At 37.1% G+C, this 144,179-nt stretch overlaps 5 protein-coding genes and 1 long non-coding RNA gene across 10 annotated transcripts; 2 read left to right on the forward strand and 4 right to left on the reverse strand.

Annotated features, from left to right (window-relative positions):
- Nucleotides 1–34,927: 34,927 nt before the first annotated feature.
- On the reverse strand, nt 34,928–36,915 carry twist1b (twist family bHLH transcription factor 1b). 3 transcript variants are annotated; one of them, XM_051866532.1, is made up of 2 exons: nt 35,990–36,915; nt 34,928–35,428 (listed from the first exon to the last, which is right to left on the reverse strand). In XM_051866532.1, exons 1-2 carry the CDS (start codon nt 36,404–36,406, stop codon nt 35,375–35,377), a joined length of 471 nt encoding a protein of 156 aa, XP_051722492.1. In that variant the 5' UTR covers nt 36,407–36,915; the 3' UTR covers nt 34,928–35,374. The 3 variants fall into 3 exon arrangements, with proteins under 3 accessions (XP_051722492.1, XP_051722491.1, XP_051722494.1); XM_051866531.1 differs by having other exon boundaries at nt 35,861–36,914; XM_051866534.1 differs by having other exon boundaries at nt 36,045–36,908.
- Nucleotides 36,916–57,357: 20,442 nt separating this feature from the next.
- Nucleotides 57,358–63,847, reverse strand: tmem196b (transmembrane protein 196b). Its single transcript, XM_051865337.1, has 3 exons — nt 63,467–63,847; nt 61,755–61,811; nt 57,358–61,527 (listed from the first exon to the last, which is right to left on the reverse strand). Exons 1-3 carry the CDS (start codon nt 63,629–63,631, stop codon nt 61,252–61,254), a joined length of 498 nt encoding a protein of 165 aa, XP_051721297.1. The 5' UTR covers nt 63,632–63,847; the 3' UTR covers nt 57,358–61,251.
- abcb5 (ATP-binding cassette, sub-family B (MDR/TAP), member 5) lies at nt 62,731–110,249 on the forward strand. 2 transcript variants are annotated; one of them, XM_051865333.1, is made up of 29 exons: nt 62,731–62,736; nt 83,214–83,289; nt 83,579–83,702; nt 85,102–85,165; nt 85,277–85,427; nt 85,661–85,763; nt 85,938–86,129; nt 86,248–86,419; nt 88,143–88,267; nt 88,453–88,630; nt 88,733–88,846; nt 88,943–89,053; nt 89,428–89,553; nt 89,740–89,943; nt 91,324–91,494; nt 91,677–91,838; nt 93,618–93,851; nt 93,953–94,102; nt 95,085–95,189; nt 95,353–95,430; nt 95,534–95,617; nt 104,738–104,941; nt 105,072–105,172; nt 106,294–106,434; nt 106,533–106,689; nt 106,845–107,042; nt 107,150–107,356; nt 108,653–108,799; nt 109,227–110,249. In XM_051865333.1, the coding sequence occupies exons 2-29, from the start codon at nt 83,238–83,240 to the stop codon at nt 109,425–109,427; spliced, it is 4,056 nt and encodes a 1,351-aa protein (XP_051721293.1). In that variant the 5' UTR covers nt 62,731–62,736; nt 83,214–83,237; the 3' UTR covers nt 109,428–110,249. The 2 variants fall into 2 exon arrangements, with proteins under 2 accessions (XP_051721293.1, XP_051721292.1); XM_051865332.1 differs by lacking the exon at nt 62,731–62,736 and adding an exon at nt 81,757–82,209.
- Nucleotides 73,253–78,537, reverse strand: macc1 (MET transcriptional regulator MACC1). Its single transcript, XM_051865334.1, has 5 exons — nt 78,352–78,537; nt 77,155–77,315; nt 74,875–76,925; nt 74,598–74,786; nt 73,253–74,337 (listed from the first exon to the last, which is right to left on the reverse strand). Exons 2-5 carry the CDS (start codon nt 77,270–77,272, stop codon nt 74,134–74,136), a joined length of 2,562 nt encoding a protein of 853 aa, XP_051721294.1. The 5' UTR covers nt 77,273–77,315; nt 78,352–78,537; the 3' UTR covers nt 73,253–74,133.
- A 624-nt stretch (nt 110,250–110,873) lies between the features above and the next one.
- On the reverse strand, nt 110,874–113,983 carry sp8b (sp8 transcription factor b). 2 transcript variants are annotated; one of them, XM_051865336.1, is made up of 2 exons: nt 113,806–113,983; nt 110,874–113,437 (listed from the first exon to the last, which is right to left on the reverse strand). In XM_051865336.1, the coding sequence occupies exons 1-2, from the start codon at nt 113,824–113,826 to the stop codon at nt 112,091–112,093; spliced, it is 1,368 nt and encodes a 455-aa protein (XP_051721296.1). In that variant the 5' UTR covers nt 113,827–113,983; the 3' UTR covers nt 110,874–112,090. The 2 variants fall into 2 exon arrangements, with proteins under 2 accessions (XP_051721296.1, XP_051721295.1); XM_051865335.1 differs by lacking the exon at nt 113,806–113,983 and adding an exon at nt 113,549–113,799.
- Nucleotides 113,315–120,759, forward strand: LOC127497132 (uncharacterized). The gene is made up of 2 exons (XR_007925462.1): nt 113,315–113,459; nt 117,097–120,759. It is a non-coding gene; the product is annotated as an uncharacterized LOC127497132 (long non-coding RNA).
- The last annotated feature ends 23,420 nt before the right edge of the window (nt 120,760–144,179 follow it).

Below are 144,179 nucleotides of genomic sequence, written 5' to 3' on the forward strand. Positions count from 1 at the left end.
GGCTTATCAATAACTTTGAGAGAACGTTCTATTAATGTTACTACAAGAACATTTTTTTTTTTTTTGTCACTTTATGAGAACTTTTACAGAATGTTAGCCAACATTCAGAGAACATTCCCTGATAGCTGGAGGTTAAAGAAGCAAGAGTAAATGCAACTCCAAGAGAATGAAAAAAAGAGAGGGCGAGAAGGGGAGAAGGAAAAACGAGGCTTTGATATCCATAGCCAGGCGTTTTTTTATGTGCCTGCCTTCCCAGTCCGACTGTGTGAGCTCCAGGGATCATAAAGCAGACCTTTGGCTGGGGACCTCTGGAGTTAGTTGGGCAGGACATGTTTGTAAGTGTTGCTTGAATGCACCGCCAGGCGGAACAGCACCCGGAGGACTCTTAAGACTGTGATTTCTGCTTGCTGCTGGCGACGTGAGCTTTATCCTGCTTCCAGTTCAATCCTATATGTGTCATTCGCAGCCTGTGTGATCATGGAGCAGAGGGGCTGCAGACAGCGCGGCCTATTAAAAATGAAAATCATTCCATTCTGACTTCAGAACTTATCATCGTACTACTATAATTCTGTTTGAGGGATCCGTCTCATTGGTGTTTTTGCATGTGTGCTATAATAGAATATGATACTCATGCGCAAGCCTATCAGGTGTGCTGTAGTTTCTAGATGAACAGAGAAACAGCGTTGAGCTTTAGACTGAAGAAAGGAGTCATCAGCTCCAAAAATAAAACATTTAGTAAACTTGTAATGTACGTGTAATGATGTAATCGGTAAACACAATCCGCTGTGCCATCTGCAGATGCCAACTTAAGCTCTTTCATGCAAAAAGGAAGCCATATGTGAACATGGTCCAGAAGCGCCGTCGTGTCCTGTGGGCCAAGGCTCATTTAAAATGGACTGTTTCAAAGTGGAAAAGTGTTCTATGGTCAGACGAGTCGAAATTTGACATTCTTGTTGGAAATCACGGACACCGTGTCCTCCGGGCTAAGAGGAGGGAGACCTTCCAGCATGTTACCAGCGTTCAGTTCAAAAGCCAGCATCTCTGATGGTATGGGGGTGCATAAGTGCATACGGTATGGGCAGGAGCTTGCATGTTTTGGAAGGCACTATGAATGCTGAAAGGTATATAAAGGTTTTAGAGCAACATATGCTCCCCTCCAGATGACGTCTATTTCAGGGAAGGCCTTGTGTATTTCAGCAGGACAATGCAAAACCACATACTGCAGCTATTACAACAGCATGATTTCATCGTAGAAGAGTCTGGGTGCTGAATTGGCCTGCCTACAGTCCAGATCTTTTAGCTATAGAGAAAAAATGATCTTTGATCAAACTACATATTTATGCGAAGTTTTCCTGATTTTTTGTTGAATTATTGTGTTAAATATTTATTTTTTGTTGCATTTGCGAACATTTATTAGCAGTCATATTACGCCGAAACACTAAAACTAGAATACAATCTTGTTCAAGAAAATAATCTCATTGCACAGGTCTTTTTCAATGTAGTTTTGTGTAGCAGGAAGAGAATGACAAGTTCCTATATAAGTCCCTTGATCTTCTGCAGAGAGAAGTGTTCATTATCCACAATATGTCAGTGACTGATCTCTGAGGAGAACATTTGGAAGATAAGGCAGATAACACAGGCATGCAGTGCCGCAACCTTGGACTTTAAACATGAAACATAGGTCCAAAACACTATTACTGTCACTACTACCACAATTCTCCCTCGAGGTGCGTAAATAACGTCATCACACAGTTGGCAGGAATAACCAGTGGGGCCAGTGTTTTACGTCGCTCTTAGAGTTTCAAGTCGCTGCGTGAGTCTGGGGTACTATAAAAGTCACTGTAAAGTTCATGTTTGCATGCCTTGGGCTGAAGCTTATATTAAATGTTGCAGGTTTGTCTTACTCAGTGGGGTGAAGTTGGCAAAGACAAACTTTTTAGTGCACTTCTGAAATGGCTAGATATCAAATCAACGTGCAGTATAATCTATTAGAGCCAAACTTCACATAAATATTTCTGGTGAAAACAGTTTTTTCTTACACTTATGGTGCAGACATTGCTTTTGCATATACAGCCAAGCATATTATACTGTTTCCGCTGAGGGTGTGAGGTTATGTTCCTGACCTTGATATTAATACCATTGAAAAAGGCCATTTTTCATTAGATGAAATGAATCATTCAGTCACTGAAATTGTATTTAAGTGAATAAATTGTAGCAAAATAAAAAACACATTTGAATGACATGTTTAAAACCAACTGACAGAATACCCTGCTTGAGAAAACACAAATTTGCGCAAGTGGACTTTTGATGAAAAACCTTTTATTCATTAAAATATCACCCTTGAGACAACTTCTCTTGCCTGGTTTCACAGACAAGGCTTAAGTCTAGTTCCAGACTAAAATGCCTGTTTGAGCTGTTTTAACTGAAAGCAACTTGCACTGACATATCTTAAAGGGTTAGTTTACCCAAAAATGAAAATTCTGTCATTAATTACTCACTCTCATGTCGTTCCACACCCATAAGACCTTCGTTCATCTACGGAACACTAATTAAGATATTTTTGATAAAATCCGATGGCTCAGTGAGGCCTCCATTGACAGCAAGATAATTAACACTTTCAGATACCCAGAAAGCTACTAAAGATGTATTTAAAACATTTCATGTGACTACAGTGGTTCAACCTTAGTGTTATGAAGTGACGAGAATACTTTTTGTGCACCAAAAAAAAAAAAAAAAAAAACGACTTTATTCAACAATATCTAGTGATGGGCGATTTCAAAACACTGCTTCATGAAGCTTCGAAGCTTTACAAATCTTTTGTTTCGAATCAGTGGTTCAGAGTGTGAATCAAACTGCCAAAATCACGTGAACCATTGAAATTTCATAATAAAGGTTATGACGTAACAAAGCCTCATTTACTAAATTCAAGTGACTTTGGCAGTTTGATTCACACTCCGAACCACTGATTCGAAACAAAAGATTCGTAAAGCTTCAAAGCTTCATGAAGCAGTGTTTTGAAATCACCCATCACTAGATATTGTTGAATAAAGTCATTATTTTGTTTTTTTGGTGCACAAAAGTTGAACTGTTTTAAATATGTCTTTAATACCTTTCTGGGCATTTGAAAGTGTTAATTATCTTGCTGTCAATGCAGGCCTCACTGAGCCATCAGATTTTATAAAAAATATCTTAATTTGTGTGATGAACGAAGGTCTTACGGGTGTGGAACGACATGAGGGTGAGTGATTAATGACGGAATTTTCATTTTTGGGTGAACTAACCCTTTAAAATATGTCAGTGCCATTGTTTTGACTCAAGATGCACACCAGTAATGTTTTTTTCCAAGGCATAAAGGCATTTATAAAAGCTACTTAAATGTCTTAATTTAACTAAGGCCAGATCCTGGCTTAATCAAAGTGCTGTCTGTGAAACCAAGCCTTTGTGTGACAGCCAGTTCTACTCTGCTCTGTTGTTTTTTTGTTGTTGTTGTTGTTGTTTTTTCATTTCCTCCAAGTAAATATGATTGTATAGCTAAAGGAAGATCTTAGACAAGAGATTTTTGGAGACTTACCTGGTTAGATTTTGTAACATTAGAATTTGCAGGCCTCTATTACAGCATGAAGAGGCCTGCCAAAGTTTGTACCCTATAGATGCTTTTACTCACAGAACCACTGGTTTCCAATGATGAATAACAAATAAAATCATAATCAATCTTCTGTTGTGGAAGTGAAAGTCAAGCCCATTTAGAAATAAACAGTGTGAGTAAAGAGTGTTCACATCTGTTGCATGAATTAACAGAGCTGACTAAGCACCGCTGCCCCCACCATCTGCCCAACACCCTTGGTTAAATGAGCTGAAAACTGTTTTAAAAGGCTGTCTCCTGGTGTTTTTGGCCCCAAGCACAAAATACAGGTATGTCACACCAAACAATAGTTTTAAAGGATTAGAAACATTCTGCCAGAATTCATAGGTTTATAGAGTAACACATTATTACGCTTTTAATAAATTTTATATTTTAATCAAATTTAAAATGTATTCCTGTGATGGCAAATCTGAATTTTCAGCAGCCAGTATAGTTTACAGTAACATATGATCCTTCAGAAATCATTCTAATATGCTGATTTGTTGCTCAAGTAACATTTCTTATTATCACAGTTTAAAAAGGTGAAAGTGAAGGCCAAGTATGGTAAACCATACTCGGAATTTGTCCTTTGCATTTAACTGATCCAAGTAAGTGCACACACATTAGGAGTAGTGAGTAATGAACACACACACAGAGCTGTGGGCAGCCATTTTGCTGTGGCGCCTGGGGAGTGATTGAGGGTTAGGTGCTTTGCTCAAGGGCACCTTAGTCATTTCCTGCCAGTTTTGAGAATCAAACCCAAAACCTTCTGGTTACCAGTCTGACCCTCTAACCATTAGGCCACAACTGCCCTGTAACATTTCTTATTACTATCCCAATTTAAAAAGGTTGTGCTGCTTGATATTTTTGCAGAAACTGTGATACATTTTAGTTCAGGATTTTTTGATGAATAGAAAAAACAGCATTTATTTGAAATAGATTTTGTAACAATGCAAATTGCTGTCACTTTTTGATCAAATTAATGCATCCTTGCTATATTAAAGGTCACCTATTATGCCCCTTTTTACAAGATGAAAAAAAAGTATCTGATGAGTGTGTATGTGAAGTTTTAGCTCAAAATACCCCACAGATCATATTTTATAGCATGTTAAAATAGCCAGTTTTGGGGGTTTGAGCAAAAACACGCCATTTTTGTGTGGGTCCCTTTAAATGCAAATGAGCTGCTGCTCCTGGCCCACTTTCAAGAAGAGGGCAGAGCTTCAAGAGCTCATTCAACAAACAAACAGGACAATCTCAAGCACTGAAAATGTCAGAAACTGTGTTCAGTCAGTAGTTGTTACAACTAACAGTCAGACAATGATGTCTACAGAGCTAGAGAATATATGCTGCATGGAGATAGAACAGGTATTGTTTAGTTTAATTACAGTTATAAATTATGTTGTCATCTTGCTTTTATCCACTATTAGTACAAGCCTGTTGTAGCGGACCCTGTCCGAATGATGGCTAAAACTGATGCATTTTATGAAATTTATTGTACATCACACAAAAGATGAAAAGTCCGTTTTCACTCCAGAAAATAACCGTAAGAGCTGAATGATATAGGTACAAGAAGTGCGTGTTAAAGTCTTATCCATAAACTCTCTCTCTCCCTTGCATTATCATCAGCATCCCTTACGAAAAAGTATACTTCAAGTTCATTTTATCAAGTATACTTAAGTAATGTTAAAGTATATTTTTAAGTATACTTTATGTAGTAAGTATACTAGTATAAATGTACTAGTAGTAAACTTGTAAGTGTACTATTTTAATACCGCTTGGGACTAAATTGGCCCAATTGAAGTATACGCTTAAGTGTACTATAAGTGTAACAGTAGTAAACTTTAAGTACACAACTAGTTCACAGCTATGTTTCTCATTTGTACTGCATCTGTACTACAAGTAAACTTATAAGTATACTAGTAGTTTACTATTTTAATACTAGTAGTATATGAAAGTACACTTTGAAATATACTCTCAGTAAACTACTAGTTTAATGCAAGTATACTTGTAAGTTTTCTTTAAGTGAACATAACGTCACACTTATAGTTTACTTTTTATATATTATTTTTGCACTAATGTGTTCCTATTTAGGTATTATTTTTTATACTTGAAATACCTTTAACTGTACTTTAACTCTTTCCATTTTAAAAACATTTTATTCTAGCTTCATGAATCCTTTTTTTATCAACACTTAAAGGTGCAATATGTAAAATTGCCAAGTTTGAGTGCGGAATCTTGGGACATGTGGTCTTCACCTCAAATAATCGGTGGAAAATAATCGGGATAGGACTCAGGCAGAAATCATGTTCATGGATGCAATTATTAACGTTACTGTAGTATGAAGCAGAGCAGGACCGAGTGTTGTGGGAGCTGAACGAGGCCGCTGGAGCGATTGCGCAACACACGCCTCACGAGCAGCAGAACTTTTATTATGCCACAGTCACCGGCGCCGCTTCCACTTTTTCGGTCAAGTGTATGAGGTAACGCAGCTCTGTTTAACATATTAGATACATTTGAGTGTGTTGAAAATGATGTTATAACGTTACTCTGTGCGTTCGCTCGGTGGCGGCTGTGAGACACTTGCACACTGCAGTAAGATAGATCGATTTTAGAATATCATATTAAATGCTGGATGGCTTGTGTTGATAAATGGCATGCAATTAATTTTAAAACGTATTGTATGATGGAGAAAATGCTGTATTACTGTTACTAAAAATAAAGCTGCATCTGATTATGTTATGTTAGCTACTTCACAAAATAGTGTTTTTCTGTGAGGCATGGTAAAGCATGGTACTTGCAAAAAATCAGGAAAATTACATTTAAACAATAAGACTAAATGTGTTGAGCTATATAACAATAATTAGTTCTCTGTCTATAAATATATCAAAACAGAAGTTCCCTTGTCTATTAAAACATGTAATATATTAAAGCGTCTTTGGTGTTTCCATGGTTTCTACAAAATAAAACCGGAAACCGAGGGTAACGCGGATATGATGCAATTGACAAGCGACTCCTCACACATCCCGGAGCCTTGGTTAAAATGGCAATTTTCTTACGATTTACAAGTAGTTGGAAACATTTGGGATATTGTAAGTACTCAAGTGAACAAAATATATAAAGCTGGCCTAGTGGTTTTTGGATATTTTACTGCAAAATTCTTACATATTTCACCTTTAAATGTGGTTAAGTTTCATTAAAAAAAAAGGAAACATTTTAAACAAAATGCTGAGAAAGTTGCAATTTTGTTAAAGACTATGTCCGTATGGGATTCAGAACGATGATCAAACACAGGTGGAGTGGATCGAGTCCATAAACACCCCTAAAGCTTCATAGTCCTCATTCAGTAACATTTGGCAGTTTTGATTTACATGCTGTTTAATGTTTGATGATCGCTTTATTTTTTATTTGCGTGAGTAATCTTCTATCGCTTGTTTCAGCTTCTTCTTCTCCTGCTTTTTGTTTCGGAGATTCTGTCCTCTTTCAGAAGATGCGTAACAGCGCCCCCTACCATTAGCCTGAAAATTCAGTCAATGACGAGGAAAGAGTGAAGTAGATTTGAAGTAAATTCCTATGTACCAGTGGACTAGCCTTCACAAAAATTCAGAATTAGGAATATATCTGTTTTCTTTATAAATCAATATTTTCAAACAAAGTACTTTTATACTATACTTTTATAAATATACTTTTAAGTATATCCCGATCAAAAGACTGAGTAGAAAGTACAGGCCAAATATACTTAGACTTTTCTGTCAGTATAAGAGTCAAGTATACTTAAGTGCAATTTTAAGTATATTTCTCAGAAGTACATAAAGTATATTTCTGAGAAGTATATAAAAAAAATAGACTGAAAGTATACTTTTTTATTTTTAGTTTAAAAGAAGTATACTAATAGCACACTTGAATAAATTTCTTTTTCATAAGGGATACACAGCGAAGTACACAGAAACACTTGTTACAACTAACAGTAAACAGATATATACCGACCTTATTCTTTCTTCAATGGGGTTGCTTAATAAACTGGTAAACTTTATATCCGTAAAATAACTCCAATGAACTGTAATAAAGTGCATGCTCTCCCTTTCATTGCTCCCGTAACCAGTATCGCTCTGGAGACTATAAGCTGGATCACAAACAGTTGGTACTGATCCATTCTTGAGTAACAACTTTTTTTAGCAAAACCTGTGTTTTTTATTGTCCCTTTGTATTGATCCTCATTCACAAAGCAGTCTGGAGTGAAATGATTTGCGCAGACATAAATGAATTTGGGTATATTTTGGGGCGCATTACCTTCAACAATAAAACTAATCCACTGCGTCCTCAATGGCTCAGATGTTGGGAGAAAATGAAGACTCCTATGTTCACTCTTACATCCAACAACAGAACGCCGGGATTGCTTACGAGACGTTGTTGTTAAAGCTGCTCAAAAGTGGATTCTACATAATAGGTGCCCTTTAATTTCTTTTTAAAAAATCTTACTGACCCCAAACTTTTGAACAGTAGTGTGTCTTGTCACTATGAATGGTAAGTCTTTACACATCAGCTGGGGTGATATGAAGCTATGAGCTAACACATCCGTCCTGACAGGAACACAATCTCTGGTGAGGCTGGTGATGGCATGCCAGTCGTAACATGCTGGGAAATCACTCTTTATTAACGGGGATCAACTGATTTGAGTCGTTGGATGCCACAGCTCTCAATGTACTGCAGTTAACACTAGCCCTTATTTACATTTTGAAACTCAGCTGGCACCACCAATTCATATGGCCTGAGGGTACTCTGCCATGAAAAATTTTACCTAATGCCAAGAACTCTGGGAATTGGCGAGGGAACAGGTGTTTTCTTCCACAGCTGCCCTCTGTATAATCAGAGCTCTAGTGTGGGTCTCATTCATATGAATGGAGAGACTGACATTCTTCTGATTGGAATTTTGCTTAGGCCTCATAGGCATGCCGATGGAATGCCTGAGGTGTCACACTTGACACTGCCAACACATGCCTGCGTCGCTGCTTGTGTTCTGGTACCCCTTCTTTGGCAGAAGGGGTATGATGCCTGTGTTGTTGTTTTTTTTATCCACAGGCCTCAAAATATTAATTATTTAAATTGTAACATTTATGGAAGTCTACAGCTTTGAAAAAAAAAAAAAAAAAAAAAAATACAGACTCTTGCCAAGGAAAATAAAGGAGGTGTTAAGAATAGTTAAAGTCCTTCAGGAGGATTTACTGATTTACTGAGTGGCAGATGTTTTCTCCATTTACTGTATGTAATCTCTGCGGAAAATGCACAGAAATGGCAGCCACAAACTAAAAATAGTCCCTCAATTTCCACCTCCACCCACATGCTTAAACTTTCACCTGAGGAAAAAAACGAAGGCCTGGAAATCTTCAACTTTTTCCCATCCATTTATATCTGTTGTTAACTCTAGAAAATTCGACCACTATTTTTTTTTTTTTTTTTCAGAGAATGTTGTCATCGTAACTTCAAAAGACCTCAAGCACGTTTGTTATCATTTATATCTTGGACTGAATCATGTGCTTTTCCCTGGATACACAGCCTCAAATTGATAACAGATTGCTTGGGATCCTGTTCTGTGCAGAGGGAAGGCACTTTGTTTTCTTTTTTTAAGGGGGGTAGTAAATGCTTGAGACACTGTAATTTTTGTTTGAATGAGGAATGGACCTCTGCACTGGGACAAGAGTCAAAATGAAATGAAACTGTAACTTTGCACCATAGAAATAGTTGGTGCAGCATGGTTAAAGGAATAATTTACCCAAAAATTAAAATTCGGACAACATTCAGTATCATTCCAAACATGTTTGATATTCTATCTTTAGTAGAGCACAAAAAGACACAATGTGTTTAAATATGTTATTTTGATTATCAAAGATGAGTTTTAAGGGATTAAATTATTGACTGCAGGGGGACACAGCTCCTGGTCACCATTCACTTTTATTGTATGGAAAAGAGCAGCAGGAACAAAAACATCTCTGTTTATGTTCCATGCAAGAAAGAAATGGATTTTTCATTTTTGACTCTGTTTTTCTGACAGACAATTTTGACTGCCATTATTTTGAGTTATAATGAGTTCTTTTCCATAAAACATAATGTTCCACAGCTCCTAGAGATGAGGCTTTTCAGGACTGTTTTGAAAGACGGGCTCCGGTCTTCTGAGGTATGGCACAGTGACATAGCCTCTATAGAAGGAATTGGCAAAAGATGAAAAAAAGGATCAAGAGAAAGACAACATACTGGTTTTAATAATAAAATTCTAGTATCCGCCAAGAAAGACTGACAGTGCAATCATATATCGCTTGTTTGATGGCTGTCAGCAAAAGACTTTTTGTAGCCCCACTGCAAAGTGAAATGCCTTTAAGAGGCATATCTAACATCAACAATATTGGTTCGTAAGGAATTTGGTGGAAGATTTAATTTTTCTTGAGGAGAACAACGCTTGAAGACATTCACACATGTATACTGATCTGTTATATTTATTTATTGTATAAAAGATGGATTTTTTGGAGATAGAACAATGCTTGAATGTCTCAGTGTTGAGGAATAACTAACTAAAAGTAACAATACTATTAGCTACATTTTTCATTAGTGTGCCAGTAGTTATGCTGTTTTTATAATGATTGAGCATATTGTATTGCTTATTAATACATTTTCACTGTTGCCTCTAGTTATTATTAAATAACTTCTCTTTCTCTAGCGTTCAAATATCTGATTTGTTATAGTTGTTCACTGGATGGATCATGTACATTAAATAAACTGGTTCAAAAAGAAATGACTGACTGAATCGATTCTATGTGCAGTCACAGTGTTCATCACTTAGTTCACTGCTGCCTTCAAGTGCACCTCGGAAACTTGTACCGTTGAGTCCGGCATTTATTATTACAATGACATGCATTCAAATGGGATGAATAACACAGAAGTAGCCTAAACACACAAATGAATTATATTGTGAACAATAAACCCAAACAACTACATCAAATTAATGATTTCTTTCACTTATTAAATAGGACCTATTTTTACAAGATGTAATATAAGTCTCAGGTGTCCTCAGAATGTGTCTGTGAAGTTTCAGCTCAAAATACCCAACAGATAATTAATTATACCATGTAAATGCCCATTTTTGAGTTGAAGGAAAAACATGCTGTTTTTGTGCATGTATCTTTAAATGCAAATGAGCTGCTGCTCCAGAAGTGGGCGGAGTCTAAACAACTTGTGCCTCAGATACTCTGCCAAAAACTAACAAAACATCTCTTTGCTTTATCATCTCTATCGTGGTCACGCTCACGTGACATTGCAGTTCTTCTTCATCATGAAATGTAATTATTTGTATGCGTTTTAAAGCCATAACAGTTTAAACTTCTGATATATGGTTTTCTGAGCACACATATCCGAAGCACACACACAGAAAGCTGGCTGTCAGACGGCGCATCCCGTGAGTATTAAATTAATTTCTGTTACATGTCTTATTGCACTTAAAATGTCAAATACACAGAAGGTTATGTCAAAAACACATCAAGTTCACATAAACACAGTCGGTTATGTCTGTGAACGTAAACGTCAGGGAAAAAAATCGCATGTGTATATTAGATCTGTTGTATTAAGGTGAAAGCAGCGTAATATACAGTACCTACTGCTGTATTTGCTGTTAATATGAACCAAACAACAAAAGAAAAAAATAAAATCATCTTGAATGCTGCTGTTAAAACATGGCAGACTGTGTCCAGCTCACTCAGGGGAGGAGCTAATCTAATAGTGCAGATTCCGTCATCAGTCATGGGCGGGGCTTGACTGAACTGGCCAAACGAAATCTGGAACATTTCATTTGGAGAGGCTGTTTATGATTTATAGGGATTATAAAAAAGGAGTGGGTGGATTTTTACCAGATTTTATAATCTGGTTGTTTACACACTGTGGACACACATCTGTGTTCAAACACATTATAAAAGTGAATTCTGCATAATAGGTCCCCTTTAATACATAGTTTGAAAACTAAATGTTTGTTATATGAAGGAAACCATGAAATTTGAATGATTATACACTTGTCGTCTATCAGCTGTAACGAACATCACACCTTTAAAATGATTGAAATACAGCATGTAAAATTAAAATAACTTGCAAAATCATTTATTATAATTCACTACAGACTTTCTTTCCACTCATTGACCTATATATAGATTATAGATACAGTATATGATATATATATATATAGTTTCCTACCGGTAAATACTTTGCTCGTAATTACTATATTTCCGATTCCATTTGAAGGGCACATTATTCTGACCTCCTCTCATATCCGTTTTTGTTATTTCCACCTTCTTTGATTGTTGTCTTGGGCTGTGTCCAAAATCGCCCCCTATACTCTCATTTACTATTCCCTATACCTTAGTTCACTAATATAGTTCACTTGAGGGAGTGAATGAAAACTAGTGAGTGAATTCAGAAACTGAGTGCGCCGGAAGGGCTGCAGCTTTTGCATAGTTTGTGCTTGCTGTTTAATAATTATTTGAAACTTAGCTAACTGGCAGCTCCAGTAGATTTAGTAGAAAAGATTTATCTTGAACTCTGTCATGGAAACTATGTATAAACCTTAGTTAAACAATTTAATAATCAATTAAAAAGGAATTTATACCAGTATGATGTTATGCTGTACCCACATTGGACCAGTGGTCTGGAAAATGGATGGATGGATGATTCAGCTGCGGGCGACATCTTCTGGTCATACGCAGGAATTGATTCAGCGCACGACTCACAGTGCATTGTGGGTATTCTCTAACCGTTGAGCAGTTGTACACTCGTTATTGCAGGTTATTAGTGCACTGTGGGAATGAATGAGTGCACTCGATAATGTCCACCGCTACAAATGGCTGTCCCCTCAAATAGTGCCCTATTTAAGGGTACGGGGGTGATTTCGAAAACAGCCTTCGACTGCTGTTGTTTCTTCTTCTTTGAACAGATCTTAAAAGCAACAACTCAACTGTGAGTGTTAGGTTAGTGTCAACCAATTAGTGCAGTTATTGATCAGGCACTTGCACAGATGACACGTTCAGTTAGATCAGAGGTGTTCAATCCTGCTCCTGGAGGGCAACTATCCAGCAGAGTTTAGCTCTAGCCCTAACACCCGAACCAGCTAATCAAGGCCTTTAGGATCACTAGAAACTTCCAGGCAGGTGTGTTAGGGTTAAACTCTGCAGGAAAGTGGACACCCAGGAGTAGAATTGGACCCCCCTGAGTTAGACTTATTGGTCAAGAAATACTTGACAGCTACTTTAAAAATAACAAAAAAATATGCAAAGCTACTATTCCAAATAGCCTTCCCAACATTGCTCGTATGTCCGATACATTTTTTCCAACATCTTTTATCTAACCCTTCTGCACTAAGTGGAAACTGGGATTCTCTGGATCCAACTCAGTTTACCATTGGACCTGACAATCTGGCTGGTGTGTGTTGGCCAGCCTTGAGCCGTGCAAACGTAATGCTGTTTGTAATGAGAAATACAAACAAGGGACAGCAGTGAGGCATGACAAGTATGTGTTTCTGTTGGAGGGAGCCCCTCACAAGAAAATACAAAGGAAAGGAGAAAAAAAGAAGTCTAGGCAGAACCATGTCCTAAAGGAGATCTCAGCTGGGCCTAGCGCAAGACTAATGTTTTGATATATTGGCTGCACCAATGCCAGGCCTCCACCGATAGTCCCCCGACAGGTCACTCTCTCGCTTTCATTCCTCTTGCTTGCTCCCTTGTAACGCCAGAAAGTGTTTGCTCAGGTGGATGGTGACACAGTTAGAAGTGAAGCATGCTCCACCATCTCCCTGTGCACGGCCAAAAGATGTGTCATGCAGGGAAGGTAAGCTCCCAGCTCCTCCACACAGTGGGTGGGAGAGAAGCAGGAAGCTGCAACACAAATACAGGCCAGATAGATGGTGAAAGATGAGGGAGAGACGGGGTGCGAAGGGAGAAAGAGAGTGAGGAAAGAGGAGGAAATAAGCAAAGGAGGTGAAAAGATGGAGAGTATGTATACACGCTAAAAAGACGAAAATGAAGGAGACGAAAAGCGAGAAGTGGGCGACCACCCGTTTAGACAATGAGCGCGGGGGCCGGGTTATGGATTTTAAAGTTTATGGTCTGTGGAACTCGCCTTGAAACAGCGCGGTTCTCCGTTTATTTTATCATGCCATGCCGTCTCAGAACCTCTGTCAGGAATTCTCATTTTGTGAAGACTAATCACAGTCTAAACACGACATCTGAGTCAATAGGCAACCCCACTGTATTGTTTACTTTTGCTTCCAAACAATCCCGACATCAGTCTGAGATGGAATTTTGCCCCTGTGCCGTTTATTTTTGAGAATAAAAACTGGCAAATTAAAAAAAAAATGGAAATCAGAAGCCATTGATACTTTTGAAAACAGTTTTAAGAGTGTTAAAGTTAGTGTTATGTTAATGTTATATTAAAGGAATAGTTTACCACAACTCTGTCACTATATCCTTCGCCATTCGAAACCTCTATTTTTTCTTGTTAAACACAAATACAGAATCATTTTGCAGCTCTTACCAAACAATATGTCACCAATGAATGCCGCCAAACCAAAAGTGGTCCATAAAATTTGTGCGCTACATAGCTTTGTGTGAAAAACAGGCCGAAGATTAAGTAATTTAAGTCGTGTTAGCAACCAAAATTTATAAATATAGCACACAGGCCACACTTTTATGATGTACATTTTCAGATACACTCACTATAAAACCTGATAAGTTTAAAATACACAAAACTTTTGTGGATACCGATTACCTCAAAACATTTAAGTGAACCAACTCATTTTTTTAAAGTTAACTAACTCAAAGATTATGTTAGTATAACTTAATTTTATTTTGCACTACAAAAACTGGTTAATTACAATTTAATTGAAATATTGAGTAAACTCACAATCTTTATGGTTAAGTGCTAGCAACAGCACACTAACATGTGCTTATATAACTATCAAAGAGCCTATTGCTATATGCTTGCACGAATTGTTAATCAACATGCAGTATATATAGCCTTGAAGCTTTGCAGCCCATTCTTGACCTAACCTCACCATGATGGTAACCCTACAAAACTTCAACATAACAAAAAACACCTTTAAATACCAAAATAACAAAGCATTAAGCAATAACACATCTCCCCCTATATTAATCTTGTGAAAAACACACAAAATAACACTTAATTCCAACATTTATTCTCCTTACACTGTCTGATGCAAAGCATTCTGGAAACTAGAAATCTGCTGCAACTCAGTCAGTTGAAGTCCACTTACTAACATCAGATTTTGAGCTCACATATCTTTTTTCTATTAAGTACAATGAATTTTCTGTAGTATTTGAATGAAACGAACTCATTTCATTTAATTAGTTCAAACTGTTCCTTTTTACAGTGCTCAAAACAAAGCCATCTATAGTTTTTTTTTTTTTTTTTTTCATTTCATTTCATTATAAACAAAAACCTCATTAATGCACTCTCTTTATTAGCAAAACCATTAGCAACAGATTTATCTCTTTAAAAACAGATGGCAAATAAAAATATGCACACACATGGCATCAACAATGTCAAAAGAGAGAGAGCTGTTTATTTTGTTTAATTTTAGAAACAAACTCGGCATGTATATAATTTGCATTCATATGCATATTTTCAAATCACCAAGACCAAAGAAATATAAAACATCCAAAAGGTGATGCAAAGGAAAAATACATCCTTCATTTCCCACATCAGCTGATAATGATGGCAATGGGGCATGATGAGCTTCCAGGTCTTTTTTCTTTTTTCACAGTGAACCCACTAATTACTCAACTCTAATTAATGAGCTCTGATTAGCACATCCTGATGATATGACAGACCGTTCACATACATGACTGATAGTAAACAGCACACTCAGAAACTCTCACAAAACTCGCTGTGAAACATAACAGACCTGGAGATGTGTTTAGATGTTCTTAAATGACACTTGCCCAAAGTTAGTGTTGATTTACAAGATGACGGTATATTTTAACAGCAGTTCCCTCTGAGGTGTAATAGGTTGTCTGAAAAAGCAGAGGCAGGAAATGAAGGCTGCTATCAATGAGAACGCCTCACATCTGGATGCAATTATTTGCCCTCGTTCTTTTTGGCAAGTGATAAAAGATTTAGACATGCAGCTCTGACATAATTTTTTCAAGACAAAAACAATGCTAAAAAAAACTGCTCAGTAATTCAAAATACTTTGGCAGAGTGACAAAATAAAAGTAAAATGATTGTGATAAGTTTTAATGTTGGTTAAAGCTTTCAGAGGAAGCTATTATTAAACTGTACAATCTGTATGACCAGGGGTGGTGGGTCAGGACGATATGTTTGAATATACATTATATTAGTGATTTTACTGTAATATATGAATCGGCATGAGTCATATAAACATATTAAAACATTTTAAACCTTAATCATTGGAACATAGAATGTGGGTGTATATAAAAGATATTTGGAAGAACATTGGTATCCAAACACAATTGGGCCGCACTGACTTTATCATGGAATGGACAAAGATTATATATATATAAAACGGTTAGTTCCTGTCCTTGATTCTGATTGGTCAATAGTTGTGTTTTATTCCTGATGGTTTACATCCAATGGTTCTGTGTATCACTACACAACACCCTTAGCAACCACTCTTAGCAACGTAAACTGTTTGTTCCCAATTGATATTGTTCATTGAAGAGTGTTGTGAGAAAAAGATCGAGTGAGCGAGTTTATTACATTCAGATTTAGCATTTTCCTTCAGGCTAGTCCTATGTTCATAATAAAAAATCTGTTTAAATGTCTGATGTATTATCTTGTTCTTTTAACAGTTAAGGGGTTTTCCTGTGACTGACAGCACTAGTCAAAGCATTTGTCAGTTGCGTCTTGTTCCGTGTTCACAACAATTCAGTCTTTTCAATATAAAAGTCTTCGCTACTGACTGACACACTCACAAAACAGTCTTTGCTGCCATCTAATGCGTGAAAATGTAACTTCTGTTGCTGTTCACGGTCAGGGACTATTTTTTTCGGCGGAAGGAAGACTTTTAGTGAAAGTTTACTTCATGAAAGTTGCACTGATACATATTTTTGGCTTTAATATTTGTATTGTGTGGTAACCGTTTTATAAAAGCAATAAGGTACTCGAGGCTAGTGCTGTATCATGAATAAGTCAAGGCTGAAGGGGTTGCACAGTCTCTCGTACCTTAATGCTTACATATATTTGTGTTTCATTTGTTGACACAAAAAGTCCTCATTTAAGTTTAAATTAGACAGTTTAAATTAGATTTATTTAAATAAATATACAGAATTTTGCTGAGTATAAAATTAACGCCAAAACAATTAGTTGCCATTTACCAGTTCAAATTGTTTAACACTTATGAATGTACTTTTCTCAAGTTTGAAAAGTTCGTATTCAAGTGAACTACTATGCACAACTTTTAACGATAACTTATCATACAATTAAATTTTAAATTTTAAAGGATTAGTTCACTTTCAAATGAAAATGACCCCAAGCTTTACTCACCCTCAAGCCATCCTAGGTGTATATGACTTTCTTCTTTCTGATGAACACAGTCGGAGAAATATTAAAAAATATCCTGACGCATCCGAGCTTTATAATGGCAGTGAACGGGGCCAATGAGTATGAGCTGAAGAAAGCACTTCCATCCACATCCATCCATCATAAACGTATACTCTACATGGCTCCGGGGGGTTAATAAAGGCCTTCTGAAGCGAAGCGATGCGTTTGTGTAAAAAAAAATTCCATATTAAACAAGTTATGAAGTAAAATATCTAGCTTCCGCTAGACCTCCTTCCGTATTCAACGTACGGAGAAAGTGTAAAACTCTTGCAGTTCAAAAAGATTACGCTACGTCCTACACCTTCCCTATTCAAGGACACGACGGCAGGTCACACTTTCTTCGTAACTTGAATACGGAAAGGAGGTATAATATTTCTCTGATTGTGTTCATCAGGAAGAAAAAAGTCATATACACCTATGATGGCTTGAGGGTGAGTAAAGCTTGTGGTAATTTTCATTTGAAAGTGAACTAATCCTTTAAAAACAGACAGTTCAGTTTGCAAATCATTATGTGAGGATGGCAGACTTTGCTTGCTGAATACCAAGTGCAAAATTATGCAACAAGGAGGTATAAATATAAAAGTTAGGGCAACGTTCTCTCAGTGTGTACTCATACTGAATCTGTGATGAACAGAAAACTCCTCCAAATTTCTTGCGACATGCTGGAAAAATGGCAATATTAGATGGGTTTGCTCAGACCGGAGGGTGAGGTGGACTGGAGTAGAGGCAACTGACCTTGGTGATTACACCTCATATTATTGTTCCTGTCATCTGTTTTCATTGGCCCCAGGGATGGTAGCCATGACAACGGCACATAGCAGGCCAATCGGCAGTGACCCCACCGTCCTTTGCATTTCCTGGTGTGCCCGTGATGAAGGGAGGCTCTTCCAGGGGCAAGGATCTCCGTGATGAGGCAGGGTCTCTATTTCAGCTCCAGGTCCCAAACCCCTTTCATTCTCCCCCTTCCCCCCATTGCTGTTCAATCACAACGGGGCTCCTGCCTGATTAGACCTACATTGTTTAAGTTCTGTGACGGAGCTGCTTAATTGTATGATTACCTAAATTGGCCTATGGGACCCCACCACACCCGGGTGTCACTCTGGACACTGGAGCTGGAGAGGGGCCCTGTCAGAGCCCATGAATTGGGCCCCTGCTTGATGTGCTGTTTGATGATGCAGGCCAGAGAGCATGACCAGTCAGTGTTATTTCTGGGATGATGTTTCCCTGAACCATCAGCATGAATCCAGATTTAAATAATTCAGTTTGTGCTTGGGCAGGTGGTCTGCTACTACCTTGAAGGTGCAATAGGACATTTTCAGAGAGGCTAGCAATAGCGAGCTAGCTTTCAAATCATAACATCCCACCCTCCCTTCAAGTGTTAAAGTACCTTATGTCTCAAAGCACATAACATTACAATAATAATGAACATAAACAACTTAGAGAGCTTGTACCTGACTGCTGCAGATTCATTTCGGAGTTGATACTGTTGAAACGCATAATTCCGAGTCTGAGTACGTGAACAGCTCCGGTTAGAACGTCATGGGTTGACGTCTCTTAATTACGGTAGTTATTGCTTGAACGCAGCATAAGCTCATTGTTTTGATTCGGAAGGAACTGTAAAAGGTGGCTGATGTTTGTTTGTGGTGCTCTGTGACTGACATCTGTCTACATTAACTCTGCATAGCATGAAACGTGCTGATGACGTATGATGTCTGCGCGAACAGGGTGCGCACCGAATATAACGATTGGATGATCCTATGCCTTCCACAGATGATATATATATATATATATATATAAAAAATAAATTTAGACCATTTAACATCGGGATAAAAAAATGTTTCTGTAGAGAATCACCTATTGCAACTTTAAGGTAAATATCTTGGCACAGCTTTGGCACTTTCTGGTTTTGTATCCAGTACTTACTTCTTTGCCAGTCCTTTGACGAGGTAATGTTTTCTTTCTGTAAAGCTTGTCATTGCTTTGTGTTTAAATACAGAATCATTATAGTATGTGTGTCAATGATGAATAAGTGTGTCTGTGATAATGAAAATGAGTTTAAAACACCTGTGCCAACTTAAAAACTCTTTGCATTCATGTTGGTTTTATATGGTTTGTGGAAAGAAACTTTATACTATTTTCAAGAAAAGTTGCAACTGAATGATTTTTAATGCACACGACAACCATCAACTAAAAATAAATCACTTATTTTCCACCTTGTATCATTTCCTTTCACATCGTAATCATCATTTTAAAGGTATTTTATACCAAACTGGTTAATAGGTTTTTTTAATGTTTTTTTTTTTTTTTTTAAAGATTTTGATTTTTAATAAGGATTTTTCCCCTCATTATGATTTCATTTGTATCATTTTTGACTTTATGGCACAAAATAACATCAAATTCATATCAAAAAGGAATACATTGAATGAATTGCATTTTGAATTAATTAATTTTCACAGACACACTTATTTGTCATTGACCCATATACTACAATGATTATTTGTTTAAACACATAGAGCAATGATACAAGCTAGATTTTTTTTTTTTTTAAACATTTTTAAATTGAATCAATTAAATAAATGAGGTTCATGTCCATACATCTCACACTAAGAAAGCATACACTTTAAGAAAATATTCTTTGAAATTTACGGTAAAAAAAAAAAAAAAAAAAAAAATATATATATATATATATATATATGGTATTAACATTTTAGGTTATACAGATTTAACTTAAATTTACAGTAAAAAAATGTATTTCATTAATATGATATAGTTAATATAATGTTAATATATGTATGTGTGTGTGTATATATATATATATATATATATATATATATATATATACACACATACACACACACACACACACACAGACATGACATTTAAAAAATAGCAATAAACATTAATTTAACAACATTAGATGTAACATAAAACCCTAATGAACATAACGTATTAGAAAAACTAAGAAGAAACATATAGTTTCACTTTTTTTCATGCATGCACGGACCATACTGAGACAAATCTATCATTCCATCTACCATTGCTTAGGTTGTGTACTCATCAGATATATAAATCATGCAAACAAAACTCGCATACTTACTGAGACACATGTTTAAGAACAGAGCAGTGAGAATAGCATGGGTGGAAAATCACACTGTAAGTCATAAGGGTGTTATGTAACTACTGGGTGGAAACTTTGAACTGTCATCTAGTATACTATTGGACTGATCGATTTGCGTAGGGACTGCATTCCTTACACTGATACAGTTGATGCATGAACTGGGAGCCATTACAGTGACTCTAGGAATGAAACCAAAAGGGTCTGCAAGTTTTCACCTTATCGGAAAGGCTTGAATTATGAAACGATGTATTTATGAGGGGCAAGATAAGCAGTAAACGTTTGTTTGCGTTCGAAACAGATATACAGAATATAATGTATGGAAATAAATGTATGTGCACTATCAGTACCAGATGTAAAAAGTTAAATACTTTGCAGAGCAAAATAAATCGCACGAAAACCGAACCTTTGTTTCCTGTCGGGGGGCAAAAAAAAGTAAGCATTATTTACAAAAGCACACAAATATTTGATCACCCCAGGCAGGGGGTCTGAGTGTTGTAATGACCCAGTCGGCAGGCTGCAGTCTGTTTATGAACACAGTATTGAAATGCCATTGAGCCCCTTGGGTCAGCCTTTGAAATGAAACAGATAAGATAATTGGTCCTAATAGAATCCAGAGAGCCGGTTCAGCGAGGCTTTCCCCGGGACCTTTCTCACTTTTTTTTGGTTTTCCTTTTATTATTTTTTCTGTCTCTCTTGAGTTTGCGTTTGTGAGGCATGTGGAAGTCGCTTCTTAATTTAAACCAGGCCCAGTTCTGCCAGACCCTGCCTGGAGTCTGTAGCTCGCAGACCTTTTGAAGTTGCAAAAGTGTTCGGAGAGCTGTTGGACTTCTAATTTGGTTGCCGTGGTTACTCTAATTTGCGCACTTTAATGCTGACTTTATTATGAAGGAAAGCAGCCATTACATGTGCCTTGGGCATTCGTGTGGTTTTGGGCCCTGTGTCAAAGGTCACCCCAGAGTACACAAAACTGGTTTAATCTGAGATTTTAAAAGCTGCGATCACCAAATCGCATCCGTCACAGAAGCAAAAGTAACTGTAGTAGTCCAAAACACTTTGATTGTGATCAGGCAACTACTTTTAAGAGATGCATGGGAATAAAGTGGAAAGACTCCAAGATTTCCAGGCCTTTCTTTCTGTCCTCAGGTAGAAGTTTAAGTATGCATGTGTGGGTGGAGGAAGAAACTGTAGAACAATGTGTGCAACAAAACATTCAGGTCTGTGTTCCTTCACTCCAACTACTTTGTGTCAAGGGTGTGACGCTTATTCTTTTGTCCTGTCTATTAACTAATCAGAAAATACATTAAAATGATTAATATATACAATGACTTAAATACACTTCATTTTGATATTTTTAGAGGGCATAAAGTGAAAAATATCTGAGTGATACAACTGTCCTGATATCAGAATGAAAATAGGCTCTAAAATTAAAAAAAAAAAAAAAAAACTTAAAGGGTTAGTTCACCCAAAAATGAAAATTCTGTCATTTATTACTCACCCTCATGCCGTTCCACACCCGTAAGACCTTCGTTGATCTTCGGAACGCAAATTGAGATATTTTTGTTTAAATCCGATGGCTCTGTGAGGCCTACATAGGGAGCAATGACATTTCCTCTCTCAAGATCCATAAAGGTACTAAAAACATATTTAAATCAGTTCATGTGAGTACAGTGGTTCAATATTAATATTATAAAGCGACGAGAATATTTTTGGTGTGCCAAAAAAAACAAAATAACGAATTATTTAGTGATGGCCGATTTCAAAACACTGCTTCAGGAAGCTTCGGAGCATAATGAATCAGCGTGTCGAATCCGCAGTTCGGAGCGCCAAAGTCACGTGATTTCAGCAGTTTGGCGCTTTGACACGTGATCCGAATCATGATTCGACACGCTGATTCATTACGTTCCGAATCTTCCTGAAGCAGTGTTTTGAAATCGGCCATCACTAAATAAGTCGTTATTTTGTTTTTTTTGGCGCACCAAAATATTCTCGTCGCTTTAGAATATTAATATTGAACCACTGTACTCACATGAACTGATTTAAATATGTTTTTAGTACCTTTATGGATCTTGAGAGAGGAAATGTCATTGCTCCCTATGTAGGCCTCACGGAGCCATCGGATTTAAACAAAAATATCTTAATTTGTGTTCCGAAGATCAACGAAGGTCTTACGGGTGTAAAATGGCACGAGGGTGAGTAATTAATGACAGAATTTTCATTTTTGGGTGAACTAACCCTTTAAGTTTTAATTTGTAAACAAAAATTAATTTTACTATTTTTGGAGGGCATAAAGTGAAAAACTGTCTTGATATCAGAATGAAAAAAAAAATCCAGAAAACCTTCAGTAGTTTGTCTCAATCCTTTATTGTTATTTCTGTTTTAATATTTGAAAAATGTTTGTCTGTAAAATCAAAGTCATGTAGTCCAACCAACATGGAGAAACATGCAACAGAGAAAAAAAAAGGAAATGACATCATATAGAGGACTCCTGCAGAACCTCACAACTGTGTGTCAAGGTCAATAAGGTTCTTGAAATAATAAGATCATTTGATTAGATTAAAGATTAATCTTTTTATGACAAGAAAAGTTTAGTTCCAGTTGACAAAACGTCATGTGATGCGACTCCCCTAAAACTTAAAGGGGACCTATAATGTTATTTTCACAAGATGTAATATAAGTCTCTGGTGTCCCCAGAATGTGTCTGTGAAGTTTCAGCTCAAAATACCCCACAGATCATTTATTTTAGCTTGTCAAATTTGCCCTATTTTGGTGTGAGCAAAAACACGCCTTTTTTGTGTGTGTCCCTTTAAATGCAAATGGGCTGCTGCTCCCGGCCCCCTTTCCAGAAGAGGGCGGAGCTTTAACAGCTCGCACTTCAGTTGCTCAACAACAACAAAGCTGGAGAATCTCACGCAGCCAAAATGACGATTGTCAATAATGGTGTTCAGCTTTACATTGTTCAAACCGGAGTCGGACACTGGTGGAGAGACTCAGGAAGAAGTTACAACTTATAGAATGCATCTGGATGTTTCTGAATGGTTAGTGGATAAATTTATGCAGTTGTTGTGGAGTTGATTCAACTAATCGTCTAGCAGGTGCCGTCATGTTAAACTTTTGTGCAAATCCAGCGTTGAATTGACCCTCATTTATGAAGCAGTCTGGCGTAAAATGACGGCATGGTAACAACACTCTACTACAACAACTCTTCCTCTTCTCTAAAGCAGCCCGACATGGCCTAGCCCCCTTTGTTGCGTGTTCTTGGGGGCAGGGTTTATGTAAATTTTAGGGTTAGTGATGTCACTAACCCGGGAAGAAGCTTGTTGTAGTCCCTACCAGCAGTTTGTTGTAGTCCTTAAACAGAGAATTCTTTAAAAGAAAATATCTCCCTTTGCATTGAACTTTGAGCGTCGTAACAGATATTATTTATGCACAAACAGCAACATTACACACTAACTAAAGTTAAAAAATCATAATCAACCACCCCTTTAATGATATTTATGAATGAATAAAACTTTTTACCTTGAAAAAAAACTTTTTACCTTGAAAATATATTTGAAAATAATGATTAAGATGAGTTCTTGAAAATGGTATAAAATCATACTCAATAACCACCTGATTGTGTGATCGCTTTGGCTCAGCATTGAAGTACATATTTATCTTACCATCATAACTGCAAAATAATTGCTATAATAGCACATACAAGAATCCCCAACATGCAATATTTGTATTATTTTCTGAAATCAGTCCTTTCTCCATATATCTGTCCAGTCTAAGCTCATGATTTAAATATAACTCTTCAATCAATCCTTGTACACATCATGCAGTTTTACAATGTTAGTGAAACTGCAAGGAAGGAGGATGGAATGGCGTTTTGGAATGGAGTTTTCCTTCAAGGCTGGTAGTTTGCACTCATCCACAGCCCATGAAGAGTTAATGTGGTGTGTCGCAGGGAAAAGGCAGTAATTATTGTCCCATGCCACTGCGCAGTTCACAGCGCTCCACACTTTTCGTGAATGTCCACATTCTTTGGGCAGGCTAATCGACACGATCAATGGTGCCAGACAGTTGAGCTTTAAAACAGCGTTACGTTCTGCCATGCCTCTTCTACCTAGTTTCCCCACAGTTTCAGTCTTATCGGACATGTGGTATGTGCAGTTGGAAAATAGTGATGCCAGCGGGCAGATTTAACATGTTGATTTCAGGCAGAAAGTCCTAATGGGCTGCTGTTGACCTAATGGGCCTGCTTTGTTCTCAATGAGTTATGCAATTCTCACGATTTTCGAGGATTTATCACATGTTGACAACACGATGATCAACAAGCTTTCATCACTGTACATTCACAGACTGTATTTTGAGTTTTAATGTGTATGCATTTAAATATGCAAGTTAGGAGATGATAAATACTGGAACAGTTTAAAGGAATCATTTGGGTTTAATATAAGCTAAGCTCAAATGGCAGAATTTATGACATAATGCTGATCATATACGACCAAAAATAGTTTCAACTCGTCCCTTGTTTTCTTTAAAAAAGGCAAAAATCAAGATCACAGAGAAGCACTTACAGTAGAAGTAATTGCCATATTTTGGAGGATTTAAAAGCAGAAAATTGATGTTGATATTTTTATAAAGCACTTACATTAATTATTCTGTGTATTTTTGAGCTGTAAAATTGTTCCCATGATTTTTATGGTCGTTTTAGGCATTATCATGGCAACATGAGATATACACTACTCTTGAAAACATTGTCACAAATGCTATCAATTGAACTTAACTTGTACTGAATCTGAAATATTCCTTTAAGGTCTAAATGAGTATTTCCTGCCTGTAGAAATGTCACTCCGCACACTTCAAGCTGTGAGAAAGAGTCAAAGGGTCAACCCCAGGGTTGACCAAACATAAGGCAGGCTGACCAGAACCCAACAGCGTATGCGTAACACAAAACCTGCGAGCATGCCGTGGGATGCTTTGAACTTGATTTAGTACCCGGGTCACAAGCGACTTGGTTTGCCTCTCTGCAGGTTGGAGCCAGTTCCCCGGGGACGCCAATCCCTTAGATAAGTCAGAGCTTGATGTCATCCTCCATGTTACGACAAAGAGACTTGAGATTAACTAACAAGCTGCCCTGCAGAGATCACTCAGACATTAGATAAAGCACATAGAAATATTATTAGTCCCATTAAGGATGGCTTTACTAGCAGTCTATACCATATATAATAAAAATCAGACTTTCAACATTACCAAAATTCATTACACGCAGTCAAAATTCCGATCTCATTGCGGGATTTTTGGGAAACTACATCAAAGGTCAGCTGGGAATAAGAAACAGGAACCACCTAGTGCACATATCACATCACAATTTCCTGATCTATGAGATTCGTCACATTTCTATTAGATTTTTTTTTTTTTTTTTTTTTAGATATTTAATATAATAGGCCTAATAGTCTACAATATATTGTAGTGTATTCACAGAGATACAAACCTGCACACAGAATTTTTGTTATATACCAAACAGATGTGCTCCGATTATATTCTGAAAGCATTGTTTAACCCTTTTACTACTGAAAATTCATGAGGTGCAATAACAATATAGGGGATACCGGGCTAGTTGCTCAGGGAAGCTCAATAAACACAGTAAGGTTTTGTGTCAAAAGACTAATTACTGAAACTAAGCTGAAAAAAGGGTATTTTTCATAAATGCCAAGACAAGATGTCACATTTTTATTTGAGATAGATGTCAGAGGCATTTTATATACTTTGTAATGTTATACAGTTGATTAATTAAAATATGAATATATAATATTGTTATATAATGATTATATTATATATAATATGAATTTCATATTTCATTATACAATATTTCATATTACAATACTTCATATTTGTTTTTCCTGTTTAAATTCAGCTCAAAACCTTGTATTAAGCAGTTTAATGGCAGTTAGTGACAACTTAGTGTGACAATATGGCTGGCTATTATGTGCTAGTATGTGTGTGTGTATAGAGAAAATTACTTTCAAAAAAATAATAAACTTGGCCTTAAAAATATTCACTGGAGTAAAAGTGTTACAACTACCCCAATCTTATTTATTTTGAATGTTAATACTTTATCCCCCAGTTTCACAGATAAGGCTTAAGCTATAGCACGTTTGAGCCGTTTTAACTGAAAGCAACTTGCACTGACATATCTTAAAATAAGTCAGTGCCATTTTTTTTTTTGTCTCAAGATACACACCAGTAATGTTTTTTTCTGGTGTACTTTTATAAAACCTACTTAAATATCCTAACTGAACTAAGGTCTAATCCTGGCTTAGGCTAAGCCCTGTCTGTGAAACCGGGCCTATGTATTGCATCTCAGATTATGAATTTATGTTAGCTGGACTGAAATGTGACACCCTTAACTATGAATTATAATAAGTCATCCTGCTGGGAAATGAACTGAAAATTGCGTCAGATTGAGTCAACTTCATCAGAACCAATGATGACGGTCTGATTCTTTCAAAAGACCTCCTGAGCCACAACATCAGGAACAAACTAGACACTAAATGAGTGTTTTTAATTTTTAATGTGTTTTATATTTCTGAATGCTAAGACATCTGATAAAACTAATTTAAACTATATATATATATAGTTTTAAATGAGTTTTATCAAAAGTATATTGTGAGTGATTAAAAATACAATAGATCATACTCATAACAAGTGCTGCAACTTCTAATGGGCAATTAGATGTGACACATTTTTCACACATTTATATACATAACCCTTATAGAGAGAGACATTATTAATTTAGTCAAAAACATATTAACACACAGTTTAACTATTTAGAGGCTATAAATCACCATATTATTATTATAGGTTTATTGTCTTATAAAACATAAAATATTATTTTTGTATCATATCAACCACAAAAGGGACATGAAGGTCTCTTTATAAGGTCAAATAAGACAAACATGCTCTCATTAAAGAATACATCCATCACTTTTTAATGTGATATTTTATTTTTATTAGCATCTTACATTTGAAGAGACACTATCAAAAGTTTGGAAACATTACTTTTTTTGACAAGACGTCTCTAATGCTCACCAAGGCTGCATTTATTGTCAAAAACACAGTAAAACAGTAATATCATGAAATATTATTACAATTTAAAATACTTTTTTTTCTATTTTAATAAATTTAAAAATGTAATTTATTCCTGTAATCGCAAAGCTGAATCTTCAGCATCATTACTCCAGTCTTCAGTGTCACATGATCCTTCAGAAATCGTTCTAATATGTTGATTTGCTGCTAAAGAAACATTTTTTATTATTATCAATGTTGAAAACAGTTTTTGCCACTTAACATTTTTGTGGAAACAATGATACCATTCAAACATTTGTGTTAATATTAAAAAAGAGAGAGAAATTAATACTTTTATTCAGCAAGGATGCATTAAATCAATCAGTGAAGACATTCATGATGTTCCGAAAGATTTATATTTAATAAACACTTTAATAAATGTAATAAATAAATTTAATAAATGCAAATAAATGCTGTTCATTGAAGAACCCTGAAAAAAAAGTATCACCATTTCCACAAAAATGTTAAGCAGAACAACTGTTTTTAACATTGATAATAACAAGAAATGTTACCTGAGCACCAGCATATTAGAATGATTTCTGAAGGATCATGTGACACTGAAGACTGGAGTAATGATGCTGAAAATTCAGCTTTGCCAACACAGGAATACATTATTTTAAAATATATTCAAATATAGAAAATTCTAGCTATCTAATTACAAAATAAAAGCATGAAATGTGAAATTATTAGCATTGTTTGCCAAAACATGATGTAGAGGTTAAATGATAATGACCCTCCTGTTTTTTGCCTTGTTAGCCTCAGTTACGCTTCCTGACATGCAGAGGAAGGAAAAGGGGAATCATTGTAATGCCTAAGAAACAACACATCACTTATCTTCCTCATATAGCGGTGAAAATAGGCCTGTGTTTCAGTGCTCCGGTGGGCTCCAGGTTAATGACTCTATGGAGCTTAGTAGCTGTTCAGGAGCCGACCCCATAGGAGGGAGAGTGGGGGGTGTCATTAGGGTGATTGCCCCTGGGCCAGAGAAAGTGACGTAGGCCATTTGACTGGTAAGAGCATCAGTCACACATTGTCTCTGAAAGATTCCTTAGTACCGAACATTTCAAGGCAAGCTAAAATACCGAGAGATGGAGAACTTTAATAATGAGCCAATCATAACATACCTAAGGGTTCACTTTTTGCTCCAGTAAATGATTCTGGAAAAGTGCATTAATTTGACATCTGTGGATATTAACAAAGTGCTCTGTAGAAGCTTTAAGATGTCTGAAAGAACTTATGTTTAGACTTGTGTTTATTTAAGAGGGCTGTCAGAAAGTTGGCCATTGTAGTGAGTCAGTCTCCTTCATATAAGCTGACATTCGGTTCTCTTTTCTTTTGCCTGACAATGGCGTTATTTCGTGCAAGAGCTGCAAGTTGTATTATGAATTTAGCAGTATTTTCACTGTAGTCCTCTAGACATATTCCTTCTAGAGATGCACCGATACGAAATTTCTCCACCGATACCGATAGCCGATAATTCAGAGTGATATCTGCTGATACCGATAACAATAACGATAGTTTGGGGGTTCTGCCTTTATACCTTCTTTTAAATTAATGATAATTTCATTATAATTAATAATTAATCATTACATTTTTTTTATTATTATTTTTTGAATGAAATTCTCTCTATTTCATCAAATTGTTTCAGAGTAACTGGTATCAGTTATAAACATAAACACATTACTATTAATATGTATTAATATTAACACATCAACTAAATTCTAAAGATTAAATGAATATTTCTTAACTTTCTGAATGTTATTAATTCATATAATTACAACCACCCAGAACACCCTAGCAACTGCCTAGCAACCACCCAGAACACCTCAGCAACTGCCTAGAAACACCCTAGCAACCGAGTGCCGAGTTTTGCCACTGCAAGCACCACTCACATTTTCTTCAGGAAATGTACATTCAAGTTACTATTAATATTGAACATCAAACTGGTTTCTTAGCATTTTTTATTTTACACAAAGTCCAAATTTAGTGCATTTTCCTGCCCTCTTTTGATTGACAGGATATATCGGCTCCAACTATCAGCTGTTTTCAAACTATTAGCCGATTGCTGATAGTGTGAAAATTTGCTTTTATCGGCCAATACCTATATACTTATATTGGCCGATATATCAACTCGATCTCACGGCAATTCATACATATTTTACGAGGTGGCTAATTCATACGAATTTGTATGACCTCACTCTTACGAATTTGTACGTTTTTTTGCTAAATCTTACGTATTTTACGTGTTGCCAAATTCGTATGAATTTGCACGAATTAACTACCCCTAACCCCACACATAAACCTACCCGTCACTGGGGTTTATACAAATCATATGAATTCACACGAGTGAGGTCGTACGAATTCATAAGAATTAGCCACCTCATAAAATACGTACTTATTGGTCGCGAGATAGCGTTGGATATATCGTGCATCTCTAATTCCTTCATGACAGGTTGAACACAAATGGGGTACTTTACTGCCAAAGAGAAGATGGTGTTAAATGATACAATATGAGCCACTTAATAAATTTTCAGAATCTGATTACTTTGTTTAGGGGATACCATAAACAAAACTAAAGTACCAATTCACTGAAATACTGTACCAAAAGCTAAGTAACAGTAATGCAGAACATAAATGAAGATATTTTGACAAATATTTCAGCTGATTTTGTCCATACAATGAAAGTCAATGGGGTCCAAAAGTCAGTCAAATGAAGTCTTAGATCAACATGTTTGATGTTATTGGTTTGATGTTACTGATATTTAAATATGTTGCCATATTTAATTTGGGCTCTGTATACCGAATGTTTTTGACCTCATTGACACCGTATGGACAAAAACAGCTGAGACATATCAAATATCTTCTTTTGTGTTTTGGAAAGGCACAAGGTTAAGTAAATCTTCATTTTTGGGAAAACTTTTGCTTAATTCATTGAAATAAATGTACTAGGTAAATACATATAATTATAGGATTATGTTAAATTATTGTAGCTTAAATTTATATTTTAGGTCCAGTCATACTAGATGGCTTCCAACCTTCAAGGATGTATTTCTTAAGCTCGTTTACGAATCAATTTTTTCGTATTCTTTTTCGGTTGAGCATCCAGTAAACATCACTAAACATTAACAGGAAAGTTTGAAAGCGGCACAAAAACTGCTTTAACTTCCACGTTCTGTTTATCCGTCCTGCAAAAGACAAGTCTATTTATGGACAAGCAGATTTCACAAATAAACAGTTCTCCAGATATGAAAACTCTGCCTTTATTATCCATGAAACACCACAATGGATTTGTGTACTTCTCGTGCAGTGTTCTGATTGCCTGTTTATTTTCACAGCAGCCCTCCTGAGCCAGTGGATGCTGGGCCAACCACCGCGAGGTGCCAAGTCTCTCCAGCCATTTCCTGTGTGTGACATCATTGTGTATCCCCTAGCGGCAGCATGATGCGTGTCTTGTCTGCTCCCTGGGTGGCGTGTGCTAAGCATTCTGTAAACATGGGGGTTCAGCGCTCTCTTTGTTGAATGAGTTTGAAAGGGGACTTTTGATGCTCTGTCACTCTTAATGCAACACTTGCAGCACTAGGCCAAATACAACCAAACTGTAATTTAACTACACTCAGGCTGCAGCAGTTGATCTTTTCTCATTCCCAAAAAGCTAAAGGGTGACAGCTTTCTCAGTGATAGTGATATTCTCAAGGGCAGGAAAGAAGAGTCGTTTTTCATTCCTGATTTTAACTGCACCATTTAGTTGGATTTTGTAATGAAAAGACCCTTAATGTGCCTGTAGGTTTTTGCCCTCCATATATGAAATCAGATAAAAATTTAACAACATTAGTGACAGTTCGTTTATCATTTGTGAGCATATTCAGTTTATAATAACTGATCGTGATTTTTTAAATAAGCTTTTACCGTTGTATGGTATAATGATATATATATATATATATATATAGTTTTTATACCATACATCTTGTTAAAAAATCAGATCATATATATATATATATATATATATATATATATTTACACACACACAAACACACACACAGTGAAATATATTTTACTGTTTACCATGAATTGTGCATTTCACATTTTTGGTAAATCAAAAAATTGATTCTAGTAAAATTTGCTTTTAGGTATTTTACAGAAGTAAACAGCATTTTTTGAACCATTTTACAGCAGATTATATCTAAAAGTTCACATTTTTTTGTTTTAACTTTTTTTCACATTAATTATTAAATAATCTTGACAACCAACATACAATTTGACCACTTTTATATTTATATATTGCTCTTAAATAATTATAATAGTATAGAAATTAAATTGTGTGACTATCTTTATTCACTTTACTCAGACAAGAAAAACGGATGTTAAGGGGTTTTAAGGTTTAGGCCTACAGTATCTGTTTTATATAACCCTAACTCTACCCAGGGACAAACCTTGACCTGAGCATAACTGTAACCCTGCACCATCTCCAGATTATTACATCTCAGTGTTACGCTCAATAACGTCCCTCGAGCCCAAGCCTTTAATGTAGAAACTGCAGCATGTCAGATGACAAATGTTTTTTTAAAAATACTTTTATTTATTTTACGAGCACAAGTATGATAATCACAAATGTTTAAATTTATAAAACAAATAAAAATATGGACGGTTCAAAAGTGATTATTAATAGTGCTGACTAACAGGTGTTATAGCATGTTAAATATATTTACAATTCAAAACATAAAACTTTACACATATCTTACACATAAAAATATAAAGTTTTCAGTAGGCCTACAGAAAATCAAGGGAAAGAAACTGTTATATTGGGAACGGAATAATAAAAACATGTTGCTGCAGTGCCCACTTCCGCATGCACACAGTGTCTTTATTTACACTACAAAAGGTAGACTTTAATGAAAGATGAAGTAGGCCTATTATCGGCGCATCCGGTAAACATTAATTCGTGGCTTCAGTTTTCGAAAGATTTTGTGTGTGATTTCAGAATGATTACAGCCACTTCTGCAAGTTGCACCTGTTTCCAGGAGCAGAAGATCTGCTTGTCGTTTTAGTGGAAAATTATTTTCCTTCATAAAGTGAATTGCCAGCAGTTGTTGAGCTGTAGCCTTAGCGAGCCAGCTGTGTAAATGAACAAGTGCTCGCTTTTACTTCCATCCTCACTTATTTTATTTATTTATTTTTTACCCTACATAAAGGTTCGTTTCGCTTGTAAAAAAAAAAACTTTTATTTTGATCAATACATTTTCGACAAAGAAACACTTTTTAATAGGCTATAGATCATAGATTTTAAAAATTCTGCAACCCACGAAAAGGTTAATAAGAACTTTTGTTTGTGTAGCCGTTAAGATTTGAAATTCCATATTTATAAATTACCTAATGGACCTGAATAATATGTTTGATATTTAAAATAATAGTAAAAAATAATACCACATCATATTGGTCTGCTATTTAGACAGGTTTAGGAAAGCTGATCAAACGGGGTTAACACTGACAAAGATCATTATCGGTTCATAATAAAAGTAATCTGTGATTAAATGTGACACCACATCTGAATTATCCGAACAGTTAAGTGTAAAAGTATTAGCGTACCGTTTATAAATATATTCCTCTTTCTGGCGTTCTACACAAGTAGGCCACAAACTCATTCAGGGTTCGACCGAACGTAAAAACAAACAAACAAAAGCCAAACATATGCGCAATGATGTTGGATAAGCAGCACCATCATGTACAGTACCTGTTAGGACAGCAATTCTACACGGGATTCATTATTTGGGAAACTCCCACGCGCGGTCTTCTCGACATTGGATCCCACGGGCCGTGATTTAGAGCAAAAATATGAAATCACCGTATAGAGCTCGAATCTCCGAGGACAACCAGCGTCACTCCACGCGCTCTATTCCTTCAAGAAAAGCCAATGCTTTGTTTCTAAGATTTTCAGTATAGTCTATTTAAAGGCGGACCTCAACATCTGAACATCTGTTCAATTCACGTGACTCTAAAATGCTAACATCTGTTCAAAATAAGTTTCATTCGTGTGCCTCTAACATCCATCTGCCAAATGCCTTACAAGTGGAAATGAACTCAAACTTTGTTCCAGTTTTCTCCTGAAGTTCACTGCATGGATCTTTATGACGTTTATGTAAAAATGAGAAATGTAGTGCATTTGAACGAAATATTAGAGTTGTCCACAATAAATTATTAGTAGAAAAAAAAAAAAAACTTTATGTAATTTGTTTGTATGTCTCTCAAGGGGGTTTTATTTAGGTTAACATTACAGTTGCTCAGCATACAGGCCAGCTTCATTCACCCCACCTTCCCATGTCCTGCTGAAGGCAGCTTAAATTTCATAGACATCTGGGAATTCCACACATGCCTCAAAATCCAATTACACACCTTCAAACGTGCACGTGCTTTTATTTCAAATATTCCATCTTTCCAAAATACTTTCCCAGACTTCATATAAAACAAAGGCAACTTATATGATTTAACGCAAAAATCACACCACGGACGTAACGAAAAATATCCCGTAGGCCTTTCGCAGTTATAGCAAGACGAAACGCTTTATTCATTTAAATAAATCATCCAGTGAATTGGATGACACTTGATTCACTTTTATAAATTGCAATGCTCTTTTTTTCCCCGCCAAATGAATGAAACTGGACAATAACATAACAACACGCCACAGACAAAACTAACGAGTAGCTTTCTTTTTTTCCTGCACACAGTATTTTTGGAGCGGCCTCTGGCTATACATCCATTTCAGTCCCTCGGGATTTGACCCTATGACGCACGTGCGTATTTGTGAAGATGAAACCGACGATATTTAGTGCAACTGTAAAAAAGACTTTTACATTTTAGCGGTAGGCCTACATGCCATGAATCCAAACCTGTTCTCTTGTCCTCCTCGCTTTCCCCCTCCTTCTCCCTTTTGTCTTCTTTCAGATGACCTGACAGCACAAATTGTTAAACCTCCATAACTCATAGATAAAGTTTAGATGAATGTCAGCCAAAAACCAAGACATACAAGCCAGAATTAGTCAGACCTCCGAGAATAAAACTCAATATTCCACTGCAGTCTTATGTATTCGTTAAAGACTGTTCCAAAAAAAATAATAGATGAAAAATCTATGATGCATTTTCGTGTGATGATCCACAATTTTCTCTTACTCTCCATGTTGCATGTATTGTATGAGTTAGCCTACAATATAATCTATATTGTACTGATAAAAATTAAATTACCTTTAATTTTTTAACTAAAGGTACAAAATAATACCACATTTTTATTGAACGTATTTTGTCTCTGGTTTGCTTTTCATGTCAGTAAACCAACTCGTGTAATTATTTTTAGATACAACTATTAAACTCATTCGTCATATTAATACTAAAAGAATGGTAATAACATTGGTAATAACATGGTAATAACAATTCCTGAATCGGACACACGATTGAATTGAATGAATTCTTATACTAACGTGAAATATTTCTTAAAAGTTCTTCCTCTTTATTGCAGAAATACACATTTATTTACAAAAGTAACAAAAAATAAGAATGCATTTCGACACAGGATACATTTGCCTTCATTTCAAAAAGTGTGTCATCAATAAATAAATAGAATTGTACTAAAACTTTGTATTTTGCACAGGATTCGAACTAGAGGCTTAATTCCCCATCTTCTCATCGACAGTCCTTGTGATGCAATTTCACTTTCTCCAAGAAAGCTATGCACAACTCAATCTTCAAAAAACTAAAAATAAAAAAAAACATGCATATGCACACATTTCCAACATTCGTCGTCAATAATAACACTCGCGAGGAAGTCCATATGCAGCGCACGCGCAACAAATCGCTGTCCGTGGCCTTCTCTCGATAATAGCCATGACCTCTGTTGGAACATTAGCCGTTTTCCCCAAGATTATGAAGGAATCTTAGCACTGTGTCGGCGCATTGGTCCTCGTGTTTTCCAAGTTCGTGGCTTTCACCTGCGAATAATAGCATGATTTAGGGGGGACAATATTTGCTATAGGCAAAACATCATTTACAGAAACCCCTTGTTCTGAGAAAATTCTAATCGATTGTGGAAATTATGTGCTACAATAGCCCGTACTGGTAGTAAACAAATTCAGTTACATTAGCCTACATGAGGCAATAGCTGTTTAGCAACTTTTTTTTTAGAGGTAAGCTACATTTTGACCTATCTTTATTATTTATTTGCGCTATTACTATCTCTAAATAGAGAGAAAGATCGTCAAAATAAAGCCATACTGCTAGTAAACAAATCCAGCCGATCTGAATTACATGCAACAGCTGTTGGCTTTACAACTCGTGCCTAAACGTGTAGAATGTAGTAAAGGTTTTTGAGAATTGTTTACAATACTACATCATTAAAGGCGATGGATATTGTGAAAGCGTACCATCTGAAAATAAAAACAAAAAAATCTCCCTGCACACTAGTGAGATGCAGACATGGACCAAGCGCCCTCCATCCTCCAAACCGAGAACGCGTAGCTCAAGCGCTCGTGAGCAACATAACTACAACTTGCCATCTTGGAGTCCAGCTCGTCACTCTGTAGAACCTGACAGAGAAAATCGATGTACCTGGCGGCGAGTTTCAGCGTCTGTATTTTGCTCAGTTTATCGGATGGTAAAGTTGGGATGATTTTGCGCAAAGCCGCAAACGCTTCGTTGAGCGACTGCGTCCTCTGTCGCTCGCGCACGTTCGCCATCACGCGCTGTGTCTGCAGCTCCTCAAAAGACTGGGGGCTGTTGCTGCTGTTGCTAGACTTTTTCCCCCTTTTCCCAAGGGTCGAGCTGTCGGAATCCTCCCCGTTTTTCTTGCTCGACCGTCTTTTTCTCCCGCTTCTCTTCGGTGGCCTGTCGGGCTCTCCGTCGCTGTTGCTGAGGCTGTCCGCTGGAGACACGGGGGAGCTGGAGGAGTCTCGCGCGGGCTCTTCGGGCATCTCGCTCAAGTCTGCTGAAAGCGCGTGCGAATAGCCTAAAGACGTTATTCCCTCATGAGGGTGAAATACAATTCCAAGCGTACGTTTCTTATTCTGGAGGAAATAACTAGGTATCCAGGATTCCAAGCAACTTTGAGTTAGGTTGAAACGAAAAAGTTGGGGAGTTCTTATAGTCTGGTAAAGTGTTTGTGAGAAGAGAGATGATTGGCCAAGAAGGCTTAAGACGTGAGAAGGAGGGTGGGGGGAACTTTGCTTTTAAACTCAAGATATTTTCCTTGTCAAGTCTGACAGTTCTTTCGGTGAATAGAAAAAATAAAAAAATAAAAAATAAAAAAATAAATAAAAAAACAACATAGCGATTGCATGCTCAGCTAACTGAAATGATTCGTTGTGCTTTGATTTGATTTGAAAACAATGCACCGTCAGTACATTTTGGAATCAATTTCCTGTGGAATTGTAGCCTATAATTAATTCGGTTATTTGGTCTTTCATCACACGAAAATATTTTATTTGAACCAAAATCACAACAACCACGACAACATTTCATATGTGAAGTCAACAATTTTCAATAACACAAATCTGAAGAAACGTGTTTTTTCATGAGGTATACGTATTAGACAAATGTGTATCTGGCCTCAAGATTCAGCTTGATTTGTGGTTAGAAATTAATTATGAATTATACATTTAGAACTATATCTGAAAATATTATATCTAATTCAAAATAATATTTTCAGATTCAAATAAGTGGAATTCAGTCTCTGTTTACATAGTAATTTCCATTAAATATACATTACATAATCTATTTTGATTGTGACAGCCTTTCACTTGGGAGAACAATTTGAAATCCAAACAAAGACACAAAACCTAAACATCTGAAGTGTAAATGATCAGTATCTATAAAATTTTAACACATAAATAAAATACTATCCACTGCACATACTTGTAAGTTTATAGTTTTGTTTATATAAAGTGAATTGATAAACGCTCTCCACCAGGGGTCGTGATATTCTGGTTGATGTAGTTTGTTCATTCCAAAGTCAGAATACTACAGTTACAAGCACTTGAATTTAATTGGCAGTGGACTAAATCAGAATAAAGACTCAAATTATTTTGAAATCAATCAGAAAGTCGTACTGATCTGAAAGACTGGCAGATACATTTTTGATATCTACAGTTTACACTTTCACAGCTCACCTGATAATACTGTCAAATCATCCAAATTTAAGACAGAAAGACCTCAAGACAGAAAGTAGAAACTTATATTTCCACCCTGTGATGATTCGTGTTCTAATCCAGGGATAACATTACAGAGTACAACACACACTAGTATATCTGAAGGTCTTTCAACAACCAGCCGATAACCCTAATAACACTTGGGTTACAGCCCTACCAAGGGGACGTAAATTATCTTCGTAATGTCCAATATTCACCTCTTGCATAATTTAAAGTTGTTGCACAATTTGTGCAGCAAGGGCGGGGGATTGATAAACATGTTAGGGGATTTTGGTTCGGTTCAATCCAATGTTTGTGCAGTCCTGTTTCAGCTCCCTGGGTCTCTTAAAAGTCAGATCCTGGATTCACATTATATATCTAACACCACACACGTGGCATATAATCGATTTTCCTGCACAGGACTGCTGAGTGAGTGAGGATTTTGACTTACCCTAAGTATGTGATGATGATTCACGCTCTGACTCAAATATCGAGAAGTCCAAGAATCTGATATTTTACAGCTCCTCCCGCTGCAGAGTGTAAGGCAAGATCCAGCACTGCTCTAGCCAGACCAATGACTGCATTATCATGTATTAGCCATGCTGTGAGAGGAACATCCTTGTCTCTTTGGGCCTTTACTCCTGTCAAGTGCTGAAACAAGCCATCAACATTGTATGTCTGCATGTATTACTATATGGACTAGTTTCAAATTCACTGCTACCTCATCAGCAACAGTTCATGAAGGGGAGGCAAAAGCTTTGATTTCAAAATGTTGAAGGCTCATTAGGGGGTTCTGCTCAAGCTTATCCATCCCATTCTCATGATAGTAACCAAGTTGTTCTACCATCTTACATTGTATACTTGGAAGGCCAAACAGGTCTGTAAATCATTTATAGGTGGGATATTTTGAGCAATAGACCACCGAAAAATTGGATGTATAGATGGATATAAAGAATAAAGTCAGTGGGGAAAAAGGACTAATTTCATAATTTTTAACATCTTTTCTTCAGGTTCTGGAGAGCTGTTTGCTGGAGTACTTTATTTATTCTCATTGGCCCTCAGTGAACGAAAACCATGATGAGAGGCAGACTCCAGACATCATATCGGCTCTTGATAGGACCTGTCTGGACCAAGAAACAGAGAGGATATAGGTGAAGATTAGAGAGGTGATGATGAATATAAACAGATCTAGTCTGTCTGGATCTGAGGACTGGACTATGAATGAGTGCTTTCAGTGTAGAGGGCTGTGCTGGTCTGGATGTGGCTAGTCTCAGCCTCAAACGTCACACCTACAGACAGAACATCTGATACATGAGGCACACAAAATGGAAAACACTTCAGGAGTTTTGAAGTCGTCATCTGGTTGGTTGCATTCTACAGGATTTCCAGGAAATGCGTGTGTCGTGTTCTTCGACAGTCCGCCTGGAAACAAAGCTGAACCTCTTCGTGGCTGTCATGTGACAATAAGCGCTTATCAGGATCAACTGAACGCTGGATTTTCCCACTTTTTGGAGAATTATGTGCCATTGTTGCATTAAATTTGTATGACATTCTTGAATGAATAATTTATTGGATTCATGCCAGTCTGTTATTGTAGGGACATCGACTTTACATTTTCATGGCCCTAAACATGACGCTGAACAAAACATACTATTGGTTGCTTTACATGTCAGTCAGATGGGCGCTTGGGTGGTCCTAAGCCCATGAAAGCGGCAATGGAGTCCAGACCTTCTGCCGTCAGTCTGAAGGTCTGGCTATGCAAGACTAAGGGTACATTTACACGAAAACGATATGGTTAAAACGGAGAAGTTTTTCCTTTGAGTTTTCTGTGTATAGACGACACCATTGTCAAAATGATCCCCATTCATACCAATCGGTGAAAATGACTAAAAATGCTGTATTCTACTGGCAGGCCATTAGATGGCGATGAAACACTATAGACTGAACATGTAATGCGCATGTGCATGACTTTATCGTTTTCACAGATTCAAGTTTTTGTTGTTTACACGGAGACCGTTTTCAAAAACTTGCAAACTTTACTTTGAAACACGTTTTCAAAACTTTGCGTTTTCAGGCCACCAAAACGCCGGTGTCATGTAAATGAACGGTCAAAACGCATAAAAAGTTTTCCGTTTTTAGTTGAAAATGGTGTCGTGTAAACGGCCCCTTAGATGTGGTTGGATTGCCAATAGAGAAGTGACACATAATGATTTTGAGCATTATAAATGCAGTTTGCATTGTTCTTGATGGACTACTGAGATCTGAGCCAAACAAGCAAACAATAATTGTTGAGGGATAAATATATAATATATATATATATATATATATATATTTATAATTCATAAATATTTACAATGACAGGGTGAAAAAGAGACCATGAGTAAAAAGAAGCCAATTTGTTTGTACCTCAACACGTATTGGCTGTTCCCAGCACAACTATTGAATCACCAGTGCCACAACAAAAACATAATTTTACCACACCCGAGTTGTGAATGTGACTGAAATAAAAATGATGTACTGCAAAAGAATGATGGCAAGAAGAAACGCCTTTCTAATTGTCTCCGCGCGATGGAGCAAAATACAAACACGGGTCGATTCACAAGCAAATTAATCTTAACTCTTTCTCCGTCAGTGTTTTTGTTTGTTTGTGTTTGTTTGTTTTTAAAAAGTTGCCTGTCAGCGCCTGCATTTTTAAACACTTTTACACAAATTTCTTGGCCCCCAGAATATTTTGTTAAATCTGAACATACGATATCAAAAGAAAGAACAGAGCTCTGCTTTAAACCTGCAGTGAAAACATGGATCGTCGTAAAATTCTGTCAATGGCAGGGGAATTGTTGTGCCATATATTACATATAAATTCCATCAATTGTAGGGAAAGAGTTAATGTATCATTCAAAACCAGATCAACGTTACTGGTACGAATCAGTTACCACATTCTGCACGATTTTAGTAATTTCCACTTGCCAATGGAGATCACCCACAAAAGCCCAAAATTGGAGGCAAATAATAGAATATAGAATAGACGCGACAAAAATGCAGATACTCGTGACATATTTAGCAGGTTAAATTTCGAAACCTGTCTTTGAAGTGTGATCCAAGTCCTGTGAAATGTGTTTTGACTAGAACATTGGCGATGATAGGCAGTTGTGTAGCATGAAAAGAACAGCAAACCGATGACTTTGAAAGTCGTTTAGACCTTATGCGCCAGAGAAACAAGTGCACAGCCATTGTGTTTGAACTTCCGTTTTTGCGGTAGCTCTGTATATTTCTATGGCATCGCTGGTGAAGTGGATTTACTTATTGTAGAGTTATCGAAAGTTATCAATAAGGTACGAGAGGCTGTGCTGTATCGTGAATAAGTCACGGCTGAAGGGCGTTGTTAGGCACGACGCGAAGCGGAGTTACTCACGATACAGCACTAGCCTCGAGTACCTTATTGCTTTTATAAAACGGTTACCACACAATACAAATATTAAAGCCAAAAATATGTATCAATGCAACTTTCATGAAGTAAACTTTCACTAAAAGTCTTCCTTCTGCCGGAAAAAATAGTACCTGACCATGAACAGCAACAGAAGTTACATTATCACGCCATTAGATGGCGGCAAAGACTGTCTTTATGAGTGTGTCAGTCAGTAGCGAAGACTTTTACATTGAAAAGACTGAATTGTTGTGAACACGGAACAAGACGCAACTGACAAATGCTTTGACTAGCGCTGTCAGTCACGGGAAAACCCCTTAACTGATAAAAGGACAAGATAATACATTGGACATTTAAACAGATTTTTTTATCATGAACATAGGACTGACCTGAAGGAAAATGCTAAATCTGAATGCAGGTAATAAACTCACTCACTCGATCACGATCACAATACTCTTCTACATAATACAGTAAGCTTCAATGAACAATATAAATTGAGAATATACAGTTTACGTTGCTAAGAGTGGTTGCTAAGGGTGTTGTGTAGTGATACACAGAACGGTTGGGTGAAGCGGTCATAGCCGTGTTTTATCGTGAATAAAACACAGCTATTGACCAATCAGAATTAAGGACAGGGACTAACCATTTTATAATGAGCATTGTAATGTTTGAAGGGGATGTAATAAATGTCAGTAGACTGGAAAGATTTTAAAACGAGCAATTCATTCATAAATCCGTAAGATCTTACCTTCATGCTGTGGAAATACAAACCAGAAGACAGAACACAACAAGCTCAGAGCTGAAAAGGGGCGGGGTTACATAAGGTCTATAGTGTGTGGCATTAATGAATGGAATTTGTCCTTTACTGAAACAACATTTGGCTCCCTAAGGGGCCGTTTACACAACACCATTTTCAACTAAAGACGGAAAACTTTTTACGCATTTTGGCCATCCATTTACACGATAACACCGTTTTGGGGGCCTGAAAACTCTAACTTTTGAATACGGGTTTCAAAGTACAAGTTTTTGAAAACGATACCGTTATTGTTTGTGTAAAAACTGACCTTGCAGACTACTGGCCTGGCAGCATAATACAGCATTTTTATTTGTTATCCCGGATCCGTGAGTATGGGGATCATTTTGACAACGTTGTCATTTGTACTCGAAAATCACAAAGGAAAACTGTTTTCAGTACATCATTGTCGTGTAAACATACCCTTAAACTTTTTCCAACTTTCAATGATGCCCATCTTGTAACAAAGCAAGTTTTGTGTAAGTCTACTTGATTTTCCAACTTATTAGTCATTCATGACGGACTGGTTGTTCGTAACATCAACATGTAGTTAACGATACACAAAAACATTTTAATAATAAATTACATTTTTTTGTGAAAACACTATTAGCACAAATACATATTCCATACATTGTAGACATACTGTATAGACTACATTGTATACACAGCCTATAAAGTATACATTGTTCACGTAGTCAAGTAATTGAAAGTTTTTCCCTTTTATACCAGAGATAAAGTTTACCATGACAAGTCTGCTCTGACAGCATTCATTTTTCAAGACCCATTTTAAATTCAGAGCCATTTTCAATCAAATTTCAGTAAATCTACTGAAATTATATTTATACAATAAATCTGTTTGAGGCCCATGATCTGCTTTATGTTTTTAGATTAGACACTGTTCCATTGTTTTAATGTTCTTGGGGCCACTGAGTTGCTCCATACCAGTCCAAATCATTACTCAGAATGTCATGACAGACCACACACACACACACACACACACTGTGGTATTTTAGTGGAGTATTTTGAATAATTTTACCTTTTGTGTTATGACAAGTAATTTAGAAAATGTTTTTATTTCCCTGGAAGGGATAGTTCACCCAAAATTAAAATTCTGTCATCATTTACTCACCCTCAAGTTGTTCCAAACCTGTATGAGTTTTTTTCATCTGTTGAACACAAAAGATATTTTGAAGAATGTTGGTAACCGAACAGTTGATGGTAGCCATTGACTGCCATAGTATTTTTTTTCCATACTATGGAAGTCAATGGCATTATCATCCCGCAAATGCTAATTTTATATATAAATATTTTACAATTTAAAGTCAATACACAATGTTCTTAAGGGGGGCATCTTCCCCCATGTTACCATAAATCGCAGGGCATTTGTGGCGCAGTGACAACAATAGCAAATGCCAGTTACGTTGTTCACTAATAAGTTTCTGCCTGAAGGAGATTCAAGGTTAATGCAGAAACAAATCTTTCAGTAGATCTGGGGTGCATTTCCCAAAAGCATTGTTAGTTCCATCGTTACTAACATAGTTCAGTTCGAATTAATGTTTGAAAACAGCATTGCAAATTTGTGTGGTTGGCACTGTAGCTTTTAACCTTTCTTGTTCGTATGACTTTAGGAATTGTGATCTTGTGCACATTAAGTAAGATAACATGCAGTGTATATATCTTTTATTCCACTTAAATATATACATTTTTATATTTTAGCATGTCAACAATCAGTGTCATTTGTGAATAGTGCACCTATGCATAAATGCATAAGGGAACCCCAGAGTATGACGAAGAGGGAACCTGTGATGAATGAAACGTCAAATAAAGCAAAACGACAGGGATCAAAAATGGTAAAGTAGTCCTCAGATGCCATGTTCATTACAGCAACCTTTAGGAGAAATTACGTTGTGGAGAAAGCTACTGATTGAAAGAACCGCATAAAGTCTACGGGAGTAAAATGTACACCAATTAAATACTGCATGTAAACATGATTACATGCTTGTTGTTGTTTTGTGTAAATTAACTATAAAAAAAACTGACATAAATTGCAATCTTGAATCGATTAATTAGCAGAAGTTGTTACTCCACCACCTGCGTATGATGTCATTAACAAGAGTCCTATATTGGGGGCTTTCGCACTGGGTAGTTACTGGAACCACCTGGACGGTCCACTAAGAACTAAATTTTTCTCCTAGGGCAATTTTCCTGGTTGCATTTGCACTTCCAGTAAGAACTCTGAAGTGACGCAAGTCGGCCACTATGGAAGGCTACTATGGAAATAGGCTACTATGGAAATTAATGGGGCACATCAACTGTTTGGTTACCGACATATTTCAAAATATCTTCTTTTGTGTTCAGCAGAAATTCATACAAGTTTGGAACAACTTGAGGGCGAGTAAATGATGACACAATTTTCATTTTTGGGTGAGCTAAGCACAACATTTAAAGGGTTTGCCCTTTAATTACTTACCCTCATTTCGTTCCAAACCTGTAAGACCTTCGTTCATCTTCGGAGCACAAATTAAGATATTTTTTGATGAAATCTGAGAGTTTTCTGATCCCCCATAGACAGCAACGCAATTACCACTTTCAAGCCCCAGAAAGGTAGTAAAGATATCGTTCAAACAGTCCATGTGACTACAGTGGTTCAACCTTAAATTTATGAAGTGACGAGAATACTTTTTGTGGGCAAAAAAATAAATAAATAACAACTTTATTCAACAATTTCTTCTCTTCCATGTCAGTCTTCAACGCTGTTCACGTGAGCACGACGACTCGTGTGTGTTGCTGATGCAGGAGCCGGCCAATACTGAGCCCAATACTGAGCCTGAGATAGAACCCGGAAGCACTGCACTGTGTTTACAATGTGAAAAGCATTGACAGAATGACAGAATTTTCATTTTTGGGTGAACTAACCCTTTAACATGTCAACAACTGGAGGATGGAGGACGCTTTGATCGGTTGAGAAGTGCCTTGACTTCTTGACTTGTGGAGCAAGTATATGTAAACTGTGTGTTTACACATCTTTTTAAAAATGGCAGGTGCTGGTGTTTTGTATAGGATGCTTTTGGCCAATCAACGTGCACTTCGTTAATGGTAGTTCCTACTGTTCTGGGTTAGACACTACTCTGAAGTAAGAGCTAATTTAGTTCCCCCAAAAGATGTTCCTATAACTAAAATTGTTCCCAGTTCCTGCAGATCTAACAACAGTTATAGGAACAATGAAAACTTTCCTCATGTGCAAACCTTTTCATAGTTCCTAGAACTATTGGCTGAAGCACCTGGATTTTGCCATGTTTTCACTGCAGGAACTAGGAACTATTTCAGTTCTAGGAACTTCTTTTGGGGGAACTAAATTAGCTCCTACTTCAGAGTAGGGTCCAAACCAGCACTATAGGAACTATCAGTGACATAAGTGTATGATGATTGGTCAAACGCATGTCAAACACTGGCACCCGGCATTTTTAAAAAGCCGTGTAAACATATTTACTTCACAAACATGGAAAACAGCGATAACGGCATTTACCTGTTGTCTGCAGGGTTGTGTTCTTTTCTCTGCCTCGACGATATATAATACTGAAAGTTGTCATGATTTCGTCTCTTAGCCTCACTTTTTGCTCTTTCAGGCACATAAATTATGTGTTTACATTCCATATCTGTTATCATGAAACCCAAGACACACAACAAACACAGCTCCGATCACGGCATCCTCCATTCATTGTTTTTTAGCGTTTGTAAATGCCACGCTTAAAGGATTAGTTCACATTCATATACAATTTTCCTGATAATTTACTCACCCCCATGTCATCCAAGATGTCCATGTTTTTCTTTCTTCAGTCGAAAAGAAATTAAGGTTTTCGATGAAAACATTCCAGGATTATTCGCCTTATAATGGACTTCAATGGCCTCCAAAGGGCTTTAAACGATACCAGATGAGGAATAAGGGTCTTATCTAGCGAAACGATCTGTCATTTTCGAAAAAAATGTAAATGTATATGCAATATATAAGCAAATGATCGCCTTCCAAGTGCTTCTGCCAAAACCGTACTTTCGTATTCTTCAAAAAGCTTACGCTGTATGTCCTACGCCTTCCCTATTCAACTTACGGAAAAAATGTTACTGGTGCTGCGTTCATTCCGTAAGTAGAATAGGGAAGGCGTAGGACATACAGCGTAAGCTTTTTGAAGAATATGAAAGTACGGTTTTGGCGGAAGCACTTGGAAGGCGATCATTTGTTTATATAAAGCATATACATTTTTTTTTGAAAATGACCGATCATTTCGCTAGATACGCTAGATTTCGCTAGATTTCGCTAGACCCTTATTCCTTGTCTGGTATCGTTTAAAACCCTTTGAAGCTGCACTGAAACTATAATTTTGACCTTCAACCGTTTGGAGGCCATTGAAGTCCACTATAAGGAGAATAATCCTGGAATGTTTTCATCAAAAACCTTAATTTCTTTTCGACTGAAGAAAGAAAGACATGAACATCTTGGATGACATGGGGGTGAGTAAATTATCAGGAAAATTTTATATGAAAGTGAACTAATCCTTTAAAGACGCCGCTGTTGGCCTCTTCACAGTTCCTATTCCCGGAGCGAATGCGAATGCGAGTTCTCGGGGAACTATCCTAGTGGCTAGTTCCTATAACTGAGTTCCTAGAACTATTCGGTGTGGAAGCCTCTATATTGTTGATCCAGCATGGTTCAAACGACGGAGGTGCGACCATGTTACTTTCAGGGAACAGTCGCAACTAGCTAGTTAATTTCTCCAACGATGCATACTATGGTAGTTAAGCAGCAACTTACGGTGTTGTATGGGAAACGCACCTTTGGTGTATACCAGCATGCTATGAATCAAAGTGAAATACTTAGTTATCAGCATACTTGACTATCTGTTTGAACTTGAGTTATATTACTGCATGCGTGTTTGTTGGTGTGTGTGCAATGACAGTCGGGGTCACAAAGAGTGCTACAGCTGTGTGTGGGGATGAATATAGGACGTTGGGGTAACAGGCAGAGGTTGGGGGTTGTAGGCTGAGGGAGTGCAAGCAGGGGAGGGACCGGGCGTCCCGTGCCAAAAACAACAGAGAATGGGGACGGATGCTCCTGCTGGCTCTGCAGCCTGCACTCGAGGGAAGCTTAGCCACAACGTCCTCCCACCAACACTCCTAAACTCTGCAGCTGGGGGAAGAGAGGGAGAGATATAGAAAGGGAAAGATTGTGTTTAGGGGTCATGCACTGGTTGCCTGAGGTATTAAAATTTGTGTGACCCTTTCGATTCAAGTGGGGTACTTAGAGCCACAAATATCTGAATATTTTTCGTTTTGTCAGTTTTAAGGCCTCGCGTTACATTGACGATAAATTTTTCAGAGGTTTTTAGAAGCAGGAGATCTCCAAAAATGTGTGGGAGCAACAATATCTCTCTTCTTGTCTGCACAATAACAATTTTTCCATCACACCAACCGTTCAATTCACCTACAAGCGTAGTTTTCCCTGGGAACTACTTCTGCCTGTCAGTACACAATCACTGGCCTGCTAAACAATGTTTTTCTTGGAATGATCCGCAGACAGCCACAGTTTCTTTATTATGCACTGGCAGAAATGTGTGGTGAAAACTCACTTTAGCCCAAAGAATAATCTGAATTCATGATATTGGGCAGAATATCACGTTACCTCTCTGAGCTTCTGGTGGCTTGTTTGTTTAACTTTAATGAAGTGACTTAACGGCACGACTATGAAGTTCCCATCTCAGCCAGAGTGAGTTGCTCAAGGGAGACAGACAGATGGACAGAACGATGAAGACAGAGTGTGAGAGGGAGAAAAGCAAAGAGTTTGCGAGACAGGCAAATAGAGTTGGAGAAAGTCAAATAGCTCACGGAAGGCAGAGCGTGAGAGTGAGACGAACAGCTTGAGAGATACAGACGGTGAGCGAGAGGAAAAGGCAGCGGGAGAGAGAAAGTCTACAAGGAAAGAGGTGCAAAGTGAGCAGTGAGAACTCCGCCACCCTTCAGCCCTTCCCTGCAGGACGCTGAAAGCTACACCCCTCCTGAGTGATCTCCAGGCCGCGGTTCCTGGAAACGCCACTTTGAACTTAGCGCTGCCCTATAGATGCTTTCTCCTGAGATGTGTAGGGTTCTGCTGAGATGAGGCTCAATGAAAAAGAGACTACTACAGCCACTGTAGAAGAATGTTGGTACTCGCTGATACATATACTTGAAATAAGGCAGAAAAATCATGGACATGATTCTATAGTTTTGTCCCAAGTGATATACAATACACTAGGCACTTATACTATGCGCTGTGTACTCAATTTTATAAGACTATTTTGTAATCTAACATCCCTGTGCATCATCAGGGTATTTGAAGTGTACTTTTTCATTGGATTTTTTTAGTGTGAACACACTACACTATACTACAAAATGTAATAGAATAGTGCATAAGTACATGAATTGGGATGCACCTTATGGTTTGTCACAATTACATAAATGTGAAATAATTTGGCGTTAAGCAAATTTATGAAAATTGTAAATTTTGATAATTGTGAATTGTGATTTTTCATTTTACTAAATAAAAGTGTTCTTGTGTCGAAAAGCATAGTATTGTGAAAAGGGTAAGCAAAATGTCCCCTGATGATCTACTTTTTCCGGTAGATTTCTGAAGTGTGGACCCAACCCACAACCCATTGCGCTTTGGAGGAGGATTCGTTTCAGAACTACAAACATAAAAAAAAAAACTACAAGTATGGTGGATGTGTGCAAGACCAGTGTTTTATGCTACCAATTTTTCGTAAATATGAGTTTCCCGATTAAAAATTGGGTATAAATGCCCTCACAAGTCGTATTTACCACTGCAAAGTTCAGGGATAATTTTGATACCATAAACCATAAACTTAATTCATGGCGATGAGGAGAATGATTAATGATTGTTAAAGGTAGTGTAGGCAATTTGGTTTATAAACACTTTTTGTTATACTGGTTGAAACTCTCTTCACATCGTGATAGCAATTAATAGTAGAAGTGGTCTAAATATTAAATGTACATATATCTTCAGTGGAAGTCTCAGTATTAAAAAATGTTTATCCAATGATTGCATTTGGTCCGAATGCAATGATACGATGTCCTGTCAACCTATGTATTTCCATATCTCCACAGCTGCTCGGACAGACATCACACATCATCAGCACGTTCCATGAGGTTATGCAAAGTTGTAGACAGACAGTCACCGAGCACCACAAACAAACAGCAGCCGCCTTTTACAGTTTCTCCTGAACCAAAACAATAAGCTTATGCTGCGTTCACGAGATGGCAACCTGTGACGTTCTACCCGGAGCTGTTCATGTCCTCAGACTCGGATTTATGTGTTTCTATGGCAACACTATCAACGGCGAAATTAATCTGCAGCAGTCAGGTGGTACAAGTCTGAGCTCTGTAAGTTGTTTTCATTCTTACATTATTACATTATTATTGTAATGTTATGTGGTTTGAAACATGATGTAATTTAACACTGTCTCTCATGATGCTTTGCAGAATCTGCTGTGTGTGTTCATGTGTTTTGAAGGAGGCGGGGCTTTGTAGAGCGCTCTGAAGGGAGGGTAGGATCTCATGCTTTCAAATCTAACTTGCTATTGCTAGCCTCTCCGCAATTGCCTACCCTACCTTTAACTGTGATAAGTTGATTGACAGGCTGATTTACGGTGACAGACTGTACATAATTATGCAACAGAGTGCAATTTTATGACATGGTTGTTTGTCCCAAACTCTACTTTTCTGCTATATACTCAAAAGTCTCTTCTCAAAAAGAGTACACACTTTTAGGGTGTATAAGTAGGCAAATTGGGACGTAACATGCATTGCATCAGGGTGAGTGCCTATTTCCTATGGCACCTGAATATTTAATTATGTAGGCCCAGACAAAGGAATGGGGGCTTATGAGGACTGTAAATACAGTAGTTGTTGTTAATTAATTTAAGAGGTAGTTGTGTTTACTGTTCTGTTTAGGTTTACATATGCTGTTTTGAGTTAAATTATGGTGTTTTATATTAAATCACTTTCATAAAGATTAGTGTTCATTCTAACACTAATTCTGAGAAAATGCTCAGTGCACATTATGTTTAACTAGCTATATTAGTTATGCAAATATTTTGCAGCAACTAATGCTATTGCATCAAAATGTAATGCATTTGTAATATGAAATATTAAAAAGTCTGAGAAACTGTTCACTTTAAGAGGTTAATATGCAGTTTCATGTATGAATTTCAGTAAACATAAGATGTTGTTTAGTATACTCACTTAACGGAGTATAACTTTGCAACCACTTATCTTTAAAATCTATTTTTATACATTTTCAGTTGCCACTGGAAACAGAATGAGGTCTTTGTGAAGCCTTTGTGAAAAAAAAGATTAAGTACAAAAAAATGTGTGCACATTTCTGTTTATACGTGTGCACTTATGCATGTGTGTGTGTGTTAGAGCAGGTATTTGTATGCACACCTGCAGTTCACGCCTATAACAGCCATCTGCTGGACATTAGAGAGGTGACGGCAGGTCGGTGTTTGTCTGCTCAGGATACAACTAACTCTCAGCACCAGGCTCGCGTTTAATGGTGAACTAGGGCGAGGCTGAATGATTCACTTAGACAACAATAAACTAGCCTGAATCATACATATACAGTTATCATGGAATAAAAATATTTAGAATTTGTAGTATCTCCAAATGATGATAATGGCTTATTTGTTTATTTTCAAAGAAAATAAAAAAACTAAAGGAAATTCATCTGATTAAAAAGGTCTGTAATGTTTACTTGAAGCAAAATAGTGGAGAAAATAAGATTTAGACTACATCTTTTTGTTAATTATGTCTAAATCAAGAGAAAAAAATACAGTAAGAAAGATAAACTTAAAGATATATTCTCTAAAAAAAAGTCTTAGGTTTCAGAATAAGCCAGGATTAGGCCTCAGTTTAATTGTGACATTTAAGTAGCTTTTATAAACATGCCTTAAGCCCCATTCACACCAAGAACGTAACTATAAAAATAACTATATAATAACACCAACGAACGATAACGGTGCGGTGTGTGTAGACTACAACACACACTTCATGTTGCATTTACACGGCTTTAACCAGCAGATGTCCTCAGCATGCTATGTTTCGAGTGAATAGCCTAATAATCGATCTAATCTAACAGAAAATTTAGCTGACGAAGTCAGTATCGTGGAATAAAAACCACGCTTACACTTTTTCCACTGCAACTTCAAAGGAAGACAATGTTGTAGAAACTAGCGCTGGATACCTGAGGTAATATATGTTACACTGTTTGCTAGCCTTTATTCTGTGGGTATGACCGATTGTTTTCCATATATCCATTTTCTTTAAAGTATCCCTGAAAAGGGGGGTTGATTTGTCAAATAGTGGTGGCTTTTTCTGAACCTCGGCGATTAACTTCTCCGCAATGTTGTCTTCCATTTTAAATACGCGAGCCCTTAAATTAGAATGGATTCTGATTGGCTGTCAGTGTTTTATCGTTCAACAGCTGAAAAAAATCGTTCTAAAAGTGATTCCGCTTCTCTATCGTTATAGTTATAGCTGTGTTGTGAACAGTGCTATTCTTTTATATTTAGAATGACTTTTAGAACTATATCTTTATTGTTATCTTTATAGTTATCGTTCTTGGTGTGAATGGGCCTTTAGAATAAAACATTACTGGTGAGCAACTTGAGACAAAACAATGGCAGTGACATTTAAGATATGTCAATGCTTTCAGTTACAACAGTTCAAACATGCGTTTTAGTCTAGGACTAGGCTTAAAGGGATAGTTCACCCAAAAATGAAAATTATCCCATGATTTACTCACCCTCAAGCCATCCTAGGTATATATGACTATCTTCTTTCAGACAAACACAATCAGAGATATTTTTAAAAATATCCTTAGTCCTCCAAAGTTTATAATGGTTGTGAATGGGGGGACCACATTTTGAAAAAAGAAAATGCATCCATCCATAATCAAAGTAATCCATAAGGCTCCAGTGAGTTAATAAAAGCCTTTTGAAGCGAAGCGATGCGTTTTTGTAAGAAAAAAATCCATATTTAAAACTTTATGAATTCAAATAACTAGCTTCGGGCGGATGACGTACGCATACTGCGCAACTCAACTTGCACCAAATGAGCAACCCACTGACATGATGTATGACGTAGGATGTAGGAGTATCATAACCTTAGATGCCTCTCATGGTTCAAACAAATAGACAACAAGCTCAAGCTCCTCTTCTCTTATATCGAAATTTAAAATATCTCGTTTTAGACTTCTAATTCATGACCAGTGTTTTGTTTTGCTCTCTCCTCTGTGCCTCCACGTGCATCATTGCATCATTGCATCATTTGCTCTTCCGCCCAAAAGGACTTGCGCAATATGCGTACGGTCGTCCGCCGGAAGCTAGTTATTTGAATATATAAAGTTTTAAATATGGATATTTTTCTTACAAAAATGCATCGCTTCGCTTTAAAAGGCCTTTATTAACCCACTGGAGCCATATGGATTACTTTGATTATGGATGGATGTTTTTTTTTTTTTTTTTCAAAATGCGGCCCCCCATTCACAACCATTATAAACCTTGGAGGACTAAGGATATTTTTAAAATTATCTCCGATTGTGTTTGTCTGAAAGAAGATAGTCATATACACCTGGGATGGCTTGAGAGTGAGTAAATCATGGGATAATTTTGATTTTTGGGTGAACTATTCCTTTACGCCTTGTCTGTAAAACTGGAGGTTAATATCCTAGAATTTTGCTTCTAAAGTAAATGTATCTTGTTTTAAGGATGTTTAACAGCTTTTTTTTACTGACAAAACAAGACAAAAATACTAATTAAAATGTTCTTTTTTCAATGTATAACTTAATAAAGCACTAAAGATGGTGTTTATAAATGGTAATATCGGTAACCAGAATTTCCCAAATTCCCGAACACGCTTAATCAGTGAAAATAAATAACCTTCAGTCAAATTTCCACTCTAAACTAGGATCAGACGGCGTGTACCAAAGGGTGTACTATGGGAAATCACCTCTAACATTTACAGACAATTAATGAGTCATTAATAAAGTTGGTAAGCCTCGTCTCCCTCTGACCACATCCTTCAGTGCACTTCTCCATGTCTGTGTTCTCCATTATAGGCGGGGTTGGCAGACCTCAGCTGCTACAGCGTCAATGTGACCTGTCACAAGAGAATTCCCTTCATCTTCTCCATCTAAAGCACTCACCACACATGCCGCTACCTGGTAGAGTACTCTGTTTGAGTCGTCAAAACAACAAAAGCTGCTCTATGCCTTACATATATGGTAATGTATCAGTTCAGCTCAACAGAGTGTGATAGCCAAGGGCAACAGTTATTTTTGAACTTCAGTCAGTAGAACTTTCTGCACTCAAAATCAACTCAGCGGCACCTCTGAAATGAACCACACAATGACATTTAAATTTCCAAGCATCTTCTGCCAGAGTGATGAGCCAGCAAACGATACGAGAGGACTACTTCCTGTCTCCACTAGTTTCCTCCAAATACTCACTCATATTGTGATTGCTGTGTGGTTTAATGCCCAGAGAGGCAATTATGGAGAGAACGTCCCACTGGTCCAGGTTACCCCAAGTTCTCAGTGGCTCTGGGAGGGGAGAAGAAGAGAGATGATTTACACAGCTCATCCCTCAGACACCGCCAACAGTGAGTCACAAAATCTTTGCTCGTATGAGTCAGTGGAACAAGGTCGCCGCTCATCCAGACAAGCGAATGTGGAAAGCGACCAGAAAAAGAAACAAACTGACTGATTTAAAGAAACATTGTTCCAACTGATTGAGCAAGTTGTCCTCTGATAACTATCCATAAAACATTTTCCATCTGAACAGGGCGTGTTTATGTTTATCTAAGATAAAATGGGGGAAGTTTTAAAATGTTATTGAGATGTAGGGAACACAAAGACCAATAGTCGGAAAATCCCATTCATTTTCTCTATAGAGAAATTGCTTTTTAATGATAATGTACAAACCTTTCATACCATGAAAGATGGCATAAAAGTGAAGATATATACTAGAAGCCAAGAGTCACTGTGATTGCATTTGATTGCTGGTGACGTCATTAATAAAAGCACTAGAGATGGGAATGCTTTGCAATATGCCACAATTTGCAACTAGAAGCTAAAGTTTGTGAACAAACTTTGATGTTGGCTTGAGAAGCCTGAACCTCGATCTTAGAACCCGGGTCGCCTTGTGCTCAGCTGTGGCATATGTCAGAGCACTACACAACAGATTATTTTTATCAGTTAATTTATCTATGGGACATATTTCTGTCATGATAACTCTCAGAATATTTGGCATGGTAATGGATATGACAAAGTTGATATGTTTGGTCTTGGAGTAATAGATCTGCTACGCTGCTGCAGAGCAAGTACAGGACTTGCTACTGCCAATACATACGTGACAGGCTGCTGTGAGCAAGTAAGATATGCTGCTGCTGTACAGTATAGCGTACATGAATTACCCGTAGCAGATCTATACAGGTGGAGCTGGGGAAGTTTCTGAAAGTGCACTGCAACTGCTACAGCAAATGCTGACCAAGCAGCGAGCTCATTGACTACTGATACAGCAGGACTGTATAAAATGTGCATTCACCTGAACTACTTAGCAGTTAATCTTCATTGTTATCAGTGAAATGACAAAATAAATCAATCAAGCATAACATTATGACCACCTTCCTAATATTGTGTTGGTCCCCCTTTTGCTGCCAAAACAGCCCTGACCCATCAAGGCATGGACTCCACTAGACCCCTGAAGGTGTGCTGTGGTATCTGGCATCAAGATGTTAGCAGACGTTTGTTCAGCACATCCTAAAGATGCTCAATTGGATTGAGATCAGGGGAATTTAGAGGCCAAGTCCACACCTCAAACTCGTTGTTGTGCTCCTCAAACCATTCCTGAACCATTTTTGCTTTGTGGCAGGGCGCATTATCCTGCTGAAAGAGGCCACAGCCACCAGGGAATACCGTTTCAATGAAAGGGTGTACATAGTCTGCAGCAATGCTTAGGTAGGTGGTACGTGTCAAAGTAACATCCACATGGATGGCAGGACCCAATGTTTCTCAGCAGAACATTGCCCAAAGCATCACACTGCCTCCGCCGGCTTGCCTTCTTCCCATAGTGCATCCTGGTGCCATGTGTTCCCCAGGTACGCATACGCACCCGGCCATCCACGTGATGTAAAAGAAACGTGATTCATCAGACCAGGCCACCTTCTTCCATTGCTCCGTGGTTCAGTTCTGATGCTCACATGCCCACTGTTGGCGCTTTCGGCGTTGGACAGGGGTCAGCATGGGCACCGTCTGGTATCAGCATGGACACTCGTCTGGTATTGTATAAAGCCCTTTGAAGCTGCAATGAAACTGTAATTTTGACCCTTCAACTGTTTGAGGTCTGCTGAAGTCCACTATAAGGAGAATAATCCTGGAATATTTTCATCAAAAACCTTAATTTCTTTTTCGACTGAAGAAAGAAGGACATGGACATCTTGGATGACGTGGGGGTGAGTAAATTATCAGGAAATTTTAATTTGAAAGTGAACTAATCCTTTAAGTTCTTGAGCAATTTGAGCCACAGGAGCTCGTCTGTTGGATCGAACCACAATGGCCAGCCTTCACTCCCCACGCGCATCAATGAGCCTTGGCCGCCCATGACCCTGTCGCCGGTTCACCACTGTTCCTTCTTTGGACCATTTTTGATAGATACTGACCACTGCAGACCGGGAACACCCCATAAGAGCTGCAGTTTTGGAGATGCTCTGACCCAGTCGTCTAGCCATCACAATTTGGCCGTTGTCAAACTCACTTAACTCCTTACGCTTGCCCATTTTTTCACAAAGTCGGGCCAACCTGTTACTCGCATGAGATCGACCAATAGCATCCAATGATCCATTTAATTCCCCATAGACAAAATTAAGTCCCACCGTACATTTTTTTTTTTCTTGTTCGAGGAGCCATTTCACTCATAAAAATAAAGTCTATTGCATCTTCCGTTTCATGCCATACTTAATGTTTTTGATACGTTAAGAGTGATAAATAAATGAATGACTTAGAAAATAAATTGTTGGACATGCTTGATGTTAAAAAGAGCTATTAAGCGCAATAAGCAGCGAAAATGAACTTAATGTGGTAGTCGTGCTGACTGACACACACCCAAAGCTGCCTCAGACATCATGCAATCCCTTATTCAGTTCTCTTTAAAAAAAAAAAAAATACACACGAAGTTATGTCAAAATGCCCGTCTTGGCTAGTATTCATGTAAACACAGTTGGTTATGTCTTAAGTAGACATAACAGTTCAGAAAGAAAATGCGTCTGTAACAGTATATTGGATCCATGCACCTTTTAAAGTGACAGCAGCCTAATATACTGCTGCTGTCTGTCCTTAATTTTAATCAAACAACAAAAGAAAAAGAGAATCACTCAATGCTCTTGACTGAATAACTTTAATAGCTTTAATAAAGAACAAACTATATTTAATCCATACAGTGAAGACTATGCAGTGTTTTATTTTACATTTGATTATTCAATTTCTGTATTATTTCTTACTTGAAAGCTACTGTTACCTGAAAGTTACCTGAAAAATTTTCTATATCTGTGGAAGGTCAGTTCTTCAAATGACTGCTTGTAAATTTTATATGTATTTTTGTATTTTCAAATGATAAATTACTTGTATTTTAATTAAATACGTTGTATATTATTTTGATACATTTGATGAGCAAGTATTTGTAATTTGTAACAAAATACTTTTTGATGTAATGGTGCCCATCTTTAATCACTGTTGTTACTTAGTTTGGATCAACAAACGAAGCCCTTGATGTCTAAATGAGCTTTAAAAAACAAAATCTACAATGCAGACATTTTATGGATGTGCTTATGGATGACCAGAATAGTCTAGGTCAAGGAAAAGGCAAGCCTTGCATTTGTTTTCTTATCTGTTATGATTATACTTTCTTTCTTATTCACATCATCAGTCACAAAATTATTAGAGGGGGAAGTGGACAGAGACCACATTTCTTTTACATGGGTTATAAATCAGGAAGTTAATAAATTGTGTGTTAAACGACTTCTTGCCCTCAGCATATATCATGGGAATTAACCAAATGAAGCCCTATATACCCAGAGGACAAAGGAATGCTTCTGTTCGTAACCATGATTTGTGAATGGTTCACGAGCTGTCAGCTTCAGAGACACAAAGTGGAAGAAAGGGGGCAGCAGGGATTGAGTTATTGTGGCTACTGGCTAGGAAACAGCAGCGCCCTCTAGGATCATCACAGAGACAGCATGCAGATATTTCACCTGTCAAATAGGGCCCGTTTTTGAAAGGAGAAAGGATTTCTGCATTGATATGTCCAGTAGTGTATCGCTGTTATGTCATACCTTTGATGTGGTTCTTATTATAAATTATATCGGTAAGTTTACTGCCTTTTTGTAGGCCATTGCAAAACTTCAACACTCTTTAATTGTCTGTTCTAGTATTAGAATTAAGGTCTCATGTGCAGAAAAAAACAACACATTTTGTTTAAAAATATTTATTTACATATAGAGAGATAATTACTTTGATCTCCGAGCATAAAACTGAAGGTAAACAGACACAAAGTTATTAAGGTATTATGAAGGTCCATTTCTTGATGGTCTTGGCGGGAAGGAAAGGGGTCAAAACAAAAGGTAAAGCACATATTCCTTTGTTTTTATGCAATAGGTTTCAACAGGGTTTTCAGTAAGTCGAAGAAGCCAGAAAGTAACAACAATACCCTCGAGCGCTTTCCATTGCGATATGGGCAATTCAGCACACGTTAAAAAGTTCCTTTAAAAAGTCGACTGCCCTGAAAGTCATTATGTAATTCGAACACTGACTGTAAATACATATAGTCCGGTTTCACAGACAGGGTTTAGCCTAAGCCAGGATAAGGCATTTAAGTAGCTTTTATAAACTTTCACTGAAAAACACATTACTGGTGTGCATCTTGAGACAAAACAATGACACTGACATATTTTAAGATATGTCAGTGCAAGTTGCTTTCAGTTACAACAGCTCAAACATGCATTTTAGTCTAGGACTAGCTTAAGCCTTGTCTGTGAAACCGGGGGGTAGATTTACATCTTCTGTAGGCTAATCCCTGGTTGCTTTCTTCTTCTGCTGTTAGGCACTTCGTGCTCCACTTAGGTGCTGACACGTTTCACCAGCAGATGTCGCTGTTGTATTGTAAATTCCGTATATTAGCAACCATTCACAGGGTCATTGACCGGCCTACTTGTCCTTAGTTATTAAGTAACAGCATTGTAACAGAATTGGGTTTTCCTTCTGTGATTGCAATGTTTTTGCATTTTGCCATTCAGTAGTCAGAGCACAAAATCCTTGATTAGCGATTTTGAAAGGGGCTTTGAAAACAGCGTGGTTATTGGAACAGGGTATAAAATGAGTCTTTCTGATCAAACCTATGCAAATCCGATGGTTGGAAGCTTTATGGTAGTGAGGTGCTCCTGTTGTGCGTAGCATGCTTCACTGGAACTTCCTGACAGGCCAGAAAAAACAGTCAGTGTGATCATTTCCTCTCGCTCTCTCTCTCCCACACACATACATAAAGAGTTTGACTATGTTGTTTATTTTTAACCCTCTAAAGTCTACTTTATCATATTTAATTCACAAATTTCTCTAAATTACCAACTTGATAAAAAAAAAAAAAGTGTAGTACACAATCTAGCTACTATATGATTTATGTCGTCTGATTGTTAGTGTGTATACTTTTTTGCAAGTAAAAAGCCTTTTGGTATAATTGAAAAAAACAACAACAACAACAAAAAAAAACATTGTTGTATTACATTAATTATATGTTTTGCCTCCCACGAAGACATAGAGTGACAACTGATATTTATATGCATCTTATGGAAGTAGACTGCTATATTATTATAAAGATCTCATCGTTTTCCATAGGCTACACGCTATCAAATTTTCATCTTAATTTTTCGCCGATATCAACAATTTAACCAAACTGCATATTTTTGCTCAGTTTGGGCATATGAATAAAATTAAGGTGTTTTTTTCCCTCGTTGAGTATGAACTCCATATTCTCGTATATCATACCATGTGCCATAAAAACCTGATCTATTAAATATAATATGCAACAAAAAACACATGCAAACGGTTTTTTTATTTTATTTTTTTTTTTAGATTTTGTCTAAACGTTCAATAAATGTTTTTAGACAGATTTTTTTCTGACTACTATTTCATATGTCATGATTTACATGGTTAACATTAAAATACCTAAACCTAATACCTTTTAACCTTTCAAAGGTTTGACATATATTGAATTCTTCAGTATTGCAAACTGACACCATCACACCTGAGTCTACATCCAGTGACAGTTAAAATATGTCTGGAATGTAGACAGTTGTCAGTAGACATTATATTAACGTTATATATTTATGCCAAATTAGATTGATCGTATACCAGGATTTATTTTTATAACTTTAACTGTGACATGAAACAAAACAGCACCTCATGAAAGACAAATAATCATGACTCAACTTAAACTTTAAAGTAATTCTACCAAAGACTTTAGATATACAAAGACGGTGCACTCATATTACTATGAATAGGAGAAAGCGCAACATGCAATATGGCAGAATAAAGCCATTGCGTCATTACATCTGCATTTAGAAGCTCCAGTTGCTATTGAAACAGTCAGTAGCTGCATCCCAATTCAGAGGCTGCATCCTTCGAAGGACGCAGACTTCACAGGCCACGCCTTCGAAGGCCACAAAGGTCGGAATGAGCATTGTTAAATGGGTTCTGAGGAATTTGGATTCCAAGTCAACACCTCAAACTCGTTGTTGTGCTCCTCAAACCATTCCTGAACAATTTTTGCTTTGTATTAGGGCACATTATCCTGCTGAAAGAGGCCACAGCCACCAGGGAATACCGTTTCCATGAAAGGGTAAGCAGAACATTGCCCAAAGCATCACAGTGCCTCCGCCGGCTTGCCTTCTTTCCATAGTGCATCCTGGTGCCATGTGTTCCCCAGGTAAGCGATGCACACGCACCCAGACATCCACGTGATGTAAAAGAAAACGTGATTCATCAGACCAGGCCGCCTTCTTCCATTGCTCCGTGGTCCAGTTCTGATGCTCACGTGGCCATTGTTGGCGCTTTCGGCGGTGGACAAGGGTCAGCATGGGCACCCTGACTGGTCTGCGTCTATGCAGCCCCTTTCTATCAGAACCAGCATTAACTTCTTGAGTAACTTGAGCTACAGTAGCTCGTCTGTTGGCTCGGACCACACGGGCCAGCCTTCGCTCCCCACGTACATCAGTGTGCCTTGGCCGCCCAAGAACCTTGCCGCCGGTTCACCACTGTTCCTTCCTTGGACCACTTTTAATAGATACTGACCACTGCACACCGGGAACATCCCACAAGAGCTGCAGTTTTGGAGATGCTCTGACCCAGTCGTCTAGCCATCACAATTTGGCCCTTGTCAATCCTTACGTTTGCCCATTTTTCCTGCTTCTAACACATCAACTTTGAGAACAAAATGTTCACTTTCTGTCTAATATATCCCACACATTAACAGGTGCCGTGATGAAGAGAGAATCAGTGTTATTCACTTCACCTGTCAGTGGTCATAATGTTATGCCTGATCGGCGTATAATCGCATCTTAGTAAGGTATGTCAACATTTGAACCGCTTTAAAGTTTTTTTTTTTTTTTTTTTTTTTTTACATTTGTATCATTAGACATTCGAGCAAGTTGAAACCCAATAAAAGTGTAATTTGGCAATATCTCTAAAAAAAAAAAAAACCTGTAGTCACCAGCGTGCAATGAATTCTGGAGTAGGCCGCAAAGGATCCATCTGTTATATCCTTCATTGCACAGGAAACGAACAATGCATTTGAAGGCCGCATTTGAAGGAGCTTTTGAATTGGGACAGCCTTCACCGCACCGTGGTGACACAATTGGCCTTCAAATGTGGCCTTCGAAGGATGCAGCCTCTGAATTGGGACACAGCTAGTGTTCTGAGTCGCGCGCTTAGGACTGCACATGCACAACATGGTCCAACCTGATAAATGCAGTTTTTTTTGTCATGATTTGAGTGTTTAGAAACAATTGATGAGACAGTTATTGTCAGATTTCATTGGTGATTTCAAATATGAAATTTAATCGTAAGCTTGCTTGGTGAACAGCTTTGGAGAATTCAATGTTTCCCCATTCAAAGAGAAGCTGTACTTGCATGACTGAAATAGCTTCCATAATGGCGTTTCAAAGATGGCCACCAACTTGTCTGAAAGGGATTTTGATTCTACAAACCAAATCTACACATTTACATTTTCAATAAAAGCAAAATAGATCTCACAGTCCCTTGATATTTCACCCGCACACCGCCTTCACCTTGTCGCCCATCTCCACGGAATGATGCAGGGACAGATCCCTTTCCAGAAACAGTCTTTTCTGTTCACTGCTGGCAAGTCTGCAGGTGAGCCAGGTGGAGAGGGTGCAGCCCAAGATGCCTAGGCTGGCCAGGCAGAGGAAGGCCAGGTGCAAAGAGTACAGGCTGTTCGTTCGTTTCACCATCGCACGCACAAACTGAACGTTGAGAATTCCCCCAATAAGTCCACAGATGCAACAGGCTGAAAACAGGATCATCTGTGATGTGAGGCGGAACAAAACAAGCGTGATAACTACACAGCATTATTAACTATATAAAGGTCTCTTAATACATGATAGTATCATAAGAGTGATAAAGCAGAGATTACAGACAATGTTTACAAGCTGATGGTGGTGGCTTACAATGGTTGTTATCTCTGTGAATGTGTATATAGATTAGATAAGAAGTATTTATTTTGTTGCGCTTTGTGTCACTATCCTCTTACAGTCAGTCCAGTTCTCTTCTTGGCACACAGTATCCCACATAGTCCACAGACAAGAAACTGAAAAAAGGCAGAGATTTTTTTACTGACTCTAAATCAAATTCTAATAAAATTTCATATTATACTTTGTGGATATCATAATGCAGTTGCACATTGGATATTGTAAAGGTAAAATCACTCTAATAAACTCCATGCATAAAAATGAGAATAATTACAGTATTTAAAGTGTGAATAAAAAAGAGAAAAGTGTTATATATAATATAATATAATATAATATAATATAATATAATATAGTCACAGGAGTTTGCAGGAATACAGATGAAGACGATGAATAAAGTTCCAAAACACAAAGATTAATAATAAAATCCACAATGCAGGCAAACAGGCAGGAACAAACACACTCAATGTAAACTTCACCGGACAAAGAGCGCAGGAAATAAAGCAAACACAAACGAGATAATTAATCAAACACAGCTGAAACACAGAACTCATAATGACGGTGACCATAGTAAGTAAAGATTGGCGGGAAATCAAAGGAAAACAGGAACTGAAGAAATACAAACTAAAAGTTCATGAACTAAACTAAACTGAACATAATAGTGACAAATATATTATAATAAAACTTAAAGTCCCCCTGCAGTCAATAATTTTATCCCTTAAAACTCATATTTGATAATCAAAATGACAATGTTTTTTTTTTCCTGTGAAAATAATTTCTTCATGCCTTCAGTTTACTTTGTAAAGAAAACGTCAAAGTATCGACAAGTTATGTTTACCACAGGCTTTATTTTACTCATAAATTAAAAACCCCATTATAAAACTCCATAGGAAAATCTCGAGGGAACTAGCGGCGAATTAGTCTTCTGGGTTTTGACGTCATCCCTGCACGACTCTATGGTGTTGACTGATGAATTTGCACATGGTTTGTCTTAAAGAATATGAAAAACACAACATAGACATATAAACAACATTTTCACCACATGGGGTCTTTAAGTACTAATGTAAATGATTATAATTGAATAATTTATTAACAATAAATGAACAAATAATAATAAATACAACAAAGTATTTGACAGAAATATATACAAGATATAATATATCAATTAATTAATATAATGCCTTATTTAAGAATAAATATATGAATGATAATAATTGAATAACTGATTAACAATAATTGAACAAATGGTAATAAATGCAATAAAGTATTTTAATGAAAAATATAATAATATAATATCCATCCATCCATTCTGCAAACTGCTTGTCCTATAGAGTTGTGGATAATATAATATAATATAATATAATATAATATAATATAATATAATATAATATAATATAATAGTTGTCAATATAATCATTGTCAATATAATAGCTGACATGCAGTACTTTAAAACAATACTAATATTAGATTTAGAAAAATGTGAAAGAGAAGAGAAAAATGTGATAGAAATTGGGTACACTTTGGGTAAAATCAGCACACAAGATAAGAATTCACTATTTTATCTGCATTTTACACACACACACACACACACACATATATATATATATATATATATATATATATATATATGTACATACATACTGTATATGTAAAATTTGTAAATAATTTTATAATATTTTTTTTTTATTAAAATATATTTCATTTTATCATTATGATTCAAATATAGTCATATAGTACATTAATCTCATGCAGAAGAAATGAACAGTCTCTAACTTACACATGCACCGCTCCATACTGGTGTAGAAAATGAGGTTTGGCTCTTCTGTAGCCACAGGGCTTGTGTGATCCCCAGCACACCCAGAGAGATGCAGGACACCCCGAGTCCCATATGAAAGACAGAGAGGACCAGCAAAGTCCAAACAAGCGCTCTCTTGGTGCACATGCTCCTCCGGGCATCATTCCTCAGACTGTGAGAAAAAATCAAAGGGAGAAAATCCCTCTCTCACCTCGCCAACCAGCTATTACAGATCTTCTACACATTCCAGCTTTAAGAATAAAACTGAACGGTTTAGTTTAGTTTTTAACTCAGGTGTCTGTTTTGTTTTTATGATAAATATAATCTAAAATAAGCAACTGCAAAATGAATCTGTGTGCTGCTCCTGCCTTTCATTGCATTAATGCATGTTTCTCTGATTTCAGAACTCTTATAAGCAGATAGTTTGACCATGCAGGTCACGTGACTGACCATACCATACACACAAACCATAAACACACACAGCATTCTAGTAGCCTACTTCTCTGAAGACTAAAGTTGAGTACTTAAAGGGTAAGTTCACCCAAAAATGAAATTTCTGTCATTAAATACTCACCCTCATGTCGTTCCATCTTCAGAACAAAAATGAAGATCTTTTTAATAGCTTGTTTGCAGTCACGTGGTTTTGATGACGTGTGAAATTCAGGTGGAGGGCAGGAAGTGAAAATTAGAATGGAAGAGATGGAGAAAAGTCAGTACTGTGCTGGTTTAGAAACACTGTTAAAAAATGACTGTAAATTTTACAGTAAAACACTGGCAGCAGGGTTGCCAGCCAGTTACTATAAATTTTACAGTAGTGTTACTGTAATTTAACTACTGTAAATTAATTAACAAAAATTAATACAGTAACACTACTGTAAAATTTACAGTAACTGGCTGGCAACCCTGCTGCCAGTATTTTACTGTAAAATTTACAGTAATTATTTATATATTTTGTATACTGCATTTTTACAAAAATATATTGTATACTGCATTTTTAATATATTGTATACTGCATTTAACACTTCTTTAGTGTTAAATAGCAAATACACACATTCAAGTAGTTTACTGTGAAAAACACAGCTTTAAAAAAGTATTTTTCACAGTAAACTACTTGAATGAGTATACTTGGTATATTTAAAGAAGTATGTAAAATGCAGTATATATATTTTCCCTATTGCTGACTTAATGCCTGGCAGCTGAATTTTAAACTATTATTTAATATATTTAAACTATTTAAACTATTAACTGCATAAGCTTTAAACTATTTTTAACTGCATAAAGTGTTGTATAATGCATAACTTAATTCACCTATATATATATATATATATATATATATATTACGCTTCTTAATCTTGAAAAACAGGTCAAAATGTAATATATAACTTTCAAATTTACATGAAAAATGCAATAAAAAGTGTATTGAACTCATTTTTTATTTAGAAAAATTATTTTATTTTATTTTTTAAATGGACATAAAATTTTGTCACGAAAATGTATTAGTACAAGCCTGTTACCGGACCCCGATGAGTTTTATGACGTTTATTGTACTTCACACAATAGATGAAGCGTGTCAATTTTCCCTCTAGAAAATCACTGTAAGAGCTTAATAAAACACAGTGCAAGTGTGCATTAAAATATTTTTCATAAACTCTCTCTTTCCCTTGCATTGTCATCAACATACACAGCGAAGTACACAGGAACACTAGGAACACAACTAACAGTAAACAAATATATAAGTCCTTATGCCTTTTCGGGTGGTGCTTAATAAACTGGTAAACCTTATATCCGTAAATCAACTCCGATGAACTGTAATAAAGTGCTCTCACCTTCGTATCCAGTATCACTCTGGAGACTGTAAGCTGGATCATGAACAGTTTACTGATCTATCCTTGAGTAACATATTTTTAGCACAACCTCTGTTTTGTATTGTCCCTTTGTATTGATATTCGTTCACAAAGCAGTCCGGTGTGAAATGATTCACGCAGACATAAACGAATTTCGGTAGAGTTGAGGGAGCATTTTCTTCAAAAACAAAATTAATCCACCTCGTCTTCAGCGGCTCAAATTTAGGGAGTAAATGGAGAGAGCTATGTAGATTAATCCATCCAGCTACAGAACACCTAAAACGCTTGGAAGATGTTCTCGTCAGTGCAGCAATAGCGGATTGTGTAAACTCGCTGTGAACTCGCTCAGGGCAGTTCTATGTTAAAACGGCAGTGTCTGTCAACATTCGTGGGCGGGGCCTGTGACTAATGTGACGTCACATTGCCAGTGATCTGGAAACGGCTTGTTCTGAGACACTGCTTATGATTTATGGGGATTAAAAAAAGGAGTGGTTGGATTTTTGTCATTATAGGGTGGTTGTGTACACACACTGCCAACACACATTTATAGCCAAACACCATGCAAAAGTGAATTTTCTATAATAGGTCCCCTTTAAAGTAATCCATTTGACTCCAGTGGTTCAGCCTCAATTTTATGAAGTGACGCAAGTGCTTTGTTTCCTCAAAAAAAACATAATTTACCACTTTATTTACAAAATATGAATCTCCAACACACATTCTACTACCTTTCTGGGGCTTGAAAGTTGTAGTTGCGTAGGCTGTCAATGAAGGAACAAAAAAATCTCTCAGATTTCATTAAAAAGATCTTTATTTTTGTTCCAAAGATGAACGAAAGGCTTAGGGGTTTGGAATGCATGAGGTTGAGTAATTAATGACAGAATTTTCATTTTTGGGTGAACTAATAGTTTACCCAAAGATGAAAATTCTGTCATCATTTACTTACCCCCATGCCATTCCAAACCTGTATTGACATTCTTACTTCTGTGGAACACAAAATAAGGTAATCTGAAGAACTGTTTTTGACCATACAATGAAAGTCAATTATTTTTTTCCACTTTTTTCATCACTTTTAAAGCTAAGAAATTCAGTAACCTTCTTTTGCCAAACTTTACCTTCTTAGTCCCTTAATCGCAACATAACTGCTGGAGGTGAATTCCTCACTGTTTCTATCTGACAAATTTAGTATAAATGTAGTTTAACAAATGTATTATGATGGCTATGACTCTGAAATAGCTCGGTGAGGGGTGAAAGGGGTCTATTTTTATCTTTCATCATTACATAAACTCCAGATACATGGCCCACTATCTATGCTGATGTGCTCAGTTGCCCCTCAGTGAGTGTAACACTGCTCTGCCACCCTCTGCATGTGATCCAGTGAAAGGGTCCTGCGATAAAGGCAGTCACATCCCATTAATCTCAGTTCGATGTGCCTCAGTGCTCATGAAAAAAGGGGCTCTGACACTGCCGAGTATGGCCACTCTGTGCTGATCTACCTCCAGGCACTTCTCGCTCACTCTCTGAGATCTGCAGCACAGGATGAGATCTCTCCGCCTGAAAACCTTATTTAAAAATGTGTTAAATTGTTCCACTGTATTTTTAAGACTAATGCAAGCTAAAAAGGTAGCTGACTAAGTTATACAGTGTGGTTCTAATATAAAATGAAAACTGTCCATACACTCTCATTCAGTATTATTAATATAACTTTTTAAATAACCGCATTATAAAAACATTTTAATTTTGCTTTATGGTGACCAGCTAGCCATGTTTCAGGAAAGAAACAATAACTGCACTATACTGGAGGTCACTGTGTTGAAGCAGTGCAATGTGAAGCCTGCTGTTTTCCCTGTTTGTGCCTCTGAAGTGTGAAGCCAGTATGTTTTCCGGTCATTACCTTTGTTTTTCCTCATTAACATGTGGTGTCACAGGCACCGTGGTGTCCTGCAAGTTCTAAACTGGGTGGACGTACAGCACATTGTGTCCACACAATACTTAGCATGGAGAGTAAACCCTCATCTTAACCTATTCAGGACGGTTTTAACTTTTTAAAATAATTTTCACAGTGGCATAACTAGACAAATATATTCATTTTAAAAATCTTCTTGAGTTTTACAGGGCTAGAAATCACTTTTTCAGTAGGCTTCCTCATACATCAACATTTTTCAACACCTTGTTGTTGAGGGGGTGAATTAAAATAAAAAATAATTATATTTTTAGTAGTTTTGGCCTGGGGTGTTTCTAGCCTTTCATCCAGCCAATTCTGAAAATGATTCAGTGTGTGAGTGAACTGCCTAAATGAATCAAACTGAATCACACAAAAAATTTTTGGTCCCTTTAGCAAACCTGTTTGACCAATTAGAATAAAAGAGTGATTTATTTGCAAATCTGGCATCGATACAGTAGTGATTCTAAAACAGCTGACTTGACTGCTGAAATATCAGAGAAAATGATTCTCAGGTCGCTGTACAGTATCTTTGACAAATAATGATTTATCAGTATATATGGGAGCACAAGCTCGAGTGAAATACTGCTGTGGCCCAGTTACTAAGGATATTAGTAATATTACTAAGGAGATAATATTAAAAAGTGTCTAGCACCACCCTTGGTTTTGGATTATTTTAAATAATTTAAAGTCACCTTGAGGCCATTTAGTGGACCCTGGCCACCCGGTCCCCTGTTTGAGAACCACTGATTTGGACTTTTTCTCTGATCAAAACCCCATACAGAATGATACAGATGAATATGAACATGTCTGTTTTTGACAGAAAACCTTAAAGGTTAAAGGTTAGGTTGACTTTTCTACCAGGTAATCTCTGAGTAATTATGACTTGGAACCTAAACATTTAGTCTGACTACAAAAACTCTTAAGATTAAGGACAACCGAGAAATTCCTGGAGTTGTTGTTATGAATACAATGCATAATAGGGTTGTTTTTGGTCGACAAGTATAATGAAAAGTTTTCAGCTATAATATGATGGTCTTTTAATTCTTAAGGAAAACTGTAAAGTCTTAATGGAGCTTACTGAATCACTTGTGCTTACAAAAGAATGTTCATCTTAGCATTTAGGTCTAAATAATGAACACCTAACTGGCCAAAACTCTATAAAAGACTATTATTGTACCTCATTTCATTGTAGGTAATGACCTTAATTCTTAAAGCTGAATTGGCTTTGCTCTATTGCTCAATGGATGCCAATGGTTAGCTGCTTGCAGAATGGAACAAACCAGTCCTTGCAAATTTTTTAGCTGCTTTGTGAGGTAAAACGTACCATTTCCTCACATACCAGACAATATTATGTAACTCCATACAGTATGAAAACAACAGCTAAGGCTTCTCACCAAAAATTCAAAGAGCAGTTAATGATGTTTTGGCAAGGCACAGTAAGGCACAGTTTCTAATATGTTACTGGCTGTTTTTCATTGCTCTCACTCTGAAAAACACTCTATTATCCCCAGCTTTATCAAGCCTTAACTGGGCCTCCAACTCTTTTAGTAGACCTGCTGAAGTAAAGTTGCATAGAACCAAACGTTAAAGGGGGGGGCGGGGGGGGGGGGGTAAATTTAAATTTAGAACATCATTGAGGTTTTTGACACAATGTTGGTGTTACCTGTCAGTTTTGGGGGCAACGCATTACAAGTAATGCAAGTTCAGATTACATTTTCAAGTAACTAGTAAAGTAATGCATTACTTTTAAATTTACAACAAAATATTTTAGTTATTTTTTTTAAATAAGTAACGTAAGTTACTTTGTTTTCCATTTATTGACTGACAGCTCTCCTGTCTCCATGTTGAGAGAAATCAGAAGTAAGTGCAGAGGTGTTGTGTGCGCTGTGTGAACATGACGGTTATTGTGGTTCTAGACAAAAAATCAGATTCATAATTCCTCAAAATGAATAAAAACTGTCAAATGCAAACTCAGAATATTACACAAACCTTCAATAATTTATTATGTTAAATTACACAAATATACTTTATGTATTTAATCTCACTTTATTAAGCACTGTGTTTGCTGCTGATCTTCGATAATCCAATTAAACCATACTAATAAGCAAAAATGACTTTAGATACATATTGCTGAAGTAAAAGTTTTGAACATTCTTGTCTTATTCTTCTGCGATCCAGAATGGCAGCACAGCTTTGAGCTGCGCCCTTTACTGTACAGGCATTAATTTGCATTTCCTTCAGCCTGAGGCATATTCATTTCACTTTTGGTGTGAAAGGGCCTTTAAATATAACTTTTGTGTTTTTTGTTAATAAAAAACAAACAAGCAAGCCCAGGTGAGGAAAAAGTAACACAAAAGTAATGTAACATTACTTTCCATAAAACGTAATGCAGTTAGTTCTTTTTTAGGGAGTAACACAATATTGTGACGCATTACTTTTAAAAGTAACTTTCCCCAACAATGTTTACAAATAGGCGCAACACATGAGAAAAAGCAACACCCATTGATTGTCTGTTTTGTAATGCATTCCGATTTAAACATCTCAGTCTTGTTCAGGCAAGTTTCTTTATTACATCAAGCACTAAAAAGCTTTTCTAAACTTAAAAATTAAAAAAAAAAAAATGCCATGGTGCAAATAATATTCTAAGCAAACAGTCAAAGCTGACAGAAATGAAATAGGCCTCTTGTATTTCTAGACAAAATTATACAAAAGCAAACTGAATAGTTGGAAAAAACCTAAATCTATCTCTATATAATTGGAATGAGACTATATATGTAGAGCAAGGATGGGCAACTTCGGTCCTGGAGGGCAACTGTCCTGCAGAGTTTAGCTCCAACCCAATCAAACACATATGAACATTAGCCGCTTTTCCACTGTCAGGCCAGCGCGAGCCAGGGCTAACAACGTGCCGGGCAGGGCCAATAGCCTCGGACTTCAAGCACCGAGGCCGAAATTGAATTGACAGATATGCGGATACATTAGTCCGGTATCAACAAAGGCACAGGGAAGAGACAGATAAAACATTAAACCAAATAAATAAATGATAAATTACATGATCATGAGTTGTCTACGTTCCTCAAGCAGTCTCTGGTTTTTCCATAAATGTGTGTATTTATTATCTTGTAATTTATGTTGAAGTTTTATGCTGAAGTTAGCTGGTAGCCTGGGAAATGAGCAGCGGTGTTGACTGTCTCCTGACTCAGGTAAACTCTACCTCTGTTCATGACACTCCTCAAGCCCCAGTTGACCCACTTTGGACCAAGGTATTCAGCGGGCCAAAAAACCCTGGCCGTTGGCCCCAAGGAAGCCCCAACGAGGCCCGATCAAGCCCTGGAAGTGACAGTGAAAATGTGACTAGCACAGGCCGACAGTGGAACCACGGCTAATGTCTTCAGGATTACTAAAAAGCTAGAGGCAGGTGAGTTTTTAATCAGAGTTGGAGCTAAACTCTGCAGGACAGTGGCCCTCCAGGACCGAAGTTGCCCATCCCTGATGTAGAGGGTTTTTCAATTGTTTGAGGGCGCAATGTGACTTGCATACTCCGTGTAGCTGGGTGGGGATCCCTACAGAGATCCTTATGAACCAGGGATCTCAGCCCTAATGTCATCCCTAAATTCCTGGCCTCATGGGAAGGCACCTATAGTGGTGGAGCATGTGGGCCTGTGAAATACCAGCTGTGCCAACCCGGGGGATGAAAAGTGGAACAAATCTACCATGTCAACCTCCTGATGCGCTGGGTCCCAGAACACCGCTCTGCCATCCTGACAGCAGAAAAAGAAGAACCTGTGGTTGAACTTCAATGAACTGACCGAACAACTTAACGAACAACTTGAGAGGCCCTGATATATTTCCACCTTAGACCTTACAAAGGGGCACTGACAGGTCCACTTTCCCCATCGAACTAAGGACAAAACGCTCTTCAACACTCTCTATAGGGACACTGGCTGTTCCAGGTCCTTCCCTTCGGGCTCCATGGGCCCCCAGCCACATTCCAGAGGCTTATAGATGTGATCCTACGAACCCATCAACAGTGCGCTGTGGCTTACTTGGATGACATCATAGTCCACTCTGAAAGCTGGGAAGAACATCTAACATGATTACAGTAAGTGTTGGAAGTGTCACCGATGCCTTTCCGAGGCACAGTACCTGGGTTACTGCATCGGCGAGGAACTTATTGGGGTTGGCAGGGTATTATCCAGCTCTGGCTTGCCCCCTTACAGACTTGCCCATGAAGGGCCAGCCAGATAAGGTGCAGTGGAGCCCAGTAACAGAGAGAGCCTTCTGACAGCTATAGACAGAGCTCATGTCCTCCCTCATACTCCACGCTATGGACTTCTTGCTGCCCTTCACCCAGCAGATGGATGCTTCTGATACGGAGTTGGGAGCTGTCCTGTCTCAAATGATCAAAGGGGAAACCATCCAGTGACCTATATAAGCAGAAAGCTACCATTAGCAGAGATGAGGTATGCTGAGGTGGAAAAGGAAGCACTGATTATAGAGTTTCCTCATTCTACATCCTCAGCCCTTGGCCGCTCCTTTACTCTGGGGAATGCTCACTCCATTGGATGTCAAAGGCAAAGGACACTAATGCAAGGGTCACCAGATTCCTAGTCCTTTGTGGCTCCTTCAAAGGTAATGCTGATGGTTTGTCCCAGATATTCTCTGGCTGGTCAGGTCTGGTAAGGGTCATTCCTACCCCCTACTCAAACAGTAACCACCTCTCCTACCCGCAGGAGAACCACATGCAAGCATGAAACTAGGTGCGATGGAAGATGTAATAAATCAAAAGTTGTGATAAGTAACAGTGACAGTAAGAATATCATGAAAAGACTATGTAAATATGTAAAAGGGTATGTAAATGTATGTAAATATGATAAAATAACTACAATATTTTCTATGTAATTTATGAAAAATCAAGAAATTGGTGGTGAAACATTAATACACAGAACTTTCCTCAAGAAACCTCTGTCTTATATTTGGGTCAGTGCTGCTTAGACTTTAATTTGGTCTTCAGTTTGCAAACATCTCTCTATATAACCAATCAGAGAGCTTCAGTCCATCCTCATCGCATGCTGAGATTTGGACTGGGTCAGTGATATCTAAAATAACAGCCCCTGTGGGCTGTGAGACAGAAGACCATTCAATTATGTCCAGAGTTTTGGACATCAATCACATTAATATCATAAAAATGAGACATGGTTTGTAATTGTCCATTTATAATCAAAGAGATTGTTCATCCAAAAATGAAAATTCTGTCATAATTTACTCACCTTCATGTTGATCCAAACCTGAATGAGAACACAAAAGAAGAGACTTTGAAGAATGTTTCAACTGTTTTTGTCCATACAATGAACGTCAATTGGTCCAAAACAATATTGAACCCCATTGTACGGACAGAAACTGAGAATTTTTTCCCCCTGGGCTTTTACACTGTTATTTTTTAGTACATAATCATGACTTGGTAAAAGGCCAATATCACTTAGCTGAGCTGAACTCATAGAGGGTGAGACTGAACAATAAATCTCTTAGAAGGATAAGGCCTAGGTAAACACACAAGTTAAATAAGCAACAGATACCACAGAAAAGGATGAAGTACATTTTGGTGAAGGTTTTTTCTTCCCCATTTTAGGGAAGGTTGGGAATTTTAAGTGCTGATGTGTGACTGAGAACGCCTGAGATCTCTAAGCAACTGACCATACTTCCTCTTGAAACAGTTCAGAGAGTCTAGCATAACTAAAGGCTAATGAGCTTTATAAGTATCCTGTGAATGAGGCTGTGACATTGAGGTCACTGGAGAACCCATTGGTGTCAAAATAATGGCATCATTTTTAAATCAGTCAAAGGAAGTGAGGCTGAGCTGCACATCGCTACACTAGCCAGAATGCAATGCATATATAGGGTCATGTGTGGTTATGATATGCTGCCCATTGTGCATTTCCCATTAAATAAAATGAGATATTTAAACAATTTAATGAAGTAATTTTGAGATTAAAATACTTCAAAAACATATTTTTATTATTATCTTCATTACTGTAGAGCTCCTTCATGACATAAGGTGTTATATTTTAAGTATTATAAGAAATCTCAAAGTGTATTAGCATTAAAAAATACAATACAAAATAGATTTTTTAAGACAGAGAAAGTTTGCAATTGTACAAGGACCCTCGCTCTTAAACACTGTAGTTAGTACACTTAAAATGACAACTCGAAAAACACAAAATACAAAAATAGATAAATACAATTTGTCAGTATCATGCAATATACTTAAGTATAACAAATATATGACGTCAGATCTCATAGTAAAATGGTACATCCTGGGATAGTGAAATTATTGATATACTGATACACTGGGTCACATTCCAAGAGGGCCAAAATGCATGTAACACTTACCAGACATTCCACATACAGCTTCAAATATTAAAACATACTTATATTGACACTTGCAATTCAAGCAAGACTGTTTAAGTATAACAAAGAAAACTGGTGACCTTGAGGCAGTTCTTCTAAAATGAAAATATATTTCAGATTTCATCACAATTAACAAACAAATTTCCTATTTCTTTTTCCACCAACAACCCTTAAAAACATTAATATTGCATAAGGGACTCAGTAACAACTTTTAAGAATCAGACAAAAGTTTGTCAGTGAATTCAACATGAAACAGCAATGTCTATAAAATACAACACATATAATATACAGACGTGTATACAGTAACAAATATTCAGTACTTTTCAAAGAATGGATGTCATCAAGGATGCCACCAAAAGTAGATATTTATGACGTCTAAAAATGTGGCACAGCTATCAGCCTGAACTCAACATGATCACCTCAATATGAAGTGCAGTTGCTCCAAGAGTTGTCCCCTAACCTCTGAGGAAGGCAGATGCCCTTAGGACCTCCATGCAGTTGACAGTGATGAGAGCTCCAGTAATCTGTCTCCACTGCTTGGTCACTGGGCTCTTCATCTTATCCAAGGCCAGGTGAAGGTCTTGAATCATATCCCTGTAGCCATCCCCATACCGCTTACTCCAGGCAAACAGAAAGTCGTATGCAGGCTTCCACATTGACTATTGAATAAAAAAACAATAAATCAAATCAAATATATGTAAATTTTGACATGATAAATGCTTGACTAGGACTATATAAATTATAATATAACATAATAATTAAATATTGACATGACATGGCATGACTAAGATTGGGTTAGAGCTTGTTCTGAAGATCATGTCAATGATAATTAAATAATATATTATAAATTGAAAGGTATTTAATAAATAATAAAAATATATTCTAATATCTTACTAATATCTTTTTGATTTTAGCTCACCTGGGCACTAACTTCTCCATTTTTCCCTTTGTGTGGTGCCTCATAAGCAGCAATCTGGGCACCAGAGAGCTTCCCTAGTCGCTCAGCAAGTTCCCGCCAACGGACTCCAAGCTCTACTGCTGTGGACAGAATCACTATATCCTGGATGAGATGGGCTACTACGCCTTGAACATCCATCTTTAACAACCCCTGTGGGGAATATAAATAATTAATAAGACCCTTGTTTTCCTCAAAATTTTGATGTGCACGAATGCATGCAATAATAAAATAAACGTACAGTGATAAGCTCATGCTGGAACTTTTTCTTGATCTTCTCTGCATGACAGTCTTCCTTGAGCTTTTCTAGAACACAGGCCACCTTCTCCGCCTCAGTTTCAGCATGTCTTCTGGAGATGGTGTCAACTGAGACCTCGGAGTAACCGAGAGCCTCAGCAAAGGTTCTCCAGCATTTGACATGCTCTGTGACCAAGGTCTGAATTGCAGAGTACATGTAGGTGAGTTTTTTAAAAGGAATTGTCATATTATCCAAGAGGACAGGCGTGGTGAGCTTAATTCCAGTGAAGTCGATGACTTGATCCTTGGTTATGACCTTCAGGTTCTTGCAGTGCACCAGGCCGACTCTTCCTCGAAGAAAGCCAATGTACCATTCCTTAACCTTCATCTGACCTACAGATCTAACGGTTTCCTTAGAAAGCAAAGCAATTGTATCACCTTTAAAGTATTCCAGGAGATAATCCACTCTTGGTTGTCTGAGAATCGATTTTATTGCTACCCCATACCAATGCAAATCTACAGGTCTGTCCTGAAATTTCTGGGTAAGGATTTCTGGGATCGATTCCTCGGGAATGGGCTCGGAACGAGTCACTTCCCTCTGCCGATCTGCCCGCCTGTGGTTGTGTTTTTCCGACCTCAGAGGGGCAGCCTCAGGGGAGGTGAAATAGAAGTCTCCCAAAGTGAGACTGTTTGTATCCTTCACCTCAATGCTGAGTTTGAAGGGACTCATTTCACCTCCACCCACTTTGACCAGATCTAATGGTAGATGGAGCACTTTTCCAGCTTTAAGCTGCTCCTGCTTAACCTCTTTATTCTGATCCACCGGTTTCACTTCGAAGTTTGGATCCAAAACTCTAGTAGCAATGTGAAGATCTTTAAGACCATGTGGGTTGAACTGATGCTTTCCCCAAAGCTCCAAGACAACAGGGGGCAGGTTCCTGTCACCCCTCTGGATATCAGAGAAAGGGAGCCTGGGTGGAATATTATTATGGTTCAATATGACTAGTACTACTTTGAGTGATGGGTGTATGTGCTTGGGACCGTAGACGGCCACTGTCATATGGCGTTCCAAGTAATCCCATACTGACATTGCAGGTTGCTCCAGAAGAGTGGCCTCAGCAGCAGTTATGACATACATGTGCGGTTTTAAATCAAAAAGCTTCATCTGTAACACATCATTGTATATGTAACAGTCTTTTATCTTCTGATAAGGTCCCTCTTTCCTTTGAGAGACTAGACCCACGAAAGAGGTCAAGACTTGGCTTGTGGGGTCATTTTTTACTTTAGCAGCCATTCTCATTTCCAGCGAAATGCCCCCTGAAACATTATGGTTACTGAGGTTGACCTCTAAAAGAGGGCTCAGAGTTGTGGTGTAGATGTTGTTTATTCCAGTCGGAGGATTGAGGAGAACTTTGAGGCCAATTTCTTGGACCTCACCTGGGGGGACGTGTCCCTGGGGAAGATGAGCAGTGATATCGGACTCTGGCAACTGCACAGACCCTCCAGTGTGGTCAATCTTGCAGAAGATTTGAATGTCTGTGGCTTGAGTCTGGGCCCATCCAGGACTTTGTTTCATTAGGCTCAGATCCAAACAGGACCTAGTTAGCTGCCTATGACTTAACCAAGCCATTTTATAAGCTTCTCTGTCATTCTTCAACCACTCAAAATCAGGATTCAGGAATGGTTCCTGAGAGCTGAGTCTCATTGACCTCTTGTCCTCCTTCTTCTCAAGGCTGTCAAGTATATCCGAGGCACTTCTCCACCTCCCAGATCGGTTTAAATTGCTTTGTCTGGGTGCTAAAAGATGGGCAAAGTTTGTTTCATCTGATGATGTGCTGAGAGAGTCCTCGTTAGTACTGTCAAACAGAGATAAGGGATCTTCTTTCAGCATGGACACTCCAGAATCGTAGGTGCTGGTCTGGACGATATCATTTAAGAATGGATTTGACCTGCCCATCTGATTCCAGAAAGGGTTGGTAGTATGTTTCGGATTTTCCATTTCATTTGGTACGACAGGCCACTCAGAGCTTTTTCCAATCTCATAACCATAACCCCCTAAGAGAAGAGAAGATTTCAATTGTCACAGGAGACCTAAGAAACCCAAGAAATCCTAATACATGTATTTGATAAGACAGTTAAATCAGTTTGCATAGTATATTTGTGAAGCACATATAATATTTTGAAAAAGTCATTCACATTTAACAAATGTATTAAAAATACAATGGCTGGATAAAATAATGGAAAGAGAGAGAGAGAGAGAGAGAGAGAGAGAGAGCATAATTACCATGAAGGTTGTTGTTGTTGATGGTCACATTCTCGTCTATATCTATCAGCGTCCCCTCCGATCTACTACGAAGCAGATTCCCTGTACGACTGTTTGACTTTATCTTTGCGGCTGCCATTTTGTATATCCAAGATCAAATGTCTTTGTCTCTAATGTCAAAGCTATTAAAAAATAATGAACAAATTAACATAAAATATATGATGTTACGTTCTTAAAAATAACGTTTTTCAATCTCAGCAGCTTGGGTTACTAAACCCAAGATTATCAAGATCATTTTTGCTGTATAGTGTTCTTGAGTTGCCTACATGGTTATTAGAAATGAATGAATTGCGTGGTTGCATGAATTGCATAGTGTTGATCTGAACCAGTATAAGTTTTTTTGACCGACGGGTATAAAACCCTTGGTTTTATACTGTTCTTCTAGCTGAAACCATATGATTCTATAACATTCTTATAAATCAATTGACACCAACCTTATTGAACATAACATACAATGTTTTTCCACACATTAATTTAGAATTTTATATTAATATTTCAAATCATGCAATTTATTCAAACAGTAAACGTTCAACAGTGTTTACAAATAAATAAATGACTCAAACTTTATGCATCTCATTGAGTCAGACAGCGAAACTTCTCTTGTTGTTTTGAATTACTTCTTTCTGTCATGAGTCTCTGAATCACAGTCTAGTATCCTCTGTCCTGTCTCCGAGAATGACTCATTAAATGCGTATTATGCAGTGGCAATGCATGAAAACAGGTCTGTCTTGTCTAAATATCAGTGTCTCTCATACACAAAGCATTGTCTCAGTGGAAAAGGGCTGAGTATACTCTATTCAAATCAACACGCGCTAACACGCCCTTTATCAACCACGTCACAATACACCTGTTTGTCCTGTATACCGCATGCAAACGTCATCCCACATTAAAAACATAAGCCTTTCATTCTACTGAGAGTTCCTCTATTAAATAAATAGCTTACATGTAATCTTTCAAGGATTAATAAAACGCCAGGACGACACACAAGACACGCTGTCCTCCAATAAGCATGCACATCTGTTTTAATCAAAACACGTGAAAGACTTGATGTAATCAAATACGTCTTTTTTTTACTTATTCGTGCTTTGGTTGGACAAGTACCCTATAGCTTATACACTAAAACAATATTAGAAACCTACTTAAACGTAAAACACTTACCTGAAACATGGTAGGTTTTCCACTCAGTCCATGCGCGAACTTTTTAATCGGTGGGGAGTGACTCCAACTGTACACCTTACACTTCTGTGTGCCTCTATCTGCTTGAATAGTGAAGAGGTGCATACTGGGATACGTAGTACCAAACAGTCAAACAGTTGTATTGAACGTCATACTCAGGTTCTCATTTAGACTCCACCACCCACAAGCCTCCTCTTTATGTACACACGGAGCGTTGCAACACCTGAAACTACATGGAAAAAGTGGTTTCGGTATGCAAATTCATGAGGAAATATTGTTTTTATGTTTAAAAATGAAATGAACTACAGCACTTCAAATTCCAATTATGAGATATAAAATTTTATTTCTTATTAATGATAGTCTCAACAAAGCAAACTCAAAGACAGTTCTTTTCCTGAAACATTTTCTAAATTTGCTTCTACAGTAAACAGGCTATAGAAATTCACCAAATGAGATCATATGGTTCAAATAAAATGTTCATGAGGGAATATTTGTTTATTAACTTTTATGACATTCTTATGATGTCAATACAATTACCTATTCACACGAATAACGTTTAGGCTATGTCATATATTTATGGACTGTTTTATTATAAATACGCTTTTACATTTTCAGTTAATTTCTCGGTTATGTTTCCCCTCAGGCTCTTCACTAATAAAATTGAGAGGTAGGTTTTTTTTTTTTTTTTTTTTTTTTTTTGGAAAAAACAAACAAACACATGCATAGTAAGAACTACCTATTAGTACCTAATAATCTTAATTATTAATTTTCATTTATTTATTACATTATTTACATTATGAATTTTAAATGTCATGTTAAAAGTGCAGTTTATACCAAATTTGTGTGCTCAAACATAACATTTTAGTCAAAATAATAGGCTCATCAGCAGATTCCACACAGGACATGCCACCATTTTAAGTTTCCATTTTTATTTAGTAGAATTTGGATTCAAGACCAGATTGACTTAAGCGTCAATTATGGAGTTCTGTAACATCATATGAAATATTTCAGGTGTGCTACTGCCTCATCAACACGATTAAATGTCAGTGACCACCCTCTAGTGGTTAACTTTAGCTAGTTCAGCTATGAATTCATGGTGAGTAATACTTTACCATTTCACTTTACCAACTAGTTGATCTAACAATACTATTTAAAGCATGTATTTGTAGGTTAATGTTAATGTTAACTAACAAATTGTATTGCATCATTATTGTTCAGTGTTAATTCCTGTTTGTTCGTAAGACAAATGCATTAAAAATATTTTAGTATACATTAACATTAACCTCTTAATAAATTAGAGTTCATTATTTCAAAATACTTGATACAGAAATTTAACCTAAAACAAACATTTGTACTTTATTTTGACCAATCTGAAAAAAAGAAAAAGGGCACTTGCATGATATTTTTAGTTACTTGTGATGTGTTGCAGAGTATGCTAAACAGCTTTTCCATTATTCCTGATGAAAATCATTTTTATGATTATTTGCATATCCTGTTGAACAGTGCTTGCGGAAAAGACTGAATCCTTGCAAAAGTATCACATGCTAACACAACTTGGAAAGACACATTTATTCATTGAAAATAAGACAAAAGACAAAAAATCACATGCTTCCACGCAACCAAAGATTTTTAAATGATAAGATCTGCAATGAAATGCTGTCCTAATGCTCAAAATTAATAACATCTGCGGTCACTGAGTTCATGCCACCATGACAAGTGATCAGATTAGCTGGAAGAATGTATTTTTTTATTTCTTGATCACTGATACCATAATGTTGATCAAAAAACAGTGTTATATAATATTAAAACGGTTGTGTTGCTCACATAAAGAGTATTGTCTTACGGAATCCAAGTTTTTTATTAGTTCTGAAACAAAAATAAATCTTATAAAACAAAATGTTCATAACACCCCTCAAAAAACATGTGAGCTATATATAGATATAAATGTAAAGTATAAAGGACAAAGGTAAAATCCTTTCCTTAAATACCATTCATAGTCTTGATGTGTAACCCTGTGTAGAAGTCAACTTTTTTTCTTTTTTTTATCAAAACATAAATTTACGGTTATCACATTGTGAAAAACTCGTGTTCAATAACTAACCTGCTGTACAGGTGCCATGCATATTTAAAAGGGAGGAATGTTCCCCGAAGCGTTCTTTCTTATGCGGGTTCACTAATAATCTTGAGAAGATCACCAAACCAGTATGCTGACTGGAGACAAATATGCAAATTATTTCTTAGTTCATGTACTAAAGTTCAGTAGTGCACCTGAGTTTATTCATAAAACCACTGTTATATAAATATAAAAAGACTGGTTGGCATGTGCATGGCGCCAAAATATGGACTGAGTCATGCTAAGACTGGGTTGACCACGTTTTTTTTTAATGTGTTAGAGGTCGACACAGTTCAAAAAACAACTTTTGAAAGAACTTAGATATTGTCTTAGACTGTAAAAACAACAAGCTACTGTATGTTTGGATAACTGGTTTGTTAATGCGAAGAGCAAAGCTGAGAAAAATAACTATTGCATTATGTGTGAATTATGGCATATGTAAAGGCTGATACAGGCTACTCAATTTAAAACCTGCTCAATACAGATTTCTTTTTTTAAAGATTGGATTTTTGTTAAAATCTTGCAATGAAATGTAAGATGGAATAAACAAAGGCAGCACAATATTGAAGTAATTTGGGCTTTTTGGTGGATTTGAATTGTACTAGTCCAGTTTGTATGTCACATATTATTAATACATAGATGTTCATCTCTTACTTATTTGATTTACAAATACATTATGATAATCTGCAGCCTTTTTTTTTTTTTTTTTTTTTGAGACCTCAGATTTCTCACACATCTATCAAGCTATATCCACTCAGCTCAATCCAGTCCTTCAACCATTCTGACTTACTGTGCTATATATTTCCTAGCAGATCAGAGTTTTTGAGTAGCCTATAGCAGATTATAAAACGGCTTAAAACACTCAACAAATAAACACTGCCATGGCTTTCGTAGAGATACCATAGGGGCCATACAGCAGCAAAGTAGGCCTACCACCATATTTGTACTGCCAATGGCGAAATTCAGAAACTGGGTAGGAACGTTGATGATATAATGTTAATGACAAACAGACACACCTGCCATTAATTATACTAAACTTTATTTAAACTTTAAGTCAAGGCTTTGTAAATACAACATAAACTTTAAGTTGAGGAACTTTCCCCCAATGACACTAATGAACTGTCATTTCCACTAGCGTTACCAAGCAGAATTGCAAGTATGACAGTATTCGAACAGGTTTCACGAACTTTCCCTTCCTCTGCCATTGGCCAATCCAACAGAAAATCCCGCCCCCAAACTCACGCCATTTGTTGCTCTGGTGCGGATGATCAAACCAGCAGAACAATTGTTTGAAAACCCTCACAGCGTCCGAGCGTTTAGTTTTTCTCTGTAATTATCTTGTTTACAGAGTCTAGCTGTTTCTGCATATAAAATATGGACAGGAAAAGTACTTTTTGTCGAAAAAACTATTTTTGTGAACACTGAGGAAGAAATCAATGATATGCTGACAAATAAACTTCTTCTGCAGCCCCATCTTTAAATCTTAAGAGGAACAAAGTTCGTACCTGTTTATCAGGTCATCATTTTTTCATATAAACTCTTTGTCCGCTATGAGGGCAAAAGTCACAGTTTTTCCATCCTTGCACGCCCACATTTTTTTTGTGCAGTATTGACTCAGGTGGAGGCGTGTCCAGGTAGCACAATACGCTATAAAACATCATGTCACAGGTGTCTTCTGTACCTTCATATTGTCTGTCGGCTTGGAGCATTTGTGATCACCACATGGGGTAAGCCAGAAAAAAAAAAAAAAAAAAAAAGTTTTATTTATATATTAAATGCTTGTTTGCGTATCATTTAGTCTGGGCTTTCTGGTAAATATTACAGACCATTAAAATATCATATTTTCTATATAGAAATGTGAATATGGGTGTCAGTTTACGTTTTGAAATGAATTTTTGGTGATGTTGTTGTAAGCTCTTTTATTTTATGCAATTTCGATCATGCCCTGTCATATTTTAATTGTAGGCTAGCCTACTACACTTCCGTTTCTTTTGTAACTGGTTAGGTAACACGGAGGAGGGATGAATCAGCTCAATGATGAGCTTATGTAATAATAACACCAATATTCTAGATAATAACTGAAAAGAATTTTCCTGTTATAAATCTGCTCGTTGCACCATTAAAAATTGTTTTCATCCTCTCTCCGCATTGACATTATTTACATTCCTTATAAAAATATGTTCTTCAGTGTTTTTTTGCTATATAGGCTTCTTGTGTTGCCTTTAAGTTTCTTTGCACTCTTAGAAAAGAAGGTTCAATGGGGTTCTATAGAACCATAGGGTTCTTGACTCAGTTTTAAAGAACACTTTATGCCAAAAAGGTTCTATATAAGGAGAAATGCCTTTCATGTTTAACTGGTTGTTTCATTTTTTTTTTCTAGTGATGTTTACAAGCTCTTAAAATGCAATTAACATTAAAAAATGCATTAAAACAAAATGAATTAATTAAAACTTAATCTATAAAATGATCCCATGAAGGGAACCCACCTGACAGAACCCTTTACGGTTCTATATAGAAACTTCATTGACAATTCTAAGAGTGCTACAGTTTTTCAGGTAAGGTTTTGGTTTTGAGGTACTTAAAGCACCTGTACATTGATTGTTTTCTTAAAGAAAAAAAAAGAAAAAAAAACTGGACATCAGGATATAAAGCCCTTTTGATTGCAATTGTAAGCTTTATTTTTTAAATGTGTACCTCCTTATGAACAAGCATTGCTGTTCTCTCTATCTAGCAACACAAACACTGTGCTATCACAATGAAAGAAGAGCCAAGCGGTCAATCGACAGACCCTCCACCTTACTTGCATGGTGTGTTCTCATGTATTCACTTAACATTTTATATTTACATTAATTCATTTGACACACATTTTTTTCCAAAGCAACTTTCAATTGTGAAACATCACTTGTCATATAAGAGCAAGCAATATTTGTAGTAAGCAATGGCAAGTCTAAATGATAGTACTAAATAAATATCACATCTACATAAGTTGTCTGATATGTGAAGTGCTGGATCATTTAGAATGAATTATTTAGATTCTGCAGACACATAGACTTGCACCGCCTGTTCCTTAAGTAAACATAAACCCCTTTTCTGCAGAGGTGATACCTGAGGGCTTTGTCAACCTAGCTTACACCCAGGATGAGAAACCTCAGGAAGGGACACCAGAGGAGCCACCAAATGAGGAGTCCTCTGCCAAATCAAAGGGCAAAGGCCGGTTCAGGTAGAAGCAGTTTTTTTTTTCCATAAGAAAGCATTTGTCTAGAAAGAAAAACTAGATGTATCTGATAAGTTTTGTAATTTGCAAGTAGATTCATTGATAAAATAAAGAAACATATAAATCAGTGTCAGAAATTAACCAGAGCTTGGGGCAAAAATTCCACAGAAAGTGGCAAAAATTCCAGCAATATTTAAAATGTTCATAAATAAACCTCTAGTGAGTCCGCAAGGGACTGTTAGACAATTAGTTTAAAACAAATTTTGACATTATTATTATAATTTATTTATTTTTATTTTATTTTTTTGAGAGCCATACTTTCAAGTTTAAGTTAAATTTATTGTCATATGCATGTTACACCAATTAAAATCTTACTTTGCATCAATGACATATACACAGTGTAATGAACTATGTTCTTGTTCAAGATTCGTACTGTATTATTAAAAGAGTGTCCTTGTGTATTAAGTCCTTCACTCTCCATAAAAACTATATTTAGTTTGAATGTTATGGAGTCAGTTTAATGCCTGTATACGTGAAGATAAAAGCTGATAAAACCTTAAGTCGGGTTGTTTTACTTTTAATACTTCGATAACGTCTACTGGACGGCAGAAACATAAAGAGACCATACATGGGCTCACCTACTAATTCTTTAATAGTTGGAGGAGGAGCACCAGTGATTTTACCTCTGCTCTCCTTATAACTCTTTGCAATGACTTTTGGCCCTGTACAATGCTGTTTCCATACCACACAGACAAGCTGCTTGTTAGCACACTTTCAGTGGTTCAGTTTTATGGAAGTACAATAGCTGTTGTGCCTTCTTGACCATTTGGGTGGTAATAAATGTCCAGTAGTAATAGTAAGATAACAGAAATACAAATTAATCTAAATCTACATGTAGTTTTGTAACAAAATTAGTTGTAAGTGTTTCTTGGTATTTATAAAATTGTCAAGGAAAGTTTGTGCTTGTGTTTTATCCTTCTAATTTCTCTTTGCCATTGTCGCCAGCTTACTTTTTTATGTCAGTATTCTCTGGAAAACCACTTTAGACATATTTATTGTAAAATTTAAATACATTTGAAGTCAGATGATATTTTAATCCATTTCTTTTGGCTATATTATAATGACAAATGACATTATGACATTATTTTACTCACATCACAGCCATCATATTTTAGTTTGCACATCCCTGGTCTAACATTTTATTTCATATATTATATTCAAAATATTCTATTTTTTTATGGTTTAGACACCATAGTGACTGTATCAATTAATTAAGTTAAAGTATTTGACATAAATGGATGACTTGTGTAAATATGGCTTCATAAAGATAAAAAAAAAAAAAGTGCTATAAAACTAGAGGTTTTTTTTTTTCTCAATTGTACTATTACTTGTTATGTTTAAATAGAAAAAAGGAAAAAAAGCCCCAAAAAAAGAACGAGCCGGTGAAAGCAGTTGGATTTTTTCAGCTGGTAAGAATGGGCATCTCTTCTACATCTCATATGTAACTTTTGTAAGCAGTGATATAACATGCCCTGAGGGTAGAAGTCATGTGTTTGACTCACATGTTTGTTGGGTTGCAGTTTCGGTATGCCACCTGCCCGGAGGTGCTGCTAATGCTGATTGGCCTGGTGTGTGCAGCTGCCCATGGCGTCGCATTGCCTCTCATGTGCGTTGTGTTCGGACAAATGACTGACAGCTTTGTGATGAGTGGGCAGCAATATAATATGACAGGTATATTTAATAGTACAATACCCATAGTTTTGAATGATAAGGAAACATCCATAAACTAATGACATAAATCCTTCTCAAATATCTCTCTGTTAAAGAATGGACTGATTTGAGTTGCTAATGTAAACTTTACCCTAGTGTTACAGTTCAGCAATCATTTTATAAATATTTACTGTAATGCGGTGGCACTGCTGGATCTTCTGGTTTCAAATAATGTTTCTGCTAAATATTTGCAGGCAACTTCACTGGAAACTTCACCTATAGTAACTTCACCTCCACCAACTCTTCAACGTGTTTGGCAGGTTCCCCTGAAATAGGCATTGAAGATAAAATGACAAAGTGAGGAGCCGCCTGGTGTCAGATTCATTGTCATTCAATTCACTCATGAATAATTCAATGACGTTTCTTAATTATTTTTTAAAATAAGTCACTAAGTTGTGACTGTGAGAATCATTCACCTTTGATTCACTTCTTTGTTGATCCTTAACTTAAGCCTATGGTTTGTTTACACAGACATGCTTATTACTTTGTTGCTATTGGGGCTGCGGTCCTGGTTCTGGGAACATTCCAGGTAATGCTTTTCCTGCTAACTGCTGCAAAGCAAACAAAGAGGATCCGGGAGAAATACTTTCATGCCATCCTCCACCAGCAGATGTCATGGTTCGACACGCATCCGATTGGAGAGTTGAACATTAGGCTTACAGAGTAAGTGAAGTGCAACCATGTTCCAGACTCTGTTTCTGTCACCTGATATGTTCTTGGGTTACATTTCAGGTGTTTAATCTCAAAATGTATCAATCTCCTTTTTTTCCCCTCAACACAGTGATATAAACACAATCAACGATGGCCTTGGGGACAAGATCTGTGTGTTTATCCAGTTCTTCTGCACATTTCTTACTGGTTTCATCATTGGTTTTATCTATGGCTGGAAGCTGACGCTGGTCATTCTTGCCGTCAGTCCCCTGCTAGCAGGATCAGCTGCTGTTTGGTCTAAAGTGTGTATAAAGTTTCATAAAGTTTTATAATTGAAATACATTCAATTATAATTACATTTTTCTTAAAGATAAAAAATCTATCTCTGCTAATGCTGTAAACTACATAGGGAGCCCTTACACTTTATATAATTAGTTCACTTCAGAATTAAAATGTCCTGATAATTTACTCACCCCCATGTCATCCAAGATGTTTATTTCTTTCTTTCGTCAGTCGAAAAGAAATTAAGGTTTTTGAGGAAAACATTCCATATACACTCCATATAGTTGACTTCACAATGGGTTAAAGGTCCAAATTGCAGTTTCATTGCAGCATCAAAGGGCTCTACACGATCCCAGCCGAGGAATAAGGTCTTGTATATAGTGAAACGATCTGCCATTTAAAAAAAAAAAAAAAAAAAATGTATACACTTTTTAACCACAAATGTATTATGTATTGCAAATATTACGTAATGCATGGCACATTGCGGAGCAGTGCAAGATGAGCATTTGTGGTTAAAAAGTATATACATTTTTATTTTTTTAGAAAATGGCAGATTGTTTCACTAGACAAGACCCTTATTCCACAGCTGGGATCGTGTAGAGCCCTTTGAAGCTGCACTGAAACTGCAATTGGACCGTCAAGTTGTTGTACCCTGGTGAAGTTGACTATATGGAGAAAATCCTGGAATGTTTTCCTCAAAAACCTTAATTTCTTTTCGACTGAAGAAAGAAAGACATGAACATCTTAAATGACATGGGGTTGAGTAAATTATCAGGAAATTTTAATTCTGAAGTGAACTAAAGCATTAAAGGTTAAAATTAACAACAGAGACCAAACTGAGTTAAATTCAGTTGCTGTTTATTTTTAGATATAAAAACTCAAAACTCAAATAACATATTGTATACAAACATCTAAACTGCACTTAAGGCAGTTTTTGCATTAACTTCTAAATCTAATTATAAAATGAGGTTTCTACTCCAATTCGTTGTTGAAATAATCATTTACACAGTGGTTGTCATAACTTGTTTTCTTGACAAGTTTATAGGCTACATTAAATAATTAAGACATCTCTAACAGGTTAAGTAAAATAGATAATGAATATATAGGCTAATATAGTGCATATATTCAGAGAAATGCTCCTCTCTAGAGTTCATTTCTCTAGCGAACTAACAAGTGTGGACACTGAAGACTTACCTGAGGTAAATGTAATGTTAAGTGACATTTTGTTTACATGCTGTTTTATTTATGTCTTTCCGTGTTTGAATAAAACTGATTGAGCGATTACATGAGATAGGCTATGATAAGTTTCAGTAAGTTGTCTTTCAACATACCTTCAGATGTTCATTCCACACGCCACATCAAAGAGCGTCAAAACGGCATGATTGTTTGAATTCTGTGATAAAATAGACAGAATTGAAAGATGACACTTTGTTTCTTATCGAAAGTAACAAAACACAGAGCTTATTGCGATTATTGGTGGTTAATGGTGGTTCAAAGTGGTTATAGGCTAACGCTGTATTCGTTGTGTACACATGCGTACCGAACCAAAAGACACGTACCGAAAATTCGAGATACGAACACGTTGTGTATCGTTACACCCCTATATAATATTTTATTTTAATAATTCATATTTTCTAAATGAAATAATTTGATTTGGCTTCAGTACAAATACAAATGTATTGGTACCTGTATCAAGTTTGTTGTAGGGCCCAATTTAATATCTTACTGTTCTGTCACCTACAGATTCTTGCCACCTTGACCAGTAAGGAGCTTTCAGCATATGCTAAAGCAGGAGCAGTAGCTGAAGAGATTCTGGTTGCTATCAGGACTGTTGTGGCATTTAATGGACAGAAGAAAGCAGTGGAAAAGTGAGCACATTCTGTACCTTTCACTCATCAAGTTCACAACAAATTTGTCACTTAAACGAGAGAGATAAGAGAGATAAGACTGGGTCTTCTAAATGTCAAGAATGCACCCAAACTGTTTTTAAGAGTGTGCGTACAGGGTGACATGACAAACCGTTTTCTGTGACAAACTGTTTTCTGTATTTTAGGTATGAGAAAAACTTGGTAGAAGCAAAGGACTTTGGGGTAAAGAAAGCCATTACCACTAATGTGTCCATGGGGTTGACACAGTTCATTATATTTGGCACTTATGCACTGGCATTTTGGTATGGGACAAAACTGTCTGTGGATGAACCAGAGAATTACACCATCGGAAGGGTCATCACTGTGAGTTTGTTAAACTCTTTTTATGACTTTATCTGTTTCTGAATAAAGATACAGCAGGAGAAATTTCTGAATAACCACCAACTTTGTTACTTTTGGTCCCAGGTTTTCTTCTCCGTGATGATTGGCTCATTCTCTTTAGGTCAGGGTGCTCCAAACCTAGAGAGCATCGCCAAGGCCCGGGGTGCGGCCTATGAGGTCTACAAAACAATTGACATGGTACAAACTTTCAGTCTGTGCTCGATCTTCACAATAAAGTTATTTTTTTATTAAATGTATGCTCATATTATTCTGGATGACTGTTACATGTTGCAGCCTCGTCCCATCGACAGCAGTTCAAAAGAAGGTCACAAACCAGACCATGTGAAAGGAGATATTGAATTCAAGAACATCAACTTCAGCTATCCCTCCAGAAAAGATGTGAAGGTACAGCAGCATTAGCATGCATATTACTAGCATATTGGCTGTTTATTAGTGCTTATAAAGCACATATTAATGCCTTAATCTGCATGACCTTATTCTATATCCCATAATCCTACCCAATACCTTACCAAGTTAACAACTACATTACTAACTATTAATAAGCAGTAATTAGGAGTTTATTGAGGCAAAAGTCGTAGTTAATAGTTAGTTAATAGTGAGAATTGGACCCTTAATTAGTGTGACCAAAAATTTTTTATCAAGCAACACTGATGAATTTTATATCTGTAAAGTTGGCTTATTATCAATATGGTGATGATATATTGTCCAGCCTAAAAATGGTGACATACTAAAGACTGATTCAATGTATCCCATCGCAGATTCTACAGGGAATGAGTCTGAAAGTGCCTCATGGAAAGACCATTGCTTTGGTTGGAGCCAGTGGCTGTGGGAAAAGCACAACAATTCAGCTTCTGCAGCGGTTCTATGACCCGGATACAGGAGAGGTAAAACTGACATACCCAAAGAATCTTCTAATGAACAACCATAAATCATTTCACCTCTCAGTTAAAGCTGCATTCCTTCAATACTTCACGTGACGTGTGTGACACAAAATATGTTGTAATTCAGCTTACTGACGTACATTTCATGAATGAAGAACTAATTAGTTTATGAAATGTGTACGGTTGCAGGTGACTCTTGATGGTCATGACATCCGTTCTCTAAATGTGTGCTGGCTGAGGGAGAACATGGGTATCGTGAGTCAGGAGCCTGTTCTTTTTGGGACCACCATTGCAGAGAATATACGCTACGGCCGAGAAGACGCCACTGATGAGGATATTGAACGAGCCATTAGAGAGGCCAATGCATATGATTTCATTTCCAAACTACCAGATGTGAGTGGTGTAAAATTTTATGAAAAGGTTTTGACTCAAATCTACCCCTAAAGTGATTGCAGAACCAAAAATTTCTTTTTTATGATATCATTAAATTACAATGTCTAAGAAATGGAAATGCATAATATATCAGTACCATATTTGTTATCTGCCAATGTTTTTTTTTTTTATATAGATATTTAATTGTGTGTACACATTTCCCCTATTTTTACATTTAAATTACCTTTGCCATCATCTAATGCTCCCTTAAAGTTAATTTTTAAAAATATTAACAATTTAATAACAAATTGAAATATAATCTCTAAATGTACATTTGTCATGATGCACATTATAACGGTGGGATCCCTAAATTCACTAGCATTTAAAAATGATTGATTTTTAATTTTTATTGTTTACATTTTTAATTTAGACAAAAAAAGACTTTTAATATTGGCCATTTATCAGTTATTGGCCATAACACATCTGTTTCCTGATAGTCACCAAGTACAACATATTCCTGGATCAACATCTTTGTTGATCCTGGAACAACATTCCAATCAACCAATTAGGGCTGGGAAAATAAATCAATGCATCGCGAATCGAGAAATGATTCTGCATCGATTTTCCTAATGCATCGTGATTCTCTCTCTCGAATCGTTTCTGAGCTTAGTTTTTAACAGCAGATGGCACTGCATATGCTTGCTTCCAGTTCCTTACAAACACCACTTGAACCTTCTGTAAAATAATCATTCATAAAGTTGGAAAAGGTTGAAGCAAATTACAAGGGTGGGTTGTTTAAATTAATCTCGCATCATAAAAGCATTCTGCTGAACATTCTCAGGCTCACCCGAATGCTTCACCCGAATTCTTCGTGAGCATCTGAGCGTGCGTTTAAAAACTAGCCTAGAGCGCCATCTGCTGTTAAAAACTAAGCTCAGAATTGATTCGAGAGAGAATCTCATTGCATTCGGAAAATCTCAGAATCGATCCATGAATCGAGAAGCATCGATTTATTTTCACAGCCCTACAACAAATCAGATTTGAGGGACAAGTTTACAGTATGTCAAGTTTAGGCATAAACCAGCATTAGGTGCTTCTACATCAGTTTTATTCACCTGTCATTTCCCTTTTTGATTTTAGGGATAAGTTATAGGTAGGGTAGGGTTAGGTTTAGGGGTAGGGGTGGTAAGGACTAAATTTTCAGACAGATATGTTGATCCAGGGACATGTCTTACTTGGCAAAATCACGGTGATTGCTTATGGATTTAGACCTGAATTTTAATATCGGAGGATCTCTACATAGAAATTAGCATTTTTAGACTGTATGTGCGCTACACTAGTTGTGTTTGTTTAGTCTGAAAGTTGGTTAAATGTTTTAAAAATTGTTTTTCTCTGAGATAGAAGCTAAACACTATGGTCGGAGAGAGAGGGGCTCAACTGAGCGGGGGCCAAAAGCAGAGGATCGCTATTGCTCGAGCTCTCGTCAAAAACCCTAAAATCCTCCTGCTGGACGAAGCCACATCAGCCCTGGACACACAGAGCGAGTCTATTGTTCAGGCAGCTTTAGACAAGGTAATGCAAAGCAGTTCACGCTGTAAAATTCAGGACATTTGCATGAGTACTGGAAAAAGATATAGGTATAGATGCAGATTATGAATACGAATATCTTTTATTACAGTTGTTGTGGTAACAAAGTTTTAACCAACAAATGTTCACACTGCAAGTGATAAATAATTGTGTGTGTTGTTTCTTAGGCCAGAGCAGGACGTACTACCATTGTGATTGCACACCGCCTGTCAACTATTCGTTCAGCAGATATAATTGCAGGATTCAGCGATGGCAAAGTGGTGGAACAGGGAAGCCACAGAGAACTCATGGCCAAGCAAGGAGTGTACTATTCTCTTGTAATGCAACAGGTACATGTATGTCTCTCTACATGGGAACTATCTAATAGTGGGACAGGACAGAACCGACTTTATGAATTTCTATGCAGTTGTTGCCTAAATCGGGTTTTTCAAACTCAATACATTTAGCAGTATTCCTTCTCTTTTACTTTGATTATTAAACTGGAAACCATGAAATTAATCACCTTTATTTTATTCTATTGACAGCCCGTATTTTTAACAGTAATACCAGTAAGAAATAATACACTTTTTAAAGGTTTATACATCTTATATTATTCTTATAGTTAGTAGAAAAAAATTGTCAAGAAATATTAATTATATATTTATAGAATAATTATACATAATACAGTATAAAATAATATAAGATGTAATCTTGTTGTGTGTGTGTGTGTGTGTGTATATATAATATATATATATACATATATCCTTTCAGAAGTTTGGAGTCAGTAAGATTTAATGCTTTTAAAGTCTATTCTGGTCACCAAGGCTGCATTTATTTGATCAAAAAATTCAGTCAAAACAGTAATTTTGTAAAGTAAAACTGTTTTCTATTTTAATATATGTTACCAATATAAATATGTTCATTTTATTCATGTGACGGCAAAGCTGCATTTTCAGCAGCCATTACTCCAGTCTTCAGTGTCACATGACTCGTCAGAAAGAAACCACGATTTGGAAACCATGATACGTTTTTTTTTTTTTGTTTGTTTTTTCTCAGGATTCTCTGATGAATAGAAAGTTGAAAAACAGCAATGATTTGAAATAGAAATCTTTGGTAACATTATGAATGTCTTTTACTTTCACTTGACTGATCAATTTAATGCAACCTTTCTCAAAAAAAAATTTAAAGTCCCACTGTAGTCAATAATTTTAACCCTTAAAACTCATCTTTGATCACCAAAATGACACATTTAAGTGTTTTTTTCTGTGAAAAAAAATTTCTTCATGCCTTAAAAATAGTTTGAATGTAACTCTACACCATTGCTTCATTTAGTATAAGCGGATTCATGAATATGCTAATTAGCCCCGCCTCACTCACACTAGCTCACAGATCCACTTGGTCAACTTACTGGGGTAAACGCTGCACAATGTATTTTACAACGTCGTACACATGATTAGCCTTTTGTTTGACTATGTTATCAAACAGATAATAATGTTTTGCTAATGTTACACAAACCATGTTCCCCTTCGTGAGTCAGACAGCTGTCTAATTTAGTACCCTTAGAAACGCTTTGAACACCTCAGTACATCAGTGGCACATTGACGTAATTGGTTACAAGGTAGTTTGTGATGTCAGAAACACCAGCGATATCAAACCGTGGGTTTTTTCACTGCAGTTTTAAATAGAAAATACTCAGCAATGGTGTTGACTTATGAATTTGCACATAGTTTGTCTTAAAACATATTAAAAACACCACACATTAAAAACTTTATATTCACCACAGGGGGACTTTATTTCTCAAAAAAAAAATAAAAAAAATTTTTACAGATCCCCAACTTTTGAACAATAGTGTGTGTGTGTGTGCGTGTGTGTGTGTGTGTGTATTGTTTGCAGTGCCATGACAATATAAAAGACAATTATAATGGAAACAATATATTACCATTATAATATCACACTTAATATGTATGCTACACAGTATAAATGAGTCTTTATATGTAAAAATGTAGAAAATCATTTAAAAACTAGAATTTTAAAAACTCCCTGAATCCTTTAGGAAGGTTCTCTCATAAGCGGACCTCATATTTTGGTTTCTTTGGCATAATTTTTTTTCTATTAATTTACATTAACAGACCTCAGGGAGACCAAATGATGATATTGATGCCAATGAAGATGATATTCAGGATGCTTCTGAGGGAGACACCGGTGAGGAATCTTCTGAAACAGAGACTCCTGAAGGAGGAGAGGAAATTAAAATGGAGAGTGGAACTCTTAGAAACAGCTTAAGACGTGGTAGTACGAGACGGTCCTCAAGAAAGAAGTCCTCTTCAAAGAAGAAGAGCAAGAAATCCAAAAAAGACAAAAAGGTACATGCTCCAGTCTTCACTGCTTTAATGCTATTGAGAGTTAATCATACTTGTGATTTATAAATGAGCAATTGGATAATTAAAAAAAAAATCTCTTGTAGGAAAAGGAAGAAGTTACAGAAATGCCTTTCACTAAAATTCTGGCTCTGAACAAGCCGGAATGGCCTTACCTGCTGGTGGGCACACTGGCCAGCCTTGTGGGCGGAGCTGTTTATCCCTGTGTGGCCATTCTGTTTGCCAAAATCATTGGTGTGAGTGTCCTTTGTCTTTATTCATACATCTGAATAAAAATCTCTATTGTGTATATTTTTGCTTCCTGCTCATCTCCCCATGATCGTTTAAAAATAATTGATATAAAAATTGTGGATTGGATACTATATGTCCCATAAGCAGTGTTGGGGTAACGCATTACAAGTAACTTGAGTTACATAATAAGATTACTTTTTTCATGTAACACTAATAAAGTAACGCATTACTTTTAAATTTACAACAAAATATCAGTTACTTTTTCAAATAAGTAATGCAAGTTACTTACTCCCATATTGAGAGAAATCGTGAGTAAGTGCAGAATGTAAATATGATGGTTATTCTGGACTAGTTCTAGACTAAATGTGAGCATACATTGGCTGAATCCCAAATGGCACACTTCCATGCACTTTCGGTCTTGTGGACTTACAATGGAAGCCGCGTGCGCGTGCTCGCGAGTGCCCCTCTTTGTGGCCTCTATGAGCCCTCGATGCGCACTTCAGCTGAGCCCGCAAGTCTGCGAGCTACGCAGAGGACTTTACCCAGCAGTCAAAGCAGCATTACGTCATGAAAGTGCGGACTCAGAGGAAGACTGTGAGGGTTTAGGGTGCCTTTGGGAATGGGCCATATACTCATTTACTTTTTCTCCTGAGTCCTATTCTTCTAATCCAGAATGGTAGCATAGCTGCAAGCTTCTTTTTTTAACTGCGCCCTCTACTGTACAGGCATGAATTTGCATCTCCTTCAGCCTGAGGCTTACTCATTTCACTTTTGGTGTGAAATTGCCTATAGAACTTTTTTGTTGTTATAAAAACAAACAAACAAATAGCCCAGCCCAGATGAGAAAAAGTAATGCAAAGGTAATGTAATGCATTACTTTCCACAAAAAGTAACTAAGTAACTTTCCCCAACACTGCCCATAAGCACATAGCATTTATAATGATTTAACCAAGATGTTCAATTCAATAGAACCTCTTCTGTTTGTAGGTGTTTGCAGAGGTCGACCCTGAAGTAAAGCGACAGAAGACCATGATGTTCTCACTCTTCTTTCTGCTAACTGGAGCAGTGGCCTTTATCACTTATTTCTTCCAGGTGAGATTTTGTTGGTTTATTAGTGGCGTTCACTCGCATTTCTATTGCTTTATACTTGGGCTAAGTGATTAGCTTAGTACTAAACTTAGGCATCCTTCGGCAGCCCTTATATATATTGTATGCTGTACGTAAGTTTCACATCTGTTGCTCTTTCCTTTCCTAGGGCTTCATGTTTGGTAAATCTGGGGAGCTTCTAACCATGAGGTTGAGAAGGCAGGCTTTCAACGCTATGATAAGACAGGTACGGTACATTACTATATAGTAATGCAGTTGAGAGCTAATCTGGCACAAACAAATGGCTATTGAAATGTGTGCTTCATCCTCAAGCCTGTTTCTCTTAACAGGAGATTGCCTGGTTTGATGACAACAACAATGCAGTGGGAGTCCTGACCACTAAATTAGCCACAGATGCGTCTCTGGTTAAAGGGGTGAGTGGAACACAGTGATTTGCCATCAGAACCAGTAATTAAGCTTTCACTGTGGATACAGCCTGTGTTTTTGGCTCTGGTTCATTACATCCATCTCTTTAAACCGTTATAGGCCTGGCTGAATCTATTTCTCAGTCGTATTTATGTGAGAGCTAATCCATATGACTACAGTTTCTGGTATTAATAAAGTGCATCTTTGTGTGAAATCACAGGTACACTGCCATTCAAAAGTTTAGGGTTGGTAATATTTATTTATTTTTAAAGAAGTCTCACCAAGGCTGCATTTATTTATTATCAAAAACACAGTAAAAACATTTATGTTGTGAAATGTTATTACAATATAAAGTAATTGTATTCTATTTTAAAATATATTTTAAAATGTAATTTATTTCTGTGATGGTAAAGCTGAATTTTCATCATCGTTGCTTCAGTCTTCAGTGTCACATGATCTATCAGAAGTCATTCCAATATGCTGATATTCCAATATGCAAAAAACATTTATTTGGTTACACTTTATTTCGTTGGTCCACTTTAGACTTTCTGCTAACTTCAGATAACTTTACAACTACATGTCAACTCTCATTAGAGTGTTAGTAGATTGTTAGTAGACTGTTAGGTTAGGATTAAGTGTTAGGGTTCAGGTTAGTAGAATAAGTCGACATGTAGCTGCAAAGTTACTTCTAGTCAGCAGAATGTCTAAATTGGACCATCAAAATAAAGTGTTACCATTTCTTCTTATTATAAATGTTGAAAACAGTTATGCTGCTTTATATTTTTGTGGAAACAAGACTCTTTAATGAATAGAAAGTTCAAAAGAAGAACATTTATTTGAAATAGAACATTTTTGTAACATGATAAATGTTTTTACTATGGAAGCTTGTTTCCGCCATGAAAAATAAATAAAAAAGAAGAGATATAAAGATATCTGTGAGATATAAAGTCAAAACTGTGAGATATAAAATCAGAACTGTCTGTTATAAAGTCAGAACTGTGAGATATAAAGTCAGAAGTGCGTGACAAAGTCAGAATTGCGTGATATAAAGTGAGAACTGTGTGATATTGTAGAAAAGAGAACATGGCCCCTTTAAGTATTTTAGTTACCCTTTCTGTGATCTAGTCTCTTATTGGTTGTTCAGTTACGCACTCTTTTGAATAGAGCGTAAAGTTACGTTTTTTTCTTTAGTTAGATTTTGGGGTTGCTCGCATGCTCATCGCACGTCGGAAAACTGCCGTCCTGTGCCGGAGCAAGAGCACCTAGCAGCCACATCAGTTTCATACAAAGTGTGTGTTCATGAACGATACTGTTGGTGAGTGCGCTGTGAACTGTGACTTACATCTGTGCAGAAGAACAGTAAACTCTGTGAACGAATCCCCTTGTCGTGGCTCATTTCACCCGCGTTTCCCACTGCATCGACCCAAAGCAGTAGCACGACAACTGGTGTCAGAAGCGGGGATTTATCTGGATGTGTTTGAAACTCCGTAAATTAACCCAGAGGGATTTTGGATATTGGCAAAATAACATATGACAACAGTGGATGTTGCAGTCGCAAGCTAATTTGTCAGCGCTTCTTCAAGACCAGGCCGGAGGCGCGAGGTGGCTGACGTCATCGCGCCCGATGAGAACCGTGTTGACTCAACTACACTGAATTGCCAGAGACATTAAGAAAATCAAATGCTCCGAGGACGTCTGTGAGGATAACTGACTGAAAAACAAATTAAGACAAAACTATATATATATTAAAAAAAAAAAAAAAAACGCTTCACCATTCTTCAAGACCAGGCCGGAGGCGCGAGGTGGCTGACGTCATCGCGCCCGATGAGAACTGTGTTGACTCAACTACACTGTGAACTGTCAGAGGCATTAGAAAAATAAATGCTCCTGGAGGACGTCTGTGAAGATAATTGACTGTAAAAAAAAAAAAAAAAAAAAAAAAAGATAAATATAAGGAAAAAAAAGAAAGAAAAAAAAGATAAATAAATATAAGAAAAAAAGAAAGAAAAAAAAAGAAAGAAAAAAAAGATAAGATAAATATAAAAAAAAAAAAAAAAAAAGAAAGAGAGAGAGAGAAAAATAACAATAGAAACAAGAGAGATAATAAATAGAGAAATATTAAAACATGTCCCAGGAAGATTTACACCAAAGAGCAATGGCAGCAGCAGCCCCTGATCCTGACCAACCTCCAGACTGGGTGAAAGTGATGCTCGAATGTCAGAACAAGAATAATGAGCAACTGCAAAAGATGATGGCTCCAATATTGAACCACATTGCGAGTAATACCCAAGCCCCGCAAACATCCATGTCCACTGCGCCCAGGTGGGACACCCGTGAGAGCTCACAGCCTACTGTCAGAGAGAGGCGGATGCCTTACTCTGATTCACCATTGCCCTCAGAGAATCCAGAGAGGTCACGCAACATTACAAGTGGGCCATTTGCTGCTGAGCTGGAAGTCATACAACAGAGAGCACGTACTTCAGGCCCCACCAGAGTTACCCCCTCCATAGAGACAAGTGTTAGACATCGAAGTAGTGAGCGTGGCTCTCAGCTACTGCCACCTACATACGCCGTTGAACAAAGACACAGTATTCTTCCTCATCAAGGCCAAGCCATCCCTCAAGAGTGTCCCAGAGCAAAGCTCGCTATTTTTGATGGTAGTGGGGACTGGGAATCGTTTCTAGTACCATTTGAACGGCAGGCCAGGAAGTATGGTTGGAGTGGAGCCCACAGAGTGGATTATTTGCATGAATGTCTGAGGGGGGCAGCAATTAAGTATGTCTGTTCACTTCCTGAGCATATTCGAGAAGACTACATTCTTCTTAAAGAGCAGCTAACTCAACGTTTTGGTCAGCGAGACCCCCCAACCACAATTAGAAGGAAGCTGGGAGAACTCCGCCAGTTTAAAGAGTCGGCAGCAGAGTTTGCAGAAGAGGTACAACGCTTAGTCACCTGAGCATACCCTGGTGTGGAGCTTGATCTGCAAGATCAACTTGCCACAGATTTCTTCCTCAAGGGGCTTCGTAACCAAAAGGTGGCTTATGAAGTAATGAACAGAGATCCTCATTCATTAGTGGAGGCTTAAAGACTTGTAGAGGCCCATGAGCACAATTATCGAGCCACCATGGGACGTGATGTTGATGCAAAAAGCAGAGCCAGGCGTATTTCCTGGGCAGATGATGATGAAGTGTCCAGTGAAACTCCAGCAGCATCACGCAGGGTGCAGAGTCCAACTTATATCACTGCAGACCAGCTAGCTCTTCTTTCGCAGAAAACTGCATTCCTAACAGAAACAGTGGAGAGAATTAGTAAGAACTATGTGACTGCTGACCAGTTTCACCTCCTGATGGAGAAGATGGAGCAGCTGCAATCAAAACTAGACAATGCTGTGGCCAAGGAGCCAAGAAAGCTGGAAGCAGCAAATCAGGAAAAGAGGCGAGGTCGGTCTCCCATACAAAGTGGAGCAGCACAAACCAAGTCCTACTCACCAAGTCCCAGCCGTGTTGGAACAGGTCTGTGTTATCACTGTGGTGAAGAAGGACATTTTCGCAGAGAGTGTGTGAGGCTGTCAACCCCACCACCTAACTCCAGTCAAAGTAGTAAGGAGCAGAACCGCAGTACTGCTCCAGGGGATGTAGTAAGCTGGAGAAGCCAGTCCCCTACACCACAGGTGGGACGCACTACAAGTAGAGGCCCAAGCTTGCTCATTGATGCAACTGTGAACAGCATTCCAGTGAAAGCCGTTGTAGACACAGGAGCTGAAGCGACGGTTATCTCAGAAACCTTGTATCAGCAGTTTCCCTTAAATAAGCAGACAGCTTTAACACAGACATGTCTCCATAATGCAGAATCAGGGAAAGACATGAGCGCCAAAGCTGGACTAAAAGTTAAATTCCAAATCGGTACATGGAGTGCAGAATGGGAAGTCTTTGTGGCTCCGATACGTGACTCTGTTCTTTTGGGCCTAGACCTTCTGCAGGCTGCAAACGTAACAATCCATTCTAGTGGCAGACTATTCATTGAGGAAGATTGTCGGAGGTGATGGAACAGACTACCATGTCGCACGAGTGGTCCTGGAGACAGACACAATGTTACCGCCAGAAAGTGAATGTCTTGTCTGGGGTGAAGTTGACAATCCAAAACCTGGTGTCTGTGCTGTTTTGGAACCCTACCTGATCACAGAAACTGTGGCTTCTGGAAGTGTTGTCACAACCATGGAGCAACGGGTGATTGTAAGGCTTTGCAATCTTTCCAGCAATAAGACCACCTTGCTGAAAGGAGCCTGTCTTGGTCTCTTGGTTGAAACCTATCCAGATGAGAGCTCATCACATTATACAGAGCAAGAAGAGGACTGTAGCGTTCAAGAGCAGAGTGATAACACAATTTATTCGGAACTAAGAAGACTGTCAACTGCCACTGACTTACCTGAGCACCTCCAAGCCCTTTACGCTGCTTCAAGTGGAACATTAAATGAAGAACAACAACAGCGATTTGTTGAGCTCTTGCTCTCATACAGATTTCTTTTTGCCGTTTCAGATGCTGACCTTGGTTTCCTAACAGCTGTTACACACAAAATAAATACTGGAGCTGCTGGGCCAGTACGCCAGCCAGTAAGACGGACTCCACTCGGATTTCAAGGGGAAGAGGAGAGGCATCTCAAAGCTATGCTGGAAGCAGGAGTTGTTACACCTTCCTCCTCAGAGTGGGCGTCCCCTGTCGTGTTAGTCCGTAAAAAGGATGGTGGAGTCCGCTGGTGTATCGATTATCGACGCCTAAACAGCCTGACAACAAAGGATGCTTATCCTCTCCCCAAGATTGAGGAATGCCTGGATGTCCTTGGTGGCGCTTGTGTCTTCTCTACCCTAGACCTCCAGTCTGGGTACTGGCAAATTGCAGTAGATGAAATGGACAGACCAAAGACAGCCTTCATCACTCGCTATGGCCTGTATGAATACACCCGTATGCCCTTTGGATTGTGCAATGCTCCAAGCACTTTCCAAAGGGCAATGGAGTTTGTTCTTCGAGGACTTCAATGGGAAACCCTTCTGATTTACTTGGATGACATCATTATCCTGGGTAAAGGAGTAGACGAGAGCCTTAATCGCCTTGCACTCGTATTCCAGCGCCTTGACAGTTATGGGTTGAAGCTGAAGCCGTCCAAGTGTCAACTACTCAAAGACGAAGTCCTTTTTCTGGGCCATGTGGTCAGTGGTGAGGGTATCCGCCCTAACCCAGCTTTGATTAAGGATGTAGACACTTGGAAAACCCCCACAAGTGTGCATGAGCTAAAGGCCTTCCTTGGACTGTGTAACTACTACAGGAAGTTTGTTCCGGCATTTTCTGAGCTGGCCAGCCCCCTAAATGAACTCCTTCGAAAAGAAGTGACATTCATGTGGACTGAGGAGCACCAGAATGCCTTCACACAACTCAAGGAAAGATTGACTTCTGCACCAATACTGGGGTATCCTTCAACAGAAGGGAAATACATTCTGGACACAGATGCGTCAAATCACAGCATCGGAGCAGTGTTATCACAACTCCAGTGGGGAGAGGAAAGAGTTATCACCTATGCAAGTACCCACCTTACCCCAGCTCAGAAAAGATACTGTGTAACAAGGCGAGAGTTGCTAGCTGTTGTCTGCTACACCCGCCAATTTCGACACTACCTGCTTGGTAAGAAGTTTCTTTTACGCACTGATCACAACAGCCTTACCTGGTTGTTCCGTTTCAAACACCCTGAGGGACAGCTTGCTCGATGGCTGGAAGAGCTGAGCCAGTATGATCTCGACATTGAGCACAGGGCTGGAAAACACCATTCAAATGCTGATGCGATGTCAAGACGTGATGGTGAGATTCCCAATACGTGTAACTGTTATCAGGCAGGGAAGAATGTTTCAGATTTGCCATGTGGAGGTTGTCAACATTGCCAAAGACTCCATGACCACTGGGAGAGGTTTGAAGAAGACGTTGACGATGTTGTGCCACTTGCAGTAAGGCGCATTGAGTGTGAAACAGAGAAACACAATGACAACAATGAACACAATGACATTTGCACAGGCGAAGAGAACAGATCAGTTTCAGAGTTGCTTGGAGCCCCACATGTTAACTGGTTAGAAACCACTACCAAAGAACAGCTGGCTCAACAACAAAAAGCTGATCCTGACCTCTCAATCTTGCATGAGTGGAAAAATAGTGGAACCATTCCCACAAAGGAGCAGGTAGCATTGAAAAGTCCAGCAGTAAGGAAATACTGGTTGTGTTGGCCGCAAGTCGAATTACACCAAGGTGTTCTCTTCTATCGTTGGGAAAGACCTGGAGGACTCAGCCCTTCCCTGCTGTTACTAGTACCAGTTTCAATGCAAGCAGAAGTGTTGCAAGCCTGCCACAACCCGCCCCAGTCTGGCCATTTGGGGGAAGGCAAAACGTTAGAGCGACTCCGTCAGAGTTTTCACTGGCATGGCATGGGTGGAGATGTACATTTGTACATACAACGGTGCAAACACTGCAATGCCTGTAAATCTGCAGGACCTACTAAGAGAGCCAAACTTCAAAATTACCAAGCAGGGGCCCCAATGGATCGGATCCACATTGATACTGGGTCCATTTCCTGTGTCCAGTTCTGGAAACAAGTATGTTCTCATCATCATTGACCAATTCACTCGATGGGTGGAGGCATTTCCTATTCCAGACCAAGGCGCAGAAACAACAGCTAGGACATTAGTTTATGAGTTCATTTCCCGTTTTGGTGCACCACTCGAACTGCACACAGACCAGGGTCGCAATTTTGAAAGTTCACTATTCAAGAATGTTTGCAGTCTTTTGCAGATCACAAAAACAAGGACGACCCCTTACCACCCTGCCTCAAATGGGCAAGTTGAGCGGTTCAACCGCACACTCCTTCAGATGATTCGCTGCTATGTGAACCAGAATCAGAAAAACTGGGATGAGCATCTTCCTCTACTTACATCAGCATATCGTAGCTCCCAACATGCAGTCACGGGATTCACACCAAATAGGCTGATGCTTGGAAGAGAAGTCTACCAACCTCAGGATCTATGGTCTGGCATAGCAGAGCAGAGGTCAGATAGTTTGGCAGTTCCCGACTTCCTGTACAACTTGGAAAAGGGCTTAAGAGAAGCACATGATGCTGCCAGAGAGCACCTCCAAACAGCTCAACAACGTCAAAAGAAGACGTATGATCTCAGGTCTCAAGAGAGGACGTATAATGTGGGAGATCTTGTGTACATGAGGGACAGCACCAAAAAGAAGGGACAAAGTCCAAAACTCCAAGCACCTTGGAAAGGGCCCTTTGTGATATCTGTCTGCTGTGGCCCGGTGCTTTATGAGGTCCAGGGGTTACGACACAAGAGAATCATGCATCATGACCGTCTTAAGCCTTATGACTGTGAGGTGATTCCAGCATGGGTTAAGCGTCAAAGGAGTCAGATCCTGCAAAAGAGCAAAGATACCACTAGTAATCCTATAATTCAAGAGCCTTTGTTTGATCCTGAACAGCTCGCAACCCAGTACAGCATTGAAACAGATTCAGTTTCTTCTGACCCTGAGCCCAAGGAAAACCAGGACAAAGGAAGAAAACGTCAACCAGCAGCTCGTCGACGAAGGCAAAAAGAAAGGGAACTTGGGCTAATGTCAGACCTAGGACAAGAAGAGACAATCAAGAGGACAAACAGAGGAAGAGAAATTTGTAAGCCTGCAAGATACAATAATTAAGAAAAAAAAAAAAAAAAAATGACTGTGTTCCAGACTTTCAGTTAAGTACTAGTACTTATGGAATGTTATTTCAGAGTTAACGCCTTGAAGGACTTTTCCAGACTAAAGATACTGTTTATTATTACATGCACTATTTCTTAGTTACTGTTATGCTATTTTTACTGAAGGGACTCAGTACTGTTAAAAGAGGGGGAATAGTGTAGAAAAGAGAACATGGCCCCTTTAAGTATTTTAGTTACCCTTTCTGTGATCTAGTCTCTTATTGGTTGTTCAGTTACGCACTCTTTTGAATAGAGCGTAAAGTTACGTTTTTTTCTTTAGTTAGATTTTGGGGTTGCTCGCATGCTCATCGCACGTCGGAAAACTGCCGTCCTGTGCCGGAGCAAGAGCACCTAGCAGCCACATCAGTTTCATACAAAGTGTGTGTTCATGAACGATACTGTTGGTGAGTGCGCTGTGAACTGTGACTTACATCTGTGCAGAAGAACAGTAAACTCTGTGAACGAATCCCCTTGTCGTGGCTCATTTCACCCGCGTTTCCCACTGCATCGACCCAAAGCAGTAGCACGACAATATAAAGTCAGAATTGCGTGGTATAAAGTCAGAACTGCGAGTTATAAAGTTAGAAGTGCGTGATATAAAGTCAGAATTGCGAGATATAAAGTCAGAATTGAGAGATATAAAGTCAGAATTGCGAGTTATAAAGTCAGAATTGCGAGATATAAAGTCAGAACTGCGAGATATAAAGACAGAACTGCGAGTTATAAAGTTAGAAGTGCGTGATATAAAGTCAGAATTGCGAGATATAAAGTCAGAATTGCGAGATATAAAGTCAGAATTGTGAGATATAAACTCGCAATTGTGTGTTATAATGTCCAACTGTGAGGGAAAAAAGACTTGACATTTTTTCTCAAAATTGTGAGTTTATATCTCAAAATTCTGACTATAACTCACAATTCCATGTTGTAAAGTCAGAACTGCAAAATATAAACTCACAATTTTGAGAAAAAAAATCAGAATTGCAAGTTGTATCTTTATAAGACACAATTGCGAGTTTATATCATGCAATTCTGACTTTATGTCATGCAATTATGATCTTGCGGTTCTGAGAAAAAATAGTCAGAATTGTGAGATAAAAAGTAGCAATTACCTTTTTTATTTTTTTATTTGGTGGTGGAAACAAGCTTCAATACTTTACTGTTACTTTTGATCAATTGAATGCATCTTTGCTTACTAACCCAAATCTTACTGACCCCAAAATTTTTGAATGGTAGTGTATATAAATATTTAGTCTTATACTGAACCCTGTTTACTCTTATACTGTACCATAAGATCTGATGTCCAAAAGCCTGTTTGGTTGTAGTGTCTTATTTGCTTCACCTTTTTCTCATCTCTAGGCAGCAGGATCCAGATTAGGACTGGCCACAAACACTATCTGTGCTCTTGGCATCGCTGTCATTGTAGCATTTATCCATAGCTGGCAGCTCACCTTGCTTATCCTTGCCTGTGTCCCCTTCCTCACGGGGGCAAATTTCATCCAGATGAGAGCCATGGCAGGACACGCCTCCAAAGACCAAAGTGCACTGGAGATGTCTGGCAAGGTACGGTACACTGGTCATTGACCTTTTATTTTTGGTTTTGTTTGAGAACAATGTGATTCAGTTTATTCAGTAAATGATTAGGTAAGATTAATTGGTAGCTGATGGGATCCTTTCCAACTCTTCCTCTCAGATATCCACAGAAACTGTTGAGAACTTCAGGACGGTTGTTGCATTAACCCGTGAAGATGTCTTCTTCCGAAAGTTTAATGACAGCCTGATCAAGCCATATCGGTAAAATAACTTTCAAGACTAAAAACCGTAATACAGGGGTTTTCAAACTGAGGTCCAGGGACCACAAGGGGGTGCTAGGGGGCCCATGGAAAATTAAGCAAACGATAAAAGAAAAAATATTTTACAGGCAGTGTTATTTTATTTTTTATTTTAGTTTTATTATAGTTTTATTAATGTTTATAATTAATATTATTAATTTTTAGTTTTCATGTTTATACTTTTTTTCTCATTTAATTGTTTGTAATTTCATTATTTTTGTTATTTTTTTTGTTGTTGTTGTTGTTGTTGTTTTGTTTGTTTGTTTTTTGAATATTGCTATTTGGGTTTAATTTATTTTTATTTCAGTTTTAATTTTATATTTTATTTTAGTTTTTAATTATTTCCAGTTCATTTTAGTGCTTCAACTTATTTCAGTTATTACCAAGGCAACATTTCTTATTTTCTCATTCTCATTTCTCATTTTTCAACTAATATTTATATTTCAGCTTTATTTCAATGAACAGAAATGTTTTTAAAAGATTTATATTTAGTTTTAGTTAACGATAATAACTTTGATTATAGGGTTAACTTAAAATATTTAATTTTAAAATTGTTTAAAATTTTTGAAAATATATTTGTGTGAAAATATACAAATATAAATGTAACAAATAATTACTTAATTTTATAAATATAATCTTATATTTAATAAATATTAATAAAATTAATACTTATATTTAATAGTTGTTTTGACTGTACAGTGGAAATATACTGTATATCTGAATATTTAATTCTGAAAATGTCTTTATTTTTAATACTATAATATTTTTCTCATGCATTATAAATTGGTCTTTGTACATGATTATATATATATATATATATATATATATATATATATATATATACTATAATTACTGAAACTGTAATATAAAAATAAAAGCTAATTCAAAATATTAATAAATACTATAATAGTATTAGGGGATCATAGACACTTATTTTGTTTTAGTAAAATTGCAAATAGCTAATTTTATGTGATAGCAAATTTAAGTTTTCGAAACTTTGAAAACCCCTGCCTTAACACACGCTCCGTTAACGTCAAATCTGATTCAGCCAAATCTAACAAAAAGCAATATGTGATATTTCAGATCTAGTTTGTGTAAAGCACCCATCTACGGAATCACCTTTGCAGTTGCCCAAGCCATTCCTTACCTGGTCAATGCTGCAATCTTCCGCTTTGGAGCCTGGCTTATTGCACACTGTTACACGGAATATGAAAATGTTTTCCTGTAAGTACAGTTTGTATGAAGACTTTATCAATAATTTGTTTTTTGAAAATCTCATACATGCTCTTTACCGTGTTGATGTGTTGGTTCCTCCTCCACAGGGTATTTTCTGTCATTGTCTTTGCTGCAATGAACATTGGCCAGTCCTCATCATTCGCTCCTGACTTTGCCAAAGCCAAAGCAGCAGCTGGGCGGATCTTACTGCTGCTAGAGAAGAAACCAGCCATTGATATCTATGATGAGTCTGGAGACCGACCAGTAAGTGTGAAATTCTAGAGTTTGTGGCATGACGCTGTCAGAAGAGGTCACACACTATAAAATAAAATAAAATAAAATAATAAAATAAATTAAAAATTATTTTATTTTAAAAATAAATATAAAATAGGCATTTTTTTTTTTTTTCCTTTTTTCAGACAAACTTTTCAGGGCATATTGAATTCCGAGATGTACAATTCTCCTATCCAACCCGTCAGAATGTGAAAGTCCTACAGGGCCTGAATATATCAGTGTCTCAGGGACAGACTCTGGCTCTGGTGGGCAGCAGTGGCTGTGGAAAGAGCACCACCATTCAGCTTTTAGAACGTTTCTACGACCCTGCAGCAGGCCAAGTGGTGAGTTCATCAGGTGGTTTTTGTGTGCCTAGAGGTCTAAACCATTATTTTGGCTCAAGTGTTCAATTTATGCCATACATTGTGCATGATTTTTGCTTGTTGCACAGTTTGTAGATGGTAATGACACCAAAAATGTGAACCTGGCATGGCTGCGCACGCAGATGGGGCTGGTGTCTCAGGAGCCCATTCTGTTTGATTGCACCATCGCTGAGAACATTCAGTATGGGGACAACAGCCGTGTCGTCACCCAGGAGGAGATTGAGGATGCTGCGAAGAAGGCCAACATACATAATTTTATCCTTGGCCTTCCAGAGGTATGCATGATGTTTCCATTAATATGTGTGTGTGTATACATTTTGCTTTACAAACAAATACGCTACAATTTATTTGATCAAAATACAGTAAATATAGAGTAATATTATTACCATTTAAAATAAATATTTTGTATTTGAATATATTTTAAAATGTAATTTATTCCTGTGATGGCCAAGCTGAATTTTCTGCAGCCATTATTCCACTCTTCAGTGTCACATGATCCTTCAGAAAGCAATATGTTGATTTGGTTCCCAAGAAACATTTATTATTATTATCAATGTTATATATATATATATATATATATATATATATATATATATATATATAATTTTTTTTTTTTTTTTTTTTTTTCAGGAGTTTTGATAAATACAATGTAAAGCAACAGCATTTATTTATAATATTATTATTTAAAAAATATTAATAATATAATTTGTTTTTACTGTCACTTTTGATCAATTTAATGCATTCTTGCTGAACAAAAGTATTAATTTCTTTAAAAAATAATAATAATAACGGTAGTTTATATTTGTAACACTGCAATAAAGTTCCATTTGGTAACATTAGTTAACATGAACTAACAATGAAAAATACTTTTAAAGCATTTATTTAAAAATAACAGTTGTATTTTTATTAATGAATGTTAACAAAGGTTAATAAATACTATAACAAATGTTTGTTAGTTAATTTTAGTTAATGCTAGTTAATGCATTGTTGTAACTAATTAACTACTGAGAACATATTGTAAAGTGTTACTATTATATTATTATATTATATTATATTCAGTTTTGGGGACAGTTACTTTTAAAAGTAATTCGTTAAAATTTTGTGTTACTCCCTAAAAAGTAACTAATTCAGTTACTTAGTTACTTTTTATAGAAAGTAATGTGTTACTTTACTTTTGCGTTGTGATTTCTTCTCACCTGGGCTGGGCTTGCTTGTTTGTTTGTTAATTTGTTGGCAAATATAAAGGCCCTTTCACTCTAAAAGTGAAATGAATAAGCCTCAGGCTGAAGGAAATGCAAATTTAGTCAATAAATGGGAAAACAAAGTAATTTGCGTTACTTATTTGAAAAAGTAATATATTTTAGTAGATGTTGTAAATGTAAAAGTAATGTGTTGCTTTACTAGTTACTTGAAAAGTAATCTGATTACATATCTCACGTTACTTGTAATGTGTACTTGTACTTTTTCTAACACTGATATTATATCATATTCTATTCTATTCTATTCTATTCTACATCAAAGCCATCTATAAAAAAAAATTGTCTCATTATACATATGTAATATCCCTTCAGAAATACAACACTCGAGTTGGAGATAAAGGCGCTCAGCTCTCTGGAGGACAGAAGCAAAGGATAGCCATTGCTCGAGCTCTGGTCCGCAAGCCCAAACTTTTGCTGCTGGACGAGGCCACATCAGCACTCGACACAGAGAGCGAGAAGGTTTGTAAAGGCTGTTACACATACATATTTGCAAAACTATTTAAGAGTATGTCATTATTAAGCTAATTTGATTTATTCCAACTGTTCCCTTTTTGATGCTGTTAGGACAACATGAAATTCTGCCTTTAACCAGCAGGTGGCACTTTTGGTAGTTTGAACTTGTATGACTGTGATCCTGTTGCTTTTAGGGAATGCCTTGAAAATCACGGATTTACACTCTACAAACTTGTGTTTTATTGTCTTATCACATTTAGACAAAAAGAAACAAAAGAAGATCAAACCTAAGAATCGAGTCATTCATAAAGTGCTACTTTAAATATGCATTTACTACTTAGTATTCATTATGTGCATATAGTACATGTTTGTGGACTAAAAAAGAAAGCTTAACTTTAAAGTTTCGGCCACTTCTTTCTTTCCTGCTATACAGATTGTGCAGAAGGCTCTTGATGACGCTCGGCTTGGCCGCACATGTATCGTCATTGCCCACCGCTTGTCCACTATTCAGAATGCTGACATCATCGTGGTGGTTCACAATGGCAAGGTGATTGAGCAGGGAACACATGCCCACCTCATGGCCAAACAAGGGGCCTACTATGCTCTGGTGAATGCACAAGTATCTGCTCACTAACTTAAACTCTAGTGTGAAATGAAGGGCAAAGATAAATAATTAAATGGTTAATCTTACATTTAAATTTAAATTAGGGTTTATTTTTTTCAGTTTGTTTTAGGACTAAATGTTACGCAAGTTCATTTTAAGAAGCTTACAATCAAATTCTGCACAATATTATTTAAATTTTTAAACGCCACGTAGCCAGATATTAAAAGGAGAAACGAAACAAAAAATCTGGGTTCTTTGTTGATTGTACACTTTCTTTTTGTTACTTTGTTACATCTCATTGAAAAGATACTATTCTTATATAAAAAGAGAAAGATGTTGTATATCTATAGATTTATTTTTCTCAATTTTTATATACAAATATTGTTTGTTATATGTATTGTATATAGTATATGTATTGTTATTTTATTGTACATAAAACAATGTTCAGTAAAATTCCCTTGACACTTTTGTTCCCCAACACATCTTTGCCTTAACAGGCAATTGCAACAGTTTTACCTAAAGTTTTGCAGGTTTGTACAGTGAGCATAAACCCTTTGAATGTGAATATTCGCACAAGTGTTTTGTTTATATGACCTCAGCATCGCATGGGGGCGCAATGTGCTCGTGGTTCGAGCCTCCAACATGTTGGACCTTTTTTTCCGCACAGGCTAACTTTATTGTCTCCCGAATAGAAACGGCCTCTTTATTCTTGTATTATGTCTGATAATGTTATGTACTGTTTATTATTAAGATGCTTTTTTCGATTTTTATCAAATGAATTACCCATAATTCCCTGCTGTCGTTCCTTCCTCTGAAATGTTTAAATAAAATTATTTATTTAAAGTAAAACTATCTTGTTTAAAGTAAACTCCTGTTTTTACCTTTTGTTTATGTATTATTTTTATTTTTTACGCTTTGCTTTGTACATTTTTATTGCTTTTTTTTCATATACACAATCATGCGCTGATAACATTCTGCATAGCTACGTTTATTTTTCGAAAGACATAAAAATCCTTGAACATTATTTGTTTTCGTAGCAACTGAAAAACGTAATAATTTGTTATTTGGTTGGTGTGTTCTGAGATTTATTGGAAAAACTCTTAATTTTGTAGTGACTGCAAAGTTATATCTTCCGTAAAACAACCTACATTTATAGTCACCGTTTTAATAAACATATGAGCGACTGAATAATTTTACATGGCACAACATTAAATGATCTCAGAAGCACATGTTTATTGTCTATATTCTTAGCTACTGAAGGAATGTGTACGACTAAAAATAATTGTATAGCAAATAATACACGTCAATTTACCAAAGCTGCTTCATTTCGTGGGTTTCACAACAACTGCAGTTTTTAACATTTTAACACATTTTATTTTTTCAATTGGTAATGAAATGGCGTAACAGGTCCTGCACTTGATCACAGTTTAATTTATAGAAGTTGGACATTGCAGTAATAATATCAACGGCAAATCGTTCACTGTGGCTGAATCCATGTTGACTTTATTGAGTGGCTTCAATTAGAAAGCCAATTTCTCAAATAAAAGATGTGAAATAAACGCTCACCTTACATGTGCATGCTTACATAAATTAGAAAACGTGATTAAACACTGAATTCTGAATTTAAAATCTTACAAATCATTTCAAAGTGCGTCTATGACAGACCTCCAAAAAAATCAAGTCCAACTCGTGGATAAATATGACGTTTTTCTTCACAAAAAAACACTCCCGTACAGTTTTGGATATTTACTAGAGTCAATATATATGCAACTAAAAATACTATTCAAAATTTGCGTCTTGAACAAACACATACCCAACTTTTACATCAGTGTGAAATAACCTTCTAGTCTATTCTATTTTATTTTCAATATGTACATGTTTTTTTTGCAGCAACAGGAAATAAGTACATTTCATACAACTTAGGATTTGTAGTCTGTAGTTTCGACAAAGACCAATGTGCGATATATAGACTATTTTTCGAATATTAAAGAAGTGAATTTGTAAATGACAAAACGAAGTCTATTCAACACTACGGCAATTTATCCTTACGAAATTGGATTTTAGTAGTGTTCATGAATAAAGTGCCACAGTTTGGTTTTGAGAAAAAAAGTTAGCAATGACAGGCCACTTCACTGATGGCTAAAATACATTTTTGTTTTCTGTTTAATAACAACAGTAAGTAAAAGACTATTCGACAAATACCCATCAGAATGCACATATCAGATTATGTCCTTTTTAATATTCCCTTAATTTACCAAATTCATGTCGCATAGAATCTGTGCAGACCAAAACAATCTTACTTCATTGTAAATTACATTTTAATCGTAAATTGAATCACTTTACAACATCCAAGTGAAATGGCCACACGGTTATTTCTCAAGGAACACCAGGTGACACTTTATATTAACTTTCACTGTTAACCATAACAAATAATAGCTATTAAGCTTGACAGAAAATTAGTTAATGTACATTCAACTAGCTAAAAAGGAATGAAACTTTGGTTTATAGTTTCATGGAGGATATTCATAATTGAATGTGCATTATCTATCGATCTGTTCACCGTTTTACAACGTTCGTTAACAACTTGAATTGCTGAAAGTTTTTATAAAGTGTTACCGAACGAACAGCACAACCTTTTGTGAACCGTCAAATAAGTCCATTCGAGATTTCGTGTACGTGCATTTTGAATGGGATTAATCAATGGAGTTTGCTCGGCCGTTCATGCCCGTCGTCGGGACAGACTCGGAAGGTTGCAACAGGTCAGGTGAGTGGCACGAGGGGCTACCGGGCACACTGTGCTCGCTGTCGGTGTCACTTCCTCGTTTGCCTCCACTCGCCCCAGACCCAGACCCTGACGAGCCTCCGGCACTGTGCGTTTTGACATGTTTACTGAGGTGGTCGCTCCGCATGAACCTCTTGTTACACACGGGACAAGCGAAGCGCTTTTCGCCGGTGTGTGTACGTAAATGTCGCTGAAGCTCGTCGGAGCGCGTGAACCTCTTCCCACAGAACAACCAGTTACACACAAACGGCCTTTCTCCGGTGTGCCACCTCAAATGAGCCTTGAGGTGCGACGTTTTGCCGTAAACTTTCCCACAACCGGGAATGTGACAGCTGTGTAGCCCTTTTCTGCGGAGGCTCGCGCCTGCTGGACCCAGCCGTTCCGCCTCTTGACAGTTCGGGCAGTCGCACGTCGCTCTGCCCGAGTAGCGCCGCGCTGAGGACCGCGGAGATCCCGCCAGCGAGGCCGTCGGACCCCCTGTCAACATTGAGCCTCCCGCTCCACCCAGGGGAGAGGGACTGGAGTCCGGGTACGAGGAGAGCACGGGTTTGAATCCGTCCATGAGGTGCTGACCGGTGGTCAGGAGATGCGGGGACGCACTGGTACTAAAGGCAGAGTGGCTTAAACTCGAGTAGTCTGAGTTGTATCCGCCCAGAGGTGAGTGTAAAGAAGTCTGCAGCCCACCGGAGTGAAGGGACGTCTGGAGTGCGGCCCCGTTCGGGTTCTGCACGTCAATCCAGCCGGCTCCCACGTCCCACCACGCGGATGCGCCCGTGGTGCCCACATCCCCCGTGGGTATGCCAGGGTGCGAGGACTTGAACCACGACTCGTATGGATGCGCCACGCTCATTCTCGGGTAAATGCTTTGCAAACTGTCCACGGACGTGTGCACCTTGGAAATAAACATGGGCTGGTGGCTGGGCTCTTGGGAGTTGTTGGAAACAGACGCCTGGAAAACGGAGTAGTCGTTTCCGAAGTGGGAGTTGGATGAAGTACCAGAAGTTAAGGAAAAGGCACTGGATCCCGTGGAAGTGTTCGTGCCAAAAGAGTCGCTTAAACCACCACCATTCCGAGTGAAAGAGGATAAACTGGATCCTAAATTACAGCTGCTGGCTGCCGCTCGTTTCCACGGGTGGAATCCTTTTCCGAACGAAGAGGAGTTATCCGAAATAGAGGAAGGAGAAGGACTCGGGCTCCCGATTTTGTTACACGTCGCAGCCAACATGGCTAAAGGAGTCGACCCCAATCTCGGCTCCTCCTGGAAGAAAATGAGTTAGAAGGTAAGTAAAGATGGTATGTTTGGGAACCGGGTACATTAGGAGAACAGTTTTGACTTGCTGTCTTTTTTATCCAACAACATCAAACATACCTGAAGAGTGCTAGTAAAGAAATATCTAGCTACTGAAACACAACCAGTCGCAAACAAAACAAAGCGAAACACAGCAGATAAATACCAATGAATGTTATACATACAATGTCGTAGTTGAGAAATGGAACTCCTGCTCGTTTCTCTCGCTTAAAACATAATCAAGTGACTCTCTCCCCGGCTGACCCAAGAAATTTTAATCCCCACGGCAGGACAATAAAGGAAACTAATTAAACCAGCACGAAACTCCTTAGACTCACCCCTAGAAGTGAAGTTGCCATCACAAAAGTGCCCTCCTCAGAGGATCTTTTTATATTTATGAATCAGAGCACTGTTTTTTTAGAGGTGTGCAATACAATGATGTGGTCCGCCCATTCCAGCACAATTGTAGCTCCTCTCACGGCTTTGAAGTGCCGCTGAGACACGGGCGACCAATCAGGAAGAGCCGTACCTTCACGCGGCCACATTCTAGCGTGAGGTCATCGATAGAGCACTTCAGACAAGATCTCCACCCCTTCCAACACCCCCCTCATAATAAAACTGAAGTTAAATGAGAATGACTGGAAGTTTTGGGGAAAAGTTTTTTATTCTTTGTAAAGGGGTTAATAAGGTTATTGGACCCCCTGATCTGTTTTGAATTATTATTATTATTATAATTATGTAATGTCTGCTACAAGTTGTGATAATAGCAATTGTCATATCACTCGTTGTCGTTGCCTTACAGGTGTAGATTCTCAAACTATTTTAAAGAAATTATCAAAAAGACAAAACGAACAGGTTATAATTTTAACTAGGCTAATCTACAAATGTTTGACCACGTGATTTTGTTTTGAAAATTAACACGCTTAATAAAACGTTCATTTCATCAACAAAAGTTTAATTTCAATTTTAACAAAAGTTAAAATGTAAATTTAAAATGTATAAACATGCAATGCAAGTTGAAGAAATCAATATATGAATTCTCATAACTTCACAGAATTATGACATAGGCCTCTCTCTCTCTCTCTCTCTCTCTCTCTCTCTCTCTCTCTCTCTCTTCACACACATACAATAATGACAAGTAACAAACAAGGCTTTTTAGGACTGGTGTGTTTTCGATATATATTGTTAGTATTATAGGCTACGTATTAATTCGGGCATTGAACTCTGTGAACTTGCTAACTCATGTTGGTCAGTACAAAAAAACAAAAACAAAACAAAACAAAAGAACATTTCACATAATGCATGTAAACGTCTTTACAAGCTGGAATATGGCTTTTGTGTTCTGTTAACTCTCAACAGCAATACAGTGGCGGGCTATTGATATCAGGACGATGAATGCAGAAATGCTCTCAGGATAATGATGTAGCCCTGGCTACTCTATTTACATGCGCCGTGGACCGGAGGCATAAATTTCATTTGAATTTCAAATTTAATAAAGCAGGAGGTTTTTAATCATGAGAAGTTTTATTTGTTTGATATTAACATTCTTATTGACCGGCTTCGTTGACCAACTTAGTCATTATAGGACAGCAAAAAGTTAATTAAAACGACCGAAGATTATTCATCAAATCATCTGTCTCCGCCGTGTCGCCTCCTTTACTGCGGGAAGTGATAGATGGCTGATCAGATTCATTTCTCTGTTTCTTCGATTTGCACAACACTTCTGTTGTTTCCTCTTAGCCTTTCTAATTCAAAGAACAAGAAGCAGTTGAATTTAAAATGGAGATAATAAAATACGGAACAAAAATTAACCAAGGCATATTAGGAATAAAAGGGAATCATTTGCGACAATTTGAAATTTCAGCCGTATTTGTGTGAAAGTTTTAAAGTTAATTATAAAAACTGAGATAAAAATAATTAAACGTACAACTTTTGCTTTAAATTTTGCAGCACGTCACAATAATATTTAACTTTTTTGTGGATGGTGAGATTGTGGTAAAAAGACTTAAAAAAAAATCTCACACTAAAACATTTTCATACCAAAACATCCGACTATAACAGACAAATAAATGTAGTAAAACTTAACGGCAGCATACATCCGTAACTCAACATGCACGCGCAACTTATGCCAAAATACAAATGTCGCACACACACACAAACAAATGTCCCATAAACTGCAGCATTGTTTGATTGCAACAGATGCATGATGCACATACCGTGTCTGTGTCCTCGGTTTATTGATTGACCCCGCGCGCATCTCCTCTCGCACAGCAGAAGGTAGTGGCGCTCGCGCACAGGGAACGCGCAGACCCTGGAAGATAAATGTTACTTTGGGAATTGAGTTTAATTACGAATAACGGAGGAGCCGCTCGGCCACCGGTGGTGTAATCAAAACATGTGTTCATGTCCTCTGACAAGACAGCGCGAGAGATGCGCGAGAGCTGTGTGATCTGCAGAGGATTAGATGGAAGCGCAGTAACAGCATGTGGTGTTTTTTTTTTTTTAAATACTGAAAACACTATTAATTATTTAATTGCTTTTAAAATTAAAATAAAATAGGTTATAGAAAATATACATGGGAAATGTGCAAATGAATATAGGACTATATAAATATAAATAATTTGAATCGTTATTTTTGTGTATATTAATTCATATCAGAGCAGAGGCTTAATACTGTAAATTATCAAATTAAAAAATAAAATAAAATAACGAACAAAACAAAACAGATATAAAAAAATAAATAAATAAATACCAGGAGTCAAAAGCAACAACAAAACGTTCGTGCATGTAATATCCTGTTGCTTTCTTTCCCAAGATAGGCCACTGAGGTTCCTTTTGGCCTGCGTTGAACAGATGTCCCCATCTCTGCCTTTCTTCTCCCATGCATGGGCTACATTACCGTCATGAAATCAAGCTGAAGAAACCTGTCCCATTCGTGGCCCTAATCATCGCGTTATTCTGGCCCAGTGCGCACGAACAAAATGGGTTTAATATTGCGTGCTCTCAATAATTTTGCGAAAAGAAAAGAGGGGAAGTCAGCGGCTGTGTCCCGGAGATGGTGGGAGCACTTTCCTCTTTAATCTTATGATTATCCAGGAAAACTGATAATCCAGTGGTCTACCTGTCCGAGTCCGGCGGAACATCACTAATTGCCGGAATTCGAAACTAGTAATAAAGATTTAGGACTACATTGAAAGCATCGATTTAAAAACAAAAATGAATACTTTAATGAAAGACAATTATATATTGTTTAAAAAACATTTATTTATTTATTTATTTACACTTTTATTTGTTAATTATTAATACTAAACAAGTAAGTTTTGCCTAAGTTTATTTACTAAGAATCTGCAGGTTTATAACAATGTCCTAACAATAAATAAATAAATATCTATATAAATATATATTATACATAAATATATATTATATATAATATAAATAAAATATATACTACATATATATATATATATATATATATATAGGCCAGAAAATCATAAATATATATATATATATATATATATATTATACTTGTTAAATTATTTCAATCATTATGCATCATTACTAGTTTAGTGTATTGCCTTTTGTAAAATATCATATAAATGTGGGGCCATGGCCGGACTCTTTCTTTTCAGCAGGAGGTGGGACAGAGAGACCAGATGTCCCTGTGTGTGCAGGGCTGCCAAGTGAGGCTAGAGCAGTGAAGCCCGAGACACAAGAGCCCAAATGGTGTGACAAAGGAGGAGCAGGAAGCCTGGCTCTGCCTGGATGAACCTCAGAGAGCGCCAGTCCACATCCACATCCCAGCCCCAACCCTCGGCCCACGTCCCACAACCCCATTGAACTACTAGAGCAGGGCCACGGACCATGTGCTGACTTTTTGCTGGATCACACAACCATTGACATGATCACAGGAGTGTAAACGCTGACATATGATCACTAGAGGACAAGTGAGCGCGGTTTAAGCAGCAAGCTCACACATATGCAGCGTACTCCCCACAAAACATGTCATTTTATATGTTATTCAAGGCTCTTGTGTATTTAAAACACACACTTGTCAACGAATATAAGCTGCATTTGGGTAACTAATGAATTCACACCAACCAGATAAGGTGGTATTTGTCATATGACATACACCAGCGTACATCGCTTCTATGTGTCCCATGTCCAATAACTCATTCATCTTGATTTAATCAGTGTTGTGTGGACACTAGATGGGGGAGGAGGCATCCAGCAGCTAATCACCAAAGCTAAACACCTGGAAACGTGGCATCATGGGCTATGTGGTCATTATCATTATCATAAGCTCTCTAATTAACCTACAAATCACATGCTAATGTAACACAGTATACAGGAGCCAGTGTACTTAATGAATGACAGATGCAAATTTTCTTAGGTTTTAAATATGACAACAGGTCAGCTTTTGCTATGATCTGAGCGACTTGTTTTGATCAGAAACTTTAATTTTAGGGGTTACAGGGGCGATTTGATGTTTTAAAAGTTAATCCTCTGGATTGCAAGATTTGGACCAGAAGTTGCATTGTGTCTGTTAAAGTTGCATGAGAAATAAGGAGACAAACAAAGTGACATGGATTTCTAGGATCTACAATATTATCACAAAGTTATATATATATATATATATAATCTCACAGACAATACAACTAGACAGATGTCAAAATATGGATAAATAAATAAAAACAAAAAATAGAAATAAATAATAGATACAAACAATAAATAAATAGGCAGGCAGGCAGAGAGAGAAAGAGAGAGAGAATAAATAAATAAATAAATAAAGGATATGGATAGATAAATAGATAAATAAATAAATAAATAAAAAATACAAATAAATAATAGATACAATTAAATAAATAAACTAGATAGATAGATTTATGGATATGGATAAATAAATAAATTAAACAAAAATAGAAATAAATAATAGATAAATTAAATAAATAAACAAACATAGATAGATAGATAGATAGATAGATAGATAGATAGATAGATAGATAGATAGATAGATAGATATATAGATAGATAGATAGATAGATATGGATAAATAAATAAAAACAAAAATAGAAATAAATAATAGATACAATTAAATAAACAAATAGATAGACAGGTAGACAGACAGGCAGACAGACAGACAGACAGACAGATAGATAGATAGATAGATAGATAGATAGATAGATAGATAGATAGATAGATAGATAGATAGATAGATAGATAGATAGATAGATAGATAGATAGATAGATAGATAGATAGATAGATAGATATGGATAAATAAATAAAAACAAAAATAGAAATAAATAATAGATACAATTAAATAAACAAATAGATAGACAGGTAGACAGACAGACAGACAGACAGACAGACAGACAGACAGATAGATAGATAGATAGATAGATAGATAGATAGATAGATAGATAGATAGATAGATAGATAGATAGATAGATAGATAGATAGATAGATAGATAGATTAATTGATTGATTGATTGATGTGGATAAATAAATAAATTAAAACAAAAATAGAAATAAATAATAGATACAATTAAATAAATAAACAAATAGATAGACAGGTAGACAGACAGACAGAGAGACAGACAGACAGACAGATAGATAGATAGATAGATAGATAGATAGATAGATAGATAGATAGATAGATAGATAGATAGATAGATAGATAGATAGATAGATTGATTAATTGATTGATTGATGTGGATAAATAAATTAATTAAAACAAAAATAGAAATAAATAATAGGTACAATTAAATAAATAAACATAGATAGACAGACATACAGTAGATAGATAGCAAATAAATAAATAAATAGAACACATTTCCCATGCCTTTACATAAGTGCTTTTTATCAAAAGCTACTAGTTTAATCACAGTGGTATTGCCAAATACAGTATCTAACACTTGTGTTCCTTCAGCCATGCATGAAAACGCGGTTAAGTATGATGCGTTCTGAGGAGCAGTGCTTTTGTGTGAGAGGGTTTGTCAGGCTATTTGCTGTCCAGTGAGGTCATCAGGAGTGGGTAAGCAGGCTTTGTAAGGGCCCCTGCACAGGTGTGGCAGCAGCCCTTGCTGAAGGAGTGCAGTGAAGCACGAACAATCATCTAAATGTCTGTGAGATGAAATGGCTAGTTAACAATCTTTTGACTGCCCCAACCTCAGAGCTTTTGTCGGGTATCGATCGACCAGCTGCCACTGGGTTATTGTCAGCCTGGATGGAAGCCCCTTTGGCTGGGAGGGATGGGTCGCAGTTTATGTGTGTGTGTGTGTGTGTGTGTTGGGTAGACGGGTGTTGCTTCTTTCTAAAAGGCTTTTTTCCCCCTTTAAGTTGTAGTTTAGTCTAGTTAATTAGGTAATAGTCTTTATTTTAAAAGCGTGTGGACAAAAAGGAAAAAAATGTCTTTGAGTGCAGCTCATGGTTTAGTTAACTGAGAGTTAACAGTTAACTGAGCAGCTAATGTGTGCATGTCATTCAATAAAAGTATGCACCATGTATATGAATAAAATATTCACCAAATGTCAACCTAAAAAAATCATGTACAATAACATCTAAATTAAAATGAGTTCATTTTAAGTCAAGAATATTATTCAACACTAGTACATCAGCTTAAAAATATTAAATACAGATAGATAGATTGCAGCTATTCAATACACAGTTTATTCCTAGACTTTTCTGTCCTCTACATTACTCCAGTGGGTGTGTGCAAGTTTGTCAGTGTGAGGGACAGCCATAGAGCCATGTGGCACTGAGTAAAGTGCTGAGAGTCAGCCCTGACTCCTACAGTTTCAGTAATTATCCACAACTGCCCATTCTGTCCATCCACGGCCATAATGGAGACCAGAGCGTGTGCCTGTCACTACTACAGAAAGGGAGGGAAGGGACAGGGGAGAGACAGGGCGGAGAGACAAGTATTTGCCTACCTCATTATGTCATTGCGGTGACACAATAGCAACTTCTTTTTTTCTTTTGTCACTGTGACAAAACATTTAAGTTAGCAAACTCATTCCGAGAGGGGCCCTGCATTGTTGTTATTGGTTTGCTTCTATTAGTTTAACTTTCATGGACCTTTTAGACTTATTAGACAATGAAATGATCCAGAATTATATTTGTTTTCAAGTTCTGTTCAGAGCAAACACACACACACACACACACACACACACACACACACACACACACACACACACACACACAAAAGTCAGTTATAATTACCAACTCATAATATTATGTATAATAATTTAAATGATGTACTTGTAGGTAAGTTAATAAATGTACTTTAATGTAATTGTTGTTACTGTTATAACTATATACAACTGTTTTCAACATTGACAATAATAATTGTTAATGTTTTTTGAGCACCAAATCAGACAGGAGTCATGGCTACTGAAAAATGGTCACCATCACACAAAAAAATATATTTGCAAAATAGATTAAAATAGAAAACACTTATTTTCAATAGTCATAATATTTCACAATCCAAAAGCATATTATTATTATTATTATTGGTTTTAGTACCATTCAAAAGTTTGCCGTCAATCTGATTTTCTTATAAAATATATTAACATTACTAATACTACTACTAATATATGTTTATATATATATATATATATACACACACACACACACACATACATTTTTTATGTATGTATAATACTTTTAGTAGTATTATTTAATATATTTTGATACATTTATATAAAGTTAATATATCTTTTTTTAAACAAATGTATCCATTTTATTTTCACATATAAAAGTGTTTCAGATTTGAAAATGTTACATTCAGTGTTCTTTGGGCTCTAATCAACATTCTTGTTTTGCCGTGATTTTTGCCAAGACATGTTCCTGGATCAACATATTTTGCTGATCCTGGAACAACATTCCTATCTGAAAAATAACCCTATCCGTACCCCTAAACCTAACCCTACCCATAACTTATCTCTAAAAGATAACAGGTGAATAACACTGATGTAGAAACACCTAACCCTGGGTGTAAGTCTAAATTTGACAAAAAACTGTAAACTTGTCCCTCAAATCTGATTGGTTGATTGGAATGTTGTTCCAGGATCGACAAAAATTTTGATCCAGAAACATGTAGTACTTGGTAAAATCACATTAACCGTCAATTGCGATTATACAAACTTATGCAATCACTGATCATCTCAATTATTACATTTAAACTATGTTTATTATATATTTGATGATGTTATATTAATGCCCTCCAAAGTATGGTCTAGGCTACTTCATACACTGCTCACTCGGGGAAGGAGGTGTATTGATTATTTTTTTATTCACAGACATTCCTTTGTCCTTCCATAGCTTGACACTTGTTTTTAATCAGTCAGCTGATGTCTCTTGGCTTATAATTTGTGCTCAGTTGACACGAAGAGAATTTAGATGTCACAGACAGAACTGCGCTGTAACTGTGCTGAGGTCAGCAGGCACCTGCAGAGCTAGACTCTAGAGATATCTGGCGGCATGTCAGTGCAACAAAAAGATGTTCCTGTACTGAGAAAAAAAAAAAAAATCCTATAAGCTGCGTTGTCCTAAATAGCTCTAAAAACCAAGAGTTATTTTGCTTTTGCTGCTGTTTTTATGATGTCTGTCATGTTCAAAACACTTTTTGTCTCAAATTATTATTTTTTTCTCCAGGCACTTACCAGAAAACCTGCAGAAAGATGCCACTGAGACCTCAGGAATATTGCTGGTTCAAATCTTCTTGTACCATCAGATGCCAAGGTCTCATATTTGGGCTCGCTACTGCTTTTGAATAACCTGGATCAGATGTTCTCAGCATTGTTTCATCTGAAAAATAAAGCTGAACAAAAACCCTACAAGATGAATAAATATGTATGAAATCAGTTTTGGCAGTAGACACACGACCATGTTCTTTAGCGGATTTAACTGATATAAGAAATTATGTCTTTAGTTTGATTGTGAGCATTAGACCATCATATGTGGATACATACAAGCTGTGAGCATTAAATCAGACATGCTTAGCCCTTTATTGGATTTTTTATTGGCTCCAATTTTCACTTTGATCGACTCGTCCCAGCAGGGGTGCTGAACACCTTGTTTTTGCCTACGCAAAATAAGATCTGTTATATATATGTGTAAGCATTCTCTGCTATTCCTATGGCTATCAAAGTTCCCAGGAACCCTCCACCTCCCCTAGCTCCACTCGCCTAGATCTGCCAGATACCACAACAGCATGCGTAGCAGATCCAATCTGCAAAGACCAAATACATTAGCTTTGCCATATTAATTAAAGGGGTGGTTCACTGTTTTTTTTCTAGGCTTGATTATGTTTATGGGGCGCAGTTTAACATGTCTTAATGCTTCGTTTTTTAAAAAAACGCTGTATTTTTCATATATTTTACCTTTATTCTACACCGCTGTTTCCCTTCTCCTAAAAACGCTCTGTTGAGCTCCTGGTTCTATGAAGCCCCTCCCTCAGAAATACGCAATGGACTGAGATTGGTTAGTTTATGAATGTTAAAGGGATAGTTCACCCAAAAATGAAAAGTTGATGTTTATCTGCTTACCCCCAGGGCATCCAAGATGTAGGTGACTTTGTTTCTTCAGTAGAACACAAATGATGATTTTTAACTCCAACCGTTGCAGTCTGTCAGTCGTATAATGCATGGCAATGGGAACTCAATCTATAAGAGTCAAAAAAACATGCACAGACAAATCCAAATTAAACCCTGCGGCTCGTGACGACACACTGATGTCCTAAGACACGGAACAATCGGTTTGTGTGGGAAACCGAACAGTATTTATGTCATTTTTTTACCTCTAATACACCACTATGTCCAACTGCCTTGAGCATCCGGTTGGTGAGGTCTAAAAACGCGCTCTGATGACAGAAGTGATCTCTCGCGTGTATATGTCAATGAGTGCGAGCGATCACTTCTGGCATCAGAGTGCATTTTGACCTCACACACCGGATGCCGTGCGTGCGCTCAAGGCAATTGGACATAGTGGTGTATTAGAGGTAAAAAATGATATAAATACTGTTCGGTTTCTCGCACAAACCGATCGTTTTAAAAATCATCATTTGTGTTCTACTGAAGAAACAAAGTCACCTACATCTTGGATGCCCTGGGGTTAAGCAGATAAACATCAAATTTTCATTTTTGGGTGAACTATCCCTTTAAGTATTTTTGTTTGTATTTGTGTCAAAGTGTTTAGATATGCTGTCACTTGTAAATGTTACTGCTGCCCAATAGTGTTCTGATTAAAGCTTTACTGTAGCAGAATACATGACTGAGTAGTAGCATTTTAACACAGCATAAAAGCCGTAATGAAACAATGCTGTACACTGATAACAGAAACGCCAACAAACACCAACAGAAGTTCGCTGGTGTGATTACATAGAAGTTTGTTGGTGTTTGTTGGAGAAGTATGAAATAGAATTTAGCTAACTGGCTAGCGAAGCCAATCCGCGTTCGTCTTTGTTTACATCCCAGAAACTATATAACTTTATAAAAAAATAAAACATACATACAGGTTGGGGCCCATAAACAGCAGCTTCTGCTTTTAAAGTGGGAACTGCTTCATCTTTCAGTAATAGCCTTTGTGCAAATCCAGCATTGAGCTCGTGTAGATTCTGGAAGCTGTCTTCCGTAAAATGTGCAGCACAGACAGCTAAATTAGCATTATAATTGTCAGGAACAGAATTAAACATAAATTTTAAACATTGATCCCAAAGTCCAGCGTCCCTAGAAAGAAGACTTTTATGCACGCGACATGGCCTCGCCCACTTTTTTGCGTGTTCCCGTGGGGCAGAGTTTATGTTAATTGCAGGGTTTATGATGTCACCAACCCGGGAGGAAGCTCCAGTAGTCCAAACCGCATTAAACTGCCATAACTTTAAAAGACAATATTTCAGTTTGCATTGAACTTTCAGAGCTGTAACTTTGCAGATGCTGTTTATGCTCAAGCAGCAACATTACACACTAACTAAAGTTAAAAAAGTGAAATCGCAATGAACCACCCCTTTAACATACCAAAAAAACTCTGAGAATGGTCATGATATATTATTAAATTGTCCAACTTTGCATTCCGAAACCCATGCGCATTTCCATCCTTAAGTAAAAATCATGTTGAGGAAGAAGTAAAAATGAGAGAATTGAGGAATGGAGGGACGAGGGAGGGGCTTGATAAAGGAAGTCAGGACAGTCTTCTCGCCATGCAATTTAATCACTGTATACCAAGGCAAGTATTGACAGTTGTCCTGTGGAAGCTATTAAAGTTGCTGTCCAAGGTTAAATGAAATTGCAGTTTATCAGGGGAGCATTGAGAAAATAAGGGAATCTGCTGGAGCCGGCTGATTAATGTGAAGCATGATCAACACAAGGGGGTTCATTAAACCATACATCACTAGGGTAATTTAACATGTCATCACGCCTGCTGTCTCCCCCTGCAACACGTGTATTTATGTGTGCGTGGGGGTGTGAGATTGTGTGTGCTTTTTGTCATGGTTTCACTGTACATCAAAGAATCAGTGTCGGTTTGGGTGTTGGTGGATCTTATTTTGCGAGGTATGATATGCAGCATTGTACCAAGCTGAAATGAAATAACGGCAATTGCTATGCTCCTCCCCTTATTTGGTATTTGTAAAAGCAAACAGAGTAAGTTCATGATGGGTAAGAAGTGATATGGAAGGGTAACCTTCATGTATGGTTGTTTCTGTGGGCACTATGGCCCTGTAAAATTTTCAAAAATAAACTCCCATAAAACACACTTCAGATTCTCACTCATTTTAAGTGTCTAACAATGTCCAACGGAATACATCGCAGGAGAATTCTGTCATTTTTATTTTTTCTGAAAGTCATCATTTCCTAGTTATGTAAATCTCAAATTATGTAGGCCTATTTTGTTTAATAGCGTGGCTATTTTAATTTAATCCAGAAATATTTGATCCTAAAAAACTTGGTTGAAAATTACACAAAAAAAAATATTCTGGAAACAAGTGATATTTACCTTGATTTCTTTATTTTTATTTCTTAGTGTTCTTTGTACAGAATTGTCTGGTGATCAAAAAGTTTGAAAAAAAGTGCGTTGTGATGAGGTCCTTATGTAGCCCATATGTATCGGCCTATAAATGCAGAATAGAATATTATCGTTTTTGAAATGTTCAATTAAAAACAGCACTACGGAACCTTGACCTCTCTGTCGTCATCTGTGTTTAAAATTAAATTCAATGTTACTTGCGTATTAGCTCTTTTACGTCAGCTGTGCTTCGTGGTTACATGTGATCATCATACGGGAATGGATCTGTCACGCTTTGTCAACCATCACTGACAGTAATTTCCAACAAAGCCTATTTCAGAAAAAAGCCACCAGAGAAAGTAAGTATCTACCGATGTGATTTGAATTTGGTTTTGGCAGAGGCTTCGTAACTTTCACTGTTGAGTCTCCGCAGTTCGACGTTTCTTTGTTTTGACAATGGGTGATTCCACCACAGAGGTTAACGAGATGTTAAATGCTAGCTAGCTCACTAGTTCAAATTCTACGCAACACTATTTATTGCTTTATAAGCCACACACGACAGTAGGCGGACCTAGTTTTCTGTTAAGGGCATGGCATAACACAAGAACGAATCACGTAAGCCATTTTCCCAAGAAATCCGACCCGACAGCTCAAAATATAAATCATTATTGTAGGCTTACCCTAGTGAATAACTTTTTATATTAAGTAAATTTTTTATTTAAATTTTATTCGAGTTTTATGAATAAAGATCTGGGACAAAGCTAAAACAATAACATCTACACATAAGACGTTATCTAAAAATGATGAAGACATGGTAAAAACAAAAAATAATAATAATGAGGCCTTCATATAAAATAATTAAATTGATAATTTGATTAATAATCATCCTTTTTGACACAAAAGGGCCCATATAGGACACCTGTAGTCTGTGTCTTCACTTTTAGACATACACCTGCAAACTTCTCTAAGGACTTCCCCGCCGCCATTTTTAAGTGTGTTCAACTTCGTCAAGTGGGCAAGGGAAGTTTATTTGGACAGACCCTCGAGTCGACCCCTCGATTTTGACCCAAGTAGCGAGTCTACTCAATAAGTACACTTCAGGCAGATCCATAGGCCACAATTCAACACAATAATATATAATAATAAAAGCCTTCTGAAGCGAAGCAACGCGTTTGTATAAGAAAAATATCCATATTTAACAAGTTTTAAAGTAAAATATTTAGCTTCCGCCAGACTGCCTTCTGTATTCAACTTGGGAAGAAAGCGTAACTGACATTGCTTTTTATATTTTTTTAATATTTTCTCCAACAGCCCAAGCATACATACAGGCCTATGGTGCGTAAAACAAATTCACAAGGGAAAAAAAAGCGGTAAATAATAAATCAGCTCCATTGTGGATTCCAAGTGATCAAGGGCGTTCCATATAAACACATTGCAAGGATTCCGCCAGTAGTGGGCACTCGTGCAATGTAAGCAATGACGTACATCCAAGTGAATGAGATGGAAGGAAGTTAGCGAGTGAAGGGAGTAAAAAAAATTGACCTAAACACAGCCATAGAATCATTTTTAAATCTTTAATATTGCGAACAACTTAATCACTTTGATAGCTGAACAGAAGAAAAGAAAAACAGTGACAAACACGTGCACTACATAATTTCTGCCCGGGATGTCTGGTGTTTCTATTAACATCCTCCTCGTTTCACAGTTTCCCCCAGTGTCCGGCCCTCTCTAATCAGGAGGGCCTCATGATCACTTGCAGTTTTGCAGTGGGACTAGAGAGCAGGCATAAATAAGGCTATGCTAATAGAGCTCGGCAAGGCATGTCATTTATTATCAAGGATTTGTTTACAGGAGGATAATTGATGGTGCCTGCGGGACAGTGGAGAGTCGGACATGAATCACGGGCCAGACGAGGCTCTTGATAAGGCGCTGAGAGTCGCTTGTAATTAAGCAGGGCACTAGAGACCAATTGTTGGTGGAATGATTTGGCCGGGGCTAATTGACACTAATTGTTTAATCTGATTTTCTTGCCTTCCACTGTGATTCTAAGTCAGGCCCTGTAGAGCAGTCATCCACAACACTGTATTAATGAGGTCTGGGAGGATATTAGTGCGTGTATGGATGTGTGTGTGTGGTCGAGGTTCATGCATATGGAAGGGAATTAGTTCTTGGAACAACTGATGGTTCTCGAGGGAGTTTGCATTTATGAATAGAATCGGGAGAAGAATATGGTAAATGCGTGCAATATTTTATGCTCACAGTATTTCCATTCAAAATGAATGGATCATTATTTGTGCTGCTGTCTTTTACTGCAAACTATTGGGTATAGTGATCTTAGAGGGTAACTTTCTCCCCTTATGTGTGGCATGTAAATTAAACTTCCAGCCCTGGTCGGCCCGCACACCTTCAGTCAGGTTATCACACAGAGCTAACAGCAAGGCTGCTTCAGTCAACCTGATTTACCAGTGTACTTCAAACCCCTCTGAGAACAGTTCAACCCCACTCTGTTCCAGCTGACTGACACATAATGGCTTTTAATAGCCATATTACTTAAAATTACTAGGTCAACAGTAGCAAATGTGTTTCATGGCTCATTAGCCAAAAATGTTTGACAAACAGTGCCTCTATATTTAACATTAGCGAAGATGCAGGAGAAATGTTTTCATGCTGTTCAAATGGAGTCTCACCGAGTCTAATACTGGGGCTTTTTGGCAGAAGCATTGAGTTCCTGGAGGATTTGCAGGGTTAATTTCTTGTCAGTGATTTTATAATGTTATGACTGAATATTAATTTAGATCACAAATCATGTAAGAACCTTTTCAAAGTTGGAAATTTAACTCTAATAATAAGTCATAGTACCAATTGAAAAGGAAGAAATAATTAAAATGGAATAAATACACATATTTTTTTTTTTTTTTTTTTTTTTGCTCTGCTTAATAATTATTGACCAATATATCAATAATAATAATGAGTTACAAAATAAATTATTGATTTTTTTTTTTTCTTCAAATATTCACCAACATTTACTTAATATAAGTGGACAAAATGCAATATTCCACATGCGCTTGCTGAATGTTTTTCATTTTATCATTTGTGTTTTAATGATGCCAGTGTCATAGTATGAAGTTAAAGGGTTAGTTCACGCAAAAATTAAAATTCTGTCATTAATTACTCACCCTCCTGTCGTTTCAAACCTGTAAAGGCCGGGATACACTCCACGATTTTTGGCTGTCCCAGACGAAAGATCCATCGTGAAACAATCGTGGCGATTTCTGTGATCATGGCTCTTAATCGGTGGTCGTACAGTGAGAGTGGTACAAAGATGGCCGTTTTCCTGGTCTTGCGACCAAAGATTGTTTGAAGACCTACGATCATTTTCTGACAGTGTCAGAAATTCAGCATGATCAACGCACAGTGTGTTTACTGCTACGACCTACTTCTACTGACCAGCCAATAAAAATGCGACATGAAATCAACGCGACATGGCGCTAAAACTTAAAACTGCTTACCTCAAGCTCTTTTTCCTTCTTCTTTCGCTGCTTCCTTTTTATTTTCAGCACATATAAAAACTACAACTGCCAAAGTGTGATTCATCATGGTCTTTTTGTTAACCACTTGCGCATGCTGATGACGTTTTATTCTTCTGTAGAAACTTGCATCGTAGCTCACGAGTCAACAGATGTCATCATCGTACAGTTTACATGCATGTCGTACCCAAGTTTAATAGTTCCATGTCGCACAGTGTGATTTGTAATGATCTTATAGGATTGCTAAAATCGTGCAGTGTATCCCAGGCTTAAGACCTTCGATCATCTTCGGAAAACAAATTAAGACATTTTTGATGAAATCCGAGAGTTTTTTTTTTAAATCTCCCATAGAAAGCAACATAATTACCACATTCAAGGTCCAGAAAAGTAGTAAAAACATTGTTAAACAGTCAACGTGACTGCAATGGTTCAACCTTAATTTCATAAAGCGACGAGAATACTTTTTGTGTGCAAAAACAAAACAAAAATAACGACTTTTGTTGAATAAATTGTTGAATAAAGTCATTATTTTTGTTTTGTTTTTGCGCACAAAGTATTCTCTTCACTTCATAAAATTAAGGTTGAACCACTGTAGTCACGTTGACTATTTTAATGATGTCTTTACTACCTTTCTAAGCATTGAAAGTGGTAATTAAATTGCTGTCTATTGAGGAGTCAGAGAGCTCTCAGATTTCATCAAAAATATCTTAATTTGTGTTCCGAAGATGAACAAAGGTCTTACGGGTGTGGAACAACATGAGGGTGAGTAATTAATGACAGAAATTTCATTTTTGGGTGAACTATGTTCTTATTCCCTATGCTTTCTGGTAAGTAATATAATTAAACTCTGAATCTGACTTTTATGTTTTAAGGATTTGAGGAAGATTTATTACGATCAAAAAGTTTGCCAAAGCAAGTGTAGATGATAATAATGATTTTATCACATCTGAACTGTTGTTTTTTTGTATGTTCCTCAGGGTAGCTTAATGGTTCTGTTAAAAAAAAAAAAAAGTTGCCATCCTGCTTTATCTGATTATGTTTGGCACATTTATAAAATTACTTAAAGATGAGACGAGCCAAGCCAATGAATATAAGATCCAGCCACATCACATTTAACACTCATCAGCCTTGTAGCTTTTTTAATTAACACAAACTGTGATGAGATATTAATGATGATTAGAATGGGCGATGTACTGTGTTATCAAGATCACTTGTGGTGAAGGGTGGAATTTCACTGCACACCTGCCAGAATCACAGCTCGGTAACAGTTGCCACACATACCATAGTTAGAGAAGGATATTTTCATTATTTTAGTCTTGAAAGATACAAGAATTTTAATTTCTAGTAATTTAATTGATGTTCTTGAAATAGATAGTTAATGAAACTCCACCAGATCTTCATATTTGAAAATTTCTTTTGACTTTGACTGTTCAGCTTGTTTGTAGGCTGAACATTATTTGCATTTCAATTAACATTTATCTTGTCAGTGTCTTCTCAATGAAGTATTTGTGATTTATCAGGGATGGCTGCCTTTACTTTGTGCTAATAATTGGATGCTATTGAAAGGATGAGTTTCATTGATTTTGTCGATGACTGCGGACATTACTGGCGCAAACCCTAGATTGTCAGCAGGGTCTGTGTTGAGCCGCGATCAATGACGGTGAATCTTCCCCCCTGCTTTTTTATTTACTCCAGCCCGCATTGATTGAAACATGCAATAGTTCAGGGAGATATTGTCACGACACTGCAAAGTTTCACGTTCAGAGCCCCAAAAGCATTTAGATTTTTAACATCTATCAGAGTTATATAAATTTATGTCTGCCCTCTGATCCTGACAGTGTGAAATGTTGAATAAAGACTAAAATGCATAGGGATATATAAATAGCATGAAGATATATAGATAACCATTCAAAAGTTTGGGGTCAGTATGATTTTTTTTTGGTTGCATTTTATTATACAGTACATGCACTTACAGTGTACTTACCTAAGAAAGTATTGGGTAATATAAGGTAACTTCATGGGTTAAGGTTAGGTTTAGGTTTACCCAGTTATTGCCATTACTATCATATACATAGTATGTACATGGGGAACAGGACTATAAAATAAAGTGCTACCCTTTTTTTTTTTCTTTTTTTTTAAGAAATGAATACTGTTATTCAGCAAGGAAACTGATCAAAGTGACAGTAAAGACTTTTACATTGTTGCAAAAAATGTCTATTTCAAATAAATGTTGTTCTTTTGAGCTTTCTGTTCATCGAAGAATCTTGGAAAAAAATGTATCACAGTTTCCAACATAATATTAAGTAGCACAACACATCTGTTTATTTCATTGATAATGTTAAGAAATTGAGCACCAAATCAGCATATTATGATTTCTGAAGGATCATGTGACACTGAAGACTGACGTAATGGCTGATGACAGTTCGGCTTTACCACAGGAATACATTAAATTTAAATTATTTTGAATTGTATTTTTTTACTGTTTTACTGTATTTTTGATCAAAAAGATGCACACTTGCTGAGCATAAGAGACCTTTTAAAAACACAAGTGTTTTTGATTTGATGTACATAATCCATGATAAGCAGGATGTTTCATCTGTATAGATTTATATACATTTCAAGCACATATATCAGCAGTTTCAATAAAACTTGAAGCATTTTTTATCTAATAACGGTGAGAAAAGTTTCACAAATAAGAAAACAGTTTCTTACTCGTTTAAATGTCTTCCTTTTTAAGGTGAACAGAGACAATAGCTTTAGCACCATGGATTAATCTGTAAACATCAGACACAACAAAAAAGAGCAGAAAACATATTGTGGATTCACTGCAGTCATGCAATTCATTCAGGTGTTTTCTGTGGAAAAACAAAATCTTTTTTCTTCTAATTTCTTTCCCAAACACCGACAAATGAACAATCCCTACAATCTACCTTGTAGTTCTTGCCTTTCCCTATTACTTTACTCATAAACACCAGCTCACATGCGCTGTTTGTGAGTTGACGTTTGGATATCCCATTTTCGTAGGAGCTTAGAGAAAGGTCACTTGTTGTAACCCATCTGGGACTCACCGGGTTGAATGTAATCAGTATGCACTTGTTATTCCGGGTGCCTGTGCATTCTCTTTTTATCTGCTTGTTGGAGAGAAGTTAATTTCCCTTGTGACCTTTGTGTAATAAAACAGCATTATCTGTTGCACTGGGGAAGAAGCAAATTAGCTTTCTCAGTAGTGTTTTGTCACAGAGGTGATCACTTATAAAGTTATTTACTTAATTAGATTAAGAGCGCTGTAAAGGCCCCGTCTAGAGCGAGGAGGCGTATCTTGTCTGTCCATATTATCTCACGCCCTCTCCAGCCGGAGAGCACAATGTCTGGGCATCTCCGCTACGTTCCTCATGTTCCTGAGGAGGATTATGATGATACCGATGGCAGGCGCTTCCTAGTTACCGAGTCTAATTTTGATGGGTCGCACTTAGTGTGAATCGGTTATCTGAAGTAGGCCGATGAGGGAGGTTGGATGACAACCATTTTAACAACCGGCTCCTATGTGGCTGCTCAGTACTTTGGTTGGAATCACCTGAACTGAAATGAATGACAAAAGCTCCATACTAAAAGCATTATAAGCGCCAATTCCCCTGTCTAAAGCCCTTAATGTGGCTATTTTGCACAGCACTGCACGAACATGTGCTATTTGATAGCCTTGAGTTTCTTTCAGCCATTCAGTTTGACTAATCCTTCCCCTTATGCTTAGACTGCGGCCTGATTTGTCGGTTAAACTGGATCTGCCACACTTTGTCCTAAACAGCCTGATGGCAATCTGTCAGTGCAGAAAAGCAGTCCAAAATTTTGTTTTTCCTTTCACAAATTGCAGGTACATGTCGTGTCGGCTTGTCCTGCAAGTCACTACTTGTTTTTATTGCACTTGGTTATGATGCAGCAGTTTGTTCAAATAAACATGCATCTTCACTATTAAAAATAAAGGTTCTAAAAGGGGGTTTCATAGCGATGCCATAGAAGAATCAGTTTTGGGTTCCCCAAAGAACCTTTAAGTGAACAGTTCTTAAAAGAACCTTTTGTGTTGAAGGATTAGTTCACTTCAGAATTAAAATTTCCTGATAATTTACTCACCCCCATGTCATCCAAAATGTTTGTCTTTCTTCAGCTGAAAAGAAATTAAGGTTTTTGAGGAAAACATTCCAGGATTTTTCTCCATATAGTGGATTTCACTGGGGTACAATGTGTTGAAGGTCCAAATTGCAGTTTCAGTGCAGCTTCAAAAAGCTCTACATGATCCCAGCCAAGGAATAATGGTCTTATCTAGCAAAACGATCTGCCATTTTCTAAAAAAAAAAAAAAATTATATACTTTTTAACCACAAATGCTCATCTTGAAATGCTTTGCGATGCACCATGCATTATGTAATCACATTGGAAAGGTCACGCATGACTTAGGCAGAAGTACCGATTCAGTGTCTACAGAGCGAACGTGCAAAGACTAAGTCACACACCCTTTACAAAAAAAAAAGGTAAAACAGTGATGACGGATGAGATGGAGTTTTTCGCCCTACGTCACAAGTGACCTTTCCGACGTGATTACGTACTGCGTGGCACATCGCAGAGAAGTGCAAGACGAGCTTTTGTGATTAAAAAGTACATACATTTTTATTTTTTTTTAGAAAATGGCCGATCGTTTTGCTAGATAAGACCCTTATTCCTTGGCTGGGATTGTGTAGAACCCTTTGAAGCTGCACTGAAACTGCAATTTGGACCTGCAACCCGTTGTACTACAGTGAAGTCCACTATATGGAGAAACATCCTGGAATGTTTTCCTCAAAAACCTTAATTTCTTTTCAGCTGAAGAAAGAAAGACATGAACATCTTGGATGACATGGGGGTGAGTAAATTATCAGGAAATTTTAATTCTGAAGTGAACTAATCCTTTTAGAACATTTTAATAATCTAAAGAACCTTTTTCCACCATGAAGAACCTTTTGTGCAATGGAAAATTTTCATGAATGTTAAAGGTTCTTCATGGAACCATCGATGCCAATAAAGAACCTTTATTCAGGACTGGAAAACAAGCCAAGGAGGTGCCACAATACACATAGCCCAACTCATATCTTTTTTGGGGAAACTTTCTCACACACCTCATGGCTGATTTTTGTGAATGGAAAACGGGCGGCAAAAGTCCTACAGGTATGAGTGTGTATCTGTGTGTGTGTGTGTGTGAACCTCTGAAGGTGAATGCAATGCTTTGCTGACCCGTGGAATCTACCTCATTATCTGGCCCATTGTGCTATTCTTCTTCCGTGGCCCCTTTCACACCCTGTCACCCAGCCACCTCCACTGCCACCGGCCTGGCCAGCTCATTCATGTCCCTTCAGCCCATTGTGAGGCCCCTGGAACCCAGGGCCCTGTAGCGAGCAGGGGGAAAGGGCGGCCCCTGCTTTGTGTTTCCCTTGCCGCTCTTCACACGCACGGCAGGGAACTTCCTTTCTCATGTCACCGAAACCGGCATGGCCTAATCCGCCTGGCCACACCACCCGCCAAACATGCTGGGAAGGGGCATTTATAAAGCAGTCCCTAATGGTTCGTTAATAAATCGCTTCCATTTTACGCTCGACTCTTCACATCAGTGCAGAGGAGGAATAACGCGGGGCTGGAGGATCCGTCGTTACGCATGTAGTCGAACAAGCCCGCCGGCAAGCAAGCGCTTTGATGTGAGAGTCTCCGATGGAATCTCGGATGTCAGAAGAAGAACGTATGAGTTTTTTGACCTGAAATAGCTCGTAACAAGCTGTGATTGTGTGGAGGTGTGAGCTTCGCTCAAGGGTTAATGGTTAGAGCACTGCCCTGCTGACCGTTTGCAGCCCCTCATAGGTCTCTAGAGAATCTATTACCCATCATCCTCTCTCTTTAAAGAGGTGACTTTGGTTAAAGCACTCTGGCTAAGAGGTTAGACAGGAGCTCCATATTGACTTCGACGGTAACCAAGATGCGTACGGTCTGTGATCTGAATGGCCCCCGTGTGAGGCGTAGAGGGGGCTGCTTGTGTGAATGGGACCATGGGTGATTGGCTCAGCGGGAGCGGTCAGGGGTGTTAGGGGTGTCGGGAGCCCACAGGGATAATCTTGTTAAGTGTGACACACAGCCAGGGGGAGTGGAGGGGTGGTCCCAGTAAGACAAACACACACACACACACACACACACACACACTAACAAGTGCGTTATGGACAAAGATGAATATGAGGGTAAAAGTTTAAATGATTTTTGTTTGAATATGTTAAGACATAACTGGACATTTATGCTTGATTTTAGGCTCAGTGATGTGATACCTGTTCATTTTTTTCCTTCAAAAATCTATTAAAATGTGTTTCACTTGAATACACCTCTTATATGATGAGCATGTTTTAATTAGGATTCATTTAAGTTAAGATTCAGTTGTTTTGTTAAAATATTATAAACATTTGAAAAACTAGCCAAATCAGTGTCATCATGTGGTGCACAAACTGGAAATTATATTATAGAGAAGATGCCTGCAGAACCTTTTGACTGTGTGTCAAGGTCAACAAGTCTCCTAAAAAATTGCATAATTTGACCTTTTTATGACGAGGCATAGTTACTTCAGGTCGTAGTTCATGTGGTGCGACTCCCCGAAAGATTATTATTATTATTGAAACAATTATTGTTATGATATATATTTATAAAATATATTTGAACATTTGTAAAATAATAATGTACACTCGCATCTGTTCAAGGTTTAAGGAAAATATATTATTACGTTTTACTTATTACGTTGGTTACACCACATGACATTTTTAGAGTCATTAAATTAAAAGCTTTCTTGAAAATAGTATAAAAGTTTTTCAAAACCATGTAAAACCAACCTGAACACAAAGACTTCATTTCTAAGAACTTGATTGGCATGTGTTTTTAGCTTATTTTCCTTTGAAATATTTTACATTTTCTTTATTGTGGATGCGTATACATCATTGACCCTTTAACCTAATGCCATTCAGCAGCATAGATTACATTGATTTGCAATCGAGCATGAAAATATTGGCTATCAAAAATGAGTTAATTATTCCGAACGCTCATTTTTACATTCGTTTAGATCTTGAACTGTTGTTGCCAAACTAATCCTGGCAACTTTTTTTGTGTCAATGAAATTAAAGTCAAACTTCATGAGCGCATGAGCATGGCATAAGTGGATTAAAGTAGCAATTAGTTCTTTTTTTAGGTTTCACAGTCAAAGTAGTAATTTCAGAGGCCATGGGGTCATGTTGTTTGTCACAAGAAACTGAGATTGGGTCAATTAGAGTGTAGGAGGATGTGTTCAGTTCATCTGACAGCTGCATGCAGTGCTACAAAACTTAACGATTAGTGAACATTTAGAAGAGAGAAAGAAACAAAACCGAAAGAGTGAACGGTGTACTATAATCTGCCCACAACATCGCACCGAGAGCCAAGAACCTTTTTCATTTTAGGTGAAAACAAACGCAATTATTATGCCATTGATTCCTCATAGTATAGACAGAGCATTTAATAATGTGCGATTTGAGATTCGAAGTGATTTGGATGATGTGTTGCAGTTTTTAATGCATGGAGGAGCAGAACCATTACAGGCACTCCTCACCTCCAGCAATCTGCGTTGAACCCTCTGTCAGTCAATCAATGCTCTCGGTTATCCGGAGAGGCATAAATTGGGTGGTTATAACAAACAAAAAGCTATCAGTGGCTATGAATAGAGAGCAACTACTGAGCAGGGTCAAGCGTCAAAAGCTCTGACTAACCGTGTGCTCGCTGCTGTCATCAATAATATGGAAAGAGAAAGAAAAACAGCCTGGAGAGTGTGAGTAACTCAAGATAATGGTGGAGCAGGTCTAAATCTATAGGTTATGAAATCCACTCTACATGGATTGCATTTCCTGTGATACTGTACATAATTCCTACACAGGAATAGCAAAGAAAAAAAAAAACAATGTTCTTTCCTGTTGTGGTATGCGTGATGGGTTTGATGCTCTGGATATTGCATGCATTATCGTGTATGTCTCAGCGGGGCGCTGAGAGAGGTTAAGGTCATGCTGGTTTACGTGGCTGGTCCTGGTAGCAAACATAATTGGCAGCATGTTTTTTCAGGTATAAACACCTCATCTTGTCAGACTGCAGCATAGCATGTAATTACCGCTCTTCCTCTTGCTAAGTGGGATCTGTATTCGTGTTGTGGGGATTTCCAGTGTCTTTCCATAACGACTCGAATCAGAGAAGAAAGTGAAGGGGTATTTAGTTCTTCTCTAGAAGTGTTTTGCAAATCTGCCTTGTAACGTTAGACACAAAAGTGCTTTGTACATTTCAAGGTATTAGGATAAAGTTTTTTTTTATTATTATCTTTATTTAAGCTTACAGGTTTAAGCAAGGTCTCAGAGAATGCAAAATTACAAATGGCATAGAAAGAACATTTATAATGGAAATGTATTCACCTGGCACATGTGCAAAATGCACAAAGTTGTCATGCAAGTTAAAGAGGGTAAATTCAGTTAAACATAAATTATACTGCTTATATTACTTATTAATATTAAATGATATTATTATTAAGTATTTTTGATTCTTTTAACAGCAGAAGTAAAAGATAGATCCATATTAACTGTATGACTTCAGGTCTCTCATAAGTAAAAACTACTGTTTCCACTGAAATATGTTAATTTATTTACAGTTAATTATAGTAAAAAAAAATATCAAAATTGTTTTATTATGCCTGTATGTAAAGGATTTCCCTGTCATTAGGGTAATTTAACCCTTGAAGTAGCACAATGGTAAATTTTTGGTTTAACTGTTACTAATAATAAGTATACGGGTCAATGACGTGACGGGTCATTTTTTTCATTTTTTTGTCCAAATGCCTTAATAATAATAAAAAACAATAATATGACATCCAAAGTATGTCAACTTGATCTCTTTTATTGAATCCAAAAGGTTTTAATTATATTTTGCTACATATAAATGTATTTTAAAGATTTTGAAGTGTCAAAATGTCATTCGGTTTAACCGTCCAAAGGTCAATACAGCCATTTCATTTGTGATTAAAATATCTTAAAATATATATAATTTTTATTCTGGCATGATTTTAGAACATCAATATCAACATAGTGCAAAATGGTATTAAAATTATGTGTAGAAGTCGTTGCTTTGTTGTGAGAAAGAATGTCTGGAAAAATGAATTTCATTGATGTCATTCGGAGTAACCGATATAAAGGGACCATTTTGGATCAAGTCATGCGGTCAATATCATGTGACAGGATGTGACATCATTCAGACACCTGCACAGGACCACATAGTCATGAAGCAAAGTAACTAACTCTCTTTTAACTGTTTGAAAAATTCACGTTTTCACTTGCTCATATACGTCCCGAAATATCAGGTCATTCGGTACAACTGCTATAAAACATGGAAAATGTTGTAATATTTTAAAAACTTGTACTAAATATAAAATGTTTGATTGTCCTTTTGCTAGCTAGCTAGATATCAGCCTGTTAGCATTGTTTGAAAATATAGTCATTCGGTATAACCGAAAGTGTCTTTCTGTAAAACCGAATGACTTTTTTTGGTGACAAATTTTGTCCATCTTGTAAAAAATGACAAAAGCAGTGTTAATTGATTATAAAAACCACATAATCTCATTGTTAACACTTAATAAAACTTCAAAATTAATTATATCTCCATTAGTGATTTTTTTTTACATTTTTAAAAACCTTATTCGTCAATGACCCATACATAAAGCAAACAATATATTAATATATGTAAGACACTTTTTATTTAGTCTGTTTAATGATTTATTTGTCTGCTACAACAATGCAACATCTTTGTGTTATCTTCATTTGGGAGCTTTTTCCAGCAAATTCTGATGTGATTAATTTGATTAAATAGCCCTGCTGCAAATACACACTGATGCTTTATTTGATTTTTTTTTTTTTCTTTATGAGTGAGTTTTCTTTCAGTTCCGGAAAATATTCAATACAAAGACTAAAAGCATCCAGAATAAGCACTTCATCTGAAATAAGTACTCTCTTTTCTATCATTTGTGTGTCTACGAGGTTAAGAGGTTTCTCCCAGCTCTCACTTAGTCGAAACATTCCATCAGAAAGTAAAAAGACAAAGAAAAATACAAGGCCTTTGTCATTGTTTATCCGGCTGCCTTTTCTCTTCTTGCCCTTGGTTTCCTCTTCAGAAATTGATGCCCTTTTAAATTGAAGCAGAGAAACCGACAGGTAATGGTTAGCACGATAACTACTAACTGATTTCATCAGTCAGAGTTTTCCCTCTGCCTGTTTTTTACACTCTACAAGTGCAATTGTTGGAAGTTGGAGAGAGATTAGCTGTCAGACGCATCAGATAAACAAGCAAGAAAACACCAGCGGTTCTGATGTGGCAGTCGAGGAAGTGAAGGGTGGTCAGAGAGACACATTTGTCATATGCGATGTGTGTTGCATGTCTTCTGCTTAAAGGTGTGCTCAGTATTTTTTTATTTGTTGCGCTAGCTGATATGATAATTATCTTGGACAATATACTGACACCTAGTGGTGTGGATGTACATCTCAAAAGCAGAAGCTTTCAGTCGCAGATGCTGTTGTTGAAATATATTCCCAGTGAGACTTGATTAATTTATTCCATGAATGAAATTGTTCGGATACAGAAGAATATAAAGAAACTAGTAGTACTCAACTGTTCAAAATGAAACAACCCAATTGCTGGGTTTGTCCATTTTCAACCCACCTTGGGTTCCACTGACGTGACTGTAGTCTTTATCTCATGTGAGTGTACACAATTTTAAACACATTTTTTTAATTTTCACTTTTCTTTATGTATATTGATTAGGGAAAAATGACTGTGCTCATATAACATTTGTTGCATGTAATCAATTTAGCTATAAAATGCTGGGTTAAAAATAACCCAAGTTGTGTTGAAAATGTACAAACCCAGCGATTGGATTGTTTTAACCCAGTGGTTGGGTTAAATGTTTGCCCAACGTGCTGGGCAGTTTTATTTAACCCAACTATTGTTTAAAAATGACTATATGGCTGGATTAAAATGAACCCAAAATAGGTTGGAAAGTAAAAATCGGACGCATAATTACTAGAGGCAACAATAATAATCAAAAGGTGAACATTTATTATAATGTTTATTGTTTAATTATTATTTATTAAACTTATTAATAGATGTTCATTCATTAAACATATTAATAAATATTAATTTTTAACATATTTGGGTTCATTTTAAGCAAGCAATACAGTAATTTTTAAACAATAGTTAAGTTAAATAAAAACGTTTAACCCAACTGCTGGGTTAAAACAACCCAATTGCTGGGTTTGTCCATTTTCAACCCAACTTGGGTTGTTTTTAACCCAGCATTTTATAGAGTGCAGAGATGCACAATATATCGGCCACCATATCGGCTTTTTTTTCCAGAAAAAAACAGAACCATGTTCAACAGCTCTATTATCCTGTGTTCGGTAAGAGTGAGCAACAGAGCTGAAATCTTTGGCACCTGCAGTGCTGTTATTACCGCACTATAGCATTATGACATTATAAACACCCTGTTTGAATTAAATAAAGCACACTTTGCTTTTGACAATGAGTTTCTCTCTTTTTCTCCCTCTCACTGTCTTTCTCTCTCTCTATGTCTCTGCTACGCAAAACAGCTGTGCTGGCCTTACAATGCATTAAGTCTCTCGTTCCTTTTAGATAGTTAAATTGTGCATGAAATGTAGCTGGCGCGGGGAGCTCCGAAGCTGGACTGATTAGGCAACATCTGTTACATTGGGGAGAAATCCGTGTCTGTCCTAATTAGCTGTCAGACGGGGATACGGTGTACCGGATGGCGCAGGGGGCTGCCACAGGTTCCTCTCCCCCATCCCGTCACCTGCCCGACTGCCCGGGTCCTCCCTCCCTCTGCTACCACCACTCATCAGATGTAATTATGGAGAACGCTGACACAAAAGAGCAGAATGGAGGGGAACAAGCTATGTCCATCTGTACACACGCACACAGGCACATATAGACATACTAAGCCTAAAACATGGGAACTGTGGGTACCATGTTGGCCCATCATAACTGTTGTATTATTTACTGAGTTGAGTTTGTATCTTTCAAAATTTAAGCGCTGAATTAAAGAAGAAATCACTCTTATTTATTGAAAATGGCGAAAGTTTGAAAAAAATTAAAAAATAAAATTAAAATGCCATTCACACATACATTACATTACTTAAATACACCACTTCTATGATGTATTTAATTTCTGTATTAAAATTTATTTTGAATTTTGTTTAAAGTAAAAAATGTCAGGATGATACTGTCCTGATCTCATAATGAAGAAAAATGTTTCAGTTTTATTTATTATATTTACTTTTTAGATGTTAAAAATAGAATTTTTATAGTTTAACAAAACTAGTCATATTTTTTAAACTAGTAATATTAATCATTTTTGTAGGCAAAGTGATTTTTGTTGGTTGCACCACATGACATGGTTAACATTACACACACACACACACACACACACACACTGTATATATATACAGTGTGTGTGTGTGTGTGTGTGTGTGTGTGTGTGTGTGTACGATATCATCAATTATTAATTCAATAAATATAATTACATTTTTGGGAAGTTGCACCACATGACCACACCACACTACAACCAACTATCTATGCCTTGTCATAAGAATTATCATATTTTTTAAGAGACTTGTTGATTAGGATGTGTATACTGACATGCACTCAAGATTTACAGAAAATATGTTTTTTACTTTTTGTACTTTGTTTACACCACATGATGTTAGAGTCAAGTGAAACTTTTCTTAAAAAAATAGTAGTATAAATGTTTTACAGAACCATATGAAAACAAAAATACATTGCTAAGAATGTGGCACATGTTTAAACAAGATTTTTCCTTTTCTTTATTGTGGACACTCTTATGCGTCATTGACCGTTAACACCCCTCTATAGCAGGTTTGTAGCTTCTGCCATAATTCATTACTTTAAACACACAAACATACCTCCTCCTATTGATGACTCTTGATTCTTACTGTAAATCCATATGTTTTAATCAAGGACCCTCTGTAGGCAGATTTCTCTACCAGGGGCAAGTGGACCACTAGCTCCTGCAAGCTACACACACTGATAATCCTTGACTAGCAGTTATTAGATTGGGGGGGAAAGTTGATGAAGAGAACTGTTGTTCTGTATTTGTAGCACTGCCCACGCTTGCTTTTAAACTCACCATGATACGAGTCAAGACCTCCTACTTGGCTCACGTTAGGTTTGAATCTCTAACCGCTGAAACATAATTACAGCAAAGCTATTAGGGCCATCTTAGGCATTTATGCTCTGTGCTGGCACTGTGGAGAATGTCAATAAGAATGCATTTGAAGCTTCAAGGTTCATGTCACACAGACCTGACACACACACACATGGGTGAGGATGTGCATATGAGCGTAAATACAAAATTTATGTCACAATATTGTGTACATTCTCACCCTAATCATTTTTAACAGGTATTAAACTTTGGCTACGCTGCTGGCGTGATGGACAGGTTTCCGTGGCACCTCTGCACACTGATTGACAGACCATAATCAGTCCATGGAGATACGTTAAAGATGTTACCTAAACCTATAAAAAACTGAGATGATGCCACCTCTGGCATCTGAAATAATGTACTTTACAGTTTGTACAATGTCTCTTCCTTAATTGTTCTTGAGATTATGGTACATGGACTGTAACAAATTAGGTACTTTACAGTGCAGCCATTTGAATGTCTTGTTTTGAGATCAATTCATCTTCCACAGGAGTGTTCATTGAAGTTGAATCATTAGGTTGCCAAGACTAAAATTTGTCATTTTAACAGCTTATTTTGATTTAGCTTATTTTGATTAAATCTAAGATTATTTACCTAAAAGAGATTTCAAATGCAAATTAGATTAATGTTTGTGCTTATTCTCACAAATCCAGTATGTCTACTTGAAGAAAAAAAAAAAAAGTATTAATCCAACCTGTCATATTTGTTGGTTTGACTTTAAAAATCTAAGGAAAAGAAAAGCTGAATCATGCATTATACTTGTGATTGTAAAAGTTGCATGTTATATTAGAATTTAGGAATATAAAGTTACTAAAAACTACAATAATCATGTAAATCATATTTTTTTTCAGTATTATTTACTAGACCCAAGTATATGTTTACAGTGATGTTCTAGGGTCGATTGTACAGTGAATCCCATTGCTTTGGTTATGCTAAAAATGCAGTGTCAGAGCTAGCCTTGTGGTTCCTCTCCGGACAAAGGAAAAAAACTTAAAAATGCATTGTCTAACTGGAGGGTATGTTGCTAACATAATAACTTCTTTCATTTCTTGTACAACTTGCTGCTTGTCCACCATAGTACGATGCATCAGTGGAGAAACTAGCTAGTCAGTACTGTTTCCTGTAACCGTAGTAACTTTGTCGCACATCCGTCATTTGAACCACATTAGTTAAACAATATAGTTAATGACGTCACACAGGTGGTGGAGTAATAACGTCTAGTAATTAACCTGTTCTATATCAAATTAATGTCAGATTATTGCTGTAAGTAACAAACATGGCATCTAAAGACTACTTCGCTATTTTTGTTATCTGTTGTTTTACTTTATTTCCAGATGTTTCATTTAATCGCAAGTTCCCTCTTACGTCACTCCAGGGTTCACCTGGCATACTATAGCACGTACTAGGATTGTCGAAACTCGGTACTGAAAAATAGTCGGTACTGAAATTTTAAAAATGTGGCGATACCAGCATTTCCCCCTAGCATTTTTAGCGTTGTTGGGTGGATTCTTAAAGAGATAGTTCACCCAAAAATTATCCCATGATTTACTCACCCTCAAGCCATCCTAGGTGTATGTGACTATCTTCTTTCAGACAAACACAATCTGAGGTACATTTAAAAATATCCTTAAGTTTATAATGATAAAAATAATGCATCCATCCATAAAAAAAAAAAAGTAATCCATAAGGCTCCAGTGGGTTAATAAAGGCCTTCTGAAGCGAAGCGATGCATTTTTGTAAGAAAAATATCCATATTTAAAATGGATTCATTCATTAAATGGATCCCCATTTACAACCATTATAAATCTTGGAGGACTAAGGATATTTTTAAATATAACTCTGATTG

Source organism: Ctenopharyngodon idella, chromosome 16 (assembly GCF_019924925.1).
Source record: "Ctenopharyngodon idella isolate HZGC_01 chromosome 16, HZGC01, whole genome shotgun sequence".
In the NCBI taxonomy this organism is placed as follows: domain Eukaryota; kingdom Metazoa; phylum Chordata; class Actinopteri; order Cypriniformes; family Xenocyprididae; genus Ctenopharyngodon; species Ctenopharyngodon idella.

Excerpts from the sequence above, each read along its gene's own strand:
- twist1b (XM_051866531.1), bottom strand. The coding sequence starts at position 36,406 with ATGCCCGAAGAGCCCGCGCGAGACTCCTCCAGCTCCCCCGTGTCTCCA.
- tmem196b (XM_051865337.1), bottom strand. The coding sequence starts at position 63,631 with ATGTGCACCAAGAGAGCGCTTGTTTGGACTTTGCTGGTCCTCTCTGTC. Across the intron at positions 61,812-63,466 it reads CAGTATGGAGCGGTGCATGT|TTTCTTGTCTGTGGACTATG; the intron begins GTAAGTTAGAGA and ends GCCTTTTTTCAG. Across the intron at positions 61,528-61,754 it reads AGAAGAGAACTGGACTGACT|ATGATCCTGTTTTCAGCCTG; the intron begins GTAAGAGGATAG and ends CTCACATCACAG.
- macc1 (XM_051865334.1), bottom strand. The coding sequence starts at position 77,272 with ATGGCAGCCGCAAAGATAAAGTCAAACAGTCGTACAGGGAATCTGCTT. Across the intron at positions 74,787-74,874 it reads TCCAGCATGAGCTTATCACT|GGGTTGTTAAAGATGGATGT; the intron begins GTACGTTTATTT and ends TATTCCCCACAG. Across the intron at positions 74,338-74,597 it reads ATGGAGAAGTTAGTGCCCAG|TCAATGTGGAAGCCTGCATA; the intron begins GTGAGCTAAAAT and ends TTTATTCAATAG.
- abcb5 (XM_051865333.1), top strand. The coding sequence starts at position 83,238 with ATGAAAGAAGAGCCAAGCGGTCAATCGACAGACCCTCCACCTTACTTG. Across the intron at positions 91,839-93,617 it reads ATTCTCTTGTAATGCAACAG|ACCTCAGGGAGACCAAATGA; the intron begins GTACATGTATGT and ends TTACATTAACAG. Across the intron at positions 107,357-108,652 it reads TTATCCTTGGCCTTCCAGAG|AAATACAACACTCGAGTTGG; the intron begins GTATGCATGATG and ends ATATCCCTTCAG.
- sp8b (XM_051865335.1), bottom strand. The coding sequence starts at position 113,650 with ATGTATAACATTCATTGGTATTTATCTGCTGTGTTTCGCTTTGTTTTG. Across the intron at positions 113,438-113,548 it reads TCTTTACTAGCACTCTTCAG|GAGGAGCCGAGATTGGGGTC; the intron begins GTATGTTTGATG and ends ATTTTCTTCCAG.